Source organism: Podarcis vaucheri (genome assembly GCF_965113315.1).
Source record: "Podarcis vaucheri genome assembly, chromosome: 7".
Lineage (NCBI taxonomy): Eukaryota > Metazoa > Chordata > Lepidosauria > Squamata > Lacertidae > Podarcis > Podarcis vaucheri.
In genome coordinates this window covers 74,792,874-74,935,875 of record NC_138765.1, presented here as the reverse complement: position 1 = coordinate 74,935,875, position 143,002 = coordinate 74,792,874, and the positions used below count along the sequence as shown (strand labels likewise).

The following is a 143,002-nucleotide window of genomic DNA, read 5'->3' as shown; positions in this document are numbered from 1 at the left end:
TACTGAACCTGTTGAACTCACTAAAGACCGAGCATGCAGAACTTCAAATAAACTCAGCTTTCAAAATCAGTACCCAAACATTCCATCACACTCCAGCACGAGCAAGACTGCAATTCACAATACCAGTGTAGTACAATGGTTAGTGTGTTGGACTAGGACCTGAGAGCCCAGGGTTCGAAACCCCACTCAGCCACAAAGCTCACTGAGTGACTCTGGGCCAGTCAGTGCCTCTCTGCCTAAGCTACCTCCCAGGGTTGTTGTGGGTGTCAAATGAGGAAAGGGAGATCTATTTACATCGCCTCGAGCTCCTTAAGAGAAAAATGGGAAAGAAATACAACAAATAGATTTAGCCTCAAAGGACACAGTGGGATTTATTTCTGGATCTGTTTGTAAAATGTTGAATCATCACAGGTCCACTTTGATAGCATCCCTTTGATTTTTCCACTTAGCTGTTGCCGTTGTTTACACTGTAAGCTCCTCGGGGCAGGGGACTCAATATTGTAAAGCTATGACAGAGAACCACACCAGTCTTTCCCTTTTGACCTGTGTTTCGGTCATGCCATACCCACCTACCCTAGATTGGAAAGAACCGCATGCACCAACTTGAAAGGTTAGCTAATGGCTGCCGCTTGCTTCTATAAACCTAAACATACCCTTTACTGTTCTTGGTAGGACTTGCAAAAAGCTGCCCCCTATATAGATCAGGCTTCCTCAACCTCGGCCCTCCAGATGTTTTTGGCCTACCACTCCCATCATCCCTAGCTAGCAAGACCAGTGTTCAGGGATGATGGGAATTGTAGTCTCAAAACATCTGGAGGGCCGAGGTTGAGGAAGCCTGATACAGATGATGCCAGATGGATGGTATCAAGGAACAGGATTCTACAGTTACTCCAGGGCTCAAGCCCTCTCTTCTGTCTCCCGCACGGCACCTGGAAGGCATTCACTGTGCAATCCTATCCTGGTCCCCTTAATGTAAGAACAGCCCTGCTAGATCAGGCCAAAGGCCCACATCGTCCAGCCTCCCGTTCTTACAGTGGTTATCCACATGCCTATGAGAAGCCTGAAACAAGACCTGAGTGCCAACAGTGCTCGAACCAAGGGATTCCCAGTATGCTGCCTCTGACAGTGGAGATAGAACAAAGACATTGTGTTTAGTAGCCATTGATGGCCTTCTCCATGTGTGGCTCCACGGCCGGGGCAGCTCATCCGAAGCTCTCTGGCTACTCCTGGACTACAACTCCCATCACCCCTGACAACTGGCCCTGCCGGCTGGGGCTGATGGCAGCTGGAGTCCCTCAATTTCTGGAGGGCCGCAGGCTAGTCACAGCCCTACCTGAACATTTTCTAACAGCTGCGTTTGCAAGAGAGTATGTTGCAGGCCAGTTCGCATGCAACACTAAGCCATGGTTTAAAATAAAACTATGGTTTGCCGCGCACGAGCACTTGGCTGGCAACTGTGCAGAACGGGGGAAGAAACAAGCCAGGGTCTGGCTCATTGTGATAATGCAAGCCTGCATTTGCAGTCCATCTCCTCCAAATCAATCACGAGCCGCAAGCCAATAACACATCGTGGTTTACTTTTCGTGGGTTGTTTACAGCAGGGATGGGGAACCTTTGCTCCTCCACCCCAGGCTCCCGCTCCCCAATGTTTTAGACAACAGCTCCCATCAGCCCCAGCCAGCATGGCCAAAGGTCAGGAATGATGGGAGTTGCAGTCCAAACAGATCTGAAAGGCCACGGGTTCCCCATCCCTGGTTTAGAGGGGAACAAACCACAAGCCCGGGTTTGAACATGGCAAGAGGCCAGGCTCCCAGGTTATTTCCTCCCCTGAATGGCCCAGTTAGGAGCAGCGGAGGGGCAAAGTGGTTGTGAGGGTTGCAAACCATAGTTTTATTTTAAACCCTTGCTTCACTTTGGGTATAAATCAAGCCAAAGCCACCATTGTGTTGTTCAAAATAGCCTCTAGGGGAGGGGGAGAAACTCACCCTTGTCCCACCCTGTCCATGGAGAATCTGCCCTGTGGGCCAGAGCCCCAGTTCAGTTCTCCCAGAGCAGAGATTTGCAATGTAGCGATTATCATTCCCCCGTGGTGAAAGTTTGCCAAGTTTCACATGCAGCTAAAATTTCACCACCACCACCATTCCATCAACCCACAGCACAGACCCCACTTCTTTGGGCTGCCTTGTGGGTTAAGAGCGTATGCTCAACAGAAACCTACAGTGCATCCCAGCTCCTCAAGTGTGTATGACGCACCTGTACGCAAAACATGTCTCGTTCACCATTTCAGAGCAGGGGCATGGATAAGAGTCATCTCGTGGTCAGAAGAGCAGAACCGAGTCCTTGTCTTTTCACTGCTGCATCCCTTCTGGAACATGTTTATCTTCCTTCTCTTATCTTCTCCCAGACATTGAGGGCAACTAGTACTGTACAGAACTATCTGGGAATGTTTTGCTTGTGTTATCCCACCACTACCCCATCTTCTTCTATTGATGCAGCAAAATCTCTTGTTTTTCAAAGCAAACCCTCTGTGTTATTTTAGTAGGAAGTTAATTCCCATCAAGTTCAGCTCACTCAAGAGATAAATCAGTGTAGAATTCCCTTAGATGCTCCAGTTTTTGAGAAATGACAGTGGTGGGGAAGGAATGTCAAGTAACTACTTCGAATTGTTAAAAACATGTTTAATCTAAATTGATTCTAGCAAATTATTACTACTCATAATAATAAATCATTAATAATAAATCTATGATGTTCTTTCAAACAGTCATATGTCAGTTTTCTGTTTGGATTAAGTCAGGCATTCTGCATTTGCCAAGTGAAAGTGAAACTCAAAATTTAGCATGCCAATTCTTGTTTCTCTTTCATTTATTGATGAGGAAGGATCACATTTCTAGTCATACAATCATAGAACTGTAGAGTTGGAAGGGGCCACGAGGGTCATCTAGTCCAACCCTCTGCAATGCAGGAATCTTTTTCCCAACATGGGGCTCAAACCCATGACCCTGATATTAAGAGTCTCATTCTCTAGCGAATGAACCTTAAGACTGTGAAGATGAACTCAAAGCCTGTGAAAATCTCAAAAAAACAACACAAGTGAATGCTAGACAGGAGCTCCAGTGGTGAGTTACTGCCATGACTAGTAAAGCTGGAATAAATTATATAATATCAGAAAACATGTTTTATAAGAAGGCATCAAAATGAATTAATTAAGGCTTTTAAGGGAGGCTGTAAACTAAGGGCCTTTTAAAAACAATTTTCACTCTGCAATTTTACTCTGCAAAGGGAGGCTGAATATTCCCTTCCACTGCAACTAAGGGCTGTCAATCTAGCACATGAAACCTGTCATATTAAGGTGTATAATAGATAATTAGTGATAACCTGATCTCCTAATCTTCCTAAACTCCTGCTTTTTAGGAGAGTGCGCCAACTCTTTTTCAGACCCTGATGTGGCACTTTGGAAAACAGCCCAAATTGCTCCTAACCTATTCGGAGGATGCCCGAATCAGCTTAGGGTTTCCAGCCAAATCCTGATTCCAGGGGGTGAATCATGCCTTCCCCCTAATTCACCCTTTTGGGGTAATTTTAAAAGAAGTTTTAAACCTACCCCCTTTTTGATGGAATTGGGTGAAATGTGCAGGCACAGTACATGCAAAGTTTATTTTCTTCCTTGTGGCTTTGTGAGAAATGCATCTTGCTATGTAAAAGGTATATATTGGGAGAGGTGCCTCTAGGAAAGTAGCCTGCAAAATTTCAGAAAGGTGGGTCCAAGGGCTAGGGAGTTACGATAGAGGAGAAAAAGAAGTGATCCAGTTAACTTTGGGACACTCCAAAGAAACTGCCTTAAGCTCAAACCTTCAACCTGCTTGAAGTAGCTCACTTGGGATCCATCTAAATATGACCTTGCCTTTTACCACTCTGCAAGAGTACAGTGGTACCTCGGGTTACAGACGCTTCAGGTTACAGACTCCACTAACCCAGAAATAGTACCTCGGGTTAAGAACTTTGCTTCAGGATGAGAACAGAAACTGGGTAGCGGCAGCAGGAGGCCCCATTAGCTAAAGTGGTACCTTAGGTTAAGAACAGTTTCAGGTTAAGAACGGACCTCCAGAACAAATTAAGTTCTTAACCCGAGGTACCACTGTATTAGCACCCACGGCACCCTCAGTTCAGAAGGAAGCTGATCAGTCAGATAACTGATCCATCCAGCTCTTCGGGTGCTGGCAAGCATACAGGGCCTGTCTACAAGACCAGCTTCAGCATGCCACTAGTGAAGTGTCAAGACTAGGACCTGAGAGTGTAGGGTTCAAAGCCCCACTTAGCCATGATGAAGCTCACTGGGCTGCACCCTGGGACCAGGCACCTTCTCTGCGCAACCTAACTCACAGGGTTGTTGTGAGGATAACAAGGAGAAAGGCATGTGTGCCACCTTGAGCTTCTCGGAGGAAAAAAGGTGGGATGTCCATGTTGTTACTTTGCTTTGCTGCGGAGAAGGAAATCTTTGTGGCGCCCCCGGCTTCTTCCTATATACTTAAAAAAACAACAACCCCATAATGCTTCTGGGTCCAAGATGATAACGCTTAACGCCAAGAGCCCTGCTAAAAGCAGAACAAAGATCTTCCAGCCCAACCCTGCCGGCAGTGTCCTGCCAGGCTTCCAAGCAGCCCACAACCAAAACATGAATGTGATTGGCTGCCAGTTGTGGTGTGGCCCTACAGGTATACCGCTGCTGAGCCTGGAGGCTCCGTTCCATTGGGCTACGCTTGGCCTAGTCATAGCTGTATAGTTAAAGCTATGGTTTTCCCAGTAGTGATGTATGGAAGTGAGAGGTGGACCATAAAGAAGGCTGATCGCCGAAGAATTGATGCTTTTGAATTATGGTGCTGGAGGAGACTCTTGAGAGTCCCATGGACTGCAAGAAGATCAAACCTATCCATTCTGAAGGAAATCGGCTCTGAGTGCTCACTGGAAGGACAGATCCTCAAGCTGAGGCTCCAATACTTTGGCCACCTCATGAGAAGAGAAGACTCCCTGGAAAAGACCCTGATGTTGGGAAAGATGGAGGGCACAAGGAGAAGGGGACGACAGAGGACGAGATGGTTGGACAGTGTTCTTGAAGCTACCAGCATGAGTTTGACCAAACTGCAGGAGGCAGTGAAAGATAGGAGTGCCTGGCATGCTCTGGTCCATGGGGTCACGTAGAGTTAGACACGACTAAACGACGACAACAACAAAGTCACAGCTGTGTCTTAACCCCCCTTTAAAGGGCACTAGGAACATGGCAGCATTGTCTGTGCCCCTCTCCCATCCCAAGCAAGGAAGGGACAGAGGCAGTCCTATGGCAGCGATGGGGAAGCTACAGTTCTCCAGATATCCCTGGGCTACCAACTCCCATCATCCCTGTTAGCCGTGCTGGATGGACATGATAGAAGTTGGAGTCCAACAACGTCCTCGTCCTGCCACAAGCAAGGCAGCCCCCTTTCACTGGGACAGCCATCAACTGTCTAGCTGCCACAAGAGTATTTCTTCTTCACACTAGGAACAAAATCCTCCTCTCATGGAAATCTTTCAACCCCAGCTGCCCACTACAAGAATCCAGTAAATGGGGAATAAAGCCCAGTGTTGCTTTTCTCCTCCTCCTCCCTTTCCTGTTGTGACTTTTAAGATTGTACGCCTAAGGACTGAGACTGTCTTATCACTGGCATTTGTAAGCAGCCCCCCCCCGGGGGGGGAGGTTGGCTTGGCTGAACAGCGAAGTAAACATTTAAAAAAAAGCTTTCAGTAAAATAAAATAGCAAGGGACCATTGCCGCATACACCTCACTTGCTTTGCATAATTAATTATAAGTTAATCAGGAAGGGTATTTTTGTTAAGTTATTCATGACCCCAAACTAGTGCATGATTGGGTAGACGTAGGAATGCATTTCACAGGGCATGCACTGAAGTAGTTGTTCCTGCTCCACGGAGAGCTAACCGGCAGTAAGGTGAACACTACTGTTAAGATTAACTGAGAAACGGCTGCCAAATATATTTTCCCCATCTTTGGGCCTGGCAGAAGCTGCCAAAGGCTTAAAATGGATTTCCTGCAGCGACATAGGAAGCTATTTGGCCACAAATAGGGGGCTGCATCCAACATTCTCTGTCCACTAATGCAAGACCCCTTTGCACTATGGATGGCAGTTTTAAAGCTGGCACAACAAAGGAATCCAACACAAGAAGCTGTGCTGGCAGAAGCTTGTTGTGCAATCCATAGTGCAACCGTCTAGGGCAGGCATGGCCAAACTTAGCCCTCCAGCTATTTGGGGACTACAACTCCCAGCATCCCTAGCTAATAGGACCGGTGGTCAGCGATGATGGGAATTGTAGTCCCAAAACAGCTGGAGGGGCAAGTTTGGCCATGCCTGGTCTAGATCAGTGTTTCCCAACCGGTGTTCCGCGGCACACTACTGTGCCGTGAGACATTGGCTGGTGTGCCGTGGGAGGGAGGCGGGCGAGTCGGGCGGTGAGAGGCGGCGGCGGCGAGGATCCGCGTCGAGCCGGGGGCGGCTCCGCAGTGGTGGTGCTGAGTGGCGGGGCAGCGCGTGCAAAAGGGAGGAGCGCGAGACAGCGGAGGAGGAGGAGGCCAGCATGTCCGGGCAGCAGCAGCAACAACAGCAGCAGCAACTCCCGGCGACGGCTCCTCAAGCCCCGCCGCTGCCCCCTCCTCCGCCCGCTATCGCCGCCACCACCACAACAGCCGCCGCCGCCTCAGTTGCCGCCGTCCCTCAGTCCCTCGCTCTGCTGCCTCCTCCCACCCCCAAAGCTTGGAGGTTCCCCGGCAAGGGGGAGGGAAAAAACTTTCACTTTCGTGCGTCCCTCCCGGCGTGACGCTGCGCGCTGACGTCACGGGGCTGTGCCGCGGTGGTGTGCCGCGAGAATTTTTTCCTTAAACAGGTGTGCCGTTGCCCAAAAAAGTTTGGGAAACACTGGTCTAGATATTTGCACTGTAGTCTAGAGGAATGTACTCATGTTTCCCACTGCACAACCGGTTATACCAGTGCAACGAGTATACCACTAAGTGACTTAAATAGAGTGCTACAGTGAATGTATTCCAGGGTTTCCACAAGTGTGGGGTTGCTAGGGCTTGCAGAGGAAGGGAAGGCACTCAGTTGGATGGCAAGGGTGGATACTACATTACTGGCAACTGAGGACTGGTTCGACCTGAAATATGAAACTCACTTCTAAATCTGTTTTTATTACTGTATACTTCTTCCTCCTCACTTTGCTCCCCCCTTTAAAGAAACAACTGAAAAGACAGTGGTGGCACCCCCAGTGCGATTCACGTTATTTCATGATGCCTTCACCAAGAAAATCTGTTCACTTTCATTTCTCCTTGCCAATGTTTTCCCATCTCCTCTCCCATCATCATCATCATCTACCCCACAGTTAGGATTGTCGTCTCCTTGGGGCAGGGATCTACTTTTGCTTCCCTCTCCTCAACTTACCAGTTGAAGACAGGAAGGCTGCAGAAGCATTTGTGGTCCAAGACCTCCTGATCTCTCTAGCTTTCCTCAAATCTTTTAAGACTCTCCTCACTCCTAACTTCTTTCCACCAAACGCAGATGCTGCAAAGCTTCCTCTTTGCAGGACAACTTGACGTTATAAGTCTAACACAGATTTTTCTCTCTCTCAAGGAATGCTGTTGGTTCGGGAGTTTGTGAAGGGAAGGTGGGGTTTGATGTTTCGGTTGGAGAGAGTACTAATTGTAATGCTATGCTTTAGGGACATAACATGTCTAAGCTCCCACCTTCATCGAGGTGCAGTAAACTATTGAGACCACTGGTGAAATCAAAAAGCTTCTTAAACAAGTGGCATTTCAGCTAGGTTTATTTGTAGGTTTAATCTGATGGATGCACAATTGTCAAGCCCAATTAGTTACCAGGAAGCAGAAGCCCAGTTGAAAAAACATCAGCATTTTACTTGGGCCAGCTGGCAACCCTATCAGGAAAATAGAAGAACTCCACAGGGATCGAAGAAGAGGCAGGCTGACATTTCCAAAGTTTTAAATGAAAATGAATCTTCAGCTAAATGCCACTACCCTGCAGTAAACTGTATTGCAAGAATGTAAGAGGAGCATGGCTGTTAGATCAGCCCAAAGGCCACCTAAAATACCACCCTGTTCTTACAATGGCCAACTGGATGCCTACATGTGAAGACCCATAGCAGGACCTGAGCAACTCTCCCCACAGCAACTCTCCCCACTTGTGATTCCAAGCAACCGGTATTCAGAAGCATACTGCCTCCGACGGTGGAAGTAGGACATAGCCATTGTAGATGGTAGCCACCGATAGTCTTCTCTGTGAATTTGTTTAATCCACATTTAATGCCATCCAAATTGGTCAAAGGGATGCGGGTAGGGCTGTGGGTTAAACCACAGAGACTAACTGATCAGAAGGTCGGAGGTTCAAATCCCTGTGACGGGGTGAGCTCCCGTTGCTCAGGCCCTGCTCCTGCCAACCTAGCAGTTCGAAAGCACCTCAAAATGCAAGTAAATAGGTACCGCTCCGTTGGGAAGGTAAACGGCTTTTCTGTGTGCTGCTCTGGTTCGCCAGAAGCGGCTTAGTCATGCTGGCCACATGACCCGGAAGCTGTACACTGGCTCCCTCGGCCAATAAAGCGAGATGAGCGCCGCAACCCCAGAGTCGGCCATGACTGGACCTAATGGTCAGGGGTCCCTTTACCTTTAAATTGGTCAATGCTGCATGTTGTGGGAATGGAATCCATAGTTCAACTATACACTCCATGAATAAGTACTTTCTTTTCGCCTTTCCTGAATCTTCCAACATTCCAGCCTTGCTGGATGATCCCAAGTTCTAGGACCGAGAGGGAGAACTGGGGTCTATCCAATGAAGCTGAAACATCATGTAACTCCAGGAAGGCAGAAGTAAGATTATGGGCCTTCAGGGCTGTTTTTTCTTTTCTGCAAATGATGGATCAGAACTTATGTATACTTACTCCACCTCATTCCCCTCTGTGCTCACCAAATATAATTCCATCTTACCCTGTACATGGATACCTACAGCTCAGGATAATGCCAAATATATCTACTGAAGATGACTGTGACCCACAAAAATATGTCAGGTGTGGGGAGCCTCTGGTCCTCAAAAAGTTGCTGAACTATAACTCCCATAACCCCTGGCCATCGGCCATACTTGCTAGGGCTGATGGGAGCTGTGGTTCAACATCTGGAGGGCCAGAGGTCCCCCATACCTGGCTTATGCCATAGTAAATTTGCAAGTCTTTTAAATGTGCTTTTACCAGTTTTGCTGCAGCAGACCAAGACAGCCGCCCACCTGGAATATGTTTGGAAGTGAGAAGGCAGACAGAATCACTTATAACTAGTCTACGTTAAGAGATCCCGAATAGCAATGGACTGAGGGAATTCAGGCCGGGGGAGAGAAAACGGGGGAAGCATACAAGACTGAAGCCAGCCCACCCAACCGAACTCAAAGTGTTTCCAGATGGACAAAGACAGTCCAACAATTAAATGCTGCATCACTTTCTGCAGTCACACATTATGGCCACAAAATAAAAGGGATGCAAACAACTGGCTTCATAATAAAAAAATTCCTTCCTGTAGCACCTTAAAGACCAACTAAGTTAGTTCTTGGTATAAGCTTTCGTGTGCATGCACACTTCTTCAGATACAGAAGAAGTATCTGAAGAAGTGTGCATGCACACGAAAACTTATACCAAGAACTAACTTAGTTGGTCTTTAAGGTGCTACAGGAAGGAATTTTTTTATTTTGACTATGGCAGACCAACACGGCTACCCATCTGTAACTGGCTTCATGTGTAAGGCAGATTTGTGGCAGAAAACAGGACGGTAACTGGGTGAAATTCTGAGGAAGCTGGCATGTATAAGTCCCATTGGACTGAATGGGGTGCTAGTCAGAACTAATTTTCCCTGGCATAAAACCAATTGTATTTACTTTATGTAAGTAATATTGGAAGACACAAGATCTACCCACCTTGGAAGAATGGCAGATGAAGGTGATGGACTATATGGAACTGGCAGAAATGACTGGCAGAATCCAAGACCAGGGAGAAGAGTCGGTGGAAGAAGATTGGAAAAAGTTTAAAGACTATTTACAGAAATATTGTAAAATTAATGAATGTTAGAATGATGTTGGATAGAAACTAAGTGGTTTATAGCTGTAATGCTACAAGGGAATATGAGAAAATGGGCTATTAATAGGTAAGAATTCAATGTCACAATATTTTAAGATTGAAGACTAGGATAAATAATGAGGGGAGGGATTTGCTGAACCAACAAATTGAACTGGAATACAGAAAAGGGAGGTGTGAGGAGGTCCGGGAAATAAGCAAATGAAAGATAATTATTGAACGATTGAATTGTTTTTAACTATTTTTATTTTGTATTTATCTTTTTTCTTTTTTTTTACTTTGTAATATTTTGAAAATCTTAATAAATATCTTTTTTAAAAAATACTTTATGTAAGTAAAAATAGATGGTGGCCAAGAATCACAAGCATGGTGCAGTAGATCAGCTCCATGTTTGCATGGGATAGAATTTGAACAGGCACATGTTACAGGGCATTCTATGTCACAGAGCAGGTGGAAAGCAGGGGAAGAGCCTTCTCGGTGATGGCCCCCTATTGTGGAATACTCTCCTCAGGCACCATCTCCAATGTGGCACTCCTTACAGGCAAAGACCATTTGATTCTTGACTCAGCTCCAGCAATTGTTTGCTCTTTATAATGCCTATTTAAGACTGCACTGCTGCTATTTTATTTTACCCTTTAATTTTGGTTTTATTAGTGTTTGCTGTTTCTAAAGTGCCACCTGAAAAAGTCCAAGAAACTGAAGAAAGATTTAGGTCCAGCCGCTGAGCATCTATTCCACCACACACTGTGAAAATGAGCGGCTGGTGTAAACATTTTCATGAGGTCTAGCAGGGAAGTATGTTGCAGATGCCACAATCTGAACTCTCCCAATAAAAATGATAAACAGGAGACTTGTAAGGGACCTAGCAAGCTGCCTTATACAGAGCCAGACCACTGGGTCCATCTAGTTAAGCACTGTCTGCAATGACTGGCAGCAGCTCCCCAGGGTTTCAGACAGGGGTCTCTCTCAGCACTAACTGGAGACGTCAGGGATTGAACCTGGGACCGCCTGCATGTAAAGCAGATGCTCTAACACTTGCAGACAGCACAGGGAAGCCTCCGAGACTTTTAAAGAATACATATAGGAAATGGAGGGATTTATAACTAAGGAGGAGCACAATAAAGAGGTCCAAAGCTGTAAGGATGGTATCAGGGAAGCTAAATGAGCAGTGACACTCAGAATGACAAAAAGAACTTCTCAGGCCATGTTTGGGGGAAAAGGACAAGGGAGGATAATGACAGTCGCTTAGGGATGGTGGAGTAGTGTTAAGAGTTGACAGAGAGAGGAGGAACCATTCAATTCATTTTTTTGGTCTTCTCCCAAAAAGGGAACAGAGTTTGACTGGGAAAAGCAGGACTAACGATGCAAGGAGGGATTTGCAACTCAGGATTGCTAAGGAGGTAGCTAGAGAACACCTAACTACTACTTTAAAGGAGTTCAGGTCTCCAGGGCCAGAGGGATCCTCTCCCAGGTTGCTGAAGGGGCTTGCAACAAGATTTCATTTCAGGGTACAACAGCTGTCTGGTGACTAGAAATGAATGTTGTCCCTATATATCTTCAGAAGGGGAGGAAAGGGGGGGGGTTAAATCTGGGAAGCTAGAGAAGAATCAACTCAACGTCAGTAACAGGCAAAATTCTAGAACAGATTAAACTGTCTGTACGTGAGCAACTAGAAAAGAATGGATTACCGGGAGCCAGGGAAAGCTTTATAAAAACTGAGTTGCGCCAAATTAACCTTATCTTTTTTTCCTTCCTTTTTTTTTGGATAGAGTTACTAAGGTTTATAGATAAGGCGAAGGCTAAGGACAGTAGTTTATCTTGATTTCAGTGAAGGATTTCACAAGGTCTTCCATGACATCCTTGATGATATACTAACAATACTACTGTTAGGTGGATCCCAATGAGTGATCATGAATAGTTCTGAATCAATCTGTCAAGAGTACCAACGGAACTCTAGGTTGTACCCAACATTACCCCTACTCAGAACAGACCCATTAAAATTAATGGATGTAGCTAACTTACTCCAGGATGGACCTCAATAGAGATTAAAATGTAAAAACCTGCATTTAGATATGAAGAATCTGTGGGACGTCTATCAGGTAAAAGAGCTCTGGAAGGGCAGTCATACATGTGAATAGGATCTAGGGGCATCTAAGGTCAAAAGTGAAAAACACAAGCCAGCAATGTGCAATCCAAAGCAACTTAATGCAATCTCAGATTGCAGAAGTGGTATCCATGTCACAATCAGTAACAGTCCAGACAGCATCTGTAGTACTACGGTATCCAGAAAAAGAAAAAAGCCAGAATGGTGAGGGGGCCTGGAAACTATGAAGGACAGTTGAGGAGAGCTGGGGTACTTAGCCTGGTGAAGTTGGAAAAAATATCTGAAGGGCTTTCACACTGAGGATGGGAGAGACTGGTTTCTCTGTTGCTCTGAGGAGTCAAATGCTTAGGTCTGCTGAAGTGACCCTGTTACAGGTGCCACATGAGATCCATTCCACACTTGGAAGAAATCCACCTTTCAGTGTGGCAGCACCCAAACTTCGGAATTCCTTGCCTATTGACATCAGACAGGCACCTTCCCAGTACTTTTTGGTTCCTGCTTAAAACATTCTTATTTAGACAAGCCTATCCAGACATGGAGAAGTTTTATGTGTGTTTATCACATTTTAGTGCCTGTTGGTTTTAGTCATATTTTGAATGCTTTTAAGTACAGTGGGACCTCAGTTTTCGAATGTCTCAGCTGACGAACATTTCGGTTAACGAATGCCGCAAACCCGGAAGTAAATGCTTTGGTTTTCAAACACACCTCGGAAGTTGAACATGCCACGCAGCTTCCGCTGAGTGCAAGATTCTGTCAGCTGTCGAGTTTTCGGTTTTCAAACGTTTCAGAACGGTCTTCCGGAATGGATTACGTTCAAAACCTGAGATACCACTGTACTTGCTTTCAACTGTTTTTAATTACTGAGAATGTTGATGCTTTACTTTATATTTTTGCAAACTGCTTAGATATTCTGGGAAGCATATCTTGGCTTAAAAGTTAGGAGAAATTTCTTAATGGGATGAGCGGTACAATGATAGGAACAGACCACCATGGAAAGGGGAGGGAGGCTCTCAACCAGAAGCATTTGAGCTGAGGATGGATGACGAACCTGCCAGAGATGCTATAGCTGCAGGGAGTTGGAAGAGAAGATCACTTAGGTCCCTTCTTGCTAGCAGGTGTTCTTCACTTCTCTCTCGACAGGAGCTGAAGCACAGAAGTTACCCCACATAAGAGGAAGCTACCTTTTCCAGGTCTGTGTAACTGTCCCATCTAGCCTTGCATTACCTAGTTTGGGTGTGGGGAGCCTTTGACCTTCCAGGTGTTGCTGAACTGCAAGGCTGCTTCAGCCCAAGCAGACATGGCCAGAGACCAGAGATGATGGGAGACTGTAGTCCAGCAACATCCGGAGGGTCAAAAGTTCCCCACACCTGGTCAAATTTGTCTGGCAATGGCTCTCCAGCATCTCTAGATCATGAAGGGCGTTTGCTCATCACCTGGCACCCAAACCTTTCAACAGGAGATGCATGCAGTCTACTATAGAGATGTGGGTTTCATGCCTGAACTGCCTGGGCTGATTGTGGAGAAGGGGAGAAACAGAGTTCATGGCAGAAGCGAGATTTGAAATAGGGTACTTCCCATACTCCCCCAACACCGGGAACCTCAGAATCCTGACCACCAGGTTTTGTGATGGTGCAGAACACAAAGGTCTGGCTTAAGTGCTTTGGAAGCAATGCAATTGGCCCAGCTCTTCCCCCACTTCCGTAACCAAAGGAGGTTGTGATGATCCATCACCACCATCACTTGTTAAGATTAGCATCTACCAGAGAGAAAGTATGCAGATTGGGGGGGGGGTGTTGTTGCTGAAGCCCATCCCCTTTTAAAGGAGGCCTGCCAGATCTCCTCTACTAGCCCTTTGAAAGAGAGCAACAATTACTTTACTGGGTTTTGAATTATAAGCTGCTGGGGGTATGAAGTGATATGGTCTTCTTTAATTTTACTCCTTTGTTTTGATTCTGCATTGCATTTTATCACTTTGTTAGTCATCTTCTGGCCCAAGGATTGCCCTCTAAGCAGGAGGATGAAAAAGCCTGAAACACTGATGCAGCCGAGATCACACAATGGATCAGGAAGTCCCTATGACTAATGTACGTGTGTGTGTGTGTGTGTGTGTGTGTGTGTGTGTGTGTGTGTCTAACATAGGAAGCTGCCTTATACTAAGTCCATCTAGCTCAATATTGCCTACATTGACTGTCAGCATCTCTCCAGGCAGGGGTCTCTCCCAGAGCTACCTAAAAATGGCTGGTATTGAATGTGGGACTTCTTGTATGCAAAGCAGATGCACTACCAGTGAGCTGTGGCCATTCCTCAATTCAAGAGGTCTCCTGCAGCGTCCCACCTCTCCCTCCTGCCATGTGCAATTTGGGAAAATCAGCCTCTTACAAAGGCAATGGTTAGAATTACAGGATAAAGTGAGTGAAATGCCTTGAACACTTGAACTCGCCATATAAACTGCAGTAGTATGGTGAAGTACAAAGTGCTACCCTTCCATCGTCATCAACAGCGCTCAAGGGGGCTTACACATAATTATTTTTGCACAGATACTGTCAGGGCACACTGAAGCCAACCAGAATGGGCCACACTGCTGGAAATGCACATTCAGTACATAACAAAGTAACTTTAACCCATTTAAACTAGCTTACTGCAGTGTGCACGCACATGAATATGTGTGAGAGACTTAAATATAAGTAATTTTAAAAGCATTATTTCCAACCCAAGTTGAAAACCGTTTTCCAAGAGCTAAAGTTATGGCCAATCATGTTATTTTAAGATTTTGGTGGCTGTGTCTGAGAAAGAGGGAGATAAAAAAAATTCCCTACAACAAACTTTTAAAAATAATTAATCAGCTAATCTTTCATGTTCTGAATTTTAAGGGGGGTGGGAATCTAGCCTAAAAGTTCCCCCAATTACAGAGATCCCATTCAGCCAAATGGTTTATGAAGCACTTCTAATATAGCTGAAAAACCAAATCCATGGGCATAACCTAATTCAACTGTCTTTTACGCACAGTGATGCTATACATCAAGTATTTTAAGCAAACGCTTCATGGCTGGGCAGTGTTAGAAAGGTTAGGGAGGGTGAAATCAATATTGCTTTTTAAAATCAGAAAGAGAACTGACTGCAAAATTTAAAATCAGCAGACTGATCAACTAAAGCTTTTGATTCACCTGTGCAGGACAGTTTAAAGTGATGGAGTTAAGTCTGCGATTCTTGTTTTTGTGGTGCTGATTTGGTTCTGGAGGAAATGACGAGCAACGAAGATACCTCACCTTCTTACCAAAGACTCATAAAGCTATGTTTTACTACATTTTAAGTTCTTACACACAGAAGCTCCTTCAGCCTCTCAAGAAGAAACATGTACTGGTGTTTTAGTAGCATGGAAGCTTCACTAAAAGCTGCTCAACTCCATGGAATGGTACACCCAGTGTGGTGCGTTGGCCAGAGTTGGCACAGCACCTAGGAGACTGTTCAGATCCCCACTCAGCCATGAAGCTCACTGGTTGACTTTTGAGCCAGTCACTGTCTCTCAGCATAACGTACCTCACATGGCTGTTGTGAGGATAACGGGAGGAGGAAGAGAAGTATGTATGCCACCTTCAGCTCCTCGGAGGACGGGTGGGATCCAAAGGCAATAATAAAAATAAATGCTTAATAGGTTAAGTGCTACCTGCTATGCTCTTGTCACATGACCATCTGCTGCAATGAGAAATGGGCTTTGTGTGTATCAGTGCTAATGGGCTGCAGAACTGAATCCCTCAGCAATAGCTTTCGCTAAAGGTGTTCTGTCTGGGTTGCTAACTCCATAAGCTGCTCTGGCAGGATTTGGGTGAGCCTTGCTCACCCACAGCCCTTTCCAGCAGGGATGGGAACTTTTGGCCCCACAGCCGGCTCTTTATCCCTGACTACTGCCCATGCTGGCTGAGTCAAGTTGGAAGTCCAACAACATTTGGAGGGCCATTGGTTTCCCCAACCCCACCTTGAAGCTTTGTCAACAACTGCCTTTTACCATTTCCTCCTATCCATCCAAATATGCTTCAAATTGTTCGTGTTCAAACAGGCTGCGCCATCTTCCAGTGTAGGAACTGTCCTATACAGTGGTACCTCAGGTTACATACGCTTCAGGTTACAGACTCCGCTAAGCCAGAAATAGTACCTCGGGTTAAGAACTTTGAGGATGAGAACAGAAATCGTGCTCTGGTGGCGTGGCGGCAGCAGGAGGCCCCATTAGCTAAAGTGGTGCTTCAGGTTAAGAACAGTTTCAGGTTAAGAATGGACCTCCGGAACAAATTAAGTACTTAACCTGAGGTATCACTGTATTGAAATCAGATTGCTGGTCTATGTAGCCCAGCACTTGGGAATCCTCTGTACAGGGAATTGCTCTCTGTGGGGTCTTTCCCATATCTCCAGCTCAAGATCCTTTCACTAGAAAGATACCAAAGATCAAATCTGGTACCTTCTGCAGTAAAGCATGTGGTCTACCACTGAGCTATGGCCACTCTTCATCCTGCCAAGTACATATGGAGCTGCCTACATTTCCACACCTTCTCAAAAGAGGAACAGGGAGCAGCCCTGCATGTATGACTGTGCGTCGTGCATCTCAGCCAAAACAACGACTATCTTCAATTTCCTTTAAACACCAAATGGGGTTCATTCCCCACCCCTGCCCGTTTTCCCTATAAAGGGTAGAAAAAAGTTGTTGTTTTTTAAACATACATGTTGCCATTCTAAGCAGCTGTTTCTTTTTCTTTTTTTACCTTGGTTTCCTGATGTAAGTCGCTGTAGCGCTTTTTTCTGCCTGGTTGGGATGGCTGCTTCCTTGACTGACCAGATGGACTGGAGGGGTGGGTGGGAGGTGGGTGGGGAAGATGGGTAGCAGAAGCCTTTCCACAAACGTCCACCGTGTACCCTAGTTTCCATGCTCTGCTAGGGCAGGGAGACCCCCTTTTGGTGCCAAGACACGGACCTGTTTCCACACACCATGGAGGTGCAGACACAAAACGTTTGCCCATTTATACACAGAGGAGCTGCTCTTTTCAGACACGGAAGGGTGGAAGGAGAAGCCCTCACCTACCTGAAAATGAGCAGAACTTGGGGAAGCAGGAGTTGCTGGAACTCCAACTCCCATCATCCTTTGGCTACTGGCTGATGGGAGTTAAAGTCCAGTAATGGCTGGAGGGCCACAGGTTCCCCGTTCCTGAGCTACAGCTTCTGGAGGACGGTTCCCATCCACACTTCTTTTGAGATACTCCACACAACTTGCCCATCTTAAGGTGGGCTCTCCCATCTAAAAAGCAGAGCTCCTCAGTAGCCATTCTTCTCTGCCCAAGTATCCTGCAGCAACTATTTTATTAGAACAATTCATCTCATTTCCCCCACCCCACCAGGCCAAACATAGATCTGCCCCCAAAATGACAGCGGGTGGGAGTGGGGGGTAGAGAACTGGTAATTTATAGTGAGTGGAAGATTGCTCTTGCCTTCTCAACTGCAATCCAAAGGAGGACTGCCTTCTGAACAAGAGGTCAGAGCCCCTAAAAACTTTTTGGTGCCTTTCATAGACCCTTAGGGTCCCAAATGCAACTGACTGCTCCACTTCCCCCACCCCACCCCATCGCAAGGAGTGCTTGGTGGCCACAGTTCTGCCTCTCAATGCAGCGCTGAACTAAGAAAAAAGCAACTCCAGGAGCGTGGACAGGGGGCCAATTGTATTTCTTTTTTAATTGTTATGTTCTCAGTACAACAAATCATTTTAACAAGAAAGGCAACCATCACATAGATCCTCAAAATGTCTACGGTCTTCCCCATTTTCTAATAGAATCGCTAGTGCCCCACTGAGATGGTCACCACCTCAGGAAAAAAGTATATTTAAAACAAAAACCAGCCCAACCATATGAGGTATGTTATGGGACCAGTCCTTTTTCGTAGTGCTTCTCGGGTGCTAATTCTCACTGAGGTCTTGACTGTGTCTGGACAGTATTAACGGAGGCTTGTTGACACGAGGTTTGAATGATGGAGTGGTCCCCCTCCCCAAATCCCTGCACACAGAATGCCAAGAAGGGGCACTAATCTCACCTTCTCCAAAACCAGCTACATTTCCATGTACAGGGCAGGAATGGGGAAACTGTGGCTCTCCCGATGTTGGTTGGATCACAACTCCTATCACTCTTTTGTGATGCCATAAAGTTTCCCATCCCTGGCTAATTTGGGACAATTTAATTTGGGGGGCAGATCACCAACATGGGGAATGATAGTAGTAAGATTGTGTGTGATGTGGAGAAAAAACAAGGATACAGAAATATTCGTCTCTTCTGTCACAGCACTAGCACTCAGGTCACCCACTGAAACTGAGTAGCAGCAGAAGTAAGACAGGTAGAAGAAAAAGCACATCTTTCAAGCAATGCATAATTTACTTGGGGGTGTGACAACTGGCAGTGACTCAGGTGGCCAAGAGCAAATTCATGGAGGATTTGTCTGCCATTAGCCATGATGGTTAAAGAGAGACACTCAACTGTTCAGAACCAGTATTACCTCTAGTGGGACATGCCCAGCTTGTGATCTGGAGCCATCTAGGCACCATGGCAGACAAAGCGTGGTGCTTGATGGACCCGTGGTCCATTAAAGGGATTATATTCCATCAATGGATTCTGCATCCCCCACCTCCCAGCTTACAGTAGAAGGGCCCAGACACAGTTCTGCAACCTCAGTGAGAACTATACCTACATGAGAAGCTCAAGGGCTACAGGCTCCCAGTTCAATCCCCACCACAGTCCTTCCAAGTTTCCTCAAGCCCTGGCACATACAGCATTACTGGTGATGGGGAAATCCTTTTATAAAACGAGACACCCCCTAAATGAAAAGCTCCAGGTGTGGTGTATGCGGCCCCCAAAGAGAAACGTGGCGATGCAGGTTTAAGGAAAGCCTGAAACAAAATGAAAACCATAACTACTGGGAGCTGTAGGCTCTCAGGTTTAATGGTCTCCCACCAGTTAACACACGCACACAGAGCTGATAACTCTGCCCAAAAACATGTGGATTAATGGGCCCCCCTGATGTCTCCCTCAAGTCTTCTGACAATCACTTTAACGATCTAAAGCAAGACTAGGAGACGAAATGAGGACCTGTTACTGCTAGACTGTTCTCTGTACTGACCTTGTGGGTATTTGGTTATCAATATCCTCTCAACTCAGCAGCCTGGGACCAGCTTTATGCTAGTTTTTAAGCATCTACTTCTGGATGTCATCTTCTTTTAACCTATTTGAGCCTTCTGAGAGTGTAAACAGTGCTGTCCCTCCTGGCCAATCCCTTTCATTACTTCCTATTCAAGCTCCAGAGAAAAAGGAAGCAGCAGGAACTACTGGCCCCAGGTTTCAAGCGAGGCAGACTTTCCTGGCTGTCCTCAGCTGCTAAGGCACCTGGAAAGGTTACTTTTAAATACCACTTCTCAAAAGATGTGAGTTTCATATATGGTATTAGAAAGGTTCCAGGGCTGCTACAGCCTAAAGCTTTGGCTGGTAATGAACTCATTAAAGCCCCTTTATTTCCAAAGTGTGTGCAGTTTTCCTGTTTTTGTTTTTAAAATTCGGCCAGGTAATATCTGAGGTGAAGGGGGAACCCCATTAGACCAAACACACCTTTGAAAGCGTGTCATTCTTGTTACAAATGCCATTAGTTAATCCTAGGAAAGGAGCAGGCATGTTTTTGCTTAAGCAGGGTTAATTCCCCGCCCCCCCCCCAAGGTTGACAAAAACACCACCCCAGTAAATCCAGGATACCAATGGATCCTGAACACTTTGAGATGCACCAGAAAGAACATCTAAGTCTATATGCTAGAGTTGAATATGGATGAGTGTACTGAAGAGTTGCAGGACCTGCATTTTAGCTGCTCTGAAAGGGGTGGCGACACCTAATCACACACCTCCGTCTTGGTCAAGGTACAGGCTGGTCTACTTTTATAGTTCTTACCTGCTTCCTTGCCTGAACTGTCGTCCACAGCCAGTTCATTGCAAAGAACAAATCTTTGCCAGGCCATGTGGGAAAGGTGCCAGACCCTCACACTGTTTCTAAGGAGGCATTCACACCACTCGTTGTACTGCTCCAATCAATTCACAGTAGGGTTCACACATCCAATGGGAGGTATATTTTAAACCTGTTAGTGCAGGAAAGATGCTACACTAGCTCTGATCATCCTGGGGGAACCCACATTGAACTGAATTATTCTAGGACAAAATGCTTCTACTTTAGTTCTCTCTGAAGGACAATGTCCAAAGTGCTTTTTCCAGTACAACTGGGGGGGGGGGGAGAGAAGATGCTTAGCATCTGAGCAGTTCTAGATATATATTGTGAAGAAGATTTTTTAGTTGTGGTCTCTGGCAGTCAGTGGCTGAGCTACCCCTGATGTCACAGAGAGGTGGGAAAGGCAGAAGGGTCAACAGGAGCCTGGGGGTCAGGGCTGGCCAAAGGGGGCAGGGGGATTTGGGGAGATGGGAATGGTTTTGAGGGAAAGTCTGGGAGAGGACAGAAAACTAAGAGGGAGAATGGCCAGAAAGGAAAGCAGCTGTGTACGGTCAGGAATTGGGATATCAAGCCAAAACCTTCAGCTGTCAGGTTCCTAGTGAATTTCATGACTATAGAGCTATTGCCGTTTGAGTAGCCAGTTATGGGGGGCAACCCAACATAGTCATCCAGCGCACAGAAGTGCAAATCACATCCCAAGAAAGTGTCAAATCTCCTCTACCGCATGCACCACTACTTAATGGACCGGGGGTTGGAGGGTAAAGAGAGCATTTAAAGGGATGTGGTAAGAGCCCTTCAATCATGTGAAGCACCTGCCTAGAACTGGAAAAATACCAAGACCTTGCCACAGTCAAGTAGCAGCATATTCCTTATGCAAACGTGCGAAGAACAGCTTTCGGAAAGGTGAACAGCAGGGTTTTGAAAGGGGCATTCCACAGGGATACAGTTCTTTGTCTTTCCTAAGCAGGTCATTGTACATCTGATCGTATGTCGTTTTGAAATCATAAACGTTTGGCTTGTCCGGCGCTGGTCCTGGAAGTTTCACGTGAGTCCCCGTCCCAAAGGATCGAACAATGAAGCCACGCTTACTGAAAGACAAAAAGAGGAAAAAAGAGGGAAGCTTAATTATTCTGGATGGATTCATGTTTACATGCCAAAACAATACATAGTAAATAGCATCTACACAACCCTCTGGAATCCAACAGGTGCCTAGTATCTTGATGTTTAGGACGCTACTGAAGATATATTTGTTAAATAAGCCTTTCCCTGAATCACTTATGGAATATTAACTGCACAAATTTAAGAATTAGTTTTATTGTTTAAGTGTCTGCATCTTTTGTGCTTTACCTCATTTTATCTTATTATGCACTGATTCAATAGCTTCTGGCTATGACGCAATTTATAAATCTGAAAGATAAATAAGAGAAACTCTGGAAAATACTGAGGTTACTGCACCACTGGAAGGCTTAATTCACAGGTTCATTCTACATTTGAAGTGCTCCAGCCCACTTTTAATGGCCCCAGGGCGGGTTACAAAATTGTCACCATTGAAAATCAAGTATAATTTTACATTGATAACATAAAATAAAACCACAACCCACCAATGACAGAAAGAAAACAGCAGGACAGGGCAATAACCAAAGGCCTGGGCACAGAGGTGCACTTACTGCAAAGAAAGCATACAGAGATGCAAGACGCACATCAGAAAGGAAGTCATTCCACAATCTGAGAGCCCGCCTCAGAGAAGACCCTCTCAAGCATCACCACTTCTTGATCCCTTACGGCAGAATAAGCAATCTAGAAGTCTGTGCTGGTTATTCAGGTTCTGAATATGACAGCTTCTGATTTTGCTACTTATTCCCAACATAATCAGCTATTTTTAACTTTGTTGCTCTCATAAGAGCAACCAAGACAAGAATTTCACTCAATGAGAGAGAAAATGGCACAAGTAGAGATCTTGTGTAACTTTTCTATGGCTTCACATACTTTTTAAAAAAAATACTCTTAATCACAGCTCTTTCAGAAGACTGGCCGATTTTAAAGCACTCCTCAATTAAGCCATTAAGCAGAAAGCAATTCTGACCCTCAAAGACAAGTCTTCCTCAAGGGCCTGGATTTGCCATTTCAGAAAGAACATGTGACGTTTCAAAAGAGAACCCAGCAATCTCCGAAATAAAGTCAGCTGTGCAGTGAATGCCGAGCACTATTTTTAGTTACTTTTCTCCTTCTACATGAGCAAACTGGATTGCAGAAGTACCAGCACAGAACATTTCCCTATTGCAGATCATGCCGGGGGGGGGCACTTTAAACAAGAGACCCACTTCTTTAAATGAACAGAAGGCTGTTTTTTTCCCCACCAGGGAACAAAACAAAAGAATTTCTCTCCCTAAAAATATTTCTGCCATTCGGAAGCTAGCAGCTTGTTAACTTGGTTGGGAAGCTGATGTAGAGCCACGTAAGGGAATGAGAGGGAAAGAATTATGGTTGATGCAGGGTGTGGATGCTCCTAGTATTAATGTATCTTCATCCTGAACCACAATGTTCTTTCATGCACACGTATCAACAAATCCATTTCTCATGAGCAAGTCCTCACTGCCTTCTAGTGACCACGACACCTCAGCACCACAGATCTCTCCTTTTGCATTCTACACAGCTAACTACTTTGAGAGGCGTTTTTGTCTCTTACTCCCACAGGTCTCATTTCAACTGTATTTTGAAGCATAATCCTCTTTGAAGCAGCCTGGGAGGATCACCCCCCCCCCATTTCTTGCTTACCCCATATCCTACAAAAATAAGGCAAGAATCAAGCCCCCTTTGTATGCCAAGAAGAAGGGGAACTAGAAGCAGTCAAAAATAATGGCTGACTAGAAACACTTCTGGACTGCTATGTGACATAGAACTCCATGTGCATTGCTGCCTAGATAGTTGTTGTCAGCAAAAGGGGTGGGTGTCAGAAGATAGTAAAGTAAACCAGAGCAGCCTACTTTATTATCTAGCTGCTACTTGGTTAGGAAGTCAAGTGTTCCGCTTGGTTTACCAGCCAGTCATTATTTAGCGTTACCACCAATTCCTTCCCCCACATTCTGCAGTATGCAGATAGGGAAAGAGGCACAGGGCTATATCCAAATTTCACTCAGAGCAGACCCACTGGACTTCCTGTGTTAGCCATGCCTATTCATTTTAATGGGTCTACTCCGAGTAGGACTAACAGAGGGTACAAGCCAGGGTCTTCTCTTATCCTGCACTGGGAATTAGACCTCTAGATAGGAATCTGTGGAATGGTGGGTGTTCTGTTCACCAGTAGGCCAGGACCAACCCTGGCAAGCCACTAGGCGGGTCCTTGGCCTTAGATCATGAATATATTTCTGATTCAGTGATATTCTCAGTGTTGGGAAAATCTAAATGACAACCAGAAAGCGAGCTTTCCCACAATCCGAAAACCAGATCATGGGTTCCCAGAATTTCTAAGGTGCTTATTATAAGTCACAACAAGATGGTGGTTACAGGCCAAGCAACTTTAGGCAAAAAATTAGGAAAGGGCACTAGACTTACTGTATCTGGTTTGTCTCCATAGCCTTGCCATTCCAGAATCTCTGCTTTGGCCTCCCAACCTTGCTACATTAATTTCAAACCTGCATTTAAGCATCTCTGTAATTTTTTAATGGGGGGAGCGGGAATGCCACAAGACCAGCTGCTTGCTCACAAGTAGTTCAACCAGTAATCAGCAAGGGGGCATAAGGGCCAAGCTGAAATGAGGCTCCCAGCTCCTCCTCTTGATCTATAAGCCTCAGGGGGAATTAGGGAAAGGAGGAAGCGGAGAGTCCTGAAGAAGGTGGAGGCTTAATCTTGAGGGAGGATAAAGTAGGTTAGGCTATCTCTCTTCCCGCACTCAATGAGACATAGAGAAAGGAAGGACCAGCTGCTCTAAGTCAGGGGTGGGGAATCTCAGGCCAGGGGGCAGAATGTGGCCCTCAAGGCCTCTGGTCCAAGGAACTCTCCCTAGACCACACACCCTCATTGGCCCTGCTTCACCCCCTCCTGTTTTTGCCAGGCAGGGATTTGTCCTTGAACTCCAATAATGCCTCCTGCTTGTCTGGATGGAGGCTACAGAAGGGTATTGTGTAAAAATCAGCCTACTGTGTACAAAGGTTGTATTTGCTTCTGTTGCCCCACCCCCTTTGACTTGAGGTCCTGCTCACCCATGGCAGGTGACCCCTTGAAAAGCTGTGCAGCAGGGAACATGGCCCTCTGGCTGAATAAAGATTCTTCACCACCCACTATAACCTCCGAAGGGTCTGAGACTCTTTGACTGTGACACTTAGGTTTTATTAAATGCTTTAAAAACACAAAGCAAAGCTATAAACAGGAAGCTGAAGAACGCTGGACCACAAGCCTGAACCAGAATTATGACGTCTGTGTTTTGTGCTCAGTTATTAGTGCACAACAGGAGCTCTCAACTTCTTCCACTCACAATACTATAGCCTGGAGTCGGTTTTCAGCACATCACCTGGCATTAGCTGTTATGAATTTTCTCCCCATTGCTGCAAGGCAGGCAACTCTTTTGACATGCCACTTCCTCTCAACAGAAACTGGCTTTCAACAAAGAGATTATTTGAAGTTAGCTTAAGTCAGTTGCCCCACACTGGAGCGCTGTTATGAAACATGCACCAGGGTTCAAACTTCCTCCCTGCTAAGCAACTCACAAACCGTTTTGGACCAATCACCAAGTGCTTTTCCTACTGCTTCGATCATCAAGTGGAAATATTTAACCACTCAAGACCAGCAGCACTGCAAGGAAATTCGTTCTGCCCTTATTTTGTGGGGAACGTGTTTCTAGACGCTTTCTCACCAAGGGGAACCGGAACCACTTTTGTTCTTTCATGTGTACTTAAAATTTGTTTAGCCCTTATGATTGCAGGGATAATTTCTGAAAACATCCCAAGCGTAAACCAGTGAATCATTAAACGAACGACTTAGAACATGAGTAACTACTGTTGGTAAAGGTTTTTTTATTATCATCGCCACCTGTGTCACTTCTAGGAAATTATTAGCCTCACTCGAAGCTGGAAAATAAGTGGTTTGGAATTGTGTTAATGCCACTCGGTGGGAGAGCCACAATGCAGAGGTTGCATAAATGCTTACCAAACAGTGTTACACAAGTGCCATTGCTCATGGAAGTGCTCTCCTGCACACAGATAATTGCCACTTGGACACGTAACACATTCCCAACAGGGAGCTCTAACACCGGCGGAATAAGCAAGTGTAAGCAGTCAAACATAAATGATTGGATGCACACTGTGAAAAAAAATAAACTTCACTTTTGAATTCAGGACACATTCATAACCTCAATCTATAACAAATAAATGGAGGTTGCTGTTCTTTTGCTGTGTTTGTCCACTTCTCTCTTTTGCTTTTATTTCCAGATTTAATGGACATTGGTACAGCCTTGTAAACAAGCAAAAAAAAAAAAAGGTCTACTAGCCTGTTGTGAACTGGCAAAGGAGGGAGGCCTTCACCCCTGCTCTGCCAGCCCAGTGACCTGCCTCCATGGAACTGTTTCACCTGTGGGTATCAGGCTAGCACTGATATAATACAAGGCTGCCCCAAATAGGTGCTGCAGAGGAAATTTTTTTGTCAGGCTCAAGCTTCTCAAATTAGGTGGTAAGTTGAACAATGTCCCTCTATCTAGTCACCCTCCATCCTCCCACCTTTAGTCAGCTTCCCACCAAACTGTTTTTAACATGGTAGTAGAAACACTAACACATCCCACCTGAGGTCAGGGTGAGACCCCTCTGTGGGTCTTAACCACTACTTGAAAGAATGGTTACCAGATGCTGGAGACAAGGAGATATAGTATCAAATAAATCAGCTACATTCCCAGGGATGGAGAACCTGTGATCCTCCAGATGTTGCTGGGCTACAACTTCCATCATCTCTAACCATTGGCCATGGTGGATGGGATTGATGGAAATTTTAGTCCAACATCCAGAAGGCCACATGTTCCCTATTCCTATCATAGTATTGTGTAGAAAGCACCTAAATATCACCTAGATGTGGTTCCTACTTCAGCTAGTTTTTGAGAGTGAATTTCTAATCCATGTTGCTACAAATATTACGTAATGTCTGCTAAAATCTCAGAGGCTAGGGAGATGGCTGAATAAGATCCCAGAGGTTCAAAGTAGGGCTACTGCTCACCATGACCAGCAAAACCAGACTTAAGAGAAATTTTCTGAAGTTACTCAATAAATGTGCATGTAAGCCACTCAGAGGGCCTTTTTGACTAAAGAGCAGGGTCCAAATACTATAAATAAATACTGCAAATAGCACAGAATGTTGAACTTTTAGGACAGACAGCATGAAAGGAAAAAGGTGATATTCTGCAGTGAGGATACCTGCCTGTTGTCTGAGATCAAACAAAATAAGATAAAAGCATACATTCTGGCACTGCTGATTCAACACTTCCAAGCCTCTTACCCATGGTTAGATCAGGAGCGACTGCCAGACATTAACGCTCCCTTCCTTTCCATCTCACCGAAGTCCACACCTTCACCTACAGTGTTAACGTGTAATGTTGTGTCTACAATGAAGTTAGCCAGTGTGTACATCCACTTTAAATCCCACCCCTCAAACCCAGATTTAAAGCTAACCATGGTTAGCGTACAACATATCCACAATCATAATTACACCACCAATGCTGCGGAGGGAAGAGAAGAATAGACCACCTCTTAACTATGGCTAAAAGACAAGAATATTTCCACCTGCGCTAGGCCCATGTGGTGGTTTTCTAGTCAATTAAGTTGACTAGGCACATAAGCTACCATCCGCCTTGGGCCTGCCCATAAAAAGCAAGTCTATAGTAAGACTATAGCAGGGCGATGTCTGCTGTTTACAGGAACTCTTCTTATCATGATACTTTTGTGGGTGAGCTGAGTTTTGTTTGGACCCTGGGTGAGAACCCGGAGGCTGAGAGGGAAGTTGTGTCAGAAGGAAAATGAAACAATATAGATTTTTATATATTGGTAACTTTGTACTAATGTACAAAGTTTCATATGTAACTGTGTATTTTTGTTTCAAGTTGTCTGTTGTCGCTTCAGTTTTTTGTACACCACTTAAGAAAATTTTAAAAATATTAAGTGTCACAAGAATGGTGTACATATAAACAAACAACTAAAACCTGCAGATCATTTTAAGATACTTTGTGATGCACTTACCTTGAGAGAAGCCCACTACAAAGGAGTCAATGCCTTGCACTTCTGATGCCCAAGTGGTGTGCTTGGCACAAAAGAACTCTCAGTGTGTTCAATCCCACTTTACTCCAGGATGTGTTTGCTCTTTTGCTCAAGCTGACTTTCATCTTGAATGCTCACTACAACTCACTGGCAAGTGCCATTCACTTATCAATCAACAAGGCTACTTATACCCTTTACTAAGAGACGGTATTCCACATCAACACAAGCCAAATTCCGCAACCTGTTCCACGCACGCATGCGCTATCATTCTAAATTCTAAAATGTAACTTATTCTCCTTGTTATAGGAAAGGGCAAAAAGCTCTGTCTACTTAACTCTTACTGGGCAACCTCACTAGCTTTGTGGTAATTCAACCAGATGCTGCCCATACACTACCAGCATAGTCACAGAATAAGGGCCGCTAGATACTTTGCTATTACAAAAAAAGCAGAGATTCCCAAAAAACTAAATATTATACTCTGTGTTTTAGCAGAATCAGAGAGATAGGCCTAAGAGACTGCTGCATCCACAGGAAACTGCCTTATACAGAGTAATCTCAGTGGTCCATCTAACCCAGTATTTTCTACCCTGGCTAAACAGTTTTTCCAGAATCTGAGAGAGGGCTGTTTCCTAGCCACATCTAGGAATGCCAGAAACTGGGACCTTTCATGTGCAATGCAAGTGCTCTTCCATATAGTTACCAGCCCTTTTTGTGACTATCAGAGACCTTTTATGTTGCTGGAAATAAGAGTCTCTCCTTGCAGGTCCAGGAAAGGGTTTTTTGGGGGGAGTGGAATTGGGGTGAGATATAAAAAACAATTTCCTAGACTCCTGTGTTTTGGCACCTTTCTGACTTGGCCGCCAATATTTCCCAAGTTCACTGCAAGCTTCAAGTCACTCATTTTGGAAACTGTACATGACAATCAGTGAAATTGAGCTGAAGTAACCTAAAGCAGGGCCAGACAGAGTGTTCAAATTTTAAAGCACCAGCTTTTGAGGCAATCCAATGAGAGGGATTTCCCACCACTCCTACCAGAAAGGGGTCTGGATAGCAGCAAAACACTTTGCCGAGTCACACAGCTGCTGCAGTACCAAAAATGGAAAATGAATGAATTTGGCTGCTTTTAATACTTGTAATTTCATTTTCCCTCTGCTGGCTTTTGTTGCTGACCATGTGAGAGTGGGGGAAGATGCAGGGAAGCAAGAAGGCAAGTTGATTAATGTATGCACTCTCCCACATTACATCTGCCTAGGCCTGGACCAAATAAAGAATTATACATGGCAATTAATCTCAAGCTTTAAAAACTAGGGCCTATCTTCTAAATTTAATGCAGCAGTGCACTAACAACTGCCCGGTTTGATTGTTGGCATTAGGCCAAAACCATGGCTTAGCACAGGCATCCCCAACCTATGGCCCTCCAGATGTTTTGGCCTACAACTCCCATGATTCCTAGCTAACAGGATCAGTAGTCAGGGATGATGGGAATTGTAGTCCAAAACATCTGGAGGGCCAAAGGTTGGGGATGTCTGGCTTAGCACTATTGCAGGCTCTCAGAGAAACTGGCTACTCTGCTCCTCACCAATGAGTCATCCAAGCCAGGCTTAATGAGTTATCCAAACCTGGGCTTATGGTTTTGCTCTCCAGGACAAACTACAAGCCGTAACTCCTAGGACCAACCTTGGTTATAGCTCACAGTTAGTCCTGGGAAAGCGTGCAGAACCATGTCCTGGTTTGGGTGCAGCAGCAGAATGACCAGAAAGAAGGAAATCCTCTCCCAGAGCCTCAGCCAAGCTATGGTTTGGCTTAACATTACAAGCAAACCAGACCAATATTTGTATCTGCAGGCACAAGAGGAAGGCCACTTAGTACTCTGGCAGATGGCAGGGGCCTAAAGACCATAGGAATAATACGTAATCGCCCCCTCAACAAGAGAAGCAACAGGGAAACATAAGCCTGACCCCACAACAGAATGTAAAAGCCTATCTCTCATTTTTTGCTGGCACTGCCAAGTAGATCCCACATCCAACTCCTTTCACCCTCTACTCCCTTCCCCCCTCCCATTTTATTAGTTCACAAGCCTGGTGGCAGAGCCATGTTTCAATTTACATACAGAATTGTGCATTGAATTTTTAATTGCTGAGACTTGCTTTAGTTTTGCCTGAGAAGCAGTATTTCAAAATATACTAGCTGACAGCTACCAGAAACTAGAAAACTGGCTTGGGCAAGCAAGCGGCAGCTCAAGAGTTCCTGATTTACAGCACATTCCCCAGCATGTGTCTTGGGATGCATTCCCACCATACATTTAAAGCATGCCCCTCCCAATCCTGGGAACTGTAGCTTGTTAAGGATGCTGGGAACTGTAGCTCTGGGAGGAATAAACTACAGTTCCCAGGCTGTAGTGGGAGTGCTTTAAATACAGTGAGTGTACACAGCCTTGGTCTTTATAACTCAGTGGGCATGCAGTACTTTGCTAAGCAAAGCAAGAGACTTCTGTTGTGAAAGAGCTCTGCTGCTTTCTAAATCTTTTGCACTGAACAAGACCCAGTGAAGCAGAGACCAAACGTGATTCCAGATGGGAGCCTAACAGGCTATTCAGATAACACAAATTGGTCGCTGGCAATTGGTTGTTTTTAAAACATCAGATTTTTCACAAAAGGGCTAATCTGAGTTAAATGGAAGAAAACACAGGCTGGCGTTTTGATGCTGACAATGTCACATGGACACCGAAAAATCTGCACATGTGAGCAGCACAGATCCCACAACACATCCACCCAACTGGAAGCACCCCAAGTCAACAAACTGCTTGGCACTCATCTTTGAAAAGAACATTTATCCCCTATTTACCTCTGCCTTGCCAGAGGCTGCCCTCAGGGAAAAGGTGTGAAGTGAACTCTCAATTAGCTGTTTGCCTTTCCTGCAGAACAGTAATAGGCAGAGCCAAGTAAAAGTGTCAATGCCATTTAAGAGACTGGATTGCGGATTTCCCAATGCAGTTGACAGTGCTGTCTTCGAGAATACATTATATAGCAGTTAAAACATAACTGGATCATTTGACAGGAATGCAGCGTTGCCTTCCTTTGCTATACTGTATTAATTTCTCCTGAAGATGGCATTTCAAACAGAAATATAGCACCGCAGCATTCAACTGATACAAAATATGAGCACCTATATGACTCTGCCTGCTGACCATATGCTATTGGGATTGATCTCATACCTCTTTGCTTAAGCAAAAAACAACAGCCAGCCAGGACAATGCAATTTCCTTCTTTACTAAAGAAGGCATTTTAGTAGTGCCCAGAGATCACTGCTTTCTTCATGTATTCTGGAGCTGAAACCCTGTTGCATTGCATCAGTTTTCGTGAACCAGCTAACTTCTGTAAACATATTTCCAAAGCTCCTTAAGTCACCCAGGTCCACCCCACTGAACCCCTTGCAGTGGGAGAGACTGACTTATGGGAGTCTTCTCTACCACAGAATGCACCCTGCGGTGGAAGACTATCAATAAAAACCCTAGATTTTAGTGAGGTTCTTTCTCTTCCCCTCACTCCATCCTTTAGCCTAGGCACAGAGGTAGCTAATGTAGTGCCGTCCAGATGTTACTGGACTCACAACAGCCACAGTCCAGAAAGGCCAAAGGACAGGGATGTTGGGAGCTGGAGTCCAGCAGCATCCAGATAGTACTACAGTGATTAACCCCTGGGTTAGGAACAGAGACCAGTGAAACAGAGCTACAGGGGTTGAACTCTTACTCAAGACTCTCAAAGCACCAGTCACTGCTCGTCTCCCAACAGCAGATGATTGTTTCCTGCTTGGCAGGGGGTTGGACTCGATGGCCCTTGTGGTCTCTTCCAACTCTATGATTCTATGATCACACTCAAAGCCCAGCAATGCTCTTCATCCACCAGATCCCAACTGAGTTTATTATAGCACAACACCCAAAACTGATTCAACCGACCTAGAACTGAGAACAATCATTCCTCATGAAAGGCTCATTTGCTCCCCCCTCCACACAACACACACTCATTCACACTCCTAACCACACCACAGTACATAATGCAGTCCTGTTCTACAAACTGAGAATGCCATCCAGAGAGAACACTGCGTCTCATTCCAAATGTAAATTATGGGACTAATTATAGGACGTGAGAGATGAGTCAGGCTTCACCGAGAATGGTTTACAGATGGACATCTGCTGCGACAACTGAAAACACACATTGCAGAAAGTTTATCTGATGATGTTTCACCTTTGTTGTTAGATTTTAAGCAGCCGCCACTAACAATAAGGCCTGTGTTATCCAGGAGCAGCAGATTGCACACTGCAAATCTGAAGCCGCACACCAAATGTTAGGTGGTTTCAGAAGAATAGCAAAGGATATGCATGAGAAACAATCTGCACACAACAGCAAAATTCACTGAGAAATGAACAAGTTAGAATTGATGCTTGGGAGACCAATGGAAGTTCTCAGCAAAGACATCTGCAGAATAGCACTTAAGTTACTGAGCTGCCTAGAAATCTCAGACTGATAGGCGCCATCTTCCATATCTGGTATTCCCCAGAATCATAGAATTGTAGTGCTGGAAGGGACCCCAAGAGTCATCTAGTCCAACCCCCTGCAATGCAGGAATCTTGCTTACCTTCCTTTAGGATGGGGAACTTCAGATCAGGCCTCTCTGTCTAGCCCTAGGGACTTTCTCCCCAGGCAACACCCCTCATTGGCCTTGCTTCAAACCTTCCTTGAGTGTTTTTGCCTGTGTGGGATTTCTCCTTAAACTCTGGTAATGCCTCACGGTGTTCAGGATGGAAGGCAGAAAGGGATGTGTGAGTGTGTACAGAAACTAGCCAACTGCAGAGTTGTAAAGTTTACATTTGTTGTTTTGCCCACTCTTGCCTCTGGCCCCATCCACCACTATGATGTGGCCCTTGGAAGTTGGCTCAAAAGGGAATGTGGCCTTTGGGCTGCAATTGGTTTTCCCCAACCCCACCCCTGCCGTAGGGTTTCCCACACATCAGAAGCAGGCCAGTGTCTTTGAAGACAGGCCTGTCTGAGTAGGTGGGTGGAGAGCATAGAACACCTCTGCATCACCCACTGCTTTGTCCCCTAACAGTAGAGTTCCACTAACGATGAGAAAAACAGCCAAACCGCTATAAACTACACCTCCCCAACACACTGCCAATTTTATATTTGAAGCAATGTGCTTTTTAGATACATGGCCCCTTGGCCCCTGTGGGTGTGTTCACAAGTGTCTTGGCTGCTCTCTTGCTGCATTTGAAACTGAGGGCCCCGTTTCAGGAGAAATCAACAATTTAATTGGAGCTGAAGACAACCAAGATGACTTGGTGCCTTTTTAAGAATTTATTCTTCCTAGGAAGCAAAGACTGCAATTCATGTCCATCTGTGCAGAAGGAAATATTCACATCTGCAAGCAACTGTGGGCATAGAAGCATGCCGACGGTAGAAGTCGGCACTGAAGTAACATCAGAACTAGTTACTTCAGGGGCATAACAAACAGCTTATAAAGGAAGTACTATAATTCACATTTCAAACACACACAAAGTAGTCAGTCAAGCAATCTATATACGTGTGCGTGTCACAGATTCACCTGGTAAACTATTGGCTGTTTGTCCCCCAAAACATTTTTGTTGGATCTGGCATAACAGACACAATGGTTCAATTCAGACACCATGCCAAACCATGGTTAAAGAAGCTTGATCATGGTGCAGCTCATCATCCAAGTTTTGTCACAGGCCAGCAAGTCAGAACAGAGGACCAAGATTTGCAGTGGATTTACAAAACATGGCTTTGCATAATGTCTGAGTTGGCAACTATTTTCAGCCATCTCCTCTGTCTCCCTGCGACACTATATTATGGGAGAGAGCGGGTGGCACTGTGGTCTAAACCACTGAGCCTCTTGGGCTTGCTGACTGGAAGGTCGGCGGTTTGAATCCACGTGATGGGGTGAGCTCCCGTTGCTCTGTCCCAGCTTCTGTCAACCTAGCAGTTTGAAACCATAGCAGTTCAAGTGGATAAATAGGTACCACTGCGGTGGGAAGATAAATGGTGTTTCCGTGCGCTCTGGCTTCCGTCACGGTGGTTCATTGCGCCAGAAGCAGTTTAGTCATGCTGGTCACATGACCCAGAAAGCTGTCTGTGGACAAATGCCAGCTCCCTTGGCCTGAAGCGAGATGAGCACCACACACCATAGTCTCTTTGACTGGACTTAACCATCCAGGGGTACTTACTTATATTATGGAGGGAATGTGAACAAATGAAGTGCTGAAGGTGGAAATGAAAAGCAGACAATGAAATGTAAGCCTTGGTTTGCCTGTGGCCCATTTGGAAACTCAAACCATGGTTGGGTTTAAAAATAAAGTAGGCATAAATAACAATTTAGCACAATGTAGAAACTGAGCCAGAAGATCCACAATTTAAATGTTCACTGTTTATGCAGGTGTGGTGATTACAGATGTAGTGCAAGTCCAGGGCTGGCTACTAGCTCAAATCCCCACTCAGCCACAAACTCACTGGGTGCTACTGAGCTAGTCAATATCAATGTATCTCACAGGGTTGTTAAAATAAAAATGGGGAAGGAATCTTTGAATGAAGAGCCAGGATACAAATCAATAATCAATCAATAAATGATACACAGAGAATGGCACATTAAAACATGCAAGTCCCTTCTGTGTCAGAGAATGCTAAGAGTGTGAACAGTAGAGGGTTGTGTGTGCAACAGGCTAGTGAAGCAACCTGTTCACCTGATGAAATATAGACACAGTCAAAGCCACAAATAGCTATGCAAAGCTTTCAGAGGCAAATCAGATGCAACAGAGTGTTATGTGTATAACTCATTGTTATCTTATTCTTCCAAGCTGCCTGTCATAGCAAGTGGGTGAGGAAAGAATTGTTCAGGCCCTATGTAAAAGATATTGTCCAGAGACTCACCACAGGGTGGGGCCTGCAGAACTTCCAAAGCCCTCCCCCTAAAAGTAGCTGCCAAGTGCGCAGAGTACCCCAATTCCATGTCCAAAAGGAAAATCAGGATTCCACTGAAGGGTGAAGAATTGCAACCCAACAGCATGGAGGGAAGTAAGACTTGAGTGGAAAAGAAGCATTCTCCATTTACACAATAACTCTTCCCACACCTTCGTCTCACACTTCACTCCCCCCCCTCTCTCTCACACACACCCCTACCTCTGCCTCTACACAAATCCCAAGGGAGGAATGAAGGGATCAGAAAGCAGGGAAAATTTTGATGTGGGAAAATGGACACCCACTGCCCTCTAGATACTGGGAACAATGGGGCATTGGATATGTATGTACTCCCTACACCAATGGTTTTCCTGACTGCCCAGTCCTACCCTTTTGCTTACCAAGGCAGTGTCTATTAAACAATACATTTGTAAATAGACATTTGTGGGGGGTGTTTATGTGCATGTGAGACAAGATAGATTTCTGAGCAAAAATATCCTTGAATTTGCACAGGTCTCCAATGATTCTCGCCCAATGAAGAAGCTGGGATTTGGAAGACACATCAGAAAAGGAAAAGAGCCACCAGTTAGTCTGCAGCAGTAACATTCAAAATAATGCTGTGGCAATTTAAAAGCTAACTTGATTATGTTCCGAGCTACTGTAGGCAATCACCTAGTGGTCCATGTTGGAAATGAACAGAGGGATCTGGGTTCAATTTCATAGTCAGTCATGAAACTCGCTGGGTAACCATGGCCAGTTAGAATATCCCAGCTTAACCCACCTGCCTGGGTTGTTCTGAGGAATAGTGAGAGAATATCCATGTATGCAATCTTCCTTGGCAGAGCAGGATTTTTTTTAAAAAAGAATGAGAAACAGTCAATAATTCAAGCCCACTTTCTTCAAGCATCTGACAAATTAAGGAGCTACAGAAACTAAAGCAAAGAAATTAGGCTGGAAGGCACAACAGCAATAACCAGGATTTTAAGTGAGAGCTTGCTGCATAAAACTAGGGATGTGACAAATCCCTGCAATACCAGTGTAGAGAAACTAGTGTGGCAATAAACACAACCTACTCACGTCCACCCAGAATGGAGTTTAAGACATTTATAGAAATCTTCTGATGCTAAGTAATCTTACATCATCTGCTTAAAAGGGCACCAGCTTGAAATTTTGGGACATGATTCATCTTATACAAAACTCTTACATTTTGCTTTGAAGCCGTTTTAAGAAAGCACAGAACACCCTGTACATGGAAGGTGCTTCTAATGTTTATCTGGACTGCAAGAAAAGCACATGTTCTCAAATCAGATAGGTGGGTGAAGTGACAACTACTCATCGCTATGAATTCTGATGGAGCCAGTATCAACCCAAATCTCTCACTGAAGTATATAAGCAGCCCAATCCACTGGCACTTGAAAGCTAAGGAATTGGATTCAAGGCTATTTAAGTTTCGTGAAAGATGTGGAACAAAATAGGCTTGACTCAAAGCAGTCAGGTTTAACTGGCTTGTTCACTGGGACAATCTTGTAAGTAACAAGCCTGGTCTCTACAGGAAGCAAGGAATTCCATGCAGGTGAGAGGACACACTGGCAGGCAGAGAAGAAATGGAATGCTCCATCACTCCTTCTGCAGCCTGCTTGATTTCCATGTTAGAGACAGAAAAGAGCCCCTTGCCCTGTACCCAGCACAAAATCCAAGTGGGCTGGCAGAGGAGTAATAGAGCAATCTATCTTTCTTCTGCCAGCCTACTTAGCAGAAGACAAAGCTTTGAACCCTGAGTTGCCATGTTGTCTGCAAAGGAGGAGTCATCCCTTTCTCCATGGCTAGCAGAGAAATGCAGGCTTCGCAGATGGGATGTGTAGGCCAGTAGCTTATAAAGGTTTAATTACAAGGCTGCATTTAGTACTAGACACCACAATGAAATGTACAGCCCATCTCTCATACAAACCACCAACTTGAAAAACCAAGTTTGGGTTCAATGTAGACCACCCCTCTTCTGGCGCACTGATCCTGTCAAACTATTGCTGTGTTGTGCCAATCATATACTGCACGGTTTGAGAAACAGTGCTAACTATAGCTAACTGTAGTTAAGAATCATTATAGTGTTGGACTAGGACCAAGACAACTCAATCATAAATCTGGGTGTGGGTGACTATGGCTCAGTCACATATTCAGCCTAACCTTCCTCACAGAGGTTGTGAAGGAAAAAAAGAGATCAGAGAGAACAATGGACATGGTCTCACTGAGTTTTTGGAAAAAGTGCAGGATTCAAGTGTAACAAAAGGTGTTGCCCCAACTCAGAGATCACACCAAGCTATGGTTAGAGCAAACCAGGAAATGGAGAGTGTCTGAGTCTGTACCCACTGAGTAAACAGCCTGATTGAATGCAGGCCCACAGGGAATTTTAAAAATTCATGGAAGATTAGGTTATTAATGGTTAACTATGATTGGTTAATCTCCAGGTTCAGAAACAGTGCATCTCTGAACACCAGTTGTTGAAGAACAGACATGCCCTCTTGTCTTGTATTGCCCAGAGCCATCTGGTTGGTCACTGTGGGCAGAAGGATCCTTGCTAAATAGACCTTTGGCGCTTTGTAAGTTCTTATCACCTAAAAGCCATGGGGAGGAGGGTGGATACTGGTACTTCCTACTTATACTGTACTGTGAGCAAATGGCTGAAAAAGGTCAGCTAGTGCTGGTAAACAAGCAATCATTCTCTCACCAAAAGAGGCAGCTTCCTCTTCAAGGAGAAAACCCCGCCCTCATCCTAACACCCATAACTGGCTTGAACTGTGCAGCTGTTCTTTGGTGACACGTGAGGAGATGAAGGCAGATAAATAGTCTGAAGAGGACTTTATAACAGTAATCCTAAGCAGACCCATTAAGCCATGGTGATGAGCAGTAGGCTGTCCGGTTGCCTAAGCAAGGCCCCAAGAGAAGTTATACAGAAGCTGGCTTTTGTTTTTCCTTTCAGGCCAGAAATGAATGCGTGAGCAGATAAGACTCTATTACAAAGCTCCCTTGAACAAAGTGGGACTTCTGAGAAAGCATACAGAGGATGATGCTAATCTGCAAGCAACGCTAAGAACTCAAAACTTATTTTTCCAACAGGACAGTTCACTTTATGAATAATGTGGAATATGAGCCTCCTGATAGTCAGTGGTAATACTGGCGTTTGTCTCCTGGGATATCCTCCAGCTAGCAGGAAGCCTGGGGCAGCCAGCTTCAACTGTCTCTACAGAACAGAGCTGTCTGGCCTCATCTAATACAGGGTACAGAGGTCAGCTGAGCATAAATATTAGCTAAGAGACTTGTATCCTAGTTTGGGATGGCTGTAGCACCCCCACAGAGGGAGAGGAGTCTTCTTCAGGTGGCAACAGAAAATGCCAACCCCTTGGTGATAGTATCAGCAATTGTACAGAATGAACTAGTAGGTCTAGCAGGGGACAAAAACTTGCACATTCTATCTCACTAAATCCAAACTCCAACCTCTGTGCATTTTCACATGCTTCAAAGAGAAGCCATATTTCCTTTTAACAGCTGCCCTTCATAAGAGTTTCCACGCCAAAAGGAGACCTATCTTAGCGGACTTTTGGAAGGAGGTGGCACTAATATGGGGAAGCTCATCCACCCAAAGCATTTTTGGATCCTAGCTGCCAAATACACAGTCACTATGCAGAGGAGGCCAATAATCAACAAATCTGGTTAGATGCAGCAAAAAGACAAGACGGTTTGTAAATTGATGAGGACACCCGTCAGGAGCAGAGAGTCCTTACAGGAAATGGCATGTGATAAGAGGAGACAGGAGGCTCAGCCACACATCCCTCCAAAAGATCAGGATCTTATCCTAAACATCAACAGCTGTCAGCACTCACCTGGAGTTTAGGATTGAAGGGATTTAAGCACTTCAGAAAGATTATACACATTTATTGGATTAAATATTATCAACCCTAAAATTTGAACTCAAAACCACATGACCATCAGTTCTGGGGTCACTTAATCAAACATAAAACATCACTCTTTCTTCAATTAGTGTCTTAGATGTTCACTGGTACCTACTTAACTAACTACAAACATAATATTAATTAGCTACCCAGACGCAAACTATTGAACAAATGCTCAAGCAGCAAAAGGGTAGACACCCTCCCTCTCCAATGATCCCTAGCTAGCAGGACCAGTGGTCAGAGATGATGGGAATTGTAGTCTCAAAACATCTGGAGGGCCAAGGTTGAGGAAGCCTGATATATGCTTACCCATGCAGTAGCAAAAATTCTAATTTGCATCTGTTGTAGTTAAGCATGGCTGAAGATACCAAGTTGTTTGAGAGTAAATCAATCAAATTTAAGACACTAGGCTCTGGGACACATGTCCTTTGATGCCAACTAGAATCTGGAATAGGTACAGGATATGTGTGGGGTTTGTAAAGTGCCCCCTTGCATTCCCCGCATCCACTGTATGAAACCTGAATATGTCCAAATATTTTAATATGTAAACTGTGAAACCTTCTAAACACTTAATCCTTAAGAGCAAAGCTAACAATGCTAAGAAATATGCATTACATGGCCCCATGAGTCAATGCCTTACAGCCAGTTCCTTGTTGTGAGTTGCTCCCCCACCCCTGGTACTTCCACATTGTCTGGGGAGTAGTACTTAATGAGTCAGACTAGCAAGTCTCCATATCATTAAGCATTTCCAGAAGTGCTCCTCAAATACAAAGCAATTATGCCATGAAAACACACATCTTGCCTCCAGCCCACAGGTAGGTTGCTTGCTGCTGGGTATCCCTCAGGTGCTTGTGTTTGTGTCTGTTTAGAAATGCTTGAGTGTGGTGTGACCACACTTGGATTTTGTAAGGATTGTGTGTTTGGAGGACAGAAGTGTTCAGAGTTATGGCTAAGAAAGTGTGCTAAGAAAAATCCTTGGTTTGAGCCTACTCTCTTATCAGTCACTCACTGAGATCCTTAGGCAAGGCCAGGGGTCAGCAACCTTTTTCAGCCATGGGCTGGTCCACCACCCCTCAGACCATGTGGTGGGCCTGACTATAATTTTTTTTTGGGGGGAAGGGGAATGAACGAATTCCTGTTGCCCCACAAATAACCCAGAGATGCATTTTAAATAAAAGGACACATTCTACTCATGTAAAAACATGCTGATTCCCCGTGGGCCGGATTGAGAAGGCGATTGGGCCGCATCTGGCCCATGGGCCTTAGGTTGCCTACCCCTGGGCAAAACACTCTCACCCCTCCTCAGCTCACACAATTCAAAATGTGATGATATTCACCAAACTCGTAGGGTTGTTGTAAGGACTGTGGAGATAACAAGCGGGACTTAGGACAAAATGAAGTGGTGTCTCTTCACCCCTTAGGCAGGAGTGCGCCTATTTAGGATGGCTGACAACCAACCAGTCAAGCTGCCATTCTCCTGGATATTCCATTCCATTCTACTCCTCCCTTGCTTTTCCTATGGATTCTCTAGGGTGTTTACACACCTGCAAATGTCAGGGTAGCTCCTAAGCATAAAGATACTTCCCTCCCATTTCTCAGTTGTCCTCTTTTAGCTACATATCTCTAGGTACACATCACCCCCACAATTCACTATTAGAGCATTGTTGAACATTTGTAAACAAAATATAAATATTGTATTTATGCCAAGACTGTAAGGTGGGAAAAGACATGATGAAAACACATTGGTCCTACCTAGGAACCCTAAGTGAATTTGAAGAGTGGAAAAAAGAGAACAGCAGCAAGTAGAGAGCCCTCAAATAAGGGTTCAAGAGCAGCATCTTTCCCTTCTGCAGCCCTTCAACCAGAGTGGGGAGGGGAATCTATAATCACAATAAGGTCGCAGTTCCTTTACTTCAAGATTCACATGCTGGCATCCGAGGAGGAAGTAAAAATGAGACAGAAAAGGAAACTGCCACATCCTTTAAAGATTGTATCAACACTATCTCTTCTCTTTCCCTCACTCTCATTTTACATAAAGCTTATCAAGAACTGTGACGCTGCCACAGCCTCAAATAAAATAAAATGAGTTTTATTGAAGGGCAGTATAAAAACGCTGTAATAAAAAATATATTAAATCATGTCAATGACAATTATGAAATCCCACCCCTCAATATTTGCAGTCTTATAATGCAACAGCCTTGTTTTCAAAATCTCCCAAGGATTGTCATGATACATAAACCCCACCCCCAAAAATAAGCATAAAGCTGATTTGTTCTACTTGCCAGTATTTTGGTTCTGTTTTAATTTTAGTTTATGTAGAATGTATTGCACAACACATCCTGGAGTACATATTTTTTTTTATAAACAGAAGTCCACTGTGATTGGATCAGCCCCTACCCCCTTGTGTCAGAGAACATCAGATATGGCTCTTCTCCAATAGGCAGAGGTTCAAGGGCAGCACCAGGGAAGCACCAGGATGAAGAAAGGAATAATCCCACCACCGCAGGAAACTTATGTTACTTCCATTCTTGATACCAGATTTTAAAATGCTTTGTTGTTGTGTGAAAATATTTTCGTAAGACAGTCTTGAGAGCCTCTCAGGGATATAAAGTGGGATAAACGTACTCTTCATCCAGGCCTTTAAGAGAGATGTTTTAAAAGACCACGCTCTATTCTTATTATTGTTAAGTGTTGTAAACATTTTCAGTATTGCATGTTTACACTGTTGCAACCCACGCCCAGGACTTTATGGTGGATGGCAGGTAAGAAACCTAAATAGTAACATAAGGGAAGCCTGCTGGATCCGGCCAATGGTCCATTAGTCCAGCGCCCTGTTCTCAGTGACCAAGCAGATGCCCCAAAGGGAAACCCTCAAGCAGGGCCAGAGCACAAGAGCACTCTCCCCTCCTGCTACTGGCATTCAGAAGCATTACTGCCTCCAGCAATGGAGGCAGACCACAGCCGCCATGATCAGCAGCCATTGACACTGCTCTCCTCCATGAACTTGCCTAAGTCTCTTTTAAAGCCAATTAACAGTAAGCAATAATCGTTTTAATCGAATCTGAAAGTGGCATCTTCACACTATTGGAACTCGTCCCGTGACCTTACAGGGAAGGGCAGTTAAGAAATGTAATAACTACAATAATAATAATAATCCACCGCCCAGCTTCTTGACAAAATTGGGAGTTCGATCTACGTCACGGAGCGCCTTGCCGTAAATTATTCCACCCGATGTGGAAGAGCTTTCCTTGACGTTATCTCCCGCTACCAAGAGAATTGGGGGGGACTGTAAGGGTTAAGTGACGTCACTGTGACGACGACGAGGATGAGGAGGCCCCACCTTGATCCAATGTGGCGTCAACCCCCCCCCCTCACTTCAAACGGGAAACCAGAGAACGGAATTGGAGAGGGGTGAGGTAGCTGAGCGAGGCCTACCCAGGCCCAGAGTTGCTTTACCTGAGGATATTGTGGGCCTCCATGCTGCGGTTTTGGTTGCTGGAGCAAACCACAGCCACCCGGAGCGGCGAGGAGGGCATGGCTGGACGCCCGGCGGCGAAGAAGGGGCCGGGGCGGGGGCCTGGGGAGGGGAAGGGTCGAAGAGGGAAAGGCGGCGGGTGACGGCAGCGAAGGGCCCGCGGTGAGGTTCCCAGGCGGTGGCGGCGGCGGCGGCAGCAGCAGCGGCGCTTCCCTTCTCGTCTCTCTCACTCTCACATACACAAAATGGCGTCCGCTGGGACCGGAAGAGGCGGGGCTGGCCGACGTGTCCGGCTCTATGAGCCGCGCCCCGGCTGCTTTCGCTGCGACCTTTTTCCGCCTTCCCTCTCCAATCATAGAGAAGCGAAAGTGAGGGGCAGAGTGTCTCGCCAAGGGTTTTTTTTTTAAAACCTTTCTCCTCCCCCACCTCCTTCTCGTAGTTTCCCATGACAACGACGACAATGAGCGGAAAGTTGGGTATTTATGCGCCAGGGGGAGAAAGCCTCCTCCCCCGCCCGAGCGGAGTGACATTTGCATATTTCTATGGAAACGGGTAGAAGGGCAAAGGGCCGAGCGAGAACTTTTGAAAAGGGGCGGGGATCAGCCGCCGCCGCCGCCTCAGTTTTAATCCCCAAAGAATTCTGGGAATTGTAGTTTAGGGGGCCGCATGAAACAAATTCCCTGGTAGGGAGTCCTTCGGGTCTCAGGACTACATTTCCCAGTTTGCTTTGCCCTCCACTCAGGAAACCTGGGAAATGTAATCCTCAGAAAGGCAAAAACATATCTGAGGGGCTCTCAGAGGAAATGGCAGTTAAAGCAGGATTAACTCTGAGTGGGAAATATGTGGCCCTTCCAAAACTGAAAAGGTTATTAAAACTTTTACGCCTTATCACAAAGGATGCTGGGAACTGTAGTTTTTTATTTTAGTTTTATTTAACAACATTTATATAGCACTGAAGCAAAAGCTTTAAGTGCTTTACTATAAGTATTAAAATTATCAATTAAAAAGTTAAAAATGAGGCATTAAAAACATAGTTGGAAGGTGGTGCAGGAAATTCTCAGTAGTGATCCCTCTCTTTTGATTAACCTATGCAGAAGAGTTTCCCAAGACCCTTAAAAAGCTAAAGGACCCCTGACAGTTAAATCCAGTCGCGTTATCTACTTGCACTTTTTTGGCATGTTTTTGAACTGCTAGGTTGGCAAGGCTCAGTGGTTTACACCACAGTGCCACCCATATCCCTCGCCAAGACCCTTAGGGAAGGGTTACAGCCCAGGGTTACCATGAAGGCGGTATCCCAAAGCTAGTGATGTCACAATGCAGGGCCCTGGTGATGTTATAAGAGAGTGCCTGTGGTGTCACAAGGCTTCCAACTTTGGAAAAGTACAAAAAATATTGCAAGAGTTAAGGCAGAGCCCAGAAGGTGAAGGAAGGTGGTATGAAGGCGAAAAAAGGGATATTCGTGGGAAAATTGGATTCATTCCTCTCCCCCTTTTGATTTTCATTGAGAAGAATTGAAAACCGGGAGAATTAAAAAGAAAAAAACCTCATGTCCCTGCTTTTTTCAGAGTAATGAGTGAAAGCTATCCTTTCACTGTCTCAAAAGCTCCTTCAGAACAAAATACAGTACAAGCATAATTATCATAACATGAAGGTCACACTCATAAACACAAAGAGACTGGAGAACTGAACACTCTTTGTACTTTTATTAAAGTTACAATCTTGCAGATGAGCTTTATAATCATCATAATAAGTATACACCCTTCTTAAAAGCACTTTCGGTGGATTGCACCCGCACCAAATTCTTGGTAGTCCTCACTGGTAATCCACATGGGTACAAAAGAGTCCAGGTGAGTTAGAATGGATCCTCCCAGCCAGGCAGCGCACATTGTATCTGGAGGTGCTATGATTCGCAGCGGAACCCCCTGTGGGACTTGGTGTTCTATCTCTTTAAAAATCCTCTCACCGAGACCCTGGAAAAGTGATGATCCGCCTGAGAGGACCAGGTTCCCATAAAGGAGGCTGCAAATATCCCTGTCACACTTTCTAATGCTCTTGGTGATCATGGCTTGGATGCCCAGCGCCTCAACACCGATGATCTTTGGCACAAAAAGGATTTCTGGTGCTTGGCAGAGGTGGAGATTGAGTGTGATGGTGCTTCCATCTGGCAGCTTGAAGACTTCAGCTTTTCTTTCTGCTTCCTGCTTGGGATCCAAAGCCACATAGCAGGACTTCTCTTTGATGCTCTGCACCATGATTTTCTTGGCCCTGCTTAAGGAAGGCTGGCTGTTTTCCAAAAGGAGGCTGGCGAGGTAATTGGTAATGTCCCTCCCCGCCACATCAAGTCTGGACACTCCGTGGGGTAGGCAATATCCTTCATAGATGGGGACAGTATGAGTTACTCCGTCTCCGCTGTCCATCACCAACCCAGTGGTGCGTGCGGACGCGTAAAGGGCCAATGTGGCTTGGACCGAGAGGTACAAAGCTGGAACCTGAAAGTGTTCAAACATCATCTCTGTTGTTCTCTCCCGATTCAAGAGTGGATTCAGTGGTGGTTCAGAGAGCAGCACAGGCCTCTCGTTGGCTTTCACTTTAAGCTCCTGTTTATAGATGTGTTTCCAGAGGTTCTCCATGTCATCCCAAGACGTAATCACGCCACGCTCAACAGGATAATTCAGCAACACGGCACCATTCTTAGAGAAAGCCTTCTCCCCAATGTAGTAATCCTCTGTGTTCTGTTTAAGGTGTCCAACAACGGATGTAATAAGCGATCGTGGTTCAGACTCACCTGAGATCCCAGCTTTGCATGACCCAGATCCATTATCAATTATCACGGCTGGCGTTTGGAGCAGCTTGATATCCAACATTGCACTTTTGGCAAAAGAACCCAAATACTAAGAGCTCAGTGATTTCCATGAGGCATCTCTAAAAGATGCTGCAATGTCTGACCATAGAACATTCTAGAATCCTGGCATCACAAACAGGCAAAGCTGCTTAAAATTCCAGCTCTATTTACACCCTGAACTCATACCTCTCAAGTGTTCCGATTTAACCGGGACATCCCAAATTGACAGAAGCCGCCCCAGCTTCTGACCCCAATCGTGGATGCCCCTTTTGGCTCCTGTGCTCCAGCCACGCCAGAGCGTGGGACCAAAAGGCGGGCTTTTTTCAGTTCTGGCACGAGTCAGTTGGCTAAAACCAGATTGCAAGACCAAGAAACGGAAGGAAAAGTTACCTTCCCCCCACGTGTCATCTCTCCTCTTCCTCCCTCTGCCATGGCACTTTTGTCTGTGGCGCTGGTGGAGGAGGAGGAGGCAGGTCTTTCCACGCCGTGTCTCCTGAAGCTGCACAGGCTGGGCCGACCATTCAGTAGGCTTCTCCGGTCCACACAGCATCTCTAGCTGCAGTGGAGGCCGGCACGACTTTCTCGTAGGCTCCTCCAGTCTGCACCGCGCCTCCTGAAGCAGTACAGGCCTGGGAGACCTTCCGGTAGACCGAATTTTCATCACAAAATGTTGGCAGGAATGTGAACTGATCTTGCACTTGTCCCACTTAAATTATCTTGCGGCCCTTACTTTATCATGGGCGCTCCTTCGTGTGTTTTGCAGGTATATTCTGCAATTTGCCATTGACACAATAAGCATGTTGCTGGGAGACCTATACATTCACACATAATTCCACTGTATTAGTTGTTCTGCGGTGCTTCTCCAGTGTTACCATAATACTGCTGTCTAGAAGGGAACTCCTGTGCTATAGCTTGGTGGTCTCCTCAGGGAGACTCGCCTGGCTCCTTCATTACATTATCTCTAGACGCGAGACAAAAGCATTCCTCTTCTCCCAGGCCTTTGGCTAATTAAACGATCTATGGATCTTTAAACTGTGGTTGGGTTATTGTTTTTGTTTGTTATTATGCTATGCATTTCTGTATTTTTGTATTGTTTACCACCCTGTAATGAGTGGATGAAGGGGGTATAAAAAATAAATAATACTAATTAAATCATCATCATCATCATTTATTACTTATATCCCACCCATCTGGCTGGGTTTCCCCAGCCACTCTGGGCAGCTTCCAACAGGAGATTAAAAATGCATTAAAACATCAGCCATTAAAAAAACTTCCCTAAACAGGGCTGCCTTCAGATGTCTTCTAAAATTCAGATAGTTGTTTATTCCTTTGACATTTGATGGGAGGGCGTTCCACATGGCGGGCGCCACTACTGAGAAGGCCCTCTGCCTGGTTCCCTGTAACTTTGCTTCTCGCAGGGAGGGAACCGCCAGATGGCCCTCAGCACTGGATCTCAGTGTCCAGGCCGAACAATGGGAATGGAGACGCTCCTTCAGGTATACTACTACTACTACTACTACAGCTCAACAAAAGCAGAATGTACACAAACACAAAACCGCATTTGTGGTATTAAAAGTTAGAGGGTTTCAGAAGTTATGGGACATGCATTTCTGGAAACAAAGCAGTATGTACACCCTGAAACATGTACAATATTGAAAGCAGAGTCACTTAAAACTTTCCCAATGTCATCATGAGCACAAATAATCATGAATGCCCAGAAAAAGGAATTTTGGGTGGGTTTCAAGCTTCTTCCAAAGAATCCTAGGGATTCTAGTTAAGCGAGGTGGCACATGGCAGGATAGAGTCTCAAACAAAGATGTGCTCTGCCAAGCTCACACTCCCAGCATGTTCGCGCTCCTGTCTCAGGAGCGCCTACACGGGCTTGGTCATCTTCACAGAATGGAAGATGTCAGCATCCCTAAAGATATGCTCTATGGGGAGCTAGCTTCAGGCGCCAGGCCCATTGGCAGACCAACTCTGTGCTACAAAGATGTCTGTGAATATCACGTGAAGGATGGCAGTGTCAACCCTGCCTAAAGACAGACATAGCAGTGAATAGAGGAGAGATGCCTGCTGGGAGGAGCACAGAAGAGTTTGGATTGGATTTGATATCCCGCCTTTCACTCCCCTTCAGGAGTCTCAAAGCGGCTAACATTCTCCTTTCCCTTCCTCCCCCACAACAAACACTCTGTGAGGTGAGTGGGGCTGAGAGACTTCACAGAAGTGTGACTGGCCCAAGGTCACCCAGCAGCTGCATGTGGAGGAGTGGAGACGCGAACCCGGTTTCCCAGATTACGTGACTACCGCTCTTAACCACTACACCACACTGGCTCTCAAAAAAAAGGAAAAAGAAATACTGCGGTACATCTGCAGCAGCACAACCGGACGCCTTCATCTGCCCCACCTGCAACAAAACATGTCTCTTCCGGATCAGTCTCTACAGCCACAGCAGGCGCTGCAAACTTCCAATATTTTCCTTCACCTCCAAAGGTGCACCCCTCCATTTTCTCCTTGCACTTACAAGATCCCTGGCTGCAGAGATTCAGGATCAAACTTTTCCTTCTCCCAGATGGGCTACCTTCCCAGGTTGACAAGCCCCATCTTCCCCTCACTTCCCTCTACGGACGATTGTAGCCAAGCTGTACAGTGGTACCTCGGGTTAAGAACTTAATTCATTCTGGAGGTCCGTTCTTAACCTGAAACTGTTCTTAACCTGAAGCACCACTTTAGCTAATGGGGCCTCCCACTGCCGCCGCACGATTTCTGTTCTCATCCTGAGGTAAAGTTCTTAAGCCGAGGTACTATTTCTGGGTTAGTGGAGTCTGTAACCTGAAGCGTCTGTAACCCGAGGCACCACTGTATATAAATTGTTTAAGTAAATAAAATAATAACAAACTCACCTATCAGTTATTCTACATTATTTTAAATTCTATATGTACACACAGAGAGAAGTTTTTGAAACAGAGGTTAGATGGTCATCTGTCAGGGATTCTTTAGCTGTGACTCCTGCATTACAGGGGGTTAGACTAGATGACCCTTGGGTCCCATTCCAATTTACAACTCTATGGTACGTGGGGTGTGTGTGTGTGTGTGAGAGAGAGAGAGAGAGAGAGAGAGAGAGAGAATTACAGTTTCGAGGGAGATGGGTTTGGGGGGAAAAACCTTTGGCTATCACAGCACTGTATCACAATGTGGAAGCCTATAAGAGTAATGTTTTTTCTTTCATTTTTGAAATGAACTATGTGGAGAAAACCTTGGGGGACTTTTAGCATCACAGTGCGGGACGTATGGAAGCAGTCAGTAAAAGGGTTTTTTGTGTGCTCCCCTTCTTGATTAAACAGTCATTACTGCATCACCGCCGGAAACTCCTGGAAATGGTCAATATTTTTTAAATAGTGATTAAAAAAATTTTTGAGCATCTTTTTTATTTTTTTGCCGGATGGGGCATACGGCCTGCAGGCTGTGATTTAGCTACCCCTAAATCCTGCCAACCTAGCAATTTGAAAGTGGAAGTAGATAAATAGGTATCACTCCAGCGGGAAGGTAAACGGCGTTTCCATGTGCTGCTCTGGTTTCGCCAGAAGTGGCTTAGTCATGCTGGCCACATAATCCGGAAAAACTGTCTGCAGACAAACGTTGGCTCCCTTGGCCAGTAAAGCAAGATGAGCGCCGCAACCCCAGAGTTATTTGCAACTGGGGTCCTTTACCTTTACCTAAATTAAGATCAAACCAATCCATTCTGAAGGAAATCAGCCCTGAGTGCTCACTGGAAGGACAGATCCTGAAGCTGAGGCTCCAATACTTTGGCCACCTCATGAGAAGAGAAGACTCCCTGGAAAAGACCCGGATGTTGGGAAAGATGGAGGGCACAAGAAGGGGACGACGGAGGGCGAGATGGTTGGGCAGTGTTCTCGAAGCTACCAGCATGAGTTTGACAAAACTGTGGGAGGCAGTGGAAGACAGGAGTGCCTGGCGTTCTCTGGTCCATGGGGTCACTGTGATAGGAATTTTATGGTCTTAGATATATGGTAATGTTCATAACTGCACATACATAGATCAACACAGGAAGACCATCCTGGAACCATTTTGATTCCTAAACAGACCAAAACCTTTCTCTGCAAGGTTAAACTGGAAAAGCTCCCCATTGTCTCTTTCCTCACAAATCCTGTCTCAAGGATATGTCTGTTTGAATAAGGTGTGAGCCTGTGACCTGGCCCAGGAAATAAGTATTTTACCACTACAAAAGAATGGCCAGGCTCCCCAGGAAATCCAATCAAGTAACCTGCTAGACAGAAGATAAACAACAACAGGAGAAAAACAACATTTAAATTTCTGTGATAAGGGTGGGATGTATCTAAGGGGTGGTCTTAGGTTACACCCCTTCTGTGATGTATGCATAATGTTTCTGGGGGTGGTCTTGATCTAGAGGATGGGAATTTCAAAAGTCTTTATAAGGCCTTGCAGGCCATTGTTCTGGGTGCTCTTCCTCTCCTGCCTGTGAGGGGAGTACCCTGTTGCAACAGATCAATAAAGATCAAGCTTACTAGCTGCTTTGCTTCTCAATATTCTCTGGTTGGCCTCTGTTATTTTCTCCTACCAATAGGGAACCTATGTAAGGACTCTATATGGGCTCTTGGATACCCCATAAGGGAAAAGGGCATATTTTTATTTACAACATCACAAAGAGTTGGACATGACTAAATGACTAAACAACAACAACAACAAAATTAAAATCAATGCTATCTCTGTTCCTTTCTCTTCAAATTATACATTGCTCCCCCCCAATTCCTCAGTAGAGTTGTCATGATGATTTCTTCTCTCCCTAGACTCTGCCTGCATTATTTAAGTGCCTTTGCTAACACGAAAAGGAAGAAAAAGCCCATCAAAGATATTCAGGGGCATCCTTCCTTTAATGCAATCAGCCGGCCGTGCGGGCAGCTGAGGAATGGCCATAATTAGACTGCAGTGGAACGCGAAGGGCCGGCCATCTGGGGAAGGACAGTGACTACGTTAACCTAATTAAGGGTTTCCATCAAAAACTGACGTGCAAAGCAGCTTTGGTGTGGTTTGAGGGAGAATTACTGTGTCTCCTTCCCCCACCCACTTCCACCTCCGCTTCCACCTCTTCTTTCTGTGCAGAAAGTTGCCCAACAGAAAAGAATTCAAAGAGCTGCAGCAAAATTTTCAGAAACTGGTGGAACGCTGTGAGTAAATTATTTGGCTTGGACAAGGATGGGGCACTGTAGGGCAGGGGGCCAAATGCGGCCCCCGGCCTCTCTACCCTGGCCCTGGGAATTCTCCCCTAGCCACACCCCTCAATGCCCCCACCTAGCAAGTATTCTCATTCTCTCTTTTTAATTTTATTTATTGATACTGTTGTAAATAAAAATTGCCCTTGTCCCTTATGGGGTATCCAAGAGCCCATTTAGAGTCCTTGCATAGGTTCCCTATTGGTAGGAGAGAATAACAGAGGCCAACCAGAGAATATTGAGAAGCAAAGCAGCTAGTAAGCTTGATCTTTATTGATCTGTTGCCACAGGGTGCTCCCCTCACCCGCAGGAGAGGAGGGACCTAGAAAAATGGCGTGCAAGGCCTTATAAAGACTTTTGAAATTGCCACGCTGTAGATCAAGACCACCCCCAGAAACATACATCACAGAAGAGGTGGTCTAAAACAGAAAATTGAATATTGTTTTTCTCCTGTTGTTGTTTATCTCCTGTCTGGCAGGTTACTTGATTGGATTGCCTGGGGAGCCCGGCCCTTCTTTTGTAGTGATAAATACTTAGTTCCTGCGCCAGGTCACAGGCTCACGCCCTATTCATATCTTAAATGTGCCCTTAAGACAGGATTTGTGAGGAAAGAGACAATGGGGAGGTTTCCCACTTTGACCTTACAGAGAAGACATTTGCTCAGTTTGGGAATCAAAATGGTTCCAGGTTGGCCTTCCTGTGCTGATCTATGTATGTGCTTGGTTGGTACACTTATGAACATTACCATATATCTAAGACCTCAAAATTCCTATCACAATATCTATTCAAAGATATACAAAAAGGCATACAGTCACACCTCGGGTTACAGACACTTCAGGTTGCATTTTTTCGGGTTACGGACCCACCGAAACCCGGAAGTACTGGAACAGGTTACTTCTGGGTTTCGGTAGTCGCGCATGCACAGAAGCACTAAATCACGCTTTGCACATGCGCAGAAGGGCCAAATCGCAACCTGCATGTGCACAGACGCGCTGCTGCAGGTTGCAAACGTCCCTCCCGCATGGATCACGTTCGCAATCCAAGCATCCACTGTACCCATTACAAAGTATCTTTTTATAATACACTGAGATAAAACTCTAGGTGGCTTCCAACATATTTAAAAACATAAAACTTTTTTTTAAAAAAACCCCTTCCCTGTACAGGACTGCCTTCGAATGTCTTCTAAATGTTGTATAGTTACTTATCTCTTTGGTTCGTGGGTCACATAAAGTCCAATTAAAATAGGAATGTCCTACCATGCCCTCCTGCCAACCTAGCAGTTCGAAAGCACATCAAAGTGCAAGTAGATAAATAGGTACCGCTCCAGCGGGAAGGAAAACGGCGTTTCCATGCACTGCTATGGTTTCGCCAGAAGCGGCTTAGTCATGCTGGCCACATGACCCGGAAGTTGTACGCTGGCTCCCTCGGCCAATAAAGCAAGGTGAGCGCTGCAAACCCAGAGTCGGCCACAACTGGACCTAATGGTCAGGGGTCCCTTTACCTTTACCATGTCCTCCCACATTTCTCCGATGAAAATAGAGACATTCTGGGTTCAAATCAGAAACCGGGATGGTTTCTGTAAATCCGGGGCTGTCTCTGGAAAATAGGGACACTTGAAGAGTCTGAAAGCGGGGATGGTGAGAGGAATGGCCTGGGGAGAGGAGATGTTGTAGCTGGGAAAGAGTCCTGTGGGCCAAAGGTAAAGATCGGGTGGGGGGGGGGGCATTCCCCGTCCCTTGTATAAGGTGACTCACCAACATAAGGGGAGCCAGAAAAAACTTCTGAATTAAGCCTTCTTCGCTGCTTCTATATTTCCAAATTGTTGCAAATTGTTAATTCCCCAGCTGGAAAAGGTCTGCATACAGATGGTTAAGAGGCCAGGTGACCACTAGATGGCACCCTGGTGCCACAAACAGGGGAAGATAAACAAGCTACATTCAATTCTATTACACACACAAACACAAACAGAGTGCTTTTTTCTGGGGGGACGCAGGGGGACGCATACCCCTAAACATTTTGTGAGTCTTTGTACCTTTGTCCATTTCTGTATTCTCCCTGAACTGAACTATAAAAAGGTGATTTTCTTGAGTCAAAATGAGAGTACCCCTAAACATTTTTTTAGAAAAAAAGCACTGATTAATATACAGTGGTACCTCGGGTTACATACGCCTCAGGTTACAGACTCCGCTAACCCAGAAATAGTACCTCGGGTTAAGAACTTTGCTTCAGGATGAGAACAGAAATCGTGCTCCGGTGGCGCGGCAGCAGCGGGAAGCCCCATCAGCTAAAGTGGTGCTTCAGCTTAAGAACAGTTTCAGGTTAAGAATGGACCTCCGGAACAAATTAAGTACTTAACCTGAGGTACCAATATATAATATAATATAATATAATATAATATAATATAATATAATATAATATAATATAATATAATATAATATACTGGAATCATCTGTCACTACTTCAGTAAAGGCAGACTCAAATCATCAAAGCAGAAAAACATGTGAGTAGAGGAGGGGAAATGATGGGCTTCATGGCCACTCTAGTAGTAGCAGTAACATCAATTAATTGGCTAAAAACTGCAACAAGAACCATAAGAACAGCTGTACTAATTTGGATCTGTTAATTTCAGTGGGTCAGCTGTGGGTCAGACTTAATTGGATGTGACCCAATAATACCTGTTTCCCTTAGCTACACACCGATAATCAATATTTTAGTAGAGATTTTCTGATCACAAATCAAAGTATAGGCAGGGAAGAAGTATATATCTTTCCTGTGGAAATTGGGTACATGCTGAAGCAGTTTTAGCAAGTAATCAATCGTAAGTAGCAGCATATAATAAACCATGCGATTCCTTTCTGGAGAAAATAGAAGGCCAGAAAGTCTGATTAGGGAATATCATCTTCCCCCAATTGCAGCTTTCAATTGTGGATCCTTGGCGGTTAAACCCTGCAGTAATAATGCTTGCAGGATACTTGATGCTAACCCAAAGGCTGAGAAATTAATCAACCCAGTTCATCTGCTAATCATAATAATACTGATACTGCAAGTAATATTAATAATACAAATTTTTCCTGCATGACTTTTTGTATTTTCTGCTCGCACATCAGTGATCGGTAATGGTGTGGAAGTCAAGATAATGTAATTGGGAGGGAAATCTATTGGCTGGGGAGAGATCATGCAAGGTAAGAACCCCCCCCTCTTGAATAATTATAAAACACAAGGCAAAACAAAATTCATGGCTCTTTGCCTACTGGCAAGACATTTTCTATGACACCCAGAGAAACCATTCAGACACCATTTCATCCTTCTCTAGTCCAGGCAGCAGCCGCATTGAAACACCACAGACCACAATCCGTTTGCAAAGTCTATCTCCAGCCTGTGGGATCGCTCTTGAGGAAAAATCAATCTGCTGTTCAAAGTGTCTTGTCAAAATTAAAAATGGAAAAGCCCCGATCTGGAAGGGAAAACCTGGTGTTGAGAACCACTTGTTTGGAGTGCAGATCAACTGAGTCAGAAGGTGTGTGTGCTGAAGCAGCCTTCACCAAGCTGGTGCCCACCAGATGTTTTAGACTGCAACTCCCATCAGCCCCAGCCAACTGTGCATCAATGGAGACTATTTATAACTTCTAATGGTTATGGGAGCACATGACTCCCTTGTTACAACAGCTCAGCTGGTCTGTTTCTGGACACAGGTGAAAGTGCTGTTTATGACCTATAATGTCTTATATGGCTTAAAGGTAAAGGTAAAGGGACCCCTGACCATTAGGTCCAGTCGTGACCGACTCTGGGGTTGCGGCGCTCATCTCGCTTTATTGGCCGAGGGAGCCAGTGTACAGCTTCCGGGTCATGGGGCCAGGATGACTAAGCCGCTTCTGGCAAACCAGAGCAGCTTCTGGCGAACGGAAATGCTGTTTACCTTCCCACCGGAGCGGTACCTATTTATTTACTTGCACTTTGACGTGCTTTCGAACTGCTAGGTTGGCAGGAGCAGGGACTGAGCAACAGGAGCTCACCCCGTCACAGGGATTCGAACCGCCGACCTTCTGATCAGCAAGTCCTAGGCTCCACAGCGCCACCTGCGTCCCTACTTATATGGCTTAGGTCCAAGCTATCTGAAAGACACTCTGCTTAAAGACCTCCAAAGGAGGAGACTCCACCACACTCCTTGGCAGCAAATTCCACTGTCGAACAGCTCTTACTGTCAGGAAGTTCTTCCTAATGTTTAGGTGGAATCTTCTTTCTTGTAGTTTGGATCCATTGCTCCGTGTCCGCTTCTCTGGAGCAGCAGAAAACAACCTTTCTCCCTCCTCTATGTGAAATCCTTTTATATATTTGAACATGGCTATCATATCACCCCTTAACCTCCTCTTCTCCAGGCTAAACATGCCCAGCTCCCTTAGCCGTTCCTCATAAGGCCGCCACAGAATTCTAGGCTACCACACTGCCGGATGAACAGTAACAACAAAAGCTTAGAAGGTGCGGTCAGTTGCAGAATTCAAAGAGATCGCTGCCCTTTCCTATCATGTTCTAGGCTAGATTCTGCAGGGGGGCTTTTTGGATGGGGTAAATCTAGCAGAAGTACAGGCTAATTCTCAGAAAGCAGGACCATGGTCAGCTCACTGGGAAGCAAGATACACATCCTAGCAGGACGCAAGGCTCCCAGAAGCAGCCAGCGTGGAATGTTGCTGCAGCAATCATCTGGAGCAGATGGAGAGCTTCAGCCAGTGCTGGGAATGCTTTTTGCATTCTGCGGGCCACATGAGTAACCTGCCAGGGGCCACAGTCGCCTAGTGAGCAGAGCCAGAGGCAAAAGTGGACAGAGCAATGAACTTAAGCTTTGTGTGGCAGGCTAGTTTCCACACACCCTTTTATCCAGGCATCATCTGAGCCCTTCTTTGTGTGCCTCCTTCACCAGAGGTCCAGATGGCGGCATCACAAGAACGGGGCCTTTTCTGCGGTGGCTCCTTGCTTGTGGAATGCTCTCCCCAAGGAGGCTCGCCTGGTGCCTTCGTTACATATCTTTAGGCGCCAGGCCTGGAGAGAAGGGGCGTGGCCTGGAGAGAGCACCCAGGGCCAGATAAATAAACCTGGAGGTTCACTAGTTGCCATTTGAATCTCTGCTCTCTGTTAAGGAGCCTGTTGGGGCTTAAAGGACCACAACCCTTTTCTGCAAGCCCTGGTTGAGTCCAGAAGGCTCCTACTGGTGAACCTTTCCCAAGGAACCCTAATTTAAAAGGCTTTGCTATAGTTTCCCAGTGCTAAAGAAAATGCTCTTTGCACCAGCTCAGGAACACTTTGATCTCTCCTTGTTTCCAGCATTCTGTACAGCTCAGTGCTGAGAAATGGATGCAAGGGCACGGCTGAGCCATAGGAAGTCCTGGCACATGTTAAGGCCACAGAGGTGGGGTTTCCCCCTCTCCTTTCTTCTCTAAGTCACGCTCTTTTGCATTCCGTTTCATCCTTCTCTCTCCTCTGTTGCTATAAAAGGCTTCACCTGCAATCAGTGACTCAGCAGAAACGAGCCCTGCATGCTAAACACCCAACAGCCTGATCTGGGAAGCCAAACCTGCCACCTGGAGCACCCGTCAACACGCAAAACAGGGGATGGAAGATGAAGCTGGGTGTACACAATCATTCCCCCCACCCCACCCCATCAAACTGAACTGACTCAGCACATACATATTGTCAGGGGTTCAGGAGCAGAGGCAAGGGCAAGGGAGGAAACAGAGAGCGAGGGGGAGGAGGCAGAAGAAAGGATGAGTGATGACGACGACCCGAGATCTCCGAGTCTTTCCAGTGAATCGGAAGATTCACAGAAAGGAGCACCAGTGGCCAGGGCAAGGGGGGAGCCTAGGGGGACACCCCAGGAGGAAAGGGCCAGAGGGAGCTCAGAGGGGAGCAGTTGGAAATCGGGACCAGCGTCACCAACAGAGAGCAGGGGAGAGGAAGGGAGTCAGGTATCAAGCGCTGGCAGCTCACAACAGGAGGGAGGCGACGAGTCAGGAGTGGCCACACCTCCATCAGGGAGCGAAGAAACGGTCAGACGGAAAGTGGAAGGTTGGGCGCGCGCGCCAAGTTCAAATGCACAGGAAGGTGGCGCAGTAAGCAGCCCGGAAAGGGAGCCAGGTCCTAAAGCCCGGCGCAAGGAGACAGAAGGGTCCGGGGGGTCAGCGTCAGAAGAGTCCCGGAAGGAAGAGACCCCGGGGGGCAGAGGGACCCAGAGAAGAACAGTCAGGCGGAAAAGGTGGAGTAAGGCTAGGATATTAAGTTGGTGTACAGGAGGCGGGGACCCAGACAGAGCTTCGCCGATCTAACCATAAGACGTAGAGTTGCACGCAGCAGCTTGAGAATGGGAACTGTAACTCAATAAAGACTTTTACTAAATGATCGCTGGCTAGCGTGATCCTCTGTGAGCTAGGATCGGGGAGCAACTCTGACACATATATATAGGTAAACATGATGGATTGGGGAAGGGCCATAGCTAAGTGGTCAGAGCATCTGCTTTGGGTGCAGAAGGCCCCAAAATCAATCCCTGACTTCTCCAGGTAGGTCTGGGAGTGGCTCCTTGTCTGAAAACCCTGGGGAGCTGCTGCCAGTCAGAGTAAGGTAAAGGTAAAGGGACCCCTGACCATTAGGTCCAGTTGTGGCTGACTCTGGGGTTGTGGCGCTCATCTCGCTTTATTGGCTGAGGGAGCCAGCGTACAGCTTCTGGGTCATGTGGCCAGCATGACTAAGCCGCTTCTGGCGAACCAGAGCAGCGCACGGAAACACCGTTTACCTTCCCGCTGGAGCGGTACCTATTTATCTACTTGCACTTTGACATGTTTTTGAACTGCTAGGTTGGCAGGAGCAGGGACCAAGCAACGGGAGCTCACCCCGTCACGGAGATTCAAACCACTGACCTTCTGATCGACAAGTCCTAGGCTCTGTGGTTTAACCCACAGTGCCACCCACGTCCCTTGCCAGTCAGAGTAGACAATACTAATCTAGATGGACCAGCGACCTGGCTTGGTATAAGGTAGCCTTCTACCTTCCTTTGGCTGAAGGGAAGGGCAGTAGCTCGGTGGCAGATCATCTGCTTTGCATGCAGAGGGTCACAGGTTCAATCCCTGGCGTCTCCAGGTAGGGCCGGGAGAAATGGGGCAAACCTACTATTGATTCTGAACCTTCTGCCCCCATTCCTGTGTGTTTATTCTTCTACTCTATTCCTCTCCCTGCCCTGGGGAAAAGGTGCCACCTTTATTTACAGTCCTTTGGGGAAGAGAAGTGGTGTGATCACCACATTCTATTCCTGCTGCACACACGTGCCTGTCTGTTCCAAATATAGCCCTCTATTATCTGAAATGCCTCTGATTGTGTCCAGGGGTGTGAACGAATGCATTTCTTCGTGTGCAGCGAAGAAGAGGTTCTGTCCTCTCTCTTCTTGACTGCCTGACTTGACGGAAGGACCGGCCTGAAGTCTTCTGGACCCAGATGCTGTTGGCAGAGGGGAGAGGAGTCTGCAAAAGTCAACATGTCTCTCTTGCGGACTGATCTGGTCATAAAAATTGGTCTCAGATACAGGGAGGTATATAAGGAAGCCAACCCCCCCCCCCATGAGAAAAGATTATACAAATCCTCTTTGTTGACCATCCTCAATAGGGGCTGCCAGCTTCATCCTAAAAGTGGGGCAGGGGGGTGCCCCACACCACTGTGAAAAGCCCTGGGTGGGAGATGTTAAATTGTTCTTATATGGAACCACAGCGGCAAGAGTACTGTTAGCCCAGAAAATGGAAGCAAGAAGAAATTCCGACAAAAGAAGAATGGCAGACGAAATTAATGGACTATGCAGAATTGGACAAAATGACAGGAAGGATTCGAAACCTGCGGGACCAGAGATTTACAGAAGATTGGAAGAAGTATATGAATTATTTGAAGAGCAACTGTAATCCACAAATTACGCTAGTAGGACTACAAGAAGTTTTGTAAGGAGAAATATATGAAATGTTACAAAGTAGAAAAAGACAGAGATATTGGTTATGAGTTTGAAATGTAATAGGGAAAATAAGAAATGCATGCTAAGAGATTAGATTGGAAAATTTTCAGACAGGACTGGTGGAAGTCAAAAAAAATTGAATAAGATGTAAAAGTATGTTTAATTACTGTTGAAAGTGGTATGTTAAAAAAACTAATAAAAATTTATATATATAAAAAAAGAAAAGCCCTGGGTGGGTGGGGGTGTCAGATGAAACCCCCCTGCCTGAAACCCACAACTGTGGTGATGCTGAGCTAGGAGGCGGCCTCACTCTGCCCACAGCAGCTGTCATTGTCTCTACATCTTTAGACCCTCTGGACTGGGGGAGGGCAGCCCACCCCCTCCCTCATAACACTAGACTTCATGTACATCCCACGAAACAGAAAGTTAGAAAATTCAGGACCAATAAAAGAAATCCCTTGTTCACGCAGCACAAACTATGGAACTCCCTGCCACAATAGGCAGTGAACGCCAACCAACCTGGATGGTTGGGAAAGAGGATTATGAGGGGGTTGGACTAGACGACCTGAAGTTTCAGAACACGACACTTTGGGTCCCTTCCAACGCTACAAGTATATGGATTCTCTAAAATCTATGGCGCGACCACATAGGGAATGCTGCGTACAGTTCTGGTAGCCTCATATCAAACAGGCTACATTAGAGTTGGAGAAGGTTTAGAAAGGGGCAACTCCAATGATCAAGGGGTCGAAGGCACTCCCAAATGAAGAAAGGCTGCAGTGTTTGGGACTGGTTCGGGGTAGCCTCATAAGAAGGGCCCAGCTGGAACAGGCCAAAGGTTCTCTACTGCGGCCAGAAATACATTTCCGGCAAGCAAGACTGGGAGGAAACATGCATCCCCTATTGTGTGCGCCACAATGGCTGTCATTTTATGGTACCATTTTATGGTACATTGCCCCTGAGCGTAGAGGCTCTATTTGGCTCCTTACTGCCCTCGACATGCCTCTTTTGGTCGAATCCTTTACAGTGGTAACTCGGGTTACAGACGCTTCAGGTTACAGGCTCCGCTAACCCAGAAATAGTACCTCGGGTTAAGAACTTTGCTTCAGGATGAGAACGGAAATCGTGCTCCAGCGGCGCGGAGGCAGCAGGAGGCCCCATTAGCTAAAGTGGTGCTTCAGGTTAAGAACAGTTTCAGGTTAAGAACAGACCTCCGGAACGAATTAAGTACTTAACCTGAGGTACCACTGTATTCCCCAAGCCAAAGAGGACCCCACAACACAACAAACGCCAGTGTATATGCAGTGGTTAGACTGCCAGACTAGGAGAGCTGCATTCAAATCTCCACTAGGCCACAAAGCTAAAGGAGTGACCTTGTAAATGAGCCTCACTCTTGTGTTCTGCCTTGTGTTCTGCCCTGATATCTTCGGTGGAAGGATGGGAGACAGAAGTGCAAGGAATCACTAGCCTGAAGTCTGGCTACTGCCAGCTTTATTTATTGCTGATTCAACTCAGGTGTTTCCCCTCCTTCTCCCCTAAATAAAAACACTTTCCATTGAGCACAACCTGCCGTCACCATCCCCCTTCTCCCCAGTGCTCTGTTTCCAAGCCTCTGCAGTGTTATCTTGCCAATAAATCAAATTACCCCCATTTAAAAGGAGGAAGGAAACTGCCGCATCCTAAATGGATCGTTCTCCTGCCTCCCATTTTTAAGCTCAAGGTCGGTCATATTGATCTTGGCGCCTCTTCTTATCCCTTTGAAAAGAAGGAGAGGGAGTTATTTTAAGTTTCCCCGATAGGCCAGAACAAATCTGAGGGTTGATAAAGAAGAATTGTCCTGGCTGCATTTTCTTAAGAGCTGCAATTTCCAGGGCGTGGGAAGGGCAGGGGATTGCTTTTAGGGATATTAATGTCCTTTGTAAAAGGAGAGAGTGGGGAGGAGAGGTGAATAGAGTCTGATTCACCTGTGCAGAGGTTGTGATACCTTCTGAGTTTTTTTTTGGGGGGGGCTGTGTGTGTTAAACCTCCACACACAAACTTAGCGTGGGCTCAGTTGTTTCATTTATTTATTTTGAAATAGATTTTATTAAGGTTTATAGAGAAACATACAAGACTTAATATACTTTCCCTTTTTAAAAAACCAAACCAATACTTTTATCTATATACAGTGGTACCTCGGGTTACATACGCTTCAGGTTACAGACTCCGCTAACCCAGAAATAGTGCTTCAGGTTAAGAACTTTGCTTCAGGATGAGAACAGAAATCGTGCTCCGGCGGCAGCAGGAGGCCCCATTAGCTAAAGTGGTGCTTCAGGTTAAGAACAGTTTCAGGTTAAGTACAGACCTCCGGAAAGAATTAAGTCCAGATACCATATTCGTATTTATTGCGCTTGTAAGGGTCTCTTAACAACTCTCAGCAACGCCAACCACAGCTCCCAGAATCCTTTGGGGGAAGCCATGACTGTTTAAGAGTGCTTTGAATCTATGGTGTGGATTTGGCCCTAGTCTCTGGCCTTTGGAGCTGTGTAACCCCATAACCTCCCACACTGAGAGCCGAAGGCTTTTGTCTGAGGGTGCAAGCTGGGAGAGAAGGGTTCGGGTAACCCAGGATTTCCTCGGAAGGCAGATGTGCTGTTTTGTGTGGATTCCGGCGGCCAGCATGGCACAGGATATAAGCTCTTCACAGAACCATCTGTTCAGCTGGGTCCCCTGTCACATGCGACACCATCTGCCAAACCTGCCAGGCAGGGAGGCGGGGAAGGGAAGAGACACTATTTATATCCACCGCCAGCTCAAGGCAACAGCAGCAAATGGACAGTGAGAAAAACTCAATGGGATACCCTTTTCACAATCCCACTAGCATCAATCTGCCCAATTTGGTAGCCTAGAACCACATAAATGTTTTCTGACATTTATTTTCCTCCACTTTCTTACACAGCAGGTTCCGCCATGCTGGCAACTTCTTAAACATCAGCACCAAGGTGATCCAAGGCTCATTGGCAAATGTATTTGCTTGCAAATTGCTTCGATTGTACAGATTCCAATTTCACCTGAGGAAACCTTTATTGCATGGGTAGGCAAAGTAAGGCCAGTGGCCGGATCCGGCCCAATCGCCTTCTAAATCCAGCCCGGGAATCAGCATGTTTTTACATGAGTAGAATGTGTCCTTTTATTTAAAATGCATCTCTGGGTTATTTGTGGGGCATATAAATTCGTTGAAATATAGTCCGGCCCCCCACAAGGTCTGAGGGACAGTGGACCGGCCCCCTGATGAAAAAGTTTGCTGACCCCCGTTATTGCAATGCTCCATTTTAAACAAACAAACTTCCCTGCATCTTGAAATCTAGCCTGGAAGGGTAAAGCGTTAGATCCAACCCTTTTCCTTGACGTGCTAGCTTTCCACGTGCAGAAATGTGGAATTCAGTTATGTGATTCTGCACCTGTCCACACCTGCAAAACGAAGGGCTGTAATCCAAGGAGGTCTGTGTCATTTGGTTCTTTGGAACAAGGAAGACAGCTTCCAGTGGACTCTTCTGATAGTGGGAAGAGCAGGGGCAAAAGTTAGCAATGAAAAGGAGGCATTCTGATCCTGTATCGGCAGTGGTGGCTGGTGCCTCTTAGAACCGATAGGGTGGAAAGCAGGGAGCCCAACAGTAGGTGGCGCCAGAGACAACGACAGGCAGCTCCAACTTATTCTAGTTCTGTCCCCATCCTCCTCCCTGGTGTGTTTTACAAGGGCAGCATTGAGACTAAGGAAGAGTGCCTCCATCCTCTGGCCTGGATGTCAGAAGGCAGGCAGGTGGGCACTGGCTGAGGTTGGTGAGGCAGTGCCCCGCTCAGCTTAAATGGTCCAGGCTCTACTATGTATTGGGCAAACCCACATGGTATCTGATTGGCTACTGCTTCTGTGCTTGTCTTAGCCTTGCAAGCAACTGTACCTGAAAAAGAGAGCCAAACATCTCTCCAGTAGGCCCCACATGTACTACCCATTTAAAACATCACCATGCCCCTTTAAACAGTCCTGGCTTCTTCCCAAAGAATCCTGGGAGCTGTAGTTCGTTAAGGGTGCTTAGAGTTGTTAGGAGACCCCTATCCCCCTCCCAGTGCTACCATTCCCAGGGGTGTTTAACAGGCAACTGATCTTCCCAAGGAACCTTGGAAATGGTAGTGCTGGGAGAGGAATAGGGGTCTCCTAGCAACGTTCAGCACCTTTAACTGACTACAGTTCCCAGGGTGCTTTGTGGGCAGAGGCGTAATGCTGCTTTAAAACTTGGATGTATAAATCAACACAGACGGACTGGCGACCTGATCTCAATGCAAGAAACAACACACTGAGTCATATACTTGTTTTTATTAACTTTTATTTGCTCCTGACAGAACGTAATGGGAGCCGCTGAGAATCGAGCCCGCTCCTTATTTGCATAGCTCCACCCTGAATTACATTTCTTGGTCACGCCACATGGTGACAAAGAGACAGGGTCCAGAAACTGATTTTTAATACATATGTAATTGTGTGTAAGCCACTTTGCGTGTTTGCTCCCAAAAGCATTCATAATAATGTGTGTGGGTTTTTTTATTTTTAAAAAAATGACAAAATAAATCAGCTGGGAACACGGCATATAGCCTTGGGCCAGTTATTCTCTATGGGGCACAGCTCCCATCTGTTAACATGGGGGGAACTAGCAGAAACGGTTTTTAAAACAATCTACACACATTGGTATTGCTGTAGAAATGCCGAACGACTAGACACAGATTGTGCTAACCAAAAAAAAGAGAAAACCACAGCTACCATTCAAAGGTCCTCAAACAGATCTCCTACGATGAGATCTGGCAATTGCTTTTTTTTTGGTGGTGGTGGGGGAAATCACCAACAAACCAAATTAAACCAATTAAACGTAATTTAACAGCTCGTTAACTAAAATGCCTTTACAGCTACTGTAAAAGAGACAACAGCAAAGTATTTGTTATCCCGTAAAACTGATGGAGTGGAAACCAGCGGTGTGTGTGTGTGTGTGTGTGTGTGTGTGTGTGGAGAGAGAGCACAAAGGGAGGGGACACACTTAAGGCACAAGATAGTTAATACCAAAGCATGGCGACAACTGGGGTGTTACAGAAGCAGTAAGCGAGAAGGGCTGAGAGCCAGCTGGCCAAAGCGTTGACAACAGTTAGTGGACCACAGTGGTGGGAGGTGCCTTTGCCAGAAGGACAGCTTCTGTGCATAGGTGACAGGGGAAATCACCCACGTAAGTCAATTTTACATCATGCTTATTAAAGGTTCTCCTCACTCCGGTGACGGTGACTGGTCTCTGTCGGGCTGAAATGCAGGAGGCCAACAGTAGGGGGAGCCAAAGGCAATGGCAAGCAAGTTTTGACCCCATCTTCCTCCCTGCTGAGTTTTATAAGCGGTAAGAGGAAGGCCGCCAGCCAGGGACTGATTGTAAGAAGGCAGGGAGGTGGGAACGGCCTGGCAGAGGGCAGCCAGGGGTTAGCAGGGCACTGCCTCATTTGCCCCAAAGAGCCAGCATCCACTACACTTCACGTTTTCACTTTTCAGACTCCGGGGCCTTTAACTGAGCCCTGCCCTTCCTCCTCAAGGCTAGACAAGGACAGGGAACCGAACCCACAACCTCCTGCTCCACCGACTGAGCTATCCCAATGGGAACCAAGTCAGGCTCCATGCCTGTTTAGCCACCAAACCAGTTTTAGCGGTCTGCTCCCTGCGAACAAAGCCCCAAATAACTCTGGAGCTGATTACCTGAAAAATCACCTTCTTCTTCACTGCCTGGTAAGGGCACTACTAATGGAGTCCAGTTATTTATCACCATGGCCTGATGCTTAGTTGCAAGCAGGCACAGGAGGAGGGCTTTTTCACTGGGGGCGCATACCTGGGAGGTCCCCCAACTTGACCCGATAGAGATTTCTAGGGCCCACCCTGTTCTTCCAATTACCAATTGTTTTAACTGATTTTAATACTGTATTTCCGTACTGTTGCGACCTGCAGAAGGACCTTACGGTGGGTAGATAGATAAAAAAACACATCGGGTGGTCTGCGGCACTAGTCCAACAATATCTGGAGGGTCACAGATTTCCTATCCTTGCCCTAGAGCGACCATTTAATAGAACAGTAGCACTGGAAGAGACACCGAAGGACATCTAGTCTAACCCCCAGCAATGCAGGACTTTCTACTAAAAGTGGCAGAAAATTCACACACGTTACTGCCACCCAAACAAGGAAGTCTGATCAAATGAGCATCTATGCTCCCCATTTCACCACTGCGTTACGTTTTCCCATCACAGAAACAGAAAACGATATCTAAGCACCTGAGCGAGATGAAGGTTTTTCCTCCCTTGAAACCAATCCAGAGAAAATTCAGCAAACAGAGCAACAGAACCGTTGACCAATCTTATTTTAAGCAGGTGTGGAAAACCTCTGGCTTGCCAGGTGTCTCTGAACTACAACTCCCATCTTCCCTGGCTATGGCCACACTTGCAAGGGAGGATGGGAGCTTTAGTCCAGCAATGTCTGTAGGGCCACAAGTTCCCCACATCTGCTTTAATGCAAAGTCTGACCTCAGGGACAGTCAACCTGATGTTGGGCTACAACTCCCATCAGTCCCTGCAAGCATGGTCAATAGCCAGGGATGGTGGGAATTGTAGTTCAGCGACACCCGGAGGGCCCAAGTCAGCAGATGATGTGAGCTAAAACTCAGGGATACCCAGAACTCATCATCTTAGCCACCCCTAGTCTAACTCATATATGCTTCTAAAATCCTTTTGAAACCCGAATTTCGTCTTTGGGAAACTCTAGTTTCAAGGAAGCCTCCATCTCCCTCTAAAGTTATTTGAGAATGGTTAGACACAGAACAATGTTTGACAACAATTTGAAACGAATGACTTCAAATTCATTTTCCCCCCATATATAAAACCTGAAAACCACTTTCCCCCCTTCTTTTTTAAAAGAATCTACAGTACTTCTTTGTGCTGAAGGTCACAGGTTTGGGGACATACCTAGAGCCACCCACATATGTGCTCATTGCTACACGCTGTCCCCCGTCTAAGCAGGTGTTGGATTACGACAGCATAGAAAAAGTTGCTTCGAGATCGTTTTTTTAAAACACTGCATTTTCAAAACTTCAAAAATTCAGACGGCAGATTCTCACATTTGAGTTCTGGGGTTTTCTGCTTCAAGAATTCCGCTCAACTCTTGGGGAAGAGAGGTGCCTGGTTCTCCTTACTTGAGGCATCAGTTCCATCTATAGTCCAGATGCAGGCTAACAAGTCCTAGACATGATGGATGAGAAGATGCATATTCTGGACCAGTCCAGGTGTGTCTCTAAGCTAAAGCTGATGCAATGGAGGCAACCCTACTTTGTTTCAACAGGGCCAGGTGCCGTGGAGAAATGCTTCTATACTTTTTCTGAAGGTGTCCAACTTCCCCAACCAGCTGGTGGAGGGAACCGCTGCTTAGCTCGGAGAAGTGGACTCTGCACATGCTCAGGGGCACTTTGCATTTATTCCTGCACTTCCTACACCACCCGAGCTTTGGCATTCAGAACAGACTTCTGAACGGGGAAGAAACAGAGGCTGCATACACAAAGTGCCTTTGAAGCATACCCCACTCCAAGAAACCTGGGAATTGCAGTTTACCCTGCACAGCACTACAATTCCCAGCACCCAGAACAAACTACAGTTCCCAGGATTCTTTGGGGAGGGGAAAAAATGAATGCACAGCCAGAGGTTGCTTTGTTCCATCACAGCTGTTCCCAGCATCATCTTCAGCTAGCCCTTATATTTCTGCTCACCCACCCAAGGGCTTCCCCTTGGTCCTAGCTTCCCCTCTTATCCCCCTCCTGCTCCCAGAGCAGACACTAGTCTCTTTCCTAATAGCCAGCAGCCCCACAGACATGGTCCCTATCCCTGGGATCTCCAAGACTGGAGGCATTTTCCACCACTTCTCACCAAAAAGGGCTGCTCCTCCAAAAATGGAGATGCCTCTTTAAAATACCATATCTGTACGTTGTGCAGGCAGGCAAGGTGAGTGAAGTCAGTGAGGGGTTAACAGAGCATGTGGGACTTTACCTGCAAATTTCTCAAAGAACCAGAAAAGGCAGTGAATGGGGAGCTCACACCACTGAAAGCAGGGCGGCCTGGAGCAAGTGGACTTCCTATTAGGTGGTGACTAACCCACAATCCAAAAATCCAAGTCAAGTCGTCACTTGATGGTGCAGTTGTCGCGTGAAGTGCGCAGGTGTGGAGATGAGCCCTGGGCGACTATGTGAGGGCTTCCCCCAGAGGTCTCTAGCCAGAGAGGACCAGAACCACTGCTTCATAAAGTAGGGGAGGGAGCCTCCCTCTCTCCTTGCCCCCCCCCCCACAGAAAAGGGAGGCCCAGCGCAGTCTACCATCACCATCATAACCACTTCACATATCTTAGGGTGCTTCCAGACTGTTGCTCTCTTTGAGTGGGGTCCAATCACATACCAGCAAATTCAGGTTCTAGAAATGCAGGAAGCTGACTCTTGGTCCATATAACCCAGTATTGGCAACACCAACCGGCAGCAGTGACCCAGGGTTTTAGACACAGGTGACATTCCCAGCCCTTGCTGGAGACGTTGGGGATTGAACCTGGGACCTTCTGCATGCAAAGCAGATGCTCTACCATTGAGCTACCTACCGCCTGGCCAATTACAGTGGGGAGGTCTTGCGCAGCAAACCTGCTTCCCCCAAAGACTGGAGTTTTTGCAATAAGGAAAGTAACAGTGAAAACGCACTGGAAGGGCAACGCTTCCTTTGAGGCGTTCTCTAACCACCCTGCAAACCAATCAGGATGAATGCAACATAAACAGGTAATCTAGAAGGGCCCCATGTTGATTCATCCTATGAGTTTTCATTGATTAAATGGTCAGCCAATTAAATTTGCATAAATATGGCCAGGAAATATGCCCAGCAGTGGGGGGAGGGGAGGGGAGAGAAAGAATGTCATGTTTCTTCTTGGAAGAAGCATTCCCGGATGTGTGAGAAGAGGGGGAATATTAGAAATTAACCTAAATATATCTATTTTTTTAAAGTGTGGCATTAATCCAAAGAAGGAACCCTTTTAACTGAGCTAAAAAGGATTTTGAAAAGACGTGCTTCCCCAATCAGGCCACGAGCCTTTGCAGCCCTCATTTGCAACTGGATCCGCTCGCCAGTTAAAGTCCAGGCTTTCTCCCAAGTAAATGTGACCAGGGATCCCACCTGCACAGCCCCTTTTTCCTGGGCAGGCTTACTCAGAAAGCAATCCCCGGGAGGGGGGCTTTATAGCCAAGCAAACCTGAAAGAATACTAGAATTGCAGAACTGGAAGGCACCCCAGAGTCATCTAGTCCAACCCCCTGCAATGCAAGAATCTCCACATACAGGTCCCCCATCCGATTTGAAACCAATCTGAAAGGGGGGTGGGCTTCCGACGCTACACCCCGTTATGGCTTACTCCCGTGATTACATAAAGTAATTCGGAGCAGGGATCACAGTTGTGCGTCCTCGGCACGATGCGCACGCTCAAAGGTTGCTCGCTGGGGCTCTCTTCCCCCGTCCACCCGAGGGCAGCCAGGGTCTCACTGCGCGCTCCTCGGGGCTTAACCCGCCTCAGTTTCCCCTCTTGGCGGCGGGCGCGGCGGGGGGCGTGAGGTTCTCGGTGAGATAGGCGACCAGGAGGCAGATGAAGACGAGCATGACGCAGATGGAGCCCCCGACGGCCGTCATGGCGACCACGATCTCCCGCATGCCGGCCGGCTCCACGGTGAACTCCACGCATTCCGGAGGCCACCGGGGAGGGGGAGCAGAATCAGGATCGGTACCGTTGGCGGCGGCGGAGAAGAGGGGCTGCAAGCAGAGGCGGTAGCGGACGCTGCCGTGCGCGTCCTGCAGCAGGTAGTCGCGGCAAGCGGCGCCCAGCTGGACGCGGTCGCACTGGAAACGCGTGTAGGCGCCTTCCCACGAGCACGAGAGCGAGAAGCCGCGCAGCAGGCCGAGCTCGGCCGAGGAGGTGGGAACTTCGGCTCCCTCGTCGTCGCCGTCTTCTTCTCCCTCGGCCAGCAGGGGAGGCCAGCCCCACTGCAGGAGGACGCTGCCGTTGAGGAGCACGTTGGCCAGCAGGGCGCGCCCGGGCGAGCGGTGCGCTTTGCAGCTCCGCGGCGCGCACTGGAAGCCCCGCGCCCGGCTGCGGAAACACAGGCGCCCGCCCTGCGCCCCCGAGGCTCCTCCGCCGCCGTCGGGGCCTTCGCTCAGCACCTTGTACGGGCACCACGGGTCTCCCTCCGCACCCGCGTCCTCGGCGCCTCCGAGCGGCGGGTCCCGGTGCGCGCCGCGCGCCTCTGAGGCTCCCCAAGCCGTCGGGACGATTCCCAGCCGCGGCGCCCGGCCCAGGCCGAGCAGGGCGAGCAGCAGGAGCCGGAGAAGCATGGCTGGCGCCGGGGCATGGAGGAGCAGGAGCAGGTGCAGCGCGGGGGAAAGGGCTTTCCCAGGCCGGGATCCGGCGCGCTCTAGCGGGGCTTGGGCGCAAAGGGAAGCCCCGGCCGGAGGCAGGCCGAGGCGGGACCCCGGCGACCTCGGCTTTCCCGGGCAAACGGCAGAGACATTTTCAAAGTGCCAAGTTGAAGAGGGCGAGGCGGCGGCGCTGGAGCCGGCGGTGGCGCCTCCTTTCGGGTGGGATCCGGGAGGTTCGGGCGCCGCCCCGCGGCCCTCCTCCTGCCGGCGGCAGCGGCGCGGTTAACTCTCGCTGGGTCTGGAAGGTGGAATCGGAGAGAAGAGGGGGGTGCGTGTGGGAACAATTAAAAGTGCATTTTGTATAGAGGCAGTGTGGTGTAGTAGGTAGAGTGCCACCCCTGCGAGACCTGGGTTCGAATCCGACCTTGGCTTTGAAGCGTTGGGCCAGCCCCTCGCTCTCTGCGTTATCTGCCTCACAGGGTTGTTGCGGGGAACGCCGCGCAGCTTGCTGTTGTTTAGTCGTGTCCGACTCTTCGTGGCCCCCTGGACCAGAGCACGCCAGGCACTCCTGTCTTTCACTGCCTCCCGCAGTTTGGTCAAACTCATCCCGGTAGCTTCGAGAACACTGTCCAGCCATCTCGCCCTCTGTCGTCCCCTTCTCCTTGTGTCCTCCATCTTTCCCAACATCAGGATCTTTTCCAGGGAGTCTTCTCTTCTCATGAGGTGGCCTCAGCTTCGGGATCTGTCCTTCCAGTGAGGACTCAGGGCTGATTTCCTTCAGAATGGAGAGGTTTGATCTTCTTGCAGTCCATGGGACTCTCAAGAGTCTCCTCCAACAACATAATTCAAAAGCATCAATTCTTCGGCGATCAGCCTTCTTTATGGTCCAGCTCTCACTTCCAGACATCACTACTGGGAAAACCATAGCTGTAACTACAGTGGTACCTCGGGTTACATACGCTTCAGGTTACATACGCTTCAGGTTACACACTCCGCTAACCCAGACATAGTACCTTGGGTTAAGAACTTTGCTTCAGGATGAGAACAGAAATCGTGCTCCAGCAGCGTGGTGGCAGCGGGAGGCCCCATTAGCTAAAGTAGTGCTTCAGGTTAAGAACAGTTTCAGGTCAAGAACGGACCTCCGGAACGAATTAAGTACTTAACCCGAGGTACCACTGTATATGGACCTTTGTTGGCAAGGTGAAGTCTCTGCTTTTCTACAAAGTCAGTGAGGTCATATCCAGAGCTGGTTCCAGAGCAGAGCCACTGAAATTGTTTTATGTCACAGAATCAATCAATCACATGATGGGGTGCAAACACACCTTTTGAATGGCAATGCCCATGAACTTGGGGGTGGGGGTGAGGCCCCCTGAAATATTTTAAGGAGTGAATTAAGGGACCTCGGCCCCTAGGAGTTGGTTTCTATGCAAGGTGTACAGTGGTGCCTCGCAAGACGAAATTAATTCGTTCCGCGAGTTTTGTCGTCTTGCGATTTTTTTTGTCTTGCGAAGCACAGTGTCAGGAAAGTTTGGAAAAGCTTCAAAAATCACCAAAGTCTTTAAAAACCTCAAAAAAGGCTACCACACCGCGTTCTATGAGTTGCTCCTCGAAGTCAAGTCGCAACTGTATTAACGGTGTTAAGAAAAAGGAAACAAACTTGCAAGACGTTTCCGTCTTGCGAAGCAAGCCCATAGGGAAATTCGTCTTGTGTAGCAGCTCAAAAAACAAAAAACCCTTTCGTCTTGCGAGTTTTTTGTCTTGCGAGGCATTCGTTTTGCGGGGCACCACTGTATGTATCCCCCGCAGAACACTACAACTTCAGGACTTCTTATGAAACTGAATGTCAACAGACAAAAAAGAAAGCGTTTATTCACCGAGTGCGTAGTTTCACCTGTGGAACTCACTCCCACAGGAAGCCGTGTCGGCCCCCAACTTGTATGGCTTTAAAAGAGGATTAGACCAATCCATGGAGAAGGCAGCAATGCTGGAAACCGCAGGAGGGGAGAGGGCTCTTGTGCTCAGATCCTGCTTGCAGGCTTCCCAGAGGCTTCTGGTTGGCCACTTACTGTATTTTTTGCTCCATAAGACACACCTGACCATAAGACACACATAGTTTTTAGAGGAGGAAAACAAGGGGGAGGGGGAATTCTGAACGAAACAGTGGATGTATGATTTTTGTGGTTCATGTTGTGGCCACAGACATGTGATCTGATGGTGAATTTGGGGTGACCCAATGCAAAAATCCTGAGGATCCATGTGGATCCATGCTTTGTAACCATGTTTTTGTGCCATTGTGGCTCCACACAACACTGGATGCGTGGTTTTTGTTGGTGCAGGCTGTAGCCATGGACATACTATGTGATCTGATGGTGAATTTGGGGTGACCCAATGTAAAAATCCTGAGGATCCATGGGCTTTTACCTCCCCACTCCCAGGCAGCCTCTGCTAGCATCCTTTATCTCTCTCCCCGATTGGCAAACAATCTGCTTTTTGCTCCTGGGCAATTTGGCTCTAGGAACAACGCATTCACTCCATAAAATGCAGAGACATTTCCCCTTACTTTTTAGGAAGAAAAAAGTGCGTCTTATGGATCGAAAAATACAGTATGAGAACAGGATGCTGGACTAGATCAGGATGTTTGGCCTGATCCAATAGGCTCTTCTTAGGTTCCTGTCCACTCCTAGAGGGGTCTTGTCAACCTGGGAAGGGAGCCCATCTAGGAAATACATTTGGGAAAAGGAACAGGCTAAGGAGCGAACCCTCTCCAAATCTGGAGTCTCTAACACGATTGGATGGTGCCTTGTATGCCTCCTTCTGGCAACTCCTGCAGCCCAACTGGTGCCAAAATTATTGCTCTTCTTTCCTTTGGACCACATCAACAAGGCCAAGAATGGGGTCTTGTCGTCTGGGCAGCCCAGGACTCCATACACACTGCCCTGGCTTGCATCTCAAGAAAGTCACTTTGATGCTGCTAACACAGTGGTTTGACTTCACTCCCAGAGTGTCAGGAGTTCAGCCTACACTCGAATAGGACCCTGGCAGAGACACATGCCCGACTGGCACGTTCCCTCCCTCCTGGTCGATCGTTTGGGAGCTTCAAAAGCTTTCTTCAGCCCGAACATCACAGCGACCGATGCCCACCCACACTGGCACACTTAGGGATCTGCAGAGTTTGCGCAACTTGTGTGACAGACCTCAGCAACTCAGCATATTGGCTAATCTACTTAATTTACATATAAACACACACAGAGCACTGCAACATGGCTTCCTCTCTCTCTCTAGCATCAGACAGCAAAAAGACAAAGAAATCATTCTCCATTCTCAAGACAGAAAGATGCCAGCAACAACATCTGCTCCTAGGGTGAGGATGCCTGAAGGGTTTTCGAATCCACCATGTCTTACCATAATCTTAAAATCATCTTTCTGCTACCAGCTCCATTCTAGTTGCATGAATGGGGTTTGGGGGGGGGGGCAAGGGAGAATGTAATGCATTTGGAAGACCTTGTTGCATGTCTAGCAAGGGCTGCGTTTGGCTTGCCAGGTCACCGTCTGAACAGAGTCGTTTCCCCTCTTCCTTTCTATTCCTATTTAACGCCCATTTAGAGAGAAGAAAAAATTCAGCAGAAGAAGAAGAAAAAGAAATTGCCCAAGCAAAACATTGCACCTTGCAGCGGCTGCTTTGACAAATGTCTGTGCTTCCCTTCCAACCGCCTCTTGGCTGCTCCGGGTGACCTGCTCCGCCCAGGGAACATCGAGCTCCCTGCAAAAAGGCTCATTAATAAAAGATTGCTGGGGACACAGGGCCGTCTCGCTTGCAAATGAAGCCAAATTTAGAATACAGTCTGTCTAATGGGCCACAGCAGATTTGCTGGGTCAAGCCAAGAGTTCGTGCAGCAGGGTGTTTCCTGCCCCCCGTGCTGAAACTGCTCAAAAGAGAGGGATCGTGGTTCAAATGGCTGGATACGTGCTTGGCGTGTAGAAGGCACCTGCCTGAATCCTTGGCGTCGCCTGCTGAAACGCTGGCACGGAATGGAAAAAAACAAAAACGCTCTCCCTGAGGTCCAGAGTAGACTGAATGTGACCCTCGATATTTCTCAATCTGTCCCTCCAAGCTCTTCTCCAGGTCATAACCCTTCCCAGCCCTGCTTTGCACGCAAAGTATTTATTTTTTAAAAAATCTGGCTGCAATGTCTCCTTGAACTCTGATAATGCCTCTTTCATTTCTGGATGGAGACTAGAGAAGGGGCAAGGGATGGAGCTCAGTAGTAGAGCACCTGTCTCGAACATAGAATAGGTAAAGGGTAAAGGGACCCCTAATCATTAGGTCCAGTCGTGGCCAACTCTGGGGTTGCGGCGCTCATCTCGCTATATTGGCCCAGGGAGCCTGCGTACAGCTTCTGGGTCATGTGGCCAGCATGACCGCTTCTGGCGAACCAGAGCACCGCACGGAAACGCCGTTTATCTTCCCGCCGGAGCGGTACCTATTTATCTACTTGCACTTTGATGTGCTTTCGAACAGCTAGGTTGGCAGGAGCAGGGACCGAGCGATGGGAGCTCACCCGGTTGCGGGGATTCGAACCGCCGACCTTCTGATCAGCAAGTCCTAGGCTCTGTGGTTTAACCCACCCGCGTTCCTGCACACAGAATACCTCAGGGTCAATCCCCAGGACCTCCAAACAACGCTGGGAGAGACTCCTGCCTGAAACTCTGGAGAGCTGCTGCCAGTTGGTGTAGGCCAGGGGTCAGCAAACATTTTCAGCAGGGGGCTGGTCCAATGTCCCTCAGACCTTGTGGGGGCCGGACTATATTGGGGGGGGGGATGAACGAATTCCCATGCCCCACAAATAACCCAGAGATGCATTTTAAATAAAAACACATATTCTTTTTTAAAAAATAAATAAATACATCTTTATTGGTTTAAAATACAATCTTACAGTAAAGGTAAGTACAACAAAGTTAAGCACAGAAAAGAAGGAAAAGAAAAAAGAAGAGAGAGGAAAAAAATTCTCCACATCAAAAAAATACAAAAAAATTAAAAGTAACAAGAAAAGAAAAGTAACAATTAAAAGCACCAGATATTTATTCAACCTCATGTCTTAGCCAATAAAGTCTTGTGTAAAAAGCTTCCAATCGTTCTCAAAAAAAAGAAGAAAAAGCCTACATTCTACTCATGTAAAAACCCCAGGCAAATAACCCAGAGATGCATTTTAAATAAAAGGACACATTCTACTCATGTAAAAACACACTGATTCCTGGGCCATCCATGGGCTGGATTGAGAAGGCGATTGGGCCGGATCCGGCCCCTGGGCTTTAGTTTGCCTACCCATGGTGTAGGCGGTACTGAGTTAGATAGTTCTGTGGTCTGGCACAGTGTAAAGCTATGTGCTTGCATGTCTATAGAAACTAGCCTAGTGTGCCAAGATAACATTTGCATTCCTTTCTTTGCCCAATGCTGGCATGTGGCCCTTGGGAGTTTGGCTAAAAGGAAATGCTGGCAAAGATTCCTTAACCCTGGATTGGACAATGCTGGGCTGGATGGGCCAATAGCCTGACTTCGTCTGAGGCACCTTTTTAAATTTCAAAGCAGCCGTGCACAGCGGAGCCTGGTCCATCCGGGTGAAGGGGGCACTTGGTCTGCCCTCATCCAACTCCCACCAGCTTGCCTTCTTGTTTAGGACCAGTCCAGAGAATGGCTTTGCCTGCCAGCTTGCTCCTCTTTAGTCTCACCACCATGGGTAGGCAAACTAAGCCCAATCACCTTCTAAATCCAACCTGCAGATGGTCTGGGAATCAGAATGTTTTTACATGAGTAGAATGTGCCCTTTTATTTAAAATGCATCTATGGGTTCTTTGTGGGGCATTCGTCCACCCCCCCAAAAAAAACATATAGTCCGGCCCCCCACAAGGTCTGAGGCTCAGTGGACCGGCCCCCTGATGTCAAAGTTTGCTGACCCCTGACCTACACCTTGGAGAACTTAGCAGGGAGGAGGATGGAGACGCAACTATTGTTTCTTGACTCCGCCTCCTGTTGGCTCCAGCTCCGCCCACCATTTGGGCTCCCGACATTCCACTCGGCCAGCTCTAAAGGGCACTAGCTCCCCAGCACTTAGGGTGAAATTGCCAGTGGCTAAGGAGCCACAAGGTAGATTTTCTAAATGCAACCAATTTGATCTGAAAATCAGTGATGTTCCAGAGCTGTTCTTCACTGCATTGCAGGGGGTTGAACTAGATGACCCTTGGGGGAAGAATGGATAAACGAGGTGATGATGGATTATGCAGAATTGGCAAAGTTAACAGCTAAACTATGAGAACCTAATGAGAAGGTTTTGTGGAAGAGTGGAAACCCTTTTCAGATTTTTTTTTTCATCCACATTAACAGCACCAGCAGGATTTGAATGCTGAGCAACAGAAGGGATGAAAGATTATGGTAGTTTTGTTAAGGTTTAAGACATAGAAGACTGGGTGCACCAGAGGGAGAGAAACAGAAACACCATGGAAAAGAGGGTGGGAAGTAAAAAGAAAAAAAGGGTTTTTTATGCATTGAAATGTATGTGTGGAATTTTGGAAAACTTCAGAAAAAAACTTCAGAAAAACAACAACCTTGGAGTAACACACTATGATTCGATGGGGGAAGACTGTTTCTGAATTACACACCTGCCAGAGGCTTCTTTTATATCTTCCTTTGTGCAAAAACCTCTCTTTTGATGCCCATTTTATTTTATTTTTTTGTTTTTGATTTTTTCACAAAAATTTAAACACACAAACAAATAAACAAACGCACATAAATCATAGCCTTTTAAAACCTTAATCTAATTAACTTTGTTGAGAAACTTCCTCGTATCCCCCTGGTTGGATTTCAATGGATGTCATTTAACGGTTTTCCAAATCAGCATTCTTATAAAATTAACTTAATCACTTAACATCTTTCTTCCTTCCCAATTCAGTAGTAAACATATTAATTCATCACATATTACATATTTAAATCCTAAGCCTATCCGGTATTTGTAAGCTTTTTCCAATTAATTTAACTTGACATCATTTGATGTCCATTTTAAACGTGTCTATGCCCTAGCCCCAGAGTGGGGAAGCTTTTCAGCATAGGGGCCATGCTGCCTCATGCACAACCTTTCAAGGACCACCTGGCAAAGGTTGGCAGGGCCAGAAGGAAAAGTGGGTGGAACAACTGACAGGACACGAACTCTGTCTGTAGAGTAGGCTGCATTCCAGCTGTGCCAAATTCTGAAGTTCCTGCACTCCATCCCGGGAAGGCCTTATCGCCATTCAAGGACACTTCCAGATAAGGAGTTGTGCCAGCGAGGGAGAAGGCCTGCGAAGAAAGGATGTCACCTGGAGAGGAATGCTGCTTAGAGCGAGTCCTGCGGGGGCCAGTTGACAGGCCTGGAGGGCCACATTAGGCCTGCGGTCCTCGGGTATCTCACCCCTGCCTGAGCAGTCCCTGCTCAAGATTGCTCTCTGTTGAGATGTGCGCCAGACTCATCAAAGCAAGATCACAAAACATCCTGCAGAAAACTAAGGGTTATGGGTTATTGCTTTTCTGTTTCTTCCCTCCGGGTAAGAGAAAAGGCTAATTAGATTAGAGGTACTGTTCTGTCCCATTTTTAGAAAGGACACTGCCGCTGATATTTTTAAAGAAGGGACAGAGAACCGTAAATGGTGACAAATAGATAATAATTGGCAGTGTTGGAAAGTGAAGGGGGGGGGACCACAGCTCATAGTAGCATCATGCCCATCTTTTGACTCAGCTGCTCTGTTCCCAGGGCAAACCTCAGCGTCCAAGAGGGCAACGTTGCCAAAAACAAAGGAAACTCACCATCTCAAAGAGAAGACAAAAAAGGTGCTAATTCGCACATGCTGATTTATAGGCCCAGGTGTAGTATATTTTGGACAGTCGTTTGGCTATGAGTTTGGATGCCTTGCTGTTCCCCATGGTCCCATCCATGAGTATGATAGTTATTACATTTTCCTCCTACTTTCCTTTGAGAATTGCTCAGGGTGGTGTATGTACTGAATTCCCCTTTTCCTTACAACAGCCCTGTAAGGTAGCCTAGGCAGAGAGATGGTAACTAAGTTGAGGGTCACACGGTGAAGTTTATGCCTGAAGAGGGAGATGGTCTGCCCTACCACCTGCTAGACCATGGGTGTGTCCATTGCCCAAGAGCTAAGCGTATTTATTATTCCATGAATTGTCCCAGCTTTTTTTCCTCCAGAGAGCTGAAGTTCACCTGCCTGGTTCACCTGCCTCCCCATTTGATCCACGCAACAACGCTGCAAGGTAGGATAGGCTGGGGGAAGGTGATTGGCCCAAGGTCACACACCCAATGAGTTTGGGGGATTTGAACCCTGGTCCTGCCAGGACTTAGTCTGACGCTAACCTCTACACCATGCTGACTTTTGCTGAGCTGAGCTTCTAAAATAGCAACATGTGGATGCTTGGAACCTACAGCAGGGGTGTCAAAGCCACAACCCAAGGGCCAAAATAGGCCCACTGAGCCATTTTTTGTGGCCTGCCTAGGACTCGCCGATCAGAAGGTTGGCGGTTCGAATCCCCATGACGGGGTGAGCTCCCGTTGCTCGGTCCCAGCTCCTGCCCACATAGCAGTTCAAACGCACGCCAAAGTGCAAGTAGATAAATAGGTACTGCTCTGGCGGGAAGGTAAACGGCGTTTCCGTGCACTGCTCTGGTTCTCCAGAAGCGGCTTAGACATGCTGGCCACATGACCCAGAAGGTGTACGCCGGCTCCCTTGGCCAATAAAGCGAGATGAGCGCCGCAACCCCAGAGTCGGTCACGACTGGACCTAATGCTCAGGGGTCCCTTTACCATTTACCTAGTCCCCAGAAGATTTTCCCGACAGCTTGTGTGTCAGGCCAAATTATTGCCACTGAGTACAGCTCAGAACAATCCGGAAACAGGAAGCAGTGTTCCTTTCTGTGCCAATGGCAATTTGCCACCTCTGCAAAAGCCCAAACTTCTTGAGATAGTGTTAGCCACCTGCTGTTTACCAACGTACTTGTACTAAGGCTTTTTAAAAAACAGATCAGCTGCCCAATTAATTAACCGGCAGAAAAAGATTTTTTTTGAAAAAATCCCTAAGCACAATTTCAAAAAATATCTGACATTCGGCAGTTCACTCAAAAATGGTGCCAAAGGTTGCAAATGCTCCTATGAAAGCTGTGGCGGTCTAAACAGAAGGCTTTTTATAACAGGACAAGAAATCTGCCCTCGACAACTTAAGTGGTGGGGAAAGATTTTTTTGAAAAAATCCCTAAGCCCCGGGGTCACAATTTCAGAAAAAATCTGACTTTCAGCAATTCACTCAAAAATGGTGTCCAACAGTTGCAAATGCTCCCCTGAAAGCTTTGGCGGTTGAAACAGAAGGCTTTTTATCACAGGACAAGTAATCAGCCCTCAACAACTTAACCGGCGAAAAAATGTATTTTTGAAAAAAACCCTAAGCCCCGGGGTCACAATTTCAGAAAATAACTGACATTTGGCAGTTCACTCAAAAATTGTGCCAAACAGTTGCAAATGCTCCTCTGAAAGCTGTGGCGGTCTAAACAGAAGGCTTTTTATAACAGGACAAGAAATCAGCCCTCGACAACTTAACTGGCGGGAAAAGATTTTTTGGAAAAAATCCCTAAGCCCCGGGGTCACAATTTCCGCAAAAATCTGACTTTCGGCAATTCACTCAAATATGGTGCCCAACGGTTGCAAGTGCTCCCCTGAAAGGTTTTGCAGTCAAAGCAGAAGGCTTTTTATCACAGGACAAGAAATTAGCCCTTGACAACTTAACCGGCGGAAAAATATTTTTTGAAAAAACCCTTAAGCCCCGGGGTCACAATTTCAGAAAATATCTGACATTCGGCAATTCACTCAAAAATGGTGCCCAACGGTTGCAAATACTCCCCTGAAACGTTTGGCGGTCAAAACATGAGTCTTTTTATAACAGGACAAGAAATTAGCCCTCGACAACTTAACCGGCGGAAAAAGATTTTTTGAAAGAATCCCTAAGGTCACAATTTCAGAAAAAATCTGACATTCGGCAGTTCACTCAAAAATGGTGCCAAAGGGTTGCAAATGCTCCCCTGAACGGTTTGGCGGTCGAAACAGAAGGCTTTTTATCACAGGACAAGAAATCAGCCCTCGACAACTTAAGCAGAGGAAAAAGATTTTTTTAAAAAAATCATTCAGCCCCAGGGTCACAATTTCAGAAAAAATCTGACATTACGCAGTTCACTCAAAAATGGTGCCAAACGGTTGCAAATGCTCCTCTGAAACTGTGGTGGTCTAAACAGAAGGCTTTTTATAACAGGACAAGAAATCAGCCCTCGACAACTTAACCAGCGGAAACAGTTTTTTTTAAAAAAAAAATCCCTAAACCCCAGGGTCACAATTTAAGAAAAAATCTGACATTTGGCAGTTCACTCAAAAATGGTGCCAAACGGTTGCAAATGCTCCTCTGAAAGCATTTGCGGTCGAAACAGAAGCCTTTTTATCACAGGACAAGAAATCAGCCCTCGACAACTTAAGCGGAGGGAAAAGATTTTTTTGAAAAATTTGAAATTTGAAATTTGAAAAAGTCACAATTTCAGAAAAAATCCGACATTCGGCAGTTCACTCAAAAATGGTGCCGAACGGTTGCAAATGCTCCCCTGAAAGGTTTGGCGGTCAAAACAGAAGGCTTTTTATTACAGGACAAGAAATCAGCCCTCGACAACTTAAGCGGAGGAAAAAGATTTTTTTGAAAAAATCCCTAAGCCCCGGGGTCACAATTTCAACTAAAATCTGACTTTCGGCAATTCACTAAAAAATGGTGCTCAACGATTGCAAATGCTCCCCTGAAACGTTTGGCGGTCTAAACAGAAGCCTTTTTATCACAGGACAAGAAATCAGCCCTCGACAACTTAACCGGCAACTTAAGTTGGCCCTCCAGATCAGCCTTTCTCAACCTTGGGGTCCAGTTGTTTTTGGACTACAACTCCCATCATTCCTATCTAGCCGCACCAGTGGTCACGGATGATGGGAGTTGTAGTCCAATGGCATCTGGGGAACCAAGCTTCAGAAAGGCTGCTGTAGCGTTTACATTTTAACTTTGATACTACTAATAATTCTGGACTTTGCCTGGGAGAAGCAGCATAGCTCATTTCTTCCATCAAGGAGATTGGCGGAAGGAGGACAGGAGCAAAGGTTCAGGCCGAAAATCCACCCCCATTACTCATTTCTCAGAGGAGGCTTTGGCAGAGAAATGGCCGTGTCGAAACCAAGAGCATGTCAGCTCAGATCAGAATCCCGGCTGGTGATGAAAAGGGCCGCATCCCCGGAGTGAGTTGGGGATGTCGTTTGACTGCTACATGGCCCGGCAGACGAATTAGCTTCTGATTAATCTGTTTGGAAAGAGCTATTCATGGCAGGCAGCGAGGGACAGCGATGCATTAAATCAAAGTTTGCAAGGGAAGAGCACAAAAGCAAGCAGAAATCCCTGGCTTCACAGTTTCGTCAGCTACGCAGCTCCAAGCTCTTGGGCTTTTGAGCTGACATTTGCACCTGGCATCCTGGCTGCTACCAGCTGAGTCTGGTACATTAAGTGTGACTGTGGCCCCACCCAGCTCCCCACCTGCCTGCATCCTTCCTTACACCATAAATGAAAGCCATCCTGTTCTCTCAGCCAAATGTTTGGTGCAGTGGTGGTGATCAGCTGCGTAACTGAGTTCACACAAAACTGAGTTGTGTCCCCGATCCAGCCACTTCTCTCACTGCCTACACCTGAAGTCACATTTGGCATCAGATGCAGGGCACGTACACATTGTTTGGAGGGCAAGCGGGCCCTCAAGGCAAATTGGTGCTCATTTGGGCCAAATTTGGTCCACAGGCCAGAAGGTTCCCTACCCTGGAAATTGATAACACTGAATTTATAAGATTAAAAACTGCTGACTGGTGATAATCAAGAACAACTTTCCCAGGTTCAATGCCTGGCATCTCCCAGCAGGGCTGGCAATGCCCCTTGTCTGAAACCCTGGAGAGTTGTTGCCAGTCAGTGTAGGGAATACAGGGCTAGATGGTCTCATAGGTTCAACACAGCTGAAGGCAGCTTCCTATGGCGCTTAAGCACTGAAAGCCTTTTTTTCTTGCTTTAATCTTTTTGTAAACCGCTTTGAGGTTGCTGCTTTAACAATCAAGTGGTGTATATGTAATAAATAAATAAGGTTCACACGAGAAATCTGCATTTCAGCAGTGGGTCTCGATGATGGGTGTTCTCTGTCTTCCAAAACACAGGCAACGTCGCCTTCCGCCCCCCGCCCCCCCAATAACTTACCCGTAACAAAACAGACCAAGATGTAAAAAAAGAATCTCATTCTCAAAAGACTTCCTTGTTTTTTAATATAAAGATGAACAGATTTTGCATTAAAGAGCAACGAGGTCAAGTCCAAGACAAAGGGTAGGAGGAGGAGGATACGAACTGTCCAAGGCTAACAGAGGCCACACACCATCAGCCCCTCCTCACGGCCCAAATCTTAACAATTCTGAAACGGGGGGGGGGGGGGGGAGTGTGTGTATGGCAGGAGGGACAGAACCATCAAAAGAGAAACTGCAATTTATTTTTCTGCTTTGAGCTCCATTCTGCCTTAGAAGAAACATCCAGGGAACAAAATCTGCCTTGCAAGCTGCCCTGGACCTTGCTAACTGGCCACGTTGACACATCTGTGATTTACTGGAAGCAGAGATCAGGCGCTAGCCCCTCTTGAATGTTATGGGCAGAAGATTCCCAGCCTCATCACAGCGGTGTTCTGGCCCAGCTCTTCCATTTCAGGCTCTTTCCTCTGGTATCCCCCATCGAGCCGGCGTGAAATTTAGTAGTCTCTTTCCACTCGGCCTCTGGGTTCCTGGGCCAGTTCCAGATCATCAGCGTCGTCTACTTCACCTCCATGATCTTCCTGTTATTGGGCAGGGGGAAAAGGAGCTCAGTTTTTGTTTGTTTGTTTCTGAGGGGGAATCGGGAAGTGAGATCGAAGATACATCTGCACCAAACATTTATCTATTTATGACTTAAATTTCTATAAAAAAATCCAAAGGAATAGACTGTCTGCCGGCTCAGGCTGATGGACAATATTCCTGCATTCTGTCCTTGCAGTGGCCAACCAGAGGCCTGTTGGAAGTCTGCAAGCAGTGCATGAGAGCAACAGCCCTCTTCTTGAAGGGGTACAGTTAAAGTTACCCCAGAAAGCCCTAAAAACTGTTTGTGAATTCCCCCCCCCCGACAGGCCTCGGCGTACGCATTTTTAAAACTGCATATTCCTCTAAGACAAAAAGCACGAGCTAAGCAGTCCTCTCTGTAACAAAAACGCTGTAACAAACCCAGAGCTGAGAACAGTAAAGTTTTTCACTTCCCAGATCCAAGATAACCTTGTCCTGGTACATTGACTTGCAACATACTTCGGGGAACAGAGCCAGAGAACGAAAAGCAACATTTCTATGTAAGAATCTGTGAAGGGGGAGAGGAAAAAGGGGGTTTGAAAAAAGGATAAAACCTGCTTGTAAAATGTTTTCGGTGCGGCCTGTCTTTTGTGAACTGAATCACACAGGTGCCTCTGCCCCCCCCCCATGGCAGAATAAAACGCTCTTTCTCTGGATTAACCCCTTGGTGTCGTTTGGCTCCTTTTGTCTCTGCTCGGGTGCAACAATTATTCCTACCCATGGATTAAAAAGGCTACATTTTCACCTGCGATTCCAGACACCAGAGGCACGGCATAGCCATTGTGGCTAGCAGCCGCTGACAGCCATGAATTCCTCTTAAGTTTCCTATTCCCTTTCTCTGCACAGTGCACATTTTTTAAATATCCCTCTATCTCGTACCTACGGGACCGCCTCTCCTGGTATGTCCCATGGAGGACCTTACGGACTTCAGATAAAAACATCTTGGAGATCCCGGGCCACAGGGAGGTTAGGCTGGCCTCAACCAGAGCCAGGGCTTTTTTGGCCGTGGCCCCGATCTGGTGGAATGCTCTGTCACAAGAGACTAGGGCCCTGCGGGACTTGACATCTTTCCGCAGGGCCTGCAAGACAGAGCTGTTTCACCAGGCCTTTGGCCAAGGCACAGCCTGACTCCCTCCTTTGGCAATCCTCACAGAACTCTAGCCCAATGGTTGCCATTACCGTAATCTGATTGGAATTAATTTTATAATGAAATGATTTTAGAATGTTTTATCATTTTACTGTTGTTAGCCGCTCTGAGCCCGGCTTCGGCTGGGCAGGGCGGGATATAAATAAATTTTATTATTATTATTATTATTATTATTATTATTATTATTATTATTACCATCTGCTCCCCTGCCCCCACCTGCCTCTCCCCCCTAAACCAAAAACCTCCAATAATTATAACCCAAATCACAGAACAACGGTCGAGTTGGAAGGGACTCCAGTGGTCATCTAGACCAACCCCCCGGCAATTGCAGCTAAAGTACCCCTGGCAGATGACCACCCTGTTTAAAAACCTCCAAGGGATCTAGAGCCAAGTGTTCAATTTCTGGCAGTTGCTCCACCTGGGGAGTACAGTCAGGTGCACATCTATGCACAAGTTGGCTCTGCCCTCAAGTTGCCTCTCTAGGAGTTTCTGCTGTGCATCACTGCACCACAAGCCGGGCTCAGTCTCGGTGGTATTTTCTCCACCTCATCATGATGAAATGTGCCCTTTGCAGCCCTGAGAGCCTTCTCTCTATTATGTTTTAAGGAAAGGAGCGTGTACTTTGAAAAGCTATTTTAAGCGTCTGGGTGTTGCTTCTTTTCTGTAAACATTGTCACTTTGTTCTGAGGCAGGAGGGGAAGGGGAGGGGAGGGGTGACGTGACTTGGTGAGAAAGACAAAGGAAAACTGTCCTCAAGTGAACCTAATCAGTGTCCTTGCATCTCCTGGGGGTAGAGATGGAAGAAGGCACCATTTTCCATTCCGCCATGCCGCAGTTTCCATTCTGCTGTGGTTCATCTTTTGCAAAAAAAAGAAAGAAACCCACACTGCGTGCCTCGCTGTCCGCAATGGCAAAACAGCGCAACTTACGTAATTAATGAAGGAAATTATATTGTCCTTGCGTTACTCCAGCCCGTTCATTAAGATACAAAAAAGGGAACACAATGCAAATGGTTGGTGTGCGTGTTGAAAGAACTCCACATCTTTGCGGACTGAAAGCAACAACGGTGGATACGGATCAAAATCTGCCGAATTGATTTCCGTCCCAGACATTGAAATGAATAAGGGAACATCAAGGATTTTCCACTTCCATGCTGTTTTCATCAGAATTCTCCAACACCCTCACTCCTGATTCCATATCCCAATTTGCCTGGGCATGGGCGGCTGGGCTTGCACACTGTTTTTTGAAACAGTGGCAGGTGGCTGTTTTTTATATGCTAATGGGAGGCAGCTCTGCAAGGGCAGCAGAAGAGGAGCTGAATGTCTTAAGAGAAAGGGAAGGTGGTGAGAGCCTACACACACATCCGCCCCACAAGGAAGATGCTAGGAGTAGCCATTGTGGTGCGCAAGCCAGGCATTTCAAATGGTGCAGCCTCTAGGGCACCTGATTTGCATGCAGAAGGTTCCTGGTTCAATCCCTGGCCTCTCTAGTCATTTTAATTTTTTTTAAAGGATCTGGCAGCTGGAAAAGATATCTCAAGGTTCTGGAAACCTAGAGAGCAGCTGCCAGTCAGAGCACACCTGCTAAGCTAGTCCAACCCCTTTACGGCCTAGGACCCTCGTACCTACGGGACCGCCTCTCCCGGTATGCCCCACGGAGAGCCTTAAGGTCCATAAACAGCAACACCCTAGAGGTCCCGGGCCCTAAGGAAGTTAGATTAGCTTCAACCAGAGCCAGGGCCTTTTCAACTCTGGCTCCGGCCTGGTGGAACGCTCTGCCTCATGAGACCAGGGCCCTGCAGGATCTGATTTCTTTCCGCAGGGCCTGTAAGACAGAGTTGTTCTGCCTGGCCTTTGGCTTGGAGCCAATTTGATCCCCCCCCCTCTTTCTTTTTCCTTTTTCCTCCTGTGATGAGGCTGCATTTTAATATTTTAATGTTTCAATATTTTAATTGTTGTATTTTAATCTTGTTTTTAAGTTGTATTCATTCAACTTGTTTTTATTATTGCTTGTTAGTCGCCCTGAGCCCGGCCTTGGCTGGGGAGGGCGGGGTATAAATAAAAATTATTATTATTATTATTAACCTCAAGCTGACCCCCTTATCTGTCTTCTGTCTCATTTACAAGCAGACCAGGAGTACCTGCATCTCGTAACACTATAGCCAGGCAGCATCCAACGAAGTTGAATGATGGGAGGTTCAGGGTGGACCAGAGGAGGAGCACATTATTAAGGCATCTGGTCGACCACTGTGAGAACAGGGTGCTGGACTACTAGATGGTCCAGCAGCCACACTCTTCTTCCACTCTTATATAATCCCTGTTGGGGTGCTTGGCAGCAGAGACAGGGTGTGTCAGAGTCATAGAAAGCTCATTTCTGGGAGGTAGAAGAGCTGTTGCTCCTTCAGCAGATGTCTGCAATGAAGGCTGCAATCCCAGTCTTACCCAGGAGTCAACATCACTGAATATCAGTGGTGATGGGTGCTCATGGTGACTGGCAGGGCAGAAGGCAGGGAGCCTAACAGTAGGTGGCGCCAGAGGCAATGACAAACAGAGCCAACTTAATTTTCGCTTTGCCCCCATCCTTCCTGCTAAGTTCTGCAAGGGGCATCAATGAGACAGAGGAGGAGGAGGAAGTTAATGGGCATTTGCCGTCACCTGGACTGGTTGTAAGGGAGAAGACAAACAGGTGAAACCCCCATTTGCCCCAATGGGCTGGCCTCCCCTGCAACATGGCAGATTTAATTCGGAATAAACACCCACAGAATGCCACTGTGATCTGTTGCTGTTGCTTTCCTTTTTTAAGAGCAGGAAAAGAAAGTCGTGAGAGTGCATGGCAAATATAAAAAATTCAAAAGCCGCTTCCTAAGTGCCTTGTATTTGGGGGACAGTGGGGGAAGAAGATTACCTGTCTTTGGGAACAGCAGGGGCCTGCATTTTGGAAAGTAGGTCAGGGAGCTGCCTCGGCTTGTTAGCTGGGCAGATTAATTGGGGTGGAAGAGAAGGAATGCCGGATGCTGCTGCTGCTGACATTGCTGCCACCAGAGAAACACTTTTGCATTTTGTGCAGATCATGGGCTGGGATGGAGGTGGCACTGCGTGAGCGGCACAGTGATCGCCAGTCTAACTATCATGTATGCATTGCAGTTGGGAATGTAAGAAGCTGCCTTATACCGAGTCAGACCATTGGGACGTCTAGCTCAGTACTGTCTACACTGACTGGCAGCGGCTGTCCGGGGTTTCAGGGGGATGACATTCCCAACCCCACTTAGAGATGCCGAGGAATGGACGTTCTGCATGCAAAGCGGATGCTCTACTATCGAGCCACAGCTCTTCTCTTAAGACATGCGAAGCTACAGCTGGGACAGCTCACTCAGTAGATCACGAGGCTCTTAATCTCAGGCTTGCGGGTTCGAGTCCCACCTTGGGTAAAAGATTCCTGCATTGCAGGGGGTTGGACTGGATGACCCTCATGGTCCCTTCCGGCTCTTATGATTCTATGCTTTATACAGAGTCAGACTATTAGTCCATCTAGCTCAATATTATCTACCCTGACTGACAGCAGCTTTCCAGGGTTTCAGGCAGGGATCTTTCTCAGTCCTCACTGGAGGGAGATGCCTGCGATTGAACCTGAGCCATTGGGGAACTATGGCTCCCCCCTTAACAATGAAGCAACATTCTAGTCCTCATGGTTGGAATAAAAGGGTGGTTTTAAAAGGGGCATATGAAGCTGCCTCACATGGAGTCAGCCCATTTCCCCATCTAGCTCAGTATTCTTGTCTGGGAATTGGACCCAGAACGTTTTGCATGCAGAGCTCCTTGAGAGGAGGGACTGCTTGTTAAACTACTCTGGGAACTGTAGCTCTGTGAGGGGAGCAGGGGACTCCTAGTGACTCTCATTCCCCTTAAACTACAGTTCCCAGGATGCCATGGCTGTTAAAGTGGAATCAGAGTGCATTAAATGAGGCAGGACATCACCATCATGATATGCCACTGCTGAGAGACTTGTGCTGACTGCCCTTCAGCTACCAGGCTAAGTTCAAGGTGCTAGTCCCTATGCCGCTTGGGACTAGGATACCTGAATGCTTTGCAGGTGAAGGCCTCCTCCAAGTGATGCGGTCTTATCAGGAGGTCCATACCACACACAACACAGGAACTGGGCCTTTTCTGTGGTGGCCCCATCATTTGAAACTCCCTCCCATTAAATACTAGACAGGCACTGTCTTTTGGGCACCTGCCGAAGCCCTCCCTACTTCAGCAAGGCTTTTAAGTCGAGCTCCTTCCCAGTCTGCTCCTGTATTGGAATTGTTCTTTAGATGCTCGACTGCTTCTGTGTTTGCCACCCTGGACTCCTTCAGGAGAAAGGAAACCAAAGTGACCAAAAGTGGGTGGAGAAACAGAGAGAAGTTTTTTCTCTCCCTAGAACTGCCAGACATCCAATGAAGCTGAATGTTGGAAGATTCGGGACAGATGCTTTGGACATGAAGGAGATCGGACATGTTTTCCTTTTGTCCTGATGTATGCTGATGTATGTCCTGGTGTTTTGTCCTGATGTATGTAAGGGATGCGGGTGGCGCTGTGGGTTAAACCACAGAGCCTAGGACTTGCCGATCAGAAAGTCGGAGGTTTGAATCCCCACGACGGGGTGAGCTCCCGTTGCTCAGTCCTTGCTCCTGCCAACCTAGCAGTTGGAAAGTACGTCAAAGTGCAAGTAGATAAATAGGTACCGCTCCGGCGGGAAGGTAAACGGCGTTTTCGTGCACTGCTCTGGTTTGCCAAAAGCGGCTTAGTCATGCTGGCCACATGGCCTGGAAGCTGTACACCGGCTCCCTCGGCCAATAAAGCAAGATGAGCGCCGCAACCCCAGAGTCGGCCACGACTGGACCTAATGGTCAGGGGTCCCTTTACCTTTATGCTGAATAAACTGCTTGTAAATATGCTCACACAACGTCTCCTGACATTCTGTTGTGTAGTGTTTACTCTGCTGAGTAGCGTGCCCTAGCTTCTGAAGCTCGGGTCGCAGATGCTGCACCAAGGACTGGAGATCGCCCGGTACACCGGCCGGTGGGCTGGAGACAGATGGGGCCTGCCATTTGCCCCCGTTTCCTTGGTCACATGCCAACAGTGACAGCTACCAACTTGGACGGCTGGAAAAGGAGATCCGACAACGGAGAAGGCAGGCAGTGGGGGGCCGGCTGGGGGAAGCCCAAGGTTAGTGGGGCACCCTCCACTACTCCTTAGTTAACTGGTTAACCAACTGATTACTAGGCAGAGCAATCCCCAGGAATTCTCCAGGCACCCTTTTATACTGAGTTTCCATTATTATTTTCCCTTACGGGGGCACCTCATTATCAGCTAGCGCACGTCCTGTAACTTCCTGCTGAAATCTGTAACTTTTTAGACCAGGAAACCTGCCTTAAATGTAAAAAAGATGCCTGGGAATTTTGAACAGCATTAGCATTTGTCTTTAAGGCATATTCTCAAGAGAGGTTTGAGAGTTGGGGAGGGACAGAGAAAAGAGAAGAACCTGTGTTTCATACAAGATCTTGCTCCTGGTCTTCCTGATAATCATCCATTGGGTCATCTGCGATTTTCTTTGGTCTACCAGCATCCTGGAAAGGAAAGGAAAGGAACAAAGAGGGGGTTTTATTAAGGAAATTGTAGATCTGCTCCGAGTCAGCCTGGTGTAGGGGGTTAAGACTGTTGGGCTAGGACTGGCAAGACCCGAGTTGTTGTTGTTACGCGAATCTAATGCACCACTGAATCTAATGCGCACCTCAGTTTTCAAAACCTTGAAACCAAAAAAGTATTTGCTGGCGCCACCAGATCTACAGCGCACCCTAATTTTCACAACGTAATTTGGCCAAAAAAGGTGCACATTACATTCGAGTAAATACGGCATTGGTTTTTTTTTTTGTTTTGTTTTTTTTTACTATATTACCTCTCTCTGGAATGCACACAGTAAATATTTTGGATTAAGGAGTTGTCAGGATCCTGCCCAACCATGACTCCGGGGAGAAACTCCTCAATGGGAAAGGCAAGAGACCCTTTCAAAGAGCCTCACTGTAATTGGAAATCAGAAAGAACCACCTGTAGTCCTTAAGGCAGCTAACAAGGTTGTAGCCAACATTAGTCCTACTCAAGAGCAGACCCACTGAAATTGATCAGCATGACTAATGATTAGGGCCATTAATTTCTTTCTATATATATACACACAGTGTGTATAAAATATGTACACAGAGAGAGAGAGACAGAGAGAGAGAGAATTATAAACACAAATCCAATAGAGTCAATGGTCTGGAAAAAAGGATACAGTGGTATCTTGGTTCTCAAACGCCTTGGTACTCAAACAATTTGGAACCCAAACACTGCAAACCCTTGGAAGTAAGTGTTCTGGTTTGCGAACTTTTTTCGGAAGCTGAAGTGCTCAGTTTTGAGTGTTACGCTGACGATTTGAGTGTTATGTTGAGGTCTGTCTGGTTTTGCTATTTATTTTGCATTTTTGTTTTTGCGGCTCTTTTTTGTTTTGTTTTTGTGACTGTCTGGAACCCAGTTCAGCTACTGATTGATTGATTGTGTGACTGCAGTACATTATTTATTGCTATCATTTTATGGGCAAATGGTCTTGTTAGATAGTAAAATTCATATTAAATTGCTGGAGCGGATTTATCCATTTTGCATCACGCCTTGGTTTTGGAATGGACTTCCGGAACGGATTAAGTTTGAGAACCAAGGTACCACTGTATTTCCAAAATCATTACATGTGACTAACTTAGATCCAGTAATTTCAAGGCGCCAATTCTGGGTAGGTCTTACTTTGATAACAAGCATCTAGTCCCCATGAATATGTCACCTGGGCTTCTCAAAAGCCTCCAACTATACCCTAAACCATGGGTAGGCAAACTAAGGCCCAATCCAGCCCAATCGCCTTCTAAATCCGGCCCATGGACGGTCTGGGAATCAGTGTTTTTACATGACTAGAATGTGTCCTTTTATTTAAAATGCATCTCTGGGTTATTTGTGGGGCATAGGAATTCCTTCATTATTTTTTCTTCAAAATATAGTCTCCCCCCCCACAAGGACCGAGGGTCAGTGGACTGGCCTCCTGCTGAAAAAGTTTGCTGACCCCTGCCCTAAACCCTACAGTGTCCCCTGAATCCTCTGCCCAGACCCTAGGAAGGTCAGAGACAGCATAGGATTGCAAGGAAAGGCCTATTCAGGTGTCAGAAAAGGTCCCCCTCTCTCACACACTCACACACATAATTCTTCCTCCCTTTCTCTTTCTCTGTCCCCCTCTCCCTCCCTCCGCACTCCACACCTTCCAAGCTAGTTCCAAAAACGAACATCTGCAGCACACAGATCTACCCAACTCTACAGCCAAACCAATCTAGAGAGGGCCACAATTTCTGCTCGGATCAGTGGCGTAGCGTGGAGGGTGCGGGGGGGGGGGCTGACCGCACCGGGCGCAACATCTGGGGGTTAGGGTTAGGGGGCACAAATCCATGGGTTAGGGGGCGCAAATTACTTGCCTTGCCCCGGGTGCTGACAACCCACGCTACGCCACTGGCTCGGATGCCACTGTGTGAGTGTACTTTTTAAAGAAACAAAACAAACCAAGCCTGCCTACCTACCTACCAATTTTTGTTTTAGATTTTGACAGGTAAAATGCAGCCTTGGAGAAACAGGAGACACAGAGAAGGCTTGGCAGCTTGTCAAAACAAGGTAGGGGATCTCGTCTCTCGGATAATAACCCACAGGCGAGTGTGGGGAAGGAGGAGGAAGGTCTGAGAGAGCCTGAACAGCCAGTTGCTTGCTCTGCTGAAGGGGCCAGACCAGCCTGAGCAGCTTTAAAGGGTATCAGGTGGGAACAGCTCTGCTGAGGTCCCGTAACACTGCATTGTTAGGATTAACCTCGGTTTATCAGGTCTGTGCACCACGGAGAGCTGCAGTTGATCGAAAACAGAACCACAAACTTCCAAGCTCATCTTTGCGGCTGCGCTGGAGAAAAGAGCAGGAGGTGGCGCTCAAGGGTTTCTGAGGAGCATCTCCCACCCAAACAAACCATGGTTTACTGTGTTGTCATCTGAGCTGCCTCCAGTTCCAGACACTCTTTACAGCTCCAGGGTCAAACTCCAAACAAGAAACAAAAGTTTTACCTTCGGGATCTTTCCCTTTGTTGCATCTTTAGCTGGCCCGTTGGTGTGGCCAAGTGGAACGGCCTGACCTAGTTTCTCTTCAAAGTCTGGGCGTTCCAGCTCTGCCTCCTCGAATTCATCTTCCCCTTGATTGTTGGGGTCTTTGGCAGGGTCAGCAGCATCAGGCACCTGAGCAGGAAAGCAAAGAATGAGGGACCCACACAGAGTTGTCTCCAATGCTAGTCCTATTCGGTTAAACTGTGGAACTCAGTCCCACATGAGGCAGTGTTGACCACCAACTTGGATGCCTTTTAAAGAGGATGGGGCAAATTCATCGGAGTAGCTGGCTACACTCTGCCTTCACAGTTGGAAGCCCTATACGGCCTAGGACCCTCGTACCTACAGGACTGCCTCTCCTGGTATGTCCCATGGAGGACCTTAGTCTTCAAATAAAAACATCTTGGAGATCCCGGGCCACAGGGAGGTTAGGCTGGTCTCAACCAGAGCCAGGGCTTTCTCGGCTGTGGCTCCGATCTGGTGGAACGCTCTGTCACAAGAGACTAGGGCCTCGCGGGACTTGACATCTTTCCGCAGGGCCTGCAAGACAGAGCTGTTCCACCAGGCCTTTGGCCAAGGCACAGTCTGACCTCCTCCTTTGGTAATCCTCACAGAACTCTAGCCCAATGGTTGCCATTAATTTGACTCTCAATTGATTTTAGAATGAATTGATTTCAGAATGTATTTCAATTATTAGATTGTGATTTTATGTAAACTGTGTTATTTTTACTGTTGTTAGCCGCTCTGAGCCCGGCTTTGGCTGGGGAGGGCAGGATATAAATAAATTATTATTATTATTATTATTATTATTATTATTATTAATGCTTCTGAATGCCAGGAGGGCAGAGTGCTTTTGTGCTCGGGTGATATTTGTGGAATTCCCATTGCAGCATCTGCTTGACCACTGTGAGAACAGGATTCTGGACTAGATGGGTGTGGCGTTTGCCTCCTAGGATGGGTCATAAGGAAAGGGTTAAAATAGGTGTGATGTGATTGGCCAGTGAGAATGCAAGGGGGGAATAAAAGTTAGAGTGGGAGGTTTTGAAAGTCAGTTGAGTTGAGAGTTGAGGTTTGGGAGTTGAAGAAGGAAGAGGGAGGTTTAGGTGTGGGTTGGTAGAGTTGTATTGTGAGAGAGTGAGATGAATTGTTAGGTGGAGTCAGATAGATAGTTGGGAATACAGTGGTGCCCCGCAAGACGAATGCCTCGCAAGACGGAAAACTCGCTAGACGAAAGAGTTTTCCGTTTTGGAGGTGCTTTGCAAAACGAATCTCCTATGGGCTTGCTTCGCAAGACGAAAATGTCTTGCGAGTTCCTGCGGGTTTTTTTCCCTTCCCCCCCTTTTTCTAAGCCGCTAAGCTGCTTATCAGCTGATCCGATAAACCGATAAGCCGCTAAAAGCCTCTAAAAGCCTCTAAAAGCCTCTAATAGCGCTAATCCGTCAATGGGCTTGCTTCGCAAGACGAAAAAACCGCTAGACGAAGAGACTCTCAGAACGGATTCTTTTCGTCTTGCGAGGCACCACTGTAATCAGTTTGAAGTTATTAGGAACTAAAATTAAGAAACTGTCAGAAAAACTAACTGAAACCATAAGCTTGTTCCTGCATTTAAAAATAAACTTGATTATTTGTTTATGTTAACAACTGACTGGACTGTGTGTGTCTCCATGAGATACGGGGTGGTGGCAGCAGAAAAAGCAATCGCAGTGGCGGCACAGGGTCAATAGACCGTCAAACGTCCGGGGGCCCTGTGTGTGATCGCCACAATGGGCTATCGGCCTGATCCATGAGGTTCTTCTTATGGTTCTTAGAGTCGACCCATTGCAGCCAGCGCTACATGGCTTTTTCTCTCCCGCCTCATCGTACTAAAAAATAAGCATTATCGAATGAAACTGAATGGTGGGAGGCAGACAGGGAAGTCTATCTTTAAGCTGCACATGTTGAAGATGTGGAAACCCATCTCACCAGGCTGCCTCCAACTTGGACAGCTACAGCAGCAAGAATGTTGATTGCACAAAATGGGAAGACTGGAGAAATACCAGCTAAAGAACAATGGCAAGAGAAGTTGATGAACTATGGCAAAAATGACAGATAGACTAAGAGAAAAAGACAACAGAGACTTTGAAAAAGATTCGGAACCATTCATATTATATTTGCACAAACAAAGAAAGTCAATAGACTTGATGGCAGGATTTAAATAAACATTCACATTATCAGCCTTAGAAAATGTTTAGAAGATAGTGAAATATGATGGTGTAGAAAGATGCAGTAGAAAAAGTTTAATAATAGGATGGAGAGGAAGGTGGGAAGTCCAGAGATTCGGAGGAATCTCCAAATGTGTATGTGTATGGTTGTATTGTTATAACTTTATACTTTTAAAATCAAATAAAAATTATTTCAACAAAATAATATATGGAGATATGCAACAAAGGTGCCAGGCAAGCTTCCCTGGGGAGAGTATTCCACAAGTGGGGTGCCACCACATGTTGTTTCCCGACTATGTAAAAATCCCAGTTTCCTCTCTTCTTACCACTGGTTCCTGGATGACTGCATCCTTCTGGGGCTGAGAATTGCCTCCTTTCTCAATCATGCCAGCATCTGAACAAAAGTAAAAAGAAAAGAAAAGGTGAAAGTGTCAAACCTCTTAACAATGCCTGTCTCCAGTCTAGTCAGCTCCTGTATGTGGAGGAACCATCCATCTTGTTTGTTGCCCTGTACCTGACAAAGCACCGTCTCTTTGGGAGCTGTGGGTTCAAATTCCACTTCTCCCAACTGCGCTTTGTAAGATTGATTACGGCATCAAGCAGACGGTTTGCATTCCCAACCGAATTTTGTCCTGCTTCTAAAACCTGCGACTCCAAAGCCTATGAAAATGGGAGCAGCACAACCCCCAAAGAGGCAGGATCCCTGCCCCAAAGAATATACAATCTCAAGCTCAACAGTAGGGAAGGGGAAAGTGTATTTCAGCTTCTCTTGGTTTCTCACTTTTCCAATCTTGCATTTGTTTTTTATAAATGTATATATAGATACTTTCCAGTAAAACCTACAATTTAAAAAACCCAGTAAAGAACAAATTAAGAAATATGGCTCTTGTATTAACCCCCCCCCCATTGTGTGTCCAGTCTCTCAGTTGCTGAAGAACAAGAACTCCGAGGAGGATTCTTTCCATAGGTGTTAATATTTAAATTAGTACAATTTATACACTAATTGGTGGCTTGATCCTAGAAGCATATTTTTGTTTGTTTGTTTTACAACCAGGCAGTGTAAATCTTATGAAATGAAATGAAATAAATCATGTCTGTGTGCTGGTTCCAATTCCTTTTAGAAAGGCAAGGGGATTAAATTCGGAGTGCCTCCCAGGGTGAGATGATTCTGTCTCCCTCATTATTAACATTCAGGAGAGATTTTTAAAGGAACATTCCTATTCACCCAGGCATTTGATGATGGAGAGAAATTGTTCCCAGAAACCTTGAAAATTATTTATTAGCTATGCTAAAACATGACCATTGTCTGTCTGTCTGTCTGTCTTTCTTTCTTTCTTTCTTTCTTTCTTTCTTTCTTTCTTTCTTTCTAAAACAGAAGTTTGGAATGCTTTTCAATAGGTTTTTATTTTATTTTAATGATATTGTTTCTCTACTTTTAGTTGGCTCCTTTGGGAGGAAGGACAGCCTAGAAATTTAATATATAATAATGTTAATTTACATGCTTTTCGGCCGGGGCAGGGGTTTTCCTTCAGGTGAGAGCAGGACTTGCAAGGTATCCATGGAAACCACCCAGCTGCAGAGCCAGTGAAGATGGCTGCTTGTGGGCCTAGCGATGCTGTGGCAGGACGGAGCGCAGCATGGATGCTCCCTCTATCGTCATGGCAACAAGTAGCTTTCGTTCAGAGAAGTGGAGGGGACGGCATGATGGGAAAATCCCAGGGGGAACCAACGGAGTCCCCGGCCCTGCCAGTTGGTTACTGGGCCCCTGGCAGACAAACAACCTCCCCACCCAGCTTTCTTCACCCCACTTCCATGACTACTGTATTTTTACAGAGATTTGTACAAGGCACAATGCCAAACCCACACAAATGACCCCATTATCATAAAGGAGCTCTCTCTCACACACATGTGCTTTGAGTTCTGAATGTTTTTTTGTTGGTTGTTGTTGTTTCTTAATGGCCTTTAAGTGATTTTATTTTCATTTCATTTTCAGTTTTAACATTTTCATATTTGCTGCACTTGACTCCTTTGGGAAGGAGGGCAGGATAGGAACTGGAATGAATGAATGAATGCTTTATGGCTCTCCTGCTTTTGTTCCACACAAAATGTGTGTGTGTGTGTGTGTGTGTGTGTGTGTGTATCTATCATCTATCTATCTATCTAGTGGCTGGACAAGACTTTATATCAGAGATGCAGCTGGACCACAGACTTTCTGGTACTGATGGGAGTTTGGCAAAACTGGAGGGCCACAGATTGCCCATCTTTGTATTTCATTGACGGGAGTTCATTTCCCACTCCCAACTCACCACCCCAAAACATGCATGTGCAGATGTGCAGGATTGCTCCCTGTGACATCACGTGGAGCAATCCCAGAATCCTCCTCTGCCCGCCCACATAACAGCCCCCTTAAGATCACGACAAGTTCCGGAACCCATACCCATATGGAGTTCCTCGTCATCCGTTCCTCTTTTTCCCGCTTCCCAACTCGCTCGCTGCTTCCCTGCCCCTCTCTGTGGATTGGCCAGCACTTGATTGATGTCAGCTATCGCTTGCTCTTGGAGGCTTTGTGGGTAACGAGGAGCCTGTTCTTCATCCACCTGGGCATTGACCTTGTTGACTATGTCTTGCCAGCTGCAAAAGAAAGAAAGAAAGAAAGAAAGAAAGAAAGAAAGAAAGAGTCAGGAGAATCTCTCAGGAATTGCCTCTTCCACCTTTTTGTAAAGTTGGAACAGGGACACATAGCAAGGTGCCTTATACTGAGACCCCATCTGCACTATAGATTTAAAGCAGTATCATACCACTTTAAACCATCATGGCTTCCCCCAAAGAATCCTAGGAATGACAGCTTGTTCAGGGCACTGAGAGTTGTTAAGAGACTCCTGTTCACAGAGCTCCCATTCCCAGAGTTTGCTGGGAAGAGGGATTGATGGTTAAACCACACTGAGAGTTTTGCCAGTCTGGTGCCCTCCAATTGTTGTTTCTTAAAACCTTACAATTGGTCAGGGATGAATGGGGATTTCTAGTCCAACAACAACATCCAGAGGGCACCAGGTTGAGCAAGGCTGGGCAGTGTTCTGTGAAAGTAATGGCCGTTGTGGAGAAAATTGATGTCCCTATGGTTCTTTTCCAGCCTTTGCCTGCGCTTTGGGAAGAGAGAGAGCGCCAAATATATTCTTATCCTCCTCGGCTTCCACTTATCACCTGCTGTTTTCATATTTCCATATAACCTTGAAGAAAAACAACACCTACTTAGCTCGGACTTCTCCCACAGAGTCTGATGGATTACTGAATAATTAGAGGCAAGCACAAGGAAGCAGCCTTTGAAATAAACAGCTTAAGGCTTCCTTAATGAGAGGTGCTGAGCAGGCTCTGCTACCAAAAGACCAGAAGCTTGCAACGCCCTGTACAGATTGTCAGCCTTTTATACCTAACCAGAAACACCCACACAGCATTCTCAAAAAAGTTCTGGTTGCCTCAACTCAAAAAGGATATTGCAGAGTCAGAAAACGGGCAACCAAAATGCTGACATGGGTGGAGCAACTCCCTATGAGGACAGGTTACAATATTTGGGGTTTTTAAGATAGAGAAAAGGTGATGTGATGGAAGCAGATGAAATGATGCCTGGGCATGGAGAAAGTAGACAGGGGAAAGTTTTTCTCGGTCTCTTATTAACACTGGAACAGGTGAACAGCCAATTAAACAGAAGGCTGGAAGATTAGGATAGACAAAGGACTTTTCACACAGTGTGCAAGTTGCATTCTGGGATTCATGCCAATGGAAAGCCACCAACCTGGATGACTTTAAAAGAAAATGATGCAAATTTGCAAAGGATAACGCTAGCAGTGATGGCTCTGCTCTGCTTTCAAGGACAGAGGCAGAAAGTTTTTTAATACCAGCTGCTGGAAACTGCAGGAGGGGACATTCGCCGTCGCACTCAAATCCTGCTGGAGAGCTTCCCATAGGCACCTAGTAGGCCACCGTAAGAACAGGATACTGCACTAGATGGCTTATCGACCTGATCCAGTAAGACTTCTTAAGTCATGGACCACCAATGGAAGAAGGCTCAGAACTATATGGCCTAGGACCCTCGTACCTATGGGATTGCCTCTCCTGCTATGTCCCACAGAGGAACTTGCGGTCTTCAAACAAAAACATCTTGGAGATCCCAGGCCACAGGGAGGTTAGGCTGGCCTCAACCAGAGCCAGGGATTTTTTGGCCATGACTCCAATCTGGTAGAACGCTCTGTCACAAGAGACTAGGGCCCTGCGGGACTTGACATCTTTCCGCAGGGCCTGCAAGACAGAGCTGTTCCACCAGGCCTTTGGCCAAGGCACAGTCTGACCCCCCCCCCCTCCTTTGGTAATCCTCACAGAACTCTAGCCCAATGGTTGCCATGAATTTGATTTTGAATTGATTTTAAAATGAATTGATTTTAGAATGTTGTGTTACTTCTATTGTTGTTAGCCGCTCTGAGCCCGGCTTCAGCTGGGGAGGGCGGGATATAAATAAAAAATTATTATTATTATTATTATTATTATTTATTAACTCTGGGAGCGGTGGTCAGAGGGAGATGACTGTGGGAAGGTGGTGTCAGAAACTGAGGAGGTCACCGGACTTTGGGAGCTGGGAGAGTCTGTGGCAGAGGGAAGTTCAAAATCAGAGTCAGAAGCTGAAGCAGGAGGGTGAGAGGAGAGAGGCCAAGAGGCAGAGATGAGTCAGGCTGGGGAAGAGACACGAGTGTCTCCCACTCTTGCTGCACCAAGCTCCCCTCCCCTCTGATCTCCCAGAACTAGAAGAGGCATGAAATGGGTGGAGGAGAGATTGGCGACACATAGGTGCAGTCTCTGATTGCTTGGGGGGAAACCCTGTGACTTAGGCAGCTGTGGGGAGGTGGGGACTTTCAGTTTCAGCAACTGATTCATGGAGTAAGACCTCCCAGGGATGAGCTGCTGTGCTCATTAGGCCTGACACTCCTGTGTTGGTCATGTTTTTGCTGACAAAGAGTTAACTCCAACTTGCACTGTGTGATTTACTGCTGGCTCACTCCTGACAGGTGGGGTGACCGTGAACCCCAACCCACAAAGGCTACAAACCTCTGCACAGCATGATCCCGCTGGCTCCCCACAGAGGGCTGCTTTTCCAAATCCTGGGCTTCCTCTGAGGCAGGAAGGAGTCTGAAGCTGTTCGCCATGTCTTCAGAAGGAACGTTTTCCTCACTCTCCCCCGGCCTGCTCTGAGCAGCTTTTTGATCCTACCGATAGAAAAAGCAAAAGGGGGACACATACCCTGAAAGCAGAGCTGGAGAGACAGTGTGGTAGAGTGGCTTGAGTGCGATGACTAGGCCTGGGGAGACCCAGTGGAAGAGTATTTTGAGGGGAGAAAGGGCACTTCCACATAACAATTCACTGTGGACTCGGGGCTTTCCTGAACCATAAAACAAGCATCACTGGCTGATTCCTAGGCTGCTTTTAAAGGCATATCTTTTCACCTCAGATTTTAATCCAGATTTACCATTTCCTATGGGTTGTTTCCCCCCTTCTTTTTCCTTAATGGATTTTCCACAGAAAATCACACTGCCAGAGTCGGAGATATGGGAAGCAGGGTTCGTTCCAGCAGCTTTGACAATAACCAGCTCCACCAAACCACCTCCTAGCCACAACTGTTTGTACATCAGCTGTCGTAAGAACGACTGTTTAAGAGTTAGTGCCTGAGTTTGCTTATTTTCTCTTCCCTCCCTGTCCCTTTTACCTTGAGTTTCATGGATGTTGCTGTTTTAAGATTGTTAAATCTGCGAGAAGGGACTGCATTGCTTCAAATGGATTACATGTAAGCCTCTCTGGCAGCTTTGGGGTACAAATGTTCTCAATAAATGCAAATTTGAAAGTTGAAGAGGGATAATATGGGGTGGTGTCTTGATAAAGACAGCATTGTGTGAATGCTGCATTAAAAAATGCATGGATGAGAAGCCATAAGTTCACTATAAACTGTCACGTGGACTAGTCCCAATTCTCGCCCAGCAGAATGGGTACACTGAACCTAAAGATTTATTCATTCATTCATTCCATTTATAGCTCATCTTTTCCAACCAAGGGGCTTAAGATGGTATTTATGATTCTCCCTCTTCCCATTTTATCCTCACAATAACCGTGGCCGACTCTGGGGTTGCGGCGCTCATCTTACTTTATTGGCCGAGGGAGCCGGCGTACAGCTTCCAGGTCATGTGGCCAGCATGACTAAGCTGCTTTTGGTGAACCAGAGCAGCACACGGAAACGCCGTTTACCCTCCCACCAGAGCGGTACCTGTTTATCTACTTGCACTTTGACGTGCTTTCGAACTGCTAGGTTGGCAGGAGCAGGGACCGAGCAACAGGAGCTCACCCTGTCGCGGGGATTCGAACAGCCGACCTTCTGATTAGCAAGTCCTAGGCTCTGTGGTTTAACCCAAAGAACCACCTGTGTCCCTTTTCTACCACTATACTGTTCCTTTAACCTTATATCTTTGGTTGTCTGTAATCATTTTAAACTTTGTGGAGAGACAATTTGCTTACCTGTGGAATTTTTAGGCTAGGCTAAGCCAGTCATAATTTGGGGAACCAACCTTCTTCATATAATTTGTAAAGACATCCCATTCTCTCCTGATTTTTTCACTTGGTTGATTTCTTACTATTTCTGTTAATTTCGCCAGTTCGAGATATTCGCTTAATTTTATTAACCATTCCTCCTTTGTTGGAATTGTGTTACTATTCTAATGTTTTGCAATGGCTATCCTGGCACCCGTTATTGCGTACAAAAAGACTCTCTTATTGTCCTTTGGGATGTCCGTTGTAAAAATACCTAGTAAGAATAGCTCTGGTTTTTTGAAGAAAGTGTATCTTCACATTTTTTATTATTATTCTATATTATTTTAGTATTCTTACCTGGATCCCATTCTGTACGCTATTCACCATCCTCGTGAAGCGGACTATGGGGCTATCCCTTTGCCCCGCCTGAGGCCAGGCCGGAGGCGGCAGGTGGACTTCATGGGGCGGGGCCACCTGGCCAAACGGCACATTGACCTGAGGCCTGCCGTTGCCTTCAGGCAAGATGGCTTCTCCCTGCTGTTTGATGCTAGAGGCCGGAGCAACAGGGGAACTCCCTGCTGGAACTGCAGCTTGCCCCAAGGGACTCTGGGGTGGTTTTGCTTCATTGCCTAGTGAGGCCTAGACGAGGGGAAAAAACCCAGGAAAGACAAGCTTAGACAGGAAGAGGTTCCTCAGAAACTGCACTTCATCCTGAACAAGTGGGATCTGCAACAAGGTGTTGCAGTATGGAGTGCTTTCTGCCAGTCCCTTATCTAGAACATGCCATTCCGTTCCCCTTCCTTGGTTTTTTCAGCATTCCATGCTCACTGAGCATGCTCTGCCTTCACTGGACATTTCCCTTTTGACACCCCATTCCCAGAGATAATAACGATGACAATTCAAAAACTGGTGTTCCTCTAGGCCTGCGGATACTATCTCCCTATGGCATTTGCATGGTGCCGTTCTGCCTACATAAGAATCCACCCTTGGTGAATGAGTTTGATATTGGTATACAGCAGGGGCGGGGAAGCCGAGGGCCACACTCCCTTCCAGGGGCCACATGCCAGCGGCAGGCAAGTCAACGAATGTGAATGTCACCTCTGTACAGTAGCTCTGCTTCTACAAACACTCTTCCACCCCTCTCCATCCAGACAAACAAGACGCAGAATGAGTGCAAGAGCAAATTCCAGACCGGCAAAGGTAGGTGTGGCCTGTGGAGAGGCGGTGTCGCCTGGAGAGAGTCTCGAGGGCCAGGCAGAGACCTGGAGGGCCATATTGGGCTATTGCAATGCGCTCTACGTGAGGCTACCTTTGAAGGTGACCTGGAAACTACAATTAATCCAGAAGGCGGCAGAATGCGACTGGGAGTGGCTGCCAAGACCCTATCACACCGGTCCTGCAAGGCCTACATTGGCTCCCAGTATGTTCCTGAGCACAATTCAAAGTGTTGGTGCTGACCTTTAACGTCCTAAATGGCCTCGGCCCAGTATACCTGAAGGAGCGTTGCCACCATCAACATTCTGCCCGGAGGTCCAAATCCAAGGGCCTTCTGGCAGTTCCCTGACTGCGAGAAGTGAGGTCACAGGGAACCAGGCAGAGGGGCTGTGGAATGCCCTCCCATCAGATGTCAAGGAAATAAACAACTACAGTGGTACCTCGGGTTACGGACGCTTCAGGTTACATACGCTTCAGGTTACAGCCTCTGCTAACCCAGAAATAGTGCTTCAGGATAAGAACAAAATCGTGCTCCAGCAGCACGGCGGCAGCAGGAGCCCCATTAGCTAAAGTGGTGCTTCAGGTTAAGAACAGTTTCAGGTTAAGAACAGACCTCCAGAACGAATTAATTACTTAACCCGAGGTACCACTGTACCTGACTTTTAGAAGACATCTGAAGGCAACCCTGTTTAGGGAAGTTTTCAATGTTTGATGTTTGATCTTGTTTTTAGTATTCTGTTGGGAGCTGCCTAGAGTGCCTGGGGAAACCCAGCCAAATGGAAGGGGTACAATTATTATTATTATTATTATTATTATTATTATTATTATTATTACCACTACCCTACTCGAGTGTGAAGCTCTTTCCCCTGGGTCTAAGGTTTGGAAGGTGAGAGAGGAGGGAGAGGGACATCCAGACATCCTACCTTTGGCCTAACAATCTGCAACATGCCAAGTCCTTGTCCTGGGGGCTGCTCATTCTTCAGCTGCGCTTTGGCCCCCACCACTTCCTTAAAGCTCGGCATCTTTTGAAGGGTCTCCTTGAGCTGCCTGAACTCTTCCATCTGGACCTGGAGGCAGACCAAAGAAGCAAGGGCCCCAAAGGAGTTAGAACAATCACTTTTGGACAGAAGAGACCATCCGTTTCTCTCCAGTGATAACGTTTTTAGCTAAGGCTCTTCTGGGCAGGTCAATCAAGGCAGGAATCAGGACCTTGGACAGCTCCCAATGGGCTCCCAACAAGGGCAGAATATGAATTCAATTCATCATCTTCACAAGATGCTGAGCAGCAGCAGGGATGGGGGGGTAAACAGAGAGGTCATGCCTCCTTTGCCCCCCACATTTCTGAACACCTGTACTGAACACATGCTGTTATTTTCTTTCCAGCACACCTAGAAATATACTTTGCCTCTTCTCTGCCCCTTTCCCCAATTTTTTCCCCTGGTGCCATCAGGAAAAAAGGCAAAGTGGGCAGTTTACAGTCACCGGTAACTTGTATGAACACTTCAGCCTCAAAAAAAATCTAAAAGATGGGGCACCGTCTTCACAACGAGAGAGGTGGTAATGTCAGGGAGGCCACTGTGGCTGAGCGCTATGAATCACTGAGTGAATATGTATATTCCATCTACTGTATATACTCAAGTATAAGCCCACCTTTTCAGCACATTTTTTATGCTGAAAAAGCCCCCCTCGGCTTATACTCGAGTGAGGGTCCTTTTGGGCTGATCCTTCCTCCTCCTCCACCTTTGCCACTGTCGGCGGAGGAACGAGCAGCCCAAAAGCAGCCCTTTGGGGCTGCTTGGTCTTCCTCCGCTGCTCCTACCACCACCAGGTTTGTGGTGTGGTGAACAGGCTTATACTCGAGTCAGTAAATTTCCCCAGTTTTTTGTGGTAAAATTAGGTGCCTCGGCTTATATTCGGGTCGGCTTATACTCGAGTATATACGGTATATCTCAGCCAGTGTGGTGTAGTGGTTAAGAGTGGTGGACTCGTAATCTGGTGAACCGGGTTCGATTCCCTGCTCCTCCACATGCAGCTGCTGGGTGACCTTGGGCTAGTCACACTTCTCTGAAGTCTCTCAGCCCCACTCACCTCACAGAGTGTTTGTTGTGGGGGAGGAAGGGAAAGGAGAATGTTAGCTGCTTTGAGACTCCTTAGGGTAGTGATAAAGCGGGATATCAAATCCAAACTCTTCTTCTTCTTCTTTTCCTCCAAGGGGAGCAAGATAGTGTGCATTGCTTTCTCCCTGCCCATTTTATACGGCCCAGTGAAGTAGGTTAGAGTGAGAGACAGTGAGCAGCTCAAGATTACTCACTGAGCTCCATGGCCAAGTGGGGATTTGAACCCTGCCTGCTCACATCCTGGTCCAGTGCTCCAACCACTACACTGCGCTGCCCATCCCCAGAGCCTACCTGAGCACTGAGAAGCTGTGAGTGAACATCCTGGTGGGCTTTGCGAAGCAACTTGCTCTCCTCCCTGAGCTTGTAAACTGTATCTGCAGAGGGGGGGAGGAGATAAATGACAATAATCACACGTTGCTCCAGTTAAATAACAATACAGTGGTACCTCGAGTTACAGACGCTTTAGGTTACAAACGCTTCAGGTTACAGACTCTACTAACCCAGAAATAGTACCTCAGGTTAAGAACTTTGCTTCAGGATAAGAACAGAAATCGCGCCACAGCGGCGCAACGACAGTGGGAGGCCCCATTAGCTAAAGTGGTGCTTCAGGTTAAGAACAGTTTCAGGTTAAGAATGGACCCCCAGAACAAATTAAGTTCTTAACCTGAGGTACCACTGTATTTAGGTTTCCAAGCTAACTGCAGAGTTGCAGTTATGGCAGCTGATTTATCAATCACCTTCTCAAGGCAATTTACGCATAAAATAGCTAAAAACACAAAAGCAACAGGTACATTTAAAAGAAAAATCCTAACAGATGGACACTCGTGGCAAATACTTTTTTATTCAGCTGGGAGAGTCTGCTGGAGCAAAAACGAGTTCAACTGTTTCAGGAAAAGTGCAGAGAGTGGACACCTGTTGTATTTTGACAGGGATGCTATTCTGCAGAACAAGGTCAGCTAAAAGCCCTGCTCCAGGTTACTTCAGAGCAGGCTTTGGAGGCCTTGCTGGAGAAGCTCTCGCAGCTACTGTGTGTATGAACAATAAGGTGGTCTCTCAAGCAAGGTGGTCCTGAGCTAAATAGGAACTCGCTTGTTAGTTCTAATGCCTTGAATTTGGCCCAGCAGCAAATGGGCAGCCAGTGCGAGTCCTGTAAGCAAGGCGTTATATGCAATTCCCACAAGTGACCTATAGCCATCATCTTCTGCACCAGCTGTAAGCAGATCAGGGACAGCCCTACGCAGAGTGCATTGCAGTACTCCTGCATGTGAGATCACCAAGGCATGGACAACCGTGGTTATGCTTTCCTGATCCGAGAATGGCTGTAGCTGCCTTAGAAACTGAAGTTGCAAGAGGTCATCCAGTCCTGCCCAATGCAGAATACAATGAAGGAACCTGCCAGGTGTCAGTAGGCAGGGAGTTTCAAAGTGTAAATAAAGGTAAAGGGACTCCTGACCATTAGGTCCAGTTGTGGCTGACTCTGGGGTTGCGGCGCTCATCTCGTTTTATTGGCAGAGGGAGCCAGCGTAGAGTTTCCGGGTCATGTGGCCAGCATGACTAAGCCGTTTCTGGCGAACCAGAGCAGCACACGGAAACGCCGTTTACCTTCCCGCTGGAGCGGTACCTATTTATCTACTTGCACTTTGACGTGCTTTCAAACTGCTAGGTTGGCAGGAGCAGGGACTGAGCAACGGGAGCTCACCCCGTCGCTGGGATTCGAACAGCTGACCTTCTGATCGGCAAGTCCTAGGCTCTGTGGTTTAACCCACAACACCCCCCGCATGCTACCACACTAACAGAAGGGCTATTGTGTGGCGCCTGAAGACGGCCCTTGATGATGGGAAAGGGGTGATGGGGAGAGTGGGGTGGATGACCCTATCTCTGGAGTTGGAGGAGGAGACCCAAATCTCTGCTGCTGACTTCTCCCATCCTCTCTGCGAATGCAGGATCCTGCACTCACCTTGCAAACCTCCCACCTCGCTTTCCTTCTCCCTCTGCAACTGGGAGTACTTCTGGTTGTGGGTCTCTGTTATCTTGCGGTGTTCCAGTTTCAGCCCATTGTGTTGCATCTGCAGGTCGAGAAGCTGCTTCTTGACATCTTCGTGCTGATTCTAATCCAAGGAAAAATAAAAATTAGAACTGAGACAGGGCAGGAGCGGAGGGGCGAGAGACGCCTGTGTGACATACTCACATCTTCTCTTCCCCCATTCGGAAACTTTCCAAATCACTAACAAGGAATCAGTCCCTCTGTCTACAGTGTCCAGAAATGAGTGCCAATGATTTGTTTGTTTCATTAAAATGTACGTGCCACTTGATTGTAAACAAAACTCTCAAAGCACTTATACAGTCAAAATGGTACCATCCATGCCATACACACACGTGTGTGTGTGCGTGTGTGTGTGTGTGCGTAGGAATCCTTAGATTTGGAAGAAACCCCAAGGTTTGTAGGAATACAGTAAGATCCTCAGGGTTGTGGGAACCCATGTCTGGTAAGGAGTGAGCAAGGTCAGTGGCCACAGAAGGCTGACAGGCAGGTGGCAAGAAAAGAAAAGAAAGAGGAAATCAGGAAAGGCCGGAATGGAATGGAGTGTCCTGAACTGGAATACTCCGTGCTGCAACATTTTGTGGCAGCTCCCACTTGTATGTTTCAAATTTTACCTCCAAAGGCTCTCTAATGACATTAGGCCTTAAAGCTGTATCTTGATGTGTTCAGATTTTTTAAATTTTTTAAAACAATTTCAACATAACAAATTACCAGTCTATTACATTATTCCCCCCCATCCCTCCCCCCCAAAGGACTTCCCTCAGCTCCCCTCTCTGGTTTCTTTGCACAAATTGTTCTCTGCATCTTATAAAATTGTACATATCCTTGCCTTATCTATCACGTGTTCAACTAATAAATTTGTGGGTGTTTATTCAAAACCTGCCAAGGAGTCCAGATCATTTTGTTGTCTTTTTAAGTAATTTGTAAAAAGTTCCCATTCTTGCTTGATGTCACAATTGCCCGTATCACGCAGTTTGTACGTCAATTTGGCCAAAGTGATTTATTCAGATTCAATCACTTCACCTATCAGTTGTTTGATTTTTATCTGGCTGATAGCCTTCTCAGCAACAGCAACTTCTAAGCTGACTGATTGATAGATTCAAGTTGACTGATTGATAAGATTCAAGTTGATTAACCGCAGTGGGAGCTTCATTTGTACCAACGAGGGTAAACTTTTATAGTACGGTCCTATGCTGGTTTTCTCCCCAGACGCCACGGAGTTTAACAAGGTTTATTCCCAGGTCAGCAAGACATACTGTACCATCATCCAAACTACTGGGACCATTAGGCAAGACTCAGTGATATGGCTGCCCTGGAAGACAGCGGTTCGTTCCCACTGCCACCATTTCTTCCCTTCTCTTCTCCCAAGCATTCCCTCTCCTAACCCTGCCCAGCTAGCCTCAAAAACTGGGGTGGCTGTGAAGAATTAGCCATTGTCTATAAGGGGCCAGGGGTTCACCTGAGCACCCATCGATCTACATATATAATTGGTGCTGCCAAGCCAAGCAGAGCACGATCGCTGCAAGTTACTATGGGAACACCGAAGGAGGTGAATTCTGGGTCAGTGGCACCGTGCGAAAGGGTTTTCCCCGGTGTTTTTTAGAGGTCCCTAGCTTGGGAAAGGGCAGAGAAAGACAGGGCTATAAACTCACATGGGGGTTTTCAGTTCAGTCATAGAAAGAAAGGCTGAGCTATTCCAGAAACAATCAAAGTATTCCCCAGCTGAATAATGGGGTCTTCACCACAATTTTCCACTTGTCAGTCTTGCTTTAAACATATTTGCTGTTTTAGTGTTTTTAGTTTTGTTACAGGTAAGTCGCCTTGAGGCAGTGGTTTGGAAGGCAACTAATAAAGCAAACGCAATATTAATATTAATAATAATGATGATGATAATGATATTCTTTTCTTTTAACACATCTTAACATTGTATTTTTATATTGTTGCAATCCTCCCTGGGACTTTGCGATGAAGGGCAGGTAAAAAATCACCACCACCATCTTCAGTCTTACATTGGTTACTTAAAAAAAAAAAAGGAACTAGAATCCCTGTAGCCAATTAATGCGTTGTAAAAGTCCAAATTAAAGAGTGTGTACTCAGAATCTATTAACAGTGAAAGCATAACAAATCTGGGTTAAGTGACCCAGAAGGAAACTAACAAAGACAGACTTTTTCCCACCTTTCCCTCTCTCGGGCTTTTTAAACCTTGTGTGTGATTTTTTTTAAAAAAACTCATGATTGGAGTTTCACTGAGCTTTTGTCCTTTCAAACAGATTTTTTATGTTTGTTTTTAAAGTTTTTATTTTATCGGTATTTTTAAATGAGTCTTTTATATGCTTTTGTGTAAACCACTTAGAGGATTTCATTGATTTTTGTTTTTATTATTTATTTATCTAAAGCTTATACTGCGCTTTTGTTTTAAAAAAAGTGGTTTACAAAAAAGGTAAAAGAATAAAATTACAAATTAACAAAATTTAACAACAATAATAAATCCTGCTAAACAATAATAAATCCTGCTAAATGTGTACCAATAGGCACAAAGGGGACCTGGTTTATCCCACAGAATCTAAAGCTTGCATCCAATACTACTCAAAATAGACCCACTGAAGATTATTTAAAGTATATTTTGTGTGTGTGTGTGCCGCATGACTGTAAGAAAAGCTCTAAGCTGTTTATAAAAAAAATCACATGAAACATTAAAATGTTTGATTTTAAAAGTAAAATAAAAAAGGCATTTTCAAACATCCAAAAGATGATTAAAATCAACAGCAGCTAAAATAAATACATATATGTAACTTTTACAGGCCTGGATAGCCTTGCCTAAACAAACACATAAATAGGCACTGAATTATATAATCATAGACTTAGAAGGGAGGATGCAGGAGAGACTGGACAAATAAGAGAGCATTTTTCCCCCTTCCTGGTTTGCAAGGTTTCAAGGTTTTTGTGTGGTCTTCTGGGGTCAGAATTCTGTGGCTGGAAACGCATTAAAAAATTCCCCATAGGAATCAATGTAAATCGGCGAATCATTATGCAGACGCGAGCCTAACAAACAACGTCCTGAGAGCATGTTGTGTTTGGATAGCGAGACCTTTGTGTACAGTCATTCTGGACACCTTCCCCAGAGTACGTAGGGACCGCTCTAGAGTGGGTTGTTCTTTTTGAGTGGATAAATTCTGCCACGTGCCATTTACACAATAACAGTGGATTAATACCAGACCATCCAGACAACATTCCACATTGTTCTGTGATGCTTCCACCATACTCCATTATTAGTAGTAGTAGTATTGGAAAGGAGCATGGGAATGCAATGGTTAGAGATGATGGAGTTGTCGTCTGGAGGGCGGCAGGTTCCCCCATCCCTAGAAATGGCTGAGATTCCTGTGCCAAAAAGAACCAGGGTCCGTTTACCTTCAGGATCTTATGCTGAGAACTCAGGGCTCCATATCTGTTCATGGAATCTTGCTGCAAGGAAAAAGTGACAAGCACAACTGTCAGTAACCAAAATGACTGAAAGCGGTTAATAATAATAATAATAATAATAATAATAATAATACCGTATTTTTCGCCCTATAGGACGCACCGTCCCATAAGACGCACCTAGTTTTTTGGGGGGGAAATAAAGGGGGGGAAATTATTTTTCCCCCAGGCGCGGGGCTGGGGCAGCCTGAGCTTCCCCCGACCCCAGCCCCCAAACAGGCAGCTCTCTGCAAGCCGTGGGAGCCCAGCGGTGGCTCCCGCTGCTTGAGGAGAGATCCGCGAAGCCTGGACGCGCTGAGATCAGCGTGCGCAGGCTTCGGGATGCCGGCAACTCTCCCCAAGCAGCGGGAGCGTTCCCGCTGCTTGAGGAGAGGTCCGCGAAGCCTGGACGCGCTGATCTCAGCGCGCGCAGGCTTCGGGATGCTGGCAACTCTCCCCAAGCAGCGGGAGCGTTCCCGCTGCTTGAGGAGAGGTCCGCAAAGCCTGGACGCGCTGAGATCAGCGCGCGCAGGCTTCGGGATGCAGGCAACTCTCCCCAAGCAGCGGGAGCGTTCCCGCTGCTTGCGGAGAGGTCCGCGAAGCCTGGAGAGCGAGAGGGGTCGGTGCGCACCTACCGCTCTCGCTCTCCAGGCTTCAGCGAAAGCCTGCATTCGCACCATAGGACGCACCCACATTTCCCCTTCATTTTTGGAGGGGGAAAAGTGCGTCCTATAGGGCAAAAAATACGGTAATAATAATAATAATTTTTATTTATACCCCGCCCTCCCCAGCCAGAGCTGGGCTCAGGGCAGCTAACAACAGTAAAAATTACAGTAAAAACATAATAAAGGTAAAGGGACCCCTGACCATTAGATCCAGTCGTGGCCGACTCTGGGGTTGAGCACTCATCTCGCTTTATTGGCCGAGGGAGCCGGCGTACAGCTTCTGGGTCATGTGGCCAGCATGACTAAGCTGCTTCTGGCGAACCAGAGCAGCACATGGAAACGCCATTTACCTTCCCGCCAGAGCGGTACCTATTTATCTACTTGCGCTTTGACTGCTAGGTTGGCAGGAGCAGGGACCGAGCAACGGGAGCTCACCCCGTCATGGGGATTCAAACCGCCGACCTTCTGATCGGCAAGTCCTAGGCTCTGTGGTTTAACCCACAGCACCACCGACATCGAAAAACAACCAATTTTATTACCCAGCACAGCGGTGGCGGTCTTTTTGGTGGTGGCACACCAGCTGCAGAACACTCTCTCTCCCCTCCTCAAAGAGTAACCAGCTCCTATTCTGTCTAGTCTGAGGTGCCAATTAAAAACAAACCGCTTCATCTAGGTCTTTGGTGTCAAGGGAGCTGTGAGGAAGCAAGGCCAGCTGCAGTGGCATACCCCGGGGGTTTTTTTCCCCAGCCGGAACTTGCCGGAACTTTGTTCCGGCACCTCTCAGGTGGGAACCATGGCCATTCTAAGAGAACGAGGGAGGTGTTCAGGGCAAGTTCCGGCACAATTTTTTTCTGGAAAAATAACACTTGGGCATACTGTTGCAAGGGATGATTGGGAGTGGAGGTTATGATGTGGATAATTTAATTTTTGTCTTACATTATTGGATTTGAGGGTTTACTGAATATATGGGTGAAAATTGTGTTCATTTAAAAACGCTGGTAGCATTCAGATAAATTCAACAGTGTAAATAAGTTCTGATGGATGTAAACAATGGTTTACTGAATGGCTTGTAAAATATGCAGGGATGTGTGGCATGCAAAATGAACCACAGAAAGAGAAGAAGGGAAGTCATTGATTTAAGGTTGTTTAAATGAATATTTTGAAATGTAAATCAGAAAATGTATATATGTGTGTGTGTGTGTGTGTGTGCACGCGCGCAAGGGACATGAGTGGCGCTGTGGGTTAAACCACAAAGCCTAGGGCTTGCCGATCAGAAGGTAGTTGGTTCAAATCCCCACGACGGGGTGAACTTCCTTTGCTTGGTCCCTGCTCCTGCCAGCCTAGTAGTTCGAAAGCGTGAAGTGCAAGTAAATAGGTACTGCTCCAGCGGGAAGGTAAACGGTGTTTCCGTGCACTGCTCTGGTTTTCCAGAAGCGGTATAGTTATGCTGGCCACATGACCCAGAAGCTGTACGCCAGCTCCCTCAACCAGTAAAGCGAGATGAGCGCCGCAACCCCAGAGTCATCTGCGACTGGACCTAATGGTCAGGGGTCCCGTTACCTACCTACCTACCTACCTACCTACCTACCTATCCATCCATCCATCCATCCATCCATCCATCCATATATGGGTTTAATCCAGTGCAATGAAAAACCATGTACAGTGAATATTATTAATAAAGGATAGTAAATATTATTTTCAAAGGATCAATCATATTGATAAAGGATATTATTCCTTTGTGTGTGTGCGCCCCCTTCTCCCTCACTTTCACCCCTCCCTCTCTTATTCCCCCAACCCTCTCTCATCCCTTCTGTCTCCACCCTGTCTCTCCCTTCCCCTCTCTCATCCCCCTCTTTCTTCCCTTCCCTCTCCTTCCCCCTTTTTACCCCTCTCTCCCTCCCTTTCCCTCCCTCTCATTCCCTTCTACCCCTCTCCACCCCGCCTCCCTCTCACACCCACAGAGGATTCTAATTTCACCCACCTTTTCTTTGTTGAGGGCTTCTTGAGCTTCTAACTTGTAGACTAAAAAATCTAAAAGGGGGTTAAGAGGGAGAACAATCAGGGAAATTAGTGAGACGGAATTTACTAGAATCTGGTTTACATTTGAAGGAGGAAGCTGTTTAAAAGCCTGTGAACCTAATAGGAAGGAATGTGCCCACTATTAAATTTTTTTAAAAAAGAAATCCCTGGAAAAGAAACTAACTAGAAACCCAAAGTTTAAAAACGCAGAAGCCTATTCTCCATCGTATTTCAGAACAGAATTCAAAGTGGAACCCGTGTCTGAAAGGAGCACCAGTGGAAACACTCTGTGTTGCTGACAATAGCAACAATTGTTTGTACTCTCACACACAGCAATCACACATATATTAGGCAGCCTAACTGATGGTAAGGGATGTCTAAGAAGAAGAATAACACTATACAATGCTGTATAATCCAGCATGACTGATAGCCTGGGACGCTGGGAGTTCTAGTACAAGATTCCCCATCCCTGCTGTCTAAAACCCCTCCATTACAACCAAAAATCCTTCGCAACTTCTCCTCCAATCGTCAAGTGGCGATTAGCCACCCAGCGCACACGGCACAGAAGGCCACATCTTTATCCAAGATAATTAGAGATCACTTGCAGCCCTCTCAGAAACGCTCCCAAGAAGAACAACTGCTATATTGATCTTTTGCAAAAGCTCTGAGACACAAGAGTCGAGTCAGCCTTTTAAAAAATGCTTATTTCTTTTCTAGCAGGGCAATGCAGCTGAGTGCTAGGGCACCAGCACAAAACCTGGGAATGAAGGGAACAGCAGGAGAAATGATGGTAGCTCAGTAATGCAGCCTTTGCACTGAACACAGGAGGTTCCAGGTTCGATCCCCGCCACCTCCAAGTAAGGAATGTCTGCTGCCCGACACCCTGCTGCTTGTCTGTGTGGACAATACTGAGCTAAATGGGTTGCCAACTTTGGTCTGGCAAATACAGGACAGGGTGGGGGAATTGCATACCCCGTTAAGTCTCCCAATCCAGGACATCCTGGTCGTGAGAGCACGGTGGCCATTTTGGTTGTCACGATCTCACACGATTTCGTGGTGAAATTCCCCCTCCCCCAAAATTTTCAGGGCTGCAATTTCGTGCAGTGCCCCCCAACATGCATTTGTGGGCGCTGTGTGTGAAAAAGTGGCTTTTGGGACTGGGGAAGCAAGATGCTCATGGCAAACAAAATGGCCACCTTGCTCTCACGGCAAAAAACGGCAAGATGGCGTCCTGGAGTTTGACTTCAAAGTGTTGGGGGGTATGGGAGAGAGACAGAGAGAGAGAGAATCAGCAAAACAGAAATACAGGACAAACTGCCTCCTGTACTGAATCAACATAGGACATAGCATTATACATTGAAATACGGGACAATCCTGTATTATACAGGACAGGAGGAAACCTTAGCATGGGACAATGGTCAGACTCAGTGTTATGTACTGAAGTTCTCACCCTGGGCCAGCAGGCGGATACTGTAGATAGTTATGCAAATAAGGGATCGAAAGTGACGTTCAGTGATTGGATAGTTACAGAAAGTTGCTACAGTTACGTTGTACTGGAGCTCTATATAAGCAGGCTGGCTGAACCCTTCAGTTCAGTTCTGTTCTAGCCTGTGAATAAACAAGAGCTGTTTGAAGAATCACTGTGTCGTCTGATATGTTCACCCACAACTTAACACTCAGCATGGGGAACATCCATGTTCCATGTTCCTGACAAGGCTCATAGCTTAGTGCTACAGCATCCATTTTGCTAGGGCTGCCATACGTCTGGGAAATGTAATTTTGTTCCCAAAAAAACCCCTCAACATTTTTTGGGGGATTTTCACTTAAAAAACAATTAAGCATTGATTGAATTAAAACACACACACACACACACACACACACACACACATCTATTAGAACCATACTGATCATTACAATAAAAACAGTGCCAAGCAGGCAGTTCCCCAAAGCCTGTTGGAACAAGAAGAGTCTTCACCTGCTGGCGGAAAGACAAGAAGGAGGGAGCCAATCTAGCTTCCTGAGGGAGGAGTTCCAATGTTTGGGAGCAGCCACCAAAAAGGCCCTTTCCAAAGCAGCGTATTCTGCTGTTTTGAGCAAACACCTCTTCGAATTTACTTCAGGCAAAAAACCCACAACCTTACCTTCTTTTGTTTTCTTGTGTTCCCCTCGTTCTTTCTGCAAGGATCGTTCTAGCCGTGATCTGTGTTCATAAACAACTGAGGGGGAGAGAAGAAGGAAAGAAAAACAAATATGAAGCAGCAAAACTTCGCAACACCCGCCCTCTACCCAAGTGATTTTCAGACGAGGATTTAAAAACAAATAAATAAACCTGGGTTCTGTGCCAAGTTCAGGTTGTCAGCATAAAGGATGCATATGGAACAAGCTTGCTTGGTGTCTCTGTGTTATTTATCCTGCCATTTCCCCTGCTTTATCTACTATATATTTTAAATACAGTGGTACCTCGGGTTACATACGCTTCAGGTTACAGACTCCCCTAACCCAGAAATAGTACCTCGGGTTAAGAACTTTGCTTCAGGATGAGAACAGAAATTGTGCAGCAGCAACGCGGAGGCAGCAGAAGGCCCCATTAGCTAAAGTGGTGCTTCAGGTTAAGAACAGTTTCAGGTTCAGAACGGACCTCCGGAATGAATTAAGTTCGTAACCAGAGGTACCACTGTAGTTGTTTGTTCACTAGGCATTTGACAACTCACTAGGATATCGTAACCGTATTTTTGCGTGGCAGTTCCTGAGATCATGGATAACCTTCCCTCTGCTTCTAGTCTGTAAATGTTGTACACTGTAAATGTTCCTTGTTTTATTTTCCCATCCCGGTTTTGTTGCATTATAGCTCTAAAGTTGCCCCTCATGTGGTAACACTGGGAAAGCACAGCAGAACAACTAACAGAGCAGAATGACGTGCGGACGGCCTGGTATAAATCAATCGCTGATGCACTATTGTTGCGGCTATGACACATTGCAGCCAACACATTGGGGTACGGGGTCATTCTGGAGGGTCCCCATATTCAAAGGCTGCCCTGATCTTCCTGCCATTCAAAGAAAGAGCGACACAATATACTACTTTATTTATTCATTTAAAGAGGGGAGGGTGGGGAGGAATAAGCGTTGCTCATGACACATCCAACCAAAATGGCATTCTTTCAGGTCATAAATGTCTCAAGGCAAGGACATTGTGTGTCTCCCTACCCATGCCCCCCATCTGCCCCCTGACCCCCCCCCACAAGAATCACAGCCAGAGGCCCAGGAATTACAAGAACACTCAGCATGATGGAGGCAAACAAGCCAAACCTAGCTTGCTAGAGGAGGGGGGGGCAAAATATGAACAAAAATATTTTAAAATCTGCATTTGATGTGACAGATGAGTTCCTTCTCTCTCCCTCTCCTTTATTCTTTCTTTCTTTGATCAAGAAAGAACAAGTACAAGGCTCCAGTTGATTTTTCGCTGAATGAAAAGGACCCTCAGGCATCCCTTTCAACCTTCATGGATGTTTAACAATGACTTTTAATGCACATTTAAAGGCACTTGGAACCCAACCGAGCAGCGGGTTTTCTGGTGAGGGGGGTGGGGAAATGCCAAGCCCAAGGATCTCGTTCTCTGATGAAGCCTCGATGGATTTGGGCGATAAGACCCAGAGCTCTTTTTGGACTAAGTTACATGGGGGAGAGGCGAACCCATTTCTATGGTGATCCAACTGACAGCTATACCCTGCACTTGCACCCGTATTCTGGAGTTCAAAGTGGCAACAAGGGAGATGCTTATTTTGGGTTGCAAAACTGGACCAGGGAAGGCATATATACATGATTGAAGTGAACAGGCACAAAGGGCAGGCACAAAGCGGAAGCAGCAGCACGCTAAGGACTAGGAACCTGCGCCGTTTATAATGCGGAAGCTGAGATTCTCAGGAAGCTGCCTTTATCACAGCCAAATTCTGTGGCTTTTTTGCATTCCACCACACATGCATATCCCACCAATTTCACATGTGCCCTAGGGCACTTTCTGTAATGTCACCCTCTAGGATTCGAGGGTGGGGAATCACCACTGTCCTTTTTCTGTCTGTCCACCTATTTGTGCCCCAAATAGGAGAGAGGTATATATTTGTTTCTGCCCCCTCAGAGGTGCCTCAGAACGGACCTGCCTTGCACAGAAGGATGTATTTTGAGCCACATACCACAGAGTCTCGCCAGGCACAACGTGACAGGATATGAACAAGTCCTCTGAGAATTTATCCCAGCTCACACTAAAGATTTCTTACGCCCAACGAACCGTCCGCATGATATAACCGCCTGCCTTTCACTCTCCTCTCTGGATCTCACAAACTCTCCTTTAATGTAAAGATAGTTAGACTCTAAAGCTAAGCTGAAATCACTCCCAGGGTTTCCCCTCAGAGTATTCTCTTCTATGTACAGCTAAAAAAGAGCCACAGACATTTGGGTGGGGGTCAGTGAAATGTGCAAAGGGTGTTTAATTTTTGAAAAGTCGGGGGGGAATTCTGAGGAATTAACTCTTGTGAGAAATTTCGGCATCTATAATATTTGATGCAGCAAACACTCTTGTTAGTTTAGAGTTAAGACTCTTAGACTGAAGGAAGCCCTGAGGATAGAGAAGAACACTAGGAGAAGCCAAGGTCTGAGCCCATCGCTCCCTTCCACTAGATTAAAACATAGTGGGCAGGATCCACACCTGAAATTTCCCACTGTAACCGCAGGTGGTGAAATGCAGCAGGAGGCTGTTGTTACCAAATATTCTCTGTGGAATGCTGACACTCCAAAATATATTTTTGCTTTTAACTCGGGTGGGTGTAAGCTGAGAAGTTCTGGAACAGATCTAGTCTAGATCTGGAAAAGGCACAGCGATAACATTGTCTGTTTGGCTAGCCAGTTTATCCAAGATGATCTTTCCGGCAACAGAACCCTAATCCAACGCAGAAGAGGAGGGTAATAGTTCGGTGACAGTGGCTTTTTGGGCTAGGATAGCGGGTGGGAAACCTCTAGCCTGGAGACCAGTTTTCCCAAACCACACCTGCCTGTGCATCCCCTTGGTGGAGTTTAGTACTGCTGGGGTGGACAGGTGTGGAGGACTCCCTGGTCCTGAATGGGGTAACTGTGCCCCTGAAGAACCAGGTGCGAAGCCTGGGAGTCATCTTGGACTCGCAGCTGTCCATGGAGGTGCAGGTCAATTCTGGGCCCAGGGCAGCTGTCTACCAGCTCCATCTGGTACGCAGGCTGAGACCCTACCTGCCTGTGGACTGTCTTGCCAGAGTGGTACATGCTCTGGTTATTTCCCACTTGGACTACTGCAATGCGTTCTACATGGGGCTGCCTTTGAAGGTGACCCAGAAACTACAATTAATCCAGAATGTGGCAGCTAAACTGGTGATGAAATGGCCGCTGAGACCATATAACACTGGTCCTGAAAGACCTACGTTGGCTCGCAGTATGTTTCCGAGCACAATTCAAAGTGTTGGTGCTGACCTTTAAAGCAGTAAACAGCCTCGGCCCAGTATACCTGAAGGAGCGTCACCACCCCTATCATTCTGCCTGGACACTGAGGTCCAGCTCCGAGGGCCTTCTGGCGGTTCCCTCCCTGAGAGAAGTGAGGTTACAGGGAACCAGGCAGAGGGCCTTCTCAGTAGTGATGCCAGCCCTGTGGAACACTTTCCCATCAGATGTCAAGGAAATAAACAACTATCTGACTTTTAGAAGACATCTGAAGGCAGCCCTGTTTAGGGACGTTTTTAATGTTTGATCTTTTACCACTATTATTATTATTCTGTTGGAAGCCGCCCAGAGTGGTTGGGGAAACCCAGCCTGATGGGTGGGGTAATAATAATAATAATAATAATAATAATAATAATAATACTGTTCAATACTGCTGAATGTACCAATGAAGCAGACCCCTTGAGCCAAAAGGATTGAACCCTCTGCTCATCAGCTTGTGAGTGGAAAGTTCAATCCTCCTATGTGGTGCTTCACTAACCCCCCCCCCCCCGGTCAACTTTGACAGGGGGTCAGGGACTGCCCAACTCTTATGACATGAGATGATGGCTGAGAGGTGGGGGCCAGTCCAGTTGCCAAAGTTGGCCCATGGCATGGGGAGATAAAGATCTGACCCTCTGGGCTAAACAAGTCCCCCAATCCCTGGTTTAAATTGCATAAAGAATATGACATTGATGGTAGGGAAATTATCTGGAAAAGGATGACGACTTGACTGCTGGGAAATATTATTCCCCTCATATAAGTGACATGTATATTAGCTTGCAATCGGAAAACACAATAACAGGAGGGGGCTTAAATAATATGCATAAATTGGAAATTTACAAAACCCATTAGAAAAAAAACACAGCCCATCCTCTCTGCCTGCAGGCCTCTGGACTACAACTTCCACCAACCCTAACTACTGGCCAGGCTGGCTGAGGCTGATGGGAAATGACTTCTAGCAACATCTATCAGTCCACGGATTCACCATCACGGCAGTAATAGATAGATCCAAGGCAGAGGGAATTGGCTGGACTCAATTCCCAACAGGCTTTGTCAACTGCTAGGACTAATGCTAGTCCTACTCAAGATAGGGTTGCCATATTTCAAGAAGTAAAAAATCTGGAAATGTTGTTGAGCTTTTTTGGGGCAAAGTTTCAAAGCTATTTTTAAGGAAATTCAGCAAAAAATCGACACTTCCAACATGGGTGGCTGCCATGTGCCCAGGTTTTCTGATTTTCGGAAATTCCACCTGGACGCTATTTACGATGGACGAATCCTGGATATGTCTGGGAAATCCTGGACATACGGCAGCCCTATACTCAGAATCACCCTCTTATCATCACGACACCCTGTGAGGTTGACTAGACTCAGAGGCAGTGACAGGCCCCACACCACCCCGCTGGACTGGGGATCTGAGACTGATCTCCCGGGTTCTAGTCCAACACTCTAAACCAGCGGTTCTCAACCTGTGGGTCCCCAGATGTTGTTGGACTACAACTCCCATCATCCCTGAGCTCTGGCCTTGCTAGCTAGGGGTGATGGGAGTTGTAGTTCAACAACATCTGGGGGCCCACAGGTTGAGAAAGGCTGCTCTAAACCAAGTATGAGGAACCTTTGCCCCTCCAGGCATTGCTGAACCACAACTCCCATCCCCCCTGACCATTGGCTATTCTAGCGAAGGCTGATGGGAGTTGTAGTTCAGCAACATCTGGGGGACCTAAGTTTTCACCCCAGGCCTGCTCTGACTACTACCCCACACTGCCCTGTCTTTCTAGGGACCAACACAGATGACCGAACAGAGCAAAAATAAGGATGTGAGGAGGGGGCAGGAGGCTCCAAGAGGCAGAGAACCGCAGAACTATGAGCTGAGCTGGCTGCTGTCCCATCCAGCCATTACGAGCAGCTACTAAAACGCCTCTTTAAAAAATCCCCCAGGAGCAATAACTTGCAGAGAGAGCTTCTTCTCTTTGTTAACGTTTCCAGCAAGGCAGACGTGCCAGCAGGCTTCAGCGTGGAGAAATAACCATTCCCGCAGGCTTTCCGCAGAATTTAAGAACATTCCTCTCTCTCTCGCTTGTTGTCTGTTTGCCATTTTGGAAGTGATCTCTAAGGGAAGAGAGGGGGAGAAGACACTTTGCCAGCCAGCCAAGAGCTGATTTACACACTCAGGAAAGGGAAAAAAGGGGTGATGTATCTATCCCTGGAGTGAACCAATTCAAAATTCGAGGAAACATCGGAAGCTGCCTTATATTGAGTCAAACCCTTGGTTCATTCAGACTAGTGTTGTCTACACTGACTGGCAGCACCTCTTTAGGATTTCAGGTGGGAGGGGATCGAACCTGGGACCTTCCGTGTGCAAACCAGGCACTCTGCCACTGAGCCACACAGGGGTGGGGGGGCACATGCCAGTTCCCATCCTGTTAAGATGCGGCAATGACGGTCAAGGGAGTTTGACAGAAGGGGATTAAACCCAGTCATGGAACAATCTCTCTGGGAAAAATCATTCCTCTTGTGCATGTGTGTGTGTGAGAGAGAGAGAATGCCCTCTGCAATTTTAAAAAGCCCTTGTCTTTTAAGATATGCCTGTATATCCTTTGCATGCTGCCCAATAGAACCTGGAATAAATGGTACTGTTTCAGGTACCTGCGGAACCCAGCACACATTTCAAGCATGTGACTTCCCCCAAAGAATCCTGGGAGCTGTAGTTTGTTAAGGGTGCTCAGAACTGCTTCTCTGTGAGGGCTAAAGTATGAATCCCAGGATCCTTTGGGGGGGGAAGCCATGGGCTTTAAATGTGCCCCAGTCATGCCTGCCTCCAGATTTGCCTGCCCCCTGCTTGCATTAAAAATATTCAGTGTTCATGGAGGTTTTTTAAAGGCTGGGGAGGGTTGTTGGTTGGTTTTTTTGCACCCTTAGATCTGTTTGCTTTTAAAGGGTCATGTGTTAGAGGGTGTCTCGTACCTCTACCAATTTCACTCTTCTCCCAAGTCTGCTGAGATTCCCCTTATATTTCTCAACAGCCCTGTTTTGGCTCTGTTTTGATTGGCACTCAGCAGCCGTGTTTGCTATTCAAGGGAGATTTTATCCGTATGTGACTTATGCACACACAGAGAGAAACCATTTATACTTCTTTCTTCTTCCATGCTTCTAAGATTTTTGCCCCCAACCGCAGCTCAAACGTTTTTCGAGCTCTTCTTTGCCAGGGCTTTTCGTCAAGCTTGGTCTGGACGATGGGATTAGAAGACCTTTGAGGGTCTCTCTCTCTCTCTCTCTCTCTCTCTCTCTCTCCTGCTCCGCAGTTCTATTCTAGAAAAGTGTAGCCAGCTGGGAAAGCAGAGCAGGCATCTCTAGCCGTAATTACCAGAACTGGCGCTCGGCCAGAATGCCAGAGCTCACGGCCAGGCCCCAAGCAAAGCATGCAGGAAAAACATTTAGAAACCCTTTGGATATCAGATGGAGGGCTGGAAAGGAATGCAGGAAGTTGTCTTACACCAAGCCAGACCTTTGGCCCATGGAGCTCAGTTCTGTCAGCACGGGCTGGCAGCAGCTCCTTAGGGTTTCAGGCCTCTTTACCTCTGCCTTACCTAGAGATGCCAGGGATTGATTGACGGATTGCCTTTCTGCCCCAGCCTTTTCTCCAAGGAAGAAGAAGAGGAGTTTGGATCTGATATCCTGCTTTATCACTACCCGAAGGAGTCTCAAAGCGGCTAACATTCTCCCTTCCTCCCCCACAACAAACACTCTGTGAGGTGAGTGGGGCTGAGAGACTTCAAAGAAGTGTGACTAGCCCAAGGTCACCCAGCAGCTGCATGTGGAGGAGCGGAGACACGAACCCGGTTCCCCAGATTATGAATCTACCGCTCTTAACCACTACACCACACTGGCTCTCAAGCTGGTGGGTGTGGTTCTCTCCCCACCCTCACTGAATCCCCACAACAACTCTGCGAGGAAGGTTAGGCTGAGAGGCAGTGACCAGCTCAAGGTCACCTGGCCGAGTGGGAACTTGAAGCCTGGTCTCCCACATCTTAACGTGACGCTCTAACCACTACACCACCCAGCATCTTCTGAATGCAAAGCAGGAGCTCTGTCACTAAGCTATGGCCCTTCCTTCAAAGGAGCAATCTGGCATGGGTGAAAGGGCCAGAATTTGGGTTTGGGGTTTTTTCTTCTCTGCAATGGCCCAGAAGGAGGCATTTCCCTAGGTATTCTGGGAAAAGTAATACAGGAACAATCACCAAGGTGGAGGTTGGAATCAGAGCTGTTGAAGCCAGAGAACTGAAGGAAACCCTCCACAATTAGCAAATGTGGACACCAAAGGGTCCCTCTCCGGGCTGCTGTTTGGTCCTGGGTTTTTGGTGGGTGTATCTGCAACATGACATTAAAAACGCTGTCTCAGTCAGACTGTTACAAGCAGCCCAGTCCTGTGGAATACCCTGCTAGCAAGAAATTCAGTGGGCACCTTCTGTGCCAAACGCCTGCTGCTGAAAACCCTTCTCTTCTGCCGGCTATTAAGAATACGTCCTTCCACTATGGTTTAATTGGTTTCTGTTTTTAACTTTCTAAATGGTTTTTGTCATTTGGTTTTACATTTTTTATCACAGTACCGCTTTGATATTATTTGCAGCAGTATACAAATATTTAAAAAATAAATGTGACCGCCACACATCGTTCTCATCTGAAGGGGCAACCCTTGTGCTAATGCACAACAAAAACAGGACAGCAACACACACACACACAGAGAGAGAGAGAGAGAGAGAGAGAGAGAGAGAGAGAGAGATGGGAAAGTTGAAGGCATCACCAAGAAGTTACAGGACATGCACGGATTGGAAACAAAACAGCCTGCCCATCCCAAGACCATTGCAGGAGCAAAACAATATCGCCTATAAGCAATGTGATACAGGCACAGTAAAAAAACCTTCCGGCTTCTGCCCAACTAAGTCTTCCTCAGAGTAGACCCAGTGAAATTAATTGTTCCATTACCACAAGCACTTCTGCTTCCCCTGATGGAATTATCCCCCCCTTCCCCCCATACGCTGTCCTGGGGTTCTCCCAACCCCCCCAGAGTGGATATGGGGAGAGGCACTGGGCGAAAGCTCTTGCTCTGGCTTCCGCAAGTGCATCTGATTAGATCAGTCCCATGTTCCTATTTATACCTGCCCTTTATTAAGAATCATGAGGACCAGCACCTTGCTTTGCTTTTAAAGGACGTGGCAGCCCTGAAAACCAGTCTCCCAGGCCTGCACTGCATGCATTTAGCAAAGCCCAAAACAGCAAAGCGTGGAATACTGTGTTGGCCTGAATATAAGCCTCACTTCCCCCCCAAATTCCAACCGTGAAAAGTTAAAGAGCAGCTTATATTCGCGACCTTACGGTATGCAGCCAGGAGCCTAGGGCAAAGAGCGCCAGGAGCACAGCAAGATGACACCTGCCCTATGCATAGTCCCCCATCCTCTCCCCCAAGGCCAGGAAGGGAGAGAGCGAGGAAGAAAAAAGGCGGCCGGCAATGTTAAAGGTGCTGCTTATATTCAGGTGCGGCTTATATTCAGGCCAATACGGCATATTTCTTGCAGAAATCAGAAATCAATCCCCGCCTTCCCTTTCCCACACCAGCAAAACTGTTGCCAAACGTTTGATCAGGCCTGGATGAGAACCCTGCCAAGAGGCAAGCAGGAAGGGCGGAATCTGCCAAGCAGCTGGATCCAGTCCCAGAGACCACCAGTTACCCATCAATCTGGGAGCAGCGAGGAGGGGACATTTTGCTATAAAATACGAATGCCCCTCCATTGGACATGAGCTCCGAGTTCAGTAACTGCAAGTTTCTGAAGAATGCCTGCATGCGAGTTGGAGGCAGGGAAGAGATAATGAAAAACAAACAGTGCTGCTGCTGCTGCTGCTGCTGCTGCTGCTTGTGGTATGTTTAAAGCTCCTTCCTGAACTCTCCAGCTGGTCCTTCCTGACTAATAGCCAGGAGAAGCTATTTGCCTTTCGATCCCAGGGGGCAAGCTCTGGAGCTGACATCAGCAGAACAGCAACGCTGTGTGTTGTCTGTGTTGTGATTTTGCATCCCTGGTGACCTCAGGTTTTTCAAGCAGCAAAAGGCCTGGTCTCTCAAACACTGAAGAGCATAATGAGCAATTCCCCTAAATTGGATTTCCCTGACCTGGTGCACTCCAGAAGTTCTGGATGGCATACAACTCCCCATCAGCCCCCAGGTGGCAGGGCCAATAGTCATTCAATGAGTCTGGTAGCATGAACAGAAATAACAGGGGAAGTCTATGGCGCCAGGGTCATTCCAGTGGCATTTCCCGCCCTCCTCGCGGGTCTTCCCTGATGTTTTCCTTTGGCGTTTCCCTGCTGGGCAGCCAAACCCACCAATGACCTCTAAGGCATCAGAGTGGAGCCCAAGTTTAGTGCTCAGTTCCATGTTACCCTATTTTTCGCTCTATAAGATGCACCAGACCACAAGACACACCTAGTTTTTGGAGGAAAACAAGAAAAAAAAATATTCTGAATCTCAGAAGCCAGAACAGCAAGAGGGATCGCTGCGCAGTAAAAGCAGCAATCCCTCTTGCTGTTCTGGCTTCTGGGATAGCTGTGCATTCGCTCCATAAGACGCACACACATTTCCCCTTACTTTTTAGGAGGGAAAAAGTGAGTCTTATAGAGCAAAAAATACAGTATTTGCTTCCAGGAAAAAGTAACTTGGAAACGAGTGCCGGTCACGCAACTTTCTTCTATATTTCTGGAAGTAGGTTTTATGCCTTGTGAAAGCTCAGGTGTGATGAGGAAATCAGCAGGTGGGCAAATGGTATAAACTGCCCTTTGACCGCAGTCTAAGACTATTAACCCTGGAATCTAAAACCATCTAGATGCACCAAGTTTGTCACCAAATATGGTGGTAAACTTAGATAGCTCAAAGCTTACCCACCGCCAACAGTTAGACACACCTATGTAGGGCAGGACTATCAGTGAAGATGCATGATGATCATTTGATGGAGCTTCCAGGTCCATCAGAGCTGGGGAACCTGTGGTCCTACAGATGTTGCTGGGTGACAGCTCCCAGCATCCTAAGGACAGGCCTTGCTGGCTGTGGCGGATGGGAGGTGGAGTCCAACATCTGTCCACAGGTCCACAACCATAGATGTATAGAGACACTTCTCAGCACCACAAGGTGGGACACAAAACAAGAAAGAGGAATTTGCACTGGCTGCCTACTAGCCACCAAGTCACTTTTAAGGTTCTGCTATTTACATGCAAAGCCTTAAATAAATCTGGACCAGGTTCCCTGAAAAACCATGCTCCCTTCCACTGCTCAATGAGGGCACTGTGATCAGCAAATGTGACCTGGTTAGTTTTGCCATGGCCTGCTGATAATCAACTCACCAAGACGCAAAGGCAGGCTTGTTTAGTGGTGGCACCACTGTTGCAGAACACCCTCCCTGCTGAAATGCAAGAGACGCCATCAGTATTGGCATTCTGCCGGCTCCTGAAGACACACCTGTCTAGGAAAGCAATCCCTTGAACTGGAACGTCTGATCTTGTTGTTATAGCCATTTTCATTGTCATGCTTTTTATGCAATTGTCACGGCTTGTGTAATTTTTAATTAGGAGTGTTTTTAAGGTTTATGTGGACTTGTTTTATTGCATGCTTTAATTATGTGTGTATTTTATTGTTGTAGAAGCCATTTTGGCCTAAAAATGGCACATGAATTAATAAACAATAAAAACAACACCAAGCACCCAGTGACCTCAGACTAGCTTCTGCAGGACTAACCAGAAATAGACAGCCTGTGGTTTTCCAGATGTTCTCGAATTCCAACTCCCAGCCCCAGCTGATGTTCAGGAGTAGATCTGGAGGCCCCCCAGGCTCTGTTCCCCTGGACTGCATAGACCAGTTGCTTTAGATATTAAATTGTATGCATGTGTGCTGCACATGATGGGAAAGGACCAGAGCCAACTAATTCTAGTTTCGTCCCCATCCTCTTCCCTGCCGAGTCCCACAAGGGGCACCACTGAGCCTGAGGAGGAGGAAGCTGGCAGGCAGGGCCGCCCCCTGGACTGGATGGAAGGAAGAAGGCAGGCCAGGGAGACCTGGCTGAGGGCAGTCTGAGGTTGGTAGGGCAGCACCCATCTGCCCTAACGGACCAGCAGGAAACGCAACCGCGAACGAAGCAAGCCAAGACCCCTTCTCACCTTGCAATTGAGCCGAAAGCACCTCCTGTTGCTGCTTGTATTTCAAAGCCAAGGCTTCTGCGGACTTCACCTTCTGCTGGAGGTGGTTGTACAGGAAAGCTCCGGATGCCAGGCAGGCCACGGCCACTAGGCAAAACCCAGTTTGCAAGAGGCCCTTTTGCCTCCTGGTGCACAGCCCAGTCCCCATCCCGGGAGCTTCCTTGCCAAAGGATTTATTTTTTCACTTTTCTTTGCCGCTGTACCATCTGGTCCGACTTTTCGTGAGCACCCAAGAACAGCAGCTTGCCCTCTTTCCGAACGGCCAGTCCGTTGAAATAACAATAATAATGGTCTTTCTTTAAATTCTCCCAGATGGATCCTTCCTTTTCCTCTTCTCTTTACAGGACCAGGCTGGCTTAACAATCCTCATAGTCTGAGTCAGTGAGAAGGAATAGAGGCTGGGGCAAAGGGCAAGCTCATCTCTTTCCAGCTAGAAACTGCAGGGTTTTAAAAGAAGCCCCAACAATAAAAAAAAATCCCTACCAGAGATTGCACCGTTTTATTCCATCTCCTTCCGCTGTTTCCTTTCTTCTCGAGTACAGGTGTGCGCGCGTGAACAGGAGAAAACTTTTTCTTAAACTTCCTTTTTCCTTGTGCTGTAGGAAGCGAGGGGGTTGGGGTTGGGGAGGGGAGCGCAAAGCAGAAAAAGCAGGATCACGGATACGGGTCACCAAAGTTTCTAGGCGCACGGAGGACTTTCCCAGGTTTAAGGAACTTCCTTTCCCGCCCAGCCCAGCAGCTACACGCACAACACTAGGGGGCAGTTTATTATCGCAAGCTGCCCTCTCCCTCCCCTGAAAAACTTGCAAACAATCTTAACACGGAGAGAGGAAGCCGAAGCAGGATCCCCAAGGGACGCGTGGAAACGGACCAGGAAACTGACCGCAGGATTTGCAGGCGGCTGCAAAAACATTGACTCCTTTCTGGTCTCCTTTCCTCCGGACTCTCCCTCCTCCAACTTGAAACGGGGTGGCGGTGGTGGGAAGGATCGGCTGGGGAGGTGGAGGAAGGATCCGAAAGGAGGAGGAGGAGGAGAAGGACAATTTTGCGATATGCAGAGAGAGAGAGAGATTGAGAGAGGTGGTTGGCGGCGGTGGAAGGAGGATGCGGAGCTGGGCGGAGCTGAACTAGGAAGGAAAGGGGGCGGCGGTGGGAGCATCAGGGGAAAGGGGAGGGGGGTGGAGAGGCGGGGGAGGAGCCGGAGGAATAAGATCCCAGGGATCGCCAAAGAGCAGGGTTGCAATGGAGTGGGATGTGCTTTGCGCGCGGGGCGCACGAGACTGTCAAGCCCGTTGCGCGCTCACTCGGAAGCAAGCCCGCTGACCAGCCGCCGGGGATCGCTGCTGAAATCCGGCTCAGTGGCGCGGTTAGGGGATCGCAGATCCCTTGCGCCTTTCCTAACCTTGGCTGTGCCGGCTCCACAAGATCCCTGGAAACTGCCTCTTGTTCTGTGTTGGTGGGAACTGTAGCAATGCGAGGGGTAAGCTATAGGTCCCTGGGTTAGTGAGCTGGGAGAGTCTGTGGCAGAGAGCAGTCCAGAAGCAGGTGAGGATGGGGGCCAAGAGGCAGAGTTGAGTAAGGCTGGTGAAGAGTCAGGGGTGTCTCTCCCACCTGCTGCCGCAAGATCCCTCCCCACTTGTCTCCCAGAACCAGAAGAGGGCTGAAATGGGAGGAGCAGCAGCAGGCTTGCATGCAGGCCCAGTCTCCGATTGCTTGGGGAAAGCCCTGGAAAGGAAAGCACTTACAGTGGTACCTCGGGTTACATACGCTTCAGGTTACATACGCTTCAGGTTACAGACTCCGCTAACCCGGAAATAGTGCTTCAGGTTAAGAACTTTGCTTCAGGATGAGAACAGAAATTGTGCTCCGGCAGTGTGGCAGCAGCAGGAGGCCCCATTAGCTAAAGTGGTGCTTCAGGTTAAGAACAGTTTCAGGTTAAGTACGGACCTCCAGAACGAATTAAGTACTTAACCCGAGGTACCACTGTAGATGGCTGTGAGGAGGTGGGAATGTTCAGTCTCAGCAAATTATTTTCATGGAGGAAATCAGGAATGAGCTACTCTGCTCATTAGGCCTCACACTCAGCCAAATCTTCAAAGATCGTGTTTTTTGCTAATAAAGAGTTAACTCCAACTTAGAACAGTGTGATTTGCTGCCGGCTCACTCTTTGACACTGCCTGCCCTCTCTTTAGTCCCAAGGTTTCCCCTTGTAGAACTTGGCAAGGAGGAGGAAGCCAAAACTGGTATTAGTTGGCTCTGCCTGTCTTTGGCTCTGGTGTCACCTACTGCTGGACCCATGGGTGGGCAGCTGCTGCAGGGATGTTCTGCCTCTGAGCAAAGAGCTTACGCTTCCCTTTTCCCCTGCAAGGCTTTATTTTAACCCCAAAAGCACTTTATACATCAGGCATAGGCAAACTCAGCCCTCCAGATGTTTTGAGACTACAACTCCCATCATCTCTGACCACTGGTCCTGTTAGCTAGGAATGATGGGAGTTGTAGTCCCAAAACATCCGGAGGGCCGAGTTTGCCTATGCCTACTATACATCCTCAAATGAACTCTTAAGGTAATTGTCATCTTGGAGGATCCTCAGTGCCCATAAAGGCTTATTACAGACATGACCTATGGAGCTGCTACTTTGGATATGATATTTAACTACTTAATCAGGGGAACCTCGTCTCAGCAGTCCCGTGTGGCCCTCCAGGCCTCTCTCTGCGGCCCTCCAGACTCTCCCCAGGCCACACCCTTTTCACCTTCCTTGAGCGTCCTTACCTGGCTGGAATGCACCCTTGAACTCTTGCTTGCCTGGACAGAAGTAAATTTACCTTTGTGGCTCCACCTCCTCCTTTTGCTTCTGGCTCTGCCCACCCCTGGCATGTGGCCCCCAGAAGATTTCCTGGAAGGGAATGTGGCCCTTGGTTTGAGAAAAAGGTTCTCCATTCCTATGCTACATAATAAACATTACTATTGTTGTTAATTATTTGGATGACACACATGTCATGGGAATCAAGAGTGGCCAGATAGATTTGAGGCACCGTAACTGTGCCGTGAGTTAAACCACTGAGCCTAGGACTTGCCGATCAGAATGTCGGCAGTTCGAATCCCCGCGACGGGATGAGCTCCTGTTGCTCGGGTCCCTGCTCCTGCCAACCTAGCAGTTCGAAAGCACATCAAAGTGCAAGTAGATAAATAGGTACCACTCCGACGGGAGGGTAAATGGCGTTTCCGTGCACTGCTCTGGCTCGCCAGAAGCGGCTTAGTCATGCTGGCCACATGACCCGGAAGCTGTACGCCGGCTCCCTCGGCCAATAAAGCGAGATGAGTGCGCAACCCCAGAGTTGGCCATGACTGGACCTAATGCTCAGGAGTCCCTTTACCTTTAACATTTGCCTAGCGCCCCGTGTTCCGATATTCTCCCACCCTCCACCCCCACCTCTTTCTCACGGGGTCTTTGCAACAGTCCAAGTTCCTTTGCAATGGGATCGATACTGATGCAGACCTGAAACCAGCCTCTCTGCAAGAAAAGAGAGAGACAATCAATATTTCAGAATGGCTATGAGGTGGGTTCAGATAGGCATATTTATAGCTAGACTGTTTTATTTTGCTTTAAAAAAATATATCCCAGTCTCTCTTTTCAAAGCTCCACCAAAGCCAGAAGATGGAGCATTTCTCTGTGAGGTGGAAATTCTTGCTGCGTCTGGCCAAATGGGCACTCTGGCTAATAGGCTAGAAGCAGAGAGTGGAGAAGCTGTTTGGGCCACCCACGCAGCTAAGAATAGCTTGGAGCTGGAGAGAGGAAAACCCATCTAGACCCAAGTGCCATTTGCAGAAGGCCTCTGAGACAGAGATGGATGGCCCTGTTTGTTTCCGTTTCTCTCGTTTCCCCAACCTTTAAATTCAGCTCTTCACATCTGCAGTGGTACCTCGGGTTACATACGCTTCAGGTTACAGACTCTGCTAACCCAGAAATAGTACCTCAGGTTAAGAACTTTGCCTCAGGATGAGAACAGAAATCGCACGACGGTAGCACAGCAGCAGCGGGAGGCCCCATTAGCTAAAGTGGTGCTTCAGGTTAAGAACAGTTTCAGGTTAAGAACGGACCTCCGGAACGAATTAAGTACTTAACCTGAGGTACCACTGTATTATTATTATCATCTGTTACATTTATATGCTAGCCTTTCCTCCAGGGAACTCAAGGTGGGGTGTGAGATTCTCCCCTCCCTCTTTGACCCTCACAACAACCCTGGTAGGTCAGGCTGAGAGGCAGCGACTGGCTTAAAGTCGCCCAATGCGCTTCATGGCTGAGCGAGAATTTGAACTCGGGTCTCCTCGTCTGGTACTCTTAACTGTTACATCACACTGTCTCTCCCTTTGTTGCAGTAATTTATAGTTTTCACTTTTTAAACCTACATGAAAATTGGTCAGTGTTTTAGTGCAAGTTTCTCCCAATGTGTACACATTTCCGTACTTGTTTATTTTACAAAATTGTATATATACCGCTTGATTGTCATAAAACCTCTGAAGAAATATTAAAATGATCGATAAAAACTGTTAAAACCATTTAAAGGCCATTTAAAGACAATTAACATTTTTAAAATGAGATTAAAACTTGTCGACATCTGCGTCTCTTAGCTTTTGAACTCCAGATTAATTTTGAGATAACCTGGGTCAACACATGTTCTGCACATTTCTTCCTCAAGAATGTTTGTTCTCTAAGCCAATGCTTTTGATGTACTCAAGCATGGAATACTAATATGTCATCTGAATAGTAACATCTAGGAATTCTACAATTCTAGGAATGTGTGTGCTTTTATTTTTTTATTTTTTATGTTTTCCCTTTCTTTTCTTTCTTTTTTTCTATGTGCTTTTTTGATATAGCGGTGTGTTCATATGTGTATGACAATCGCTGATATTTTAAGGGATGTGGGGGGAATTCAATTCAGTAGACCAATCTGTTCATTTCAATTTCTGCCCATCTCTCTGTTTTTCTACTTTTAACTCCAGCTGTCCATATTTTCACGTCAGTTTGCAAATTTATTTTTCAAAGTCCTCATGAAAACCCACAGGCGTATTAGTACAAACATCTGCCGATCTACACATTTGTGTATTCAATTCTGCCACAGACATGCATCGTTGCAAAGCAATTTTCCCCAAATAGAATGCATATTATTTTCACCACTTATATGCATTTTAAGGCATACTTTACCCCAGTACAGTGCAGCTCTTTTACACTCATAACTTAGGCTGGAGTCGTTGGCACTGCAAAATTCAGAGAATTACGAAACTGGACTGTCTTCCTGTTCCCTTAGTGTTTGGAAAGTACAGATTAGGTAGATTTGCTTTAAAATGCCAACTGTTTCCAATTTCCCCTCCAACCCAAGGAACGACGGCCGCTGAGATTGTGGGATCCTTCCTAGAGGCAAAAAATTCCTGCACATCCAGTGGGGTTAGACTAGATAACCCTCCCGGTCCCTTCCACTTCTATCATTCTACTGTCACGGCAAAGCACTCCCACACACCATTCCAAGCTCACCTGCAGCTTCTTAAGAAAAGTCAGCGGAGGTCCAGTCTGAGTCATCAAACAAGAAGCCATTTCTCTCTTAAGATATGCAAGGGCACTTCTCAGCTGCTTTATAACCCAGCGCAGACATTCTGCATTTTGATTAGGAGCAAGGAAAATTCCCAGCTCCTGATGGTAATAAAGAACAAGGTTTGAGGAAAAAACAAAGTCAGATCCAGACTCTTTGCAGAGGCTGCAGGACCTTTGTTTTCTCCCGGGAGTGGGGAGCTGCTGAGACCAAAAACACCCCTGCAGTGTTGGACAGGGACACTGCTGACCCCGAGAGCTTGCTGCTGCTGAGAACAGAAAGAGCTTCAGTAAATTAGCAAAAATGTATAAAAGAGGGTCAAATGTATGTTGGAAATGTGAGGAAAAAGAAGGCACTTTTTATCATATGTGGTGGACATGTAAGGTAGTAAAATAATTTTGGGAAATGATTTATAATGAGTTGATAAAAATGTTTAAAGTAACTTTTTCTTAAAAAACAAAACAAAACAAAGATTTTCTTTTAGGAATTCTAGGTGCCAAAATCCCAAGGAAGAAGAAGAAGAGTTTGGAATTGATATCCCGCTTTTTCACTACCCTAAGGAGCCTCAAAGCGGCTAACATTCTCCTTTCCCTTCCTCCCCCACAACAAACACTCTGTGAGGTGAGTGGGGGTGAGAGACTTCTGCCTCAGTGTTGCCCACAGCAGCAAAGAGGATGGGGACAAACTATAGCTGGCTCCACCTGGCTATGGCTATCCTTCTGCCTGCCTTTGACTCTGGCTCCACCTCCTCTTGGGCTCCCTGCATTTTTGCCCTCTGCTTCTGCACCAGCCCCATCGAAGGCAGAGAATGCAGATTCGCTTTCGGCCGCCCGACAGCTCAGTCAGTAGAGCACAGGGATCTTAACCACAGGGCCGTGGGTCAGAGCTCCACCTTGGGCAAATAATTCCTGCATTGCAAGGGTTTGTTTTAGATGACCCTCGTGGCCCCTTCCAACTCTACAATTCTATGATATGAAGGATTCTACAATCTCAAGGAAAAACAAACAGCATCTTACAGCAGCCCCTAGTGGTTATGAGAACGACATTCACCGTTCTGGCAAATGAGGCAGTTTGCCAAATTGCACAGCGCTGTGCCTGCTCTGTTTTCAGCCTTGGTTGTAATATGGCACAGTCCTCCATGAGACTGTCGACCCAAATCTGGGTTCCACCCCTTCTGAGTGACCTGGAAAACGACTGACTCATCTTCAAAGCAGCTAGGGGTGTCCTATATAGAAAGCTAGTTTCCCAAGGATCCTGCCCAACCTCCTCCTCCCTGACACACTCCTCTTCTGTGTGCATCATGCCATGTGTTTATCTCTAGCTATTATTGATTGCAACGCATCTTTGGAATGCTTTTATATCCTTGTTTTTAACCATTGATTTTTCTACCCAGAATTTTAACATTCTGCTTTGTATTTTTGTAAACCACTTAGAGGCTTGGCTTTCTGTTTTGTTTTTTGCAACTGTTGTAAACAAAATCTGCCCTTATTCCCTTATGGGGGATACAAGAGCCCTTATAAAGTCCTTTGTTGGTTCTCCATTGTAGGTTCTCGGAGGCCCACCAGAGAATATTGAGAAGCAAAGCAGCTAGTAAGCCTGATCTTTATTGAACTGTTGCAACAGGGTGCTCCCCTCACACGCAGGATAAAGGAGGAGGACCCAGAACCAAGGTGTGCCTGCCCTTATATAGACATTTTAAATTGCCCTCCCTAGGGCTCAAGACCCCCCCCCCCATACATCATACATACATCATCACAGAATGGGTGTAACCCAAGACCCCCACCCCCACAAACATCATACCTACATCACAGAAAAGGTGGTCTACAACAGAAATTTGAATGTTGTTGTTTTTCCTGTCTGCCAGGTTATCTGATAATGCCTTATCTGATTGCCTTTCCTGGTAGTCTGGCCATTCCTTCGAGATGGTGATTACCCTATTCCTAAGACAATGGGAAGGTTCCCTCACCCCCTCCTTCCTTGCAGAGAAAACATTTGGTCTGTTTGGGAGTCAAAATGTTTTCAGGACGGTCTTCCTGTGCTGCTCCAGACATGTGGTTCACATATCTATGTACACGCTTGGTTGGTACATTTATGAACATTTATTATACAGTGGTACCTCGGGTTAAGAACTTAATTCATTCTGGAGGTCTGTTCTTAACCTGAAACTGTTCTTAATCTGAAGCACCACCTTAGCTAATGGGACCTCCTGCTGCCGCTGCACCGCCACTGCACAATTTCTGTTCTCATCCTGAAGCAAAGTTTTTAACCTGAGGTAACATTTATGCGTTAGCGGAGTCTGTAACCTGAAGCATATGTAACCTGAAGTGTATGTAACCCGAGGTACCACTGTATATATAAGACCTTAAATTTTTATTACACAACCAAATGGTACATAAATTTTCTGAAATACATAATGCACACAGTATTTCCTGAATTATTGCATGCACCCACACAGAACAGGGTTTCTAAATATTGAGGCCTGGTGCCCCAGGCACACAGTTGGCTTCTCAGAAATATCTGGCTGGTGACTTGTGGAAATGAAATGTGTGAGTCTATTGTTCCTCAGCCTGACACAGCAACCCCCTTTTTGTGTGTTTGCTTGTTTAACTGGCTGCAATTCTAATTTTGTCTTTCTCCTGAGCTTTTTTTTAAAAAAAAAAATAGAGGCAATGAACACAACGATGTACTTGGCAAATATTTACACTTTGCCTTGATAAATGAGTTAGTTAAACTGCAAGCAAATGATGCAGAGGTGATAAAAAAAAAAATTCCTGCGGGCCTTATTGTTAGATTGCTACTCTCCCCTCCTGCTCTGCGGGATAAACCCAGGAATGATTGTTCTCCCCTCCCCAATATTTGGACTGGGATAATTCTTGTCTAATTTTGTTGTTGTTTAGTCATTTAGTCTTGTCCGACTCTTTGTGGCCCCATGGACCAGAGCACGCCAGGCACTCCTGTCTTCCAATGCCTCCCACAGTTTGGTCAAACTCATGCTGGTAGCTTCGAGAACACTGTCCAACCATCTCGTCCTCTGTCGTCCCCTTCTCCTTGTGCCCTCCATCTTTCCCAACATCAGGGTCTTTTCCAGGGGGTCTTCTCTTCTCATGAGGTGGCCAAAGTATTGGAGCCTCAGCTTCAGGATCTGTCCTTCCAGTGAGCACTCAGGGCTGATTTCCTTCAGAATGGAGAGGTTTGGTCTTCTTGCAGTCCATGGGACTCTCAAGAGTCTCCTCCAGCACTATAATTCAAAAGCATCAATTCTTCGGCAATCAGCCTTCTTAATGGTCCAGCTCTCACTTCCATACATCACTACTGGGAAAACCATAGCTTTAACTATACGGACCTTTGTCGGCAAGGTGATTTCTCTGCTTTTTAAGATGCTGTCTAGGTTTGTCATTGCTCTTCTCCCAAGAAGCAGGCGTCTTTTAATTTTGTGACTGCTGTCACCATCTGCAGTGATCATGGAGCCCAAGAAAGTAAAATCTCTCACTGCCTTAAACTTGGGCTTTCCTGGATTGTATAGTGATTCCTGGGCCATTTTATCTGGAGGCTTCAACACCTTCCTGAGCTCCTGCAGTCGACCTGTTCATTGAGCATGCATCCTGGCCTTTAATTTCCATAAGCCACAGGTCTTTAACCATTGGATAGGGACCCACAGGCGGGTGACCAGGCTATCCCATGTGTATCACGGTGAAGCTGTTGTTGCTGAGACTGACCAAACCCAAAGAGCACTACATGTGGGGCCTGTTCTTTAGTTCCTAGTCTGATTCTGTCTCTAGGCTTCTCCCAGAATAGAAATATGCTGAGGACTAGAATGCAGAAGCTGCAGTGGGTACCTCAGGTGTGCTGCAGTTTACTAAAATAAAATAAGAAGTTTGCAATAGCATCTCAGCCTTTTTGGTGAAGAAAAAATGTAAATAATAATAATAATAATCAGAGTTTTTCATTTAGTAGTCATCCTATGGAAACCCTATGTAGGGATTAAGTTTTAGGCTTAATCATGCACCTTGGAGCATAAATCATGGAATTGCAGAGATGTAAGGCACCACGAGAGTCGTCTAGCCTAACCCCTTGCAATGCAGGAATCTTTTGCCCAACCAGCGACCCTGAGCTCAGCGTGGTGCTGATAACACTAAGGTTTGCAGGGTCAGTTCCTGTATGGAGCAGCTGCAGATTCTTGCATTTCAGGGGGTTGGACTAGATGATCCTCAGGGTCCCTTCCAGCTCTTGGAGAGAGTCCTGAGGGCCCCGGTAGAGAGGTCTGGGGGCCGAATTTGGCTCATGGGCTGGAGTTCACCACCTCTGGCGTAAACACAGGCAGGAGGCCAACACTATTCCAAGGAAAGGGGTGCCAATGTTTTTTAACTGGCCTGAAACTCTCTGCCTCTCTCTCACACAGAGAGAGAGCAGGTAAATGTTTTATTTGAGTGGGTGGATAAGTAGCATAAAAATTAATCCTGTGCATTTTCTGTTTGCTGGGCTATAATAATAATAATAATAATAATAATAATAATAATAATAATAATTTATAATAATAATTTATCATTTATACCCCGCCCATCTGCCTGGGTTTCCCCAGCCACTCTGGGCGGCTTTCAACAGACTATTAAAATACAATACTATTAAAAGCACAGCAGCCGGGCCAGTAAAAACAGTGGCAAGCCCAAAAAGCATCAAACACACACTCAGCACCCCTAGATATTGTCTTCTTGCACCCAAAGGTCAGTTTTCTCTGAACGCCCAGAAAGTAATGCACAAGTTAAAGCACTGTGTATATCATCTGGGAAGTTTTAGGAGAGCGGCATTTTGGATGTGGTGTTTTGCACAGAGCTCTGAGCACCGTGCGCATTCCGGACAGTGTGGCTCCCACCGCGGGAGGTTCATGTGCAGAAGACGCATGGGGTTCTATGCGGCAAAACACTTTCCACGATGTCGAGCGATGCTCAAGTTGAGGCGTGGTGCTGCGTCTCCCTCTTGTGGCCAAATGGGGCACTGCGGTCCTTAACCGACCAAGAGACTTTAAAAAGACTTTAAAAGACTTAAAAAGCAACGGCGAAGCCCGGGGGTGGGGGTTTGGATTAACCATTTTGCAAAGTTTTCTGCAGCTCAAGTGTGGGCCCAGAGGAAGGTCATTTGCTGCCACACATGTGGGAAAATCTGTCCATTTTGGTTCGCCAGCACTCTCCTTTTCTTAGTCTTAATTTCAGTTCTTTACATTTTCACAATCACTTAATTAATCAAATAAACAAATTTACATAAGATTTCTATGTGGGTTTGGACACCTCCCTGAGCTCCTCCAGATGACCTGTTCCTTAAAGGCCATTCATCCTGGCCTTTAATTTCCACAAACCACAGGCATTTGCTGAGCATTCAGGCAGGATTTACGACAATCAGCATTTATCCTCGCTCACTTGCAAGGTTTCTACATGTCTTCCCATTAATTGTTCGTTCCTTCTGTGTTTTCCAATGTATTTCCTGTCACTTTCCAAACCGCAAACTGCCCAATACAAAGAATACATTTGTCGCTCCAGGGTGACAGAATGCTTTAATCCCGCACAAACATAGATTTCCAATCTGGAGGTGACCTGTGTGTGAGAATAACATAGGCATGGCCATAGACACCTGTAAAGCACCTGTGAAGGATTGCTTGTCAAGCCATTGTTAACACCTTGGCATCAGTTTACCTGTGAGACTGCCTTATCCCATATATGCCATGTAATACCTGTCCGACATCTGGAATTAATATTTAAGTGTGGCAGCACCTAAACTTTGGAACTCCCTGCCTATTGATACCATGCAGGCAACTTTACCTTGCACTTTTCATCACCTATGTAAAAATATTTTGTGTAGATAAGGTAAAGGTAAAGGGACCCCTGACCGTTAGGTCCAATCGTGGCTGACTCTGGGGTTGCGGCGCTCATCTCGCTTTATTGGCTGAGGGAGCCGGCGTACAGCTTCCGAGTGATGTGGCCAGCATGACTAAGCCACTTCTGGTGAACCAGAGCAGCACACAGAAACGCCGTTTACCTCCCCACCGGAGCGGTACCTATTTATCTACTTGCACTTTGACGTGCTTTCAAACTGCTAGGTTGGCAGGAGCAGGGACTGAGCAACGGGAGCTCACCCCGTTGCGGGGATTTGAACTGCCGACCTTCTGATCAGCAAGTCCCAGGCTCTGTGGTTTAACCCACAACGCCACCCGCGTCACTTGTGCGTAGATAAGCCTACCCATTTATCAAGAATGCAGGTGTGTTTTTAGCTTATTGCTGGTTTTAATTTTCTGGATGTTTTGATCGTTTCTACAAATAATTTAATCTCTCTGTGCTTTTTGTAGCGCTTTGTGGGTGGGCCCTGGTGATTATTCCTCTCTGCGCTCCCTCTGACCACTGAGCCCTGGAGGCATTCTCACCTACCTGCTGATGCAGACCCTCTCCTTGCCACCTGGATGCAAATCTCAGGTAAGCCCCAGGGGTCTGGAAACCCTAACCTGGCCCATAGACTTAAAAGGTTTTGTCCAAAAAAAAGCATTCAGTGTACATTCAGTCTTCATTCCCTTATAGTAATGGCATAGTTGGTGGATTTGGGGAGGGGCTTCCCTCACTCCAGCAAACAGTCCAGATGCTCTGGAATGTTGTTGTTGACACCTGTCTGTCTTGAGAGAAAATGGAGTTCACTTTTGGGCTGAAGTCAAGCTGCTGCAGAATCACAGCACCTGCTGTGGCTGCAGAGACCGGGAACTTGTAAGTGCTGCCTCCCACATTGCTTTTGCTGCGTTAGCAGCACTGAACTGACATCCCCGGGGCACAAGCCTGGGCAACGTGTATGGAGGTCCTGGGCCGCCCAGATGACCTCCCTGATGTGGCCCAAAAGTAAAGGTAAAGGACCCCTGGATGGTTAAGTGCGGTCAAAGGCGACTATGGGGTTCATCTCGCTTTCAGGCCAAGGGAGCCGGCGTTTGTCCACAGACTGCTTTCTGGGTCATGTAGCCAGCATGACTAAACCGCTTCTGCCGCAACAGAACACCATGACGGAAGCCAGAGCACACAGAAACGCCATTTACCTTCCCGCCGCAGTGGTACCTATTTATCTACTTGCACTGGTATGCTTTCAAACTGCTAGGTTGGCAGGGACTGGGACAGAGCAACGGGAGCTCACTCAGTCGCAGGGATTTGAACCGCCAACCTTCCGATTGGCAAGCCCAACATGCTCAGTCGTTTAGACCATCGCGCCAACTGCATCCCACATTGTGGGATCGTGGGTGGTCCAAAGGAATGCAGAGCAATACATTTGGCACCAGCTGGGCTGCAGGAGGGACGCGGGTGGCGCTGTGGGTTAAACCACAGAGCCTAGGACTTGCCGATCAGAAGGTTGGCGGTTCGAATCCCTGCGACGGGGTGAGCTCCCGTTGCTCGGTCCCTGCTCCTGCCAACCTAGCAGTTCGAAAGCACCCCAAAAAGTGCAAGTATATATATAGGCAGGAAGGTAAACGGTGTTTCCGTACACTGCTCTGGTTCACCAGAAGTGGCTTAGTCATGCTGGCCACATCACTCGGAAGCTGTACGCTGGCTCCCTCAGCCAATAAAGCGAGATGAGCACCGCAACCCCAGAGTCGGTCACTACTGGACCTAATGGTCAGGCGTCCCTTTACCTTAACTTTACTAGGCTGCAGGAATTGCCACAAGGAGGCCTACAAGGTGCCATCCAACCATCTTAGGGACTCCACTCTGGATTTGTCTAGGGTATACCCCTAAGCCTTTTCTTATCCCAAAGATACCCTGCAAGGCAGTGGGTATGTTCTGGACTACAACTTCCATTATCCCTGACTGTTGACTGTGCCAGCTGAGGCTTATCGGAGTGGTAGTCCACAACATCTGCCTTACTTCCTTGTTCATTGTAAGTCATCTCTGGATGAGTTGTATTCAGTGTTACTCCTACGCAGAGTATACCCAATTCAATGGATAGGCATGACCAACTCAAGGCCGTTGATTTCAATGCATCTACTTTGAGTAGAACTTAGGAGCATCTCCATCCCCATCATTCTGCCCAGACACTGAGGTCCAGAGCCGAGGGCCTTCTGGCAGTTCCCTCCCTGTGAGAAGCCAAGTTACAGGGAACCAGGCAGAGGGCCTTCTCGGTAGTGGCGCCCGCCCTGGGGAACGCCCTCCCAGCAGATGTCAAAGAGAAAAACAACTACCAGACTTTTAGAAGACATCTGAAGGCAGCCTTGTGTAGGGAAGCTTTTAATGTTTAATAGGTTGTTCTATTTTAATACAGTATTCTGTTGGAAGCCGCCCAGAGTGGCTGGGGAAAGTAGCCAGATGGGCAGGGTATAAATAAATAAATAAATAAATAATAATAATAATAATAATAATAATAATAATAATTATAATAATTATAACAACCCCGTTTCCATTTCCCCTTGTCTCCTGTTTCTCTCCCCTGACATTTTCACTTCTCTTCTGATTACCTGCCTCTTATTCCTCTCTGTTCGCAGATTCAATTCCCCTTTTCTTTTCTCCGTCATTTCCATGTTTCTTTAAAAAGAAAACAAGTTTGCTTAAAGTGCTTTTTTAAACCCTGTCGTTCAGCTAAAGAAAGGCACCCAGAGCAGCTTCCAGAGAGGCTCCCTGCTTTCAGGCTTACAGTTGGAAAAGGCAAAACACAAAAGGAAAAGGGAGGGAAGTCTGTGTGGCTAAGCTCAGACACCTGTTCTTAGTTACAAAGTTCTCATTTCATTTTCATTTCATTTGATTTATTAGACTTATTAATCGCTTGTTACCCGAAGGTCTCCAAGCGAAACTTACAGCAAAAGCAAAAATAAAAAAGAAAGATATACAATGCATATTACCTTAGAGGGGAAAAGTGGGGAGAATAATACAATACACTAATACAGTAATATTTCATATAACACCCATTTTTAACAAATACTCAAATAATAAACAAAGCAATAATCAGACCCATTAATTAACAAATAAACAAAACCTCAACCTCCTCCAGTCCAAAAATCATTTACTTCAGACCAACAATTTTCTCTCTTTAACCTCCCCAACCCACCCAGGGGTCTGGTGTCAAGACCAACTGTGGCAAATCAGAAACGAGTGGGTCCAGCATATCTCCTCTCCCTTCATGGAGGAGCAGTAGCAAAGAAAAGCATGAAGATTATAACAAAAGTTTTACCTATTTTGCAGCTGACTTGGCTACTGCTCCTAACCTGCTGCTAGTGGGGTTGCAGTTATGGAACTAAATAAAAAAATTCCTTCCAGTGGCACCTTAGAGACCAACTAAGTTTGTTATTAGGAACATGGGTGGCGCTGTGGTCTAAACCACAGAGCCTAGGACTTGCCGATCAGAAGGTCGGCGGTTCGAATCCCCGTAACGGGTGAGCTCCCGTTGTTTGGTCCCAGCTCCTGCCCACCTAGCAGTTCGAAAGTGCATCAAAGTTACCGCTCCGGCGGGAAGGTAAACGGCGTTTCCGTGCACTGATCTGGTTCACCAGAAGTGGCTTTGTCATGTTGGCCACATGACCTTGAAGCTGTCTGCGGACAAACGCTGGCTCCCGCAGCCTATAGAGCGAGATGAGTGCCGCAACCCCAGAGTCGTCCGCAACTGGACCTAATGGTCAGGGGTACCTTTACCTTTTTAAGTTTGTTATTGGTATGAGCTTTCATGTGCATGCACACTTCTTCAGATACATGCACACGAAAGCTCATACCAACAACAAACTTAGTTGGTCTGTAGGGTGCTACTGGAAGGATTTTTTTTTATTTTGTTTCGATTACGACAGACCAAAACGGTTACCTACCTGTAACTAGAGTTATGGAACTGCTAGCGGTGGTATCTGAGAGAAATGAAATGCAGACAACACAGATGGTGATATTATTATTATTGTTATTATTATTATTAAATTAAAAATATATTTATTTATTGCATTTATATCCCACCTTAAATGGTGCACGTCTCCCTCTCCTCATTAAATCCCACAAAAACCCGATGAGGTAAGTCAGACTGAGGGGTTGTTGGCACCCCGGTTAACACACAATACACCTGTTTGGCTGTGCGCCATCTGCCATCCACTTAAATAGCATCCTTGACAGATTGCCATCCAACCTCTGCTTAAAAACCTCAAATAAAGGAGCGTCCACAAGAGACAGTCTTGTTCCACTGTCGGACAGCTCTTACTGTCAGAAAATTCTTCTTTCTATTTAGTCCGAATCTCCTTTCTTGCAACTTGAGGCACATTAGTTCCCCCCCCCCCAAAAAAAATAATAATCCCGGGAGCTGTGATTTGTGAAGGGTGCTGGGAATTGTAGCTCGGTGAGGGAGTAAACTGCAGTTCCCAGAATTATTTCAGGGGAAATAAGCTGCTTTCTGGTGCCACGGGACTTGTTGCGGTTGGCTTCTAATGCTTCTCGCAACCAAGCATGGGATGTTTTTTACAGTATTTTATTTCCCCCGCTTACACAACAAAACAAGCCCACGAGATGGCGCTTGTCCTTGGGCATTCCCAAACCTTTCCACACCACCGACAGCGGAGGGAGTTTAGAAGAAGAAAAAATTAAACACCCCCGGGCTGGTTTGTGCTAGCAACCAGAGCGTGGCGCGGTGCCTGCTGGGAAATGGAGTTTTTGGAAGCTGCAGGATGCCTGCTTTGCTTGGAGAAGGCGAACTACAATTCCCGGAAGCCTTTGCGCCCTCAGGCGGTCATAGGGACGCCCAAAAGACCCAGGGAAAGGGGTGTGTGGGTGCGTGTGCATGTACTGGTTGCTTTTTGAGCTTGCTGCAAAGGAAGGAACAGGAAGCTCAAAAGAGGGGGGGCGGGGAGGAGCAGCAGAGGCAGAGGCTGCCGGACTCAAGAGAGAACTGCTTAACAGCTTTGAGGGGAGAAAGCAGCTCCGAGAAGAGAGTGGATCAGGCGCTGCCTCGGGAGAGAAACTTTGCAGTAAGTTTGGATTCCGGGGGAGAGGGATCTGCAGGGCTGCTCGGAGGGGAGGGAGGGAGTTGCCAGATGACCACAGATAAACAACTTGCCGTGGCTCCTGTGCTCTTAAAAGCCGCCCTTGAAACAATCAGAGCGGCAGCTGCGATGGCTTGGCGTGCCAGATCCACGACAGATCCCAGCCGCAGCCCTTCCTGGCAGGTGGACAAAGGGAGCCTAAAATGTGGGCTTTTGCGCGCGGCTTCCCTGCAAAAAACGGGCACAGCTGCGGGAGGCCGGTGCATAAGTTGGCAACTCCTCTCTGATGGTAGGGAGCTACCAGGGGCGTTTTGTGGGACTCTCTTGTATTTCCTATACCTTCCCACCCGGCTGCGAATGTTTAAAGGTGCTCAGTGGGTGGAGGACTGGCTTAAAGCTATTTCCAAGGGTTGGTTAGGCGAGGAAGGGTCTTTTAGAGGAAAGGGTGACCTAAATATCTATCTATCTGTTTTTTGCTTTGGAGGGATTTTATTGGCAGAGTTTGCTAAACAGGGCAGCTGCGGTCCCCAATCCAAGCAGAACCTGCAAGGCTTAGAAAAATAAGAAAATATTGGTGGCTATTGATGGGGTGTTTGGCCAGGAAAAGGGGGTAAGATGAGGTTTAATCAGGACATTTCTTGAGCATGGATAGGCAGGGTCTGGAATCTCCTCTTGCTGTGGGCTGAAAAGGATCTCTGCATGATTTTCCCCCTATCCAGAATTTAGAAGAAGAAATCCTCCCAGAGTGGGGCTGGCAATCTGCCTTCAACTGAGACATGGGTTGTACAGACCTTTAACTTAGTACCTTAGTTATTTACGCTTTTTTTTCTGTGGATTTGCTGCTGTTTCTGCCCGCTTTGTGCCTCATTGGTATGGGAGATTTATACCAGAAAAGGTTAAGATGCTGTTGGAACCTGTTGATTGTGTGGGACATCAGTGTGGTTTTGGAAAGAAGCTGGGGTTTTCTCTCTCCTTCCCATTTGCTTTCTTGTGAGTGGAGGAGAATGTTGAGGATGCCTGGGCAACTCTTAGAGAGCAGTCCTAACAAATATCTACTTGGATTTAAGTCCCATTGAATTCAGTGGGACTTTACTCCCAGGCTAAGTGGGTTTAGGATTGCAGCTTTATGGGATAATCATAAATTGATGCTATTCCGCGGATGACCTCTACCAGCATCTCTGTGTGTCTCTCTTTAACTATATGTTTATTTAAAAGCGTTTATAAGCCGCTTAAATATAACCCCCCCAAGCTTTTCTGCAACCTGAAAGCAATAAGAAATACAATCAAAGCAAAAAACAGCATGAAACCAGTAAAGCAGTAATGAAATGGGACTTCAGGGCAAACAAATTAAAATGTACCTAAATTTATTTTAAAAATGCATGCATATAAAATTTCTAGTTGGTTGGCTTTGTGATGCTTGCTTTGTTTTTTCCACCTTCCCAAAATGTTCATAATTGTTATTTCAGTTATGAATAACTTTTCATGAAACACCCCAAAGTAATGAACAAAGTGTGTGTTGGATGGGGTGGGGAAGGAATCAGCAATATAAAGATGCAGGGTTGTAGTCCTACACAGAGTAGACCCATCAAAATGAATTAATCTAAGTTAGCCATGTCTCTTAACCCCAGTGGGTCTCCTCAGAGTAGGGCTATCACTGGATACCTACGATTATATATACATGTATAAAAGATCAGTTTCAAATCTGGATAAAATAA

At 46.6% G+C, this 143,002-nt stretch overlaps 5 protein-coding genes and 1 long non-coding RNA gene across 7 annotated transcripts in view; 2 read left to right on the top strand and 4 right to left on the bottom strand.

Moving 5' to 3' along the window:
* SSU72 (SSU72 homolog, RNA polymerase II CTD phosphatase) overlaps positions 1-42,280 on the bottom strand; it is a 50,843-nt gene extending 8,563 nt beyond the window's left edge. Inside the window, exons 1-2 of the mRNA XM_082230657.1 lie at positions 41,870-42,280; positions 21,217-21,360 (exon numbers count right to left, since the gene is read on the bottom strand). Coding sequence (XP_082086783.1) covers positions 21,217-21,360; positions 41,870-41,949 — 224 coding nt within the window. The 5' untranslated portion in view covers positions 41,950-42,280. The remainder of the gene's footprint in view (positions 1-21,216; positions 21,361-41,869) is intronic.
* Positions 42,281-43,572: 1,292 nt separating this feature from the next.
* LOC309536296 (actin-related protein T2-like) lies at positions 43,573-44,856 on the bottom strand. The gene has a single exon (XM_082230388.1). It carries the CDS (start codon positions 44,750-44,752, stop codon positions 43,652-43,654), a length of 1,101 nt encoding a protein of 366 aa, XP_082086514.1. The 5' UTR covers positions 44,753-44,856; the 3' UTR covers positions 43,573-43,651.
* A 17,439-nt stretch (positions 44,857-62,295) lies between these two features.
* On the bottom strand, positions 62,296-69,019 carry FNDC10 (fibronectin type III domain containing 10). Its single transcript, XM_082233347.1, has one exon. It carries the CDS (start codon positions 68,391-68,393, stop codon positions 67,578-67,580), a length of 816 nt encoding a protein of 271 aa, XP_082089473.1. The 5' UTR covers positions 68,394-69,019; the 3' UTR covers positions 62,296-67,577.
* An 11,770-nt stretch (positions 69,020-80,789) lies between these two features.
* Positions 80,790-125,868, bottom strand: LOC309536172 (uncharacterized protein). 2 transcript variants are annotated; one of them, XM_082230118.1, is made up of 15 exons: positions 125,631-125,868; positions 124,709-125,343; positions 113,161-113,235; positions 110,982-111,031; positions 108,288-108,341; positions 104,796-104,946; positions 103,130-103,212; positions 101,645-101,788; positions 99,864-100,145; positions 98,040-98,197; positions 95,383-95,576; positions 93,272-93,339; positions 90,709-90,876; positions 88,093-88,164; positions 80,790-81,369 (listed from the first exon to the last, which is right to left on the bottom strand). In XM_082230118.1, the coding sequence occupies exons 2-15, from the start codon at positions 124,893-124,895 to the stop codon at positions 81,286-81,288; spliced, it is 1,770 nt and encodes a 589-aa protein (XP_082086244.1). In that variant the 5' UTR covers positions 124,896-125,343; positions 125,631-125,868; the 3' UTR covers positions 80,790-81,285. The 2 variants fall into 2 exon arrangements, with proteins under 2 accessions (XP_082086244.1, XP_082086245.1); XM_082230119.1 differs by lacking the exon at positions 125,631-125,868 and having other exon boundaries at positions 88,080-88,164; positions 124,709-125,395.
* LOC309536602 lies at positions 82,744-84,060 on the top strand. Its single transcript, XR_014221666.1, has 2 exons — positions 82,744-83,026; positions 83,081-84,060. It is a non-coding gene; the product is annotated as an uncharacterized lncRNA (long non-coding RNA).
* Positions 125,869-141,123: 15,255 nt separating the features above from the next.
* MIB2 (MIB E3 ubiquitin protein ligase 2) overlaps positions 141,124-143,002 on the top strand; it is a 71,201-nt gene continuing 69,322 nt past the window's right edge. Inside the window, exon 1 of the mRNA XM_082230735.1 lies at positions 141,124-141,272. The gene's annotated coding sequence lies outside the window, so the exon portion shown is untranslated. The remainder of the gene's footprint in view (positions 141,273-143,002) is intronic.

Excerpts from the sequence above, each read along its gene's own strand:
- LOC309536296 (XM_082230388.1), bottom strand. The coding sequence starts at position 44,752 with ATGTTGGATATCAAGCTGCTCCAAACGCCAGCCGTGATAATTGATAAT.
- LOC309536172 (XM_082230118.1), bottom strand. The coding sequence starts at position 124,895 with ATGGGGACTGGGCTGTGCACCAGGAGGCAAAAGGGCCTCTTGCAAACT. Across the intron at positions 111,032-113,160 it reads ACACAAGAAAACAAAAGAAG|ATTTTTTAGTCTACAAGTTA; the intron begins GTAAGGTTGTGG and ends ACCCCCTTTTAG. Across the intron at positions 93,340-95,382 it reads TGACGAGGAACTCCATATGG|ATGCTGGCATGATTGAGAAA; the intron begins GTATGGGTTCCG and ends ACTTTTGTTCAG.
- FNDC10 (XM_082233347.1), bottom strand. The coding sequence starts at position 68,393 with ATGCTTCTCCGGCTCCTGCTGCTCGCCCTGCTCGGCCTGGGCCGGGCG.